This window comes from Ziziphus jujuba, chromosome 4, assembly GCF_031755915.1.
Source record: "Ziziphus jujuba cultivar Dongzao chromosome 4, ASM3175591v1".
Classification (NCBI taxonomy): Eukaryota; Viridiplantae; Streptophyta; class Magnoliopsida; order Rosales; family Rhamnaceae; genus Ziziphus; species Ziziphus jujuba.
In genome coordinates this window covers 26,556,600-26,698,585 of record NC_083382.1, presented here as the reverse complement: position 1 = coordinate 26,698,585, position 141,986 = coordinate 26,556,600, and the positions used below count along the sequence as shown (strand labels likewise).

Genomic DNA, 141,986 nt, shown 5'->3' with positions numbered 1-141,986 from the left:
GATTCGGCGGCCAAGCGAGCTCGGAGGTCCGCTAGGGTTTGCGGGAACTCGGAGTTGGTGGTGGTAGTGGTGGAAGGGGTTTGGACGGTGGATGAGAAGGGCTTGGTGATTGTGGTGGTGGCTGAGATTGAGGCCGGTTTTAGAGCTCGAACCAAGGTTGTGAACCGGGACTGCATGGTTTTCTCCTCTCTCTCTCTCTCTCTCTCAAATTCTTAAGGCGTAGAGAGAGAGTTTCAGATCATCAGGAGGATGATGAAGAAGATGGGGTTGGTAAGGCAGTTGGTTGGCTCTGACATGTTTGGATCTTTGTGACATTGAGGTCCATGATTTTTTTGGGCTTCGGCCTTTAAGCTGTCCATTTTGAGAAAGGCCTCGTTTGCTTTCCAAACTTTCTAAGTTCTTATTCATATCACATGATGATATAAAAATATATATATATATATATATATATAAAGGGAATTTTGAGAATTTAATATATTTTTAAAAATTTTTTTATTGGAATAAAAATTTTTGGATCCACTGTAATGACCTTTTTGTTTAGAATATATTATTTATCATTACTGATAAGCAATTATTAATGGGATAAAACGATTAATTACAATTTAAATAACTATCATCAAAATAAATTATTTTTAAAATTTCAGTATAAAAAATAAAATTAGATGTTTCAATTAATATTTACTATATTTCAGTATAAAAAATAAAATTAGATGTTCCAATTAATATTTATTATATAAATAGATGATTATCACTAATGATGATAAATAGTAAAATTCATTTATTCATGATTTAAAAAAATCTTATGGTTTCAAAAACATATCTATTATAAATTGATAAAATTTTTCCTTTTTAAATGTTAAAATATAATTTTTAAATAATATATGGCCAAATAGGCTAATTTTATTTTATATTTTTTTTCCCTTCTCTTTCATAATTCATAGACTATAATCTCAAAAAAATAATATAAAATTCAAAGATTTAAAGGTTACAATCCCTTTTTTTTTTTTTTTGGTTCCCTTTAAATTTGTTTTTGTATTTTCATTTTATATGAGAGGATACAATTATTTTTGAGATAGACACTTCCAAGTTACAATACATTTCACCAAATGTATCAGAAAAAAACATGAAATAAAGAAAGAAAGAAAGAAAGAAGAAAATGTAACCTACTTTTTCAATATAGAAAATAAAGTATAACTTGACCAAATGGAAAATTTATAATGTATTAGATGGCACGAAATGGGCTTTGTGAAGCAAGCCCAATAATGCTTACAAAATAATGGAACGCGAATAAAATGTAATATAAGCTAATGAAGTGATGATGGTGGTGTGCACAATTGGTCAAAGTAGGGCAATCACTTCGCCAATCGTCCAACTTAATCATTTTAATTTGATTTGAATTTCGTTCTGCATTTTTCTGCCACCACCAAACTTTAAAAGAAAAGGTGAAAGCAGAAGAATATTTTTGCATTTAGTAATCCACTTGAGTTGCACTTTGATAATCCCTTGAGCTGTCAAAGTGCTATTTGCGTTCCTTAACCTGCATTTTTTCTCCTCTTATATCCCCTCTTTATGAGGCCAAGCACAATCGCTTTTGGGATTTCAAAAGCAACAAAACCAACTTTCCACTACACCCCCGGTAACTATTTGCCCAAATTCATGAAAACTAAATCCATTTTCCTTCATTTCTTCTTCTTCTTCTTTTTTAATTTTTTAAATAAACTTTTGGCTAAGACCAAAGTTTAAATTTTCTTATTGATTTAATACAAATTTGATATGCGATATATGTTGCATGCACATAGAGCCTATTTGAAATGTAAAACAAGTCCCCTCTAATTTCATACTCTAAACGGGCTTTATAATTTACTAAAATTACATTTTTATACAAATTTCCTCATTATCTTTGAAGGTCTCATGCCACTGTGCTGTGTGGTACAGAGTCTTGTCCCATGGCCCATGCCTATAATACAAGGAAGCATTTTTCTTATTATTATTATTAATAAAAAAGAATTACATTTTTCTTTACAATTGGAATTCAACAATGATAATTAATTATTATAATTATTACAGGGAGAAATTATTAAATAAGGTTAATTCAACTTATATATCATCATTTATATCTATATTTATAAATTTGTGAACTTTAAATATGAAAAATTGAAGAGGATGGAATTGTTGTAAATTATTACATGGAGAAGTTAAAAGCGTGAAGGGATTAAAAATTGTTCACTTGCCAGGGAGAAATTGTTATAAATTATTACAAGGGAAAGTTAAAGGAGTGAAGGGATTAAAAATTATTCACTTATCAGGGAGGAAATTGTTGTAAATTATAATAAGTAGAAGTTCAAAGCGTGAAGGGATTAAAATTTTTATTCAATTTGTCCCATTTGAAACTTTACGCAAGCTTGGGAAAATTTTATGGGTACTAAGGAAAATGATGGAAAAGATTAGCTGTGACAAGTTGGGTGTGACTGGTGGGAGAGAGATGGTAGTAGTGAGAGTGAGTGTGTGTGTGAATGGATATGAAAGTGAAAGAGGTTAGAATGGAGCCCATGATTTGATTGAGGACCCCATGAGAGTTTTTGATAGTTCTGAAAGGGGTTTGGTGGTTTTATATAATCAAGAAATTTGCATATGGTGATGGTTTTCTTTTTTTCTCAGTTTCAATGAGTAATTTGGAAATTGGGGCTTATGAAAGAGAGTCAGCATGTCGATCTATGTCTTTGTTTAATTCTCTATTTGGTCTTCGCTTGGTACATAACACACTGAAATTGACAACTAGGAATTTTCTTTATAATTCAAAGTTGGACAAACATGACAAAAGTCTCTCCCCCAATCTCCACGCTCTATTACACATCAGCTTTTTGACTTTCAATTTGCTTACTTATCTGAATATTCTCATGTTTCATTATTTTTTCTTTTAATAAAATTAATTTTTTTTTTCCCTCTTTTATACAGTTAATCTTTAGGAGTCCGTTTCTGTTGGTATCATATAGATCGAACGTAGAATTGAGATGTAACAACTACTCGATTGGAATCTGGCATAAAATTATATTTTTCTTGACAACAACAATAATAAATAAATAAATAAATGAAAAGCTTTTTTAAGAACCTAAATAAGTACTGAATTTTCCTTAAAAATAATGTGAACCTACCCTGCTGAATAATTTAATGGCAAAACCAACGGTTGTCTTGGAGAGTTACTCTTGTTATATATATATATATATATATTAAACAGTCTTGTTATATTGCTGAAAATATATACAACTATTAGTTAATATGCATATATATTATTTTTTATAATAATATATATACATTATTATTTCTTTTATTATGTCCACGTATTTTAATATTTGGACATACATAAAAATTATTATTTTAAAAAAAATTATTATCTAGCTGTATAAATATATGTACAGTAAAATATTTTTATCTATATATATATATATGACAAACTGATAGTATAACAGTATAATCGATATCCTTAGATATTCGAATTAGACTAAAATACTACATTCTTAAACTTTAGTTTAGATGTGGACAGCTCCGATTGATATTTGATAATGAATGGAGAAAATGTTTGTTTTTATTTATTTATTTATTTTTATTTTTTGTTTTTAATATTTGTTTTTATTGATTATTATGTTTTTTCTTGCTACCACGGACCATGTCAATATGAAACGTAATTAATCCCCACCAAACTAATAAAAACCATAAATTTGACAAAAACCCTTTTTCTTTTTGAATTTTGATGGGTCCTACCATTTCATAGAGGATGTGTGGTCCAGAAACTCCCACACCGCATTGGTCTATCAAGTCACAAGAATCCATCTCTTCCAAAACTAAAATAAATAAATAAATTAAAATAAAGATACAAAGAACTGACAAGCTCAAAACGTATCAAACACTAAAACCGCAATGTGCTGAGGATTCGGTACAAGGAATCCACACACCCACCGAAGGAAAATTAAAAAAGAAAATAATATTGATAAAAAAAAGAAGCTTAAATCGTATTAAACACACAAAAAAAAAGATATGTGGAAAACTTTTTTTTCTATATCCATTCTTTTTTCTTTTTTCTTTTTTTTTTTTATATTTGTAATAGAGTTGTGGAAAACCTTTTATTACATTCGAAAGGCATTTTGCAATTGGCAAAGGTGGCAGTTCATGATTGGTGGAGAAGGATTTAATTTGTTTTATTTTTTAATATATTATTTAAAGATGATTTTACTTTTGCATTTATTTTATTGGTGTTTATTTTTGTTTTTTTTTTGCAAGTGGTCACAGGGCTCCACCATATAATATAAACAATTTTGGGTATGGAAAACATAGAAACGGTCTGATTGGTTTTTGTTGAAGTTTTGATAATAATAGTACCTTTTGTTGGACAAGTAATATAAAATAAAACGGCTGGTTTAGTATTTGAATTAAATATCCGAAAATGAAAAAAACATATTTGATGGAGAGTGACCTAACCAAATTTCTTATTAATTGCTAAATTCAGTTCGGTGGTTGCTTTCTCACAATCTATCAAAGTCAAAAGTCTTTCATTATTGATTTGGTTATCCATCTATTTATTTATTTATTTGTTAGTTAATAGATTTGGACATGTACAGTGGCATTGGACTTCATATCGTGAGCAACTTATGGACTATGGAGTTATGCGCTCTCTCATCATCTAAAGTGAAAACTATTTTGATGACTCATCCCTCGGTGCTCATTAAGCTCCTCTAACTATATCATCTCATTTAGTCCTTTTACCTTTTTCTTTTTTAACAGTTTTAAAAAGCAAAAAAAAAAAAAAAAAAAAATTGGGATTTGATATATGTTTCTCTACAAAGTAGTGATATTTACTAAATTATAAACTTTTTCATATTTTGAACTTCTTTAAAAAAAAAAAAATCATATTTTATATAGATCCTCTACCCAAAAAAAAAAATAAATAAATAAATTATCCAGCATTATATCTATTTTTTTGTGAAATTATTTTTGTGATTGTAATACCAATATAAATTAGATGATATAAATTTTGGTCATAAATGGTAGGTGAATCTGAAACGTCTAAACATAAGCACCTTTCCCTTAATAAAAGAGAGAGCATTTTTGTTGATTGAGAATTTATTATTGAACTCCTCAAATTATTTAAAAGATAAAATTAAAATTAAAATTTAAAAAGTAAAAGTAAAAGAAAAAGCAAAAAAAAAAAAAAAAAAAAAAAAAGCGATAGACTAACAATACCAAGAAAGGTTGTCCAAAAAGATAGACCAACAAGAAACAAAAAAATATTAAAAAAAACAAAATATTATGTAATATTTGGAATCTACAGCGACGTAAATAAAGAGGGAGTTTTTCGTAATTTGGTTAAGTGGCTTGTGAACGGCGTAATGGGCTAAAATCAGATAGATTCCGTTATCGATGACAGCTAGTTTTGGGTTTTGGATAAAGATCGGCTGCCTTTTCCTCATGCATTTTCTCTTTCCATTTTCTTCCCTTGAAAAGATTATTTTTTTATAATAAAAAATTTGCCTTTTTCTTAAAGTAATTTTTTCCGCTCACTTTGAATTCAACTTCTTCAATTATATATATATATATATTTATTAAATACATGCCAAAATTCCCCCCAAAAATCAAATTTCTCTGAGCGTTTTATAAATCAAATACTTTTATTATTCAATCCCTCACATTTTTTAATTTCTTTAGATATATATAATTGGTCTTTTTATAAAAAAAATTTACTAAAACAAGTTATTATGATACTATTTTATGTCTCAATATTAATATTAAAATATTTTCATAAAACAACTAAAGGCTCCTTTTTATTAGAGCTCTCGAGGAGAATTTTAAAGAGAGCGAATAAAAAAAATCATTAATACAAAAAACGAAAGTAAAAAAATAAAATAAAATAAAATTCCTGTATTTCATGGGCTTCTCATTGGTGCAGACGAAAAGCCCAAAACAAACGTACGACAGAGCACGTGACGCCCACAGAAAAAAGCTGGCGGCTATTATTGACAATTTCACAGTTTTGTTTTGTTTTGTTTTTTTTTTTTCACAGCGAGAAAATATATAATGTATTTTTAAAAATATTCCTGATTAAATTACCATAACCACTCGGAAGCACTTGCACGTGGTTATTTTTCCTTGTTTCATGCAGATTATTAATTGATTAGTGACGCAATAATTAAATTTATATTACAAAAAAATAAAATTAAAATTCAGATACTAAAAGGGGAAGTGAATTGCACGCGCTGAAGAGAGAGTGGGGAAAGCATTCCCCACTATTGACGAAGACTTGCGAGGAGAAGATATGTATGACTCAGACACAGATAGAGAGAGAGAGAGAGAGAGAGAGAATCTATTCCCTGGTTTAGAGAGAGAAAGTAGTAAGAGAGAGAGAGAGAGAAGAGAAAGTACTTCAGAATTGCAGAGAACCTCCACGCTCCACCACCAGCTGCTCTCTTTCTTTCACCGTACATTTCTGCGTTTGGCTTAGCCTTTTTTATTTTTCCAGCATCACAAAGTTTTTTTTTTGGGAAAATAAGTAATAATTAATGAATTTTGATGTAATATATCTTTTTTACGTACCTTCACTTCCGTTTACTAAATCCATTGAATCTTAGCTCTTAAGTATTATTTTATTTAACTATAAGTATGTTCCTTCTTTTTTCAGAACGTTCACCACGGACTTTTTCTTGCTGATTTTTTTATTCTTTATTTTTTTCTGCTTCGTTCTACTTCAACTTCCTCCAGCATTTGCTAAAATTGTCTTTGGCTACTTAACCTTCTGCAAGCTCATTTCCGTGATTTTATTTTTTATTTTTGGGTTAGTGTATATTGTTTGTATGCTTATTTTTGTGTATGTAATAGATGCTGTTTGTTATTGTTGATGCTTTGGTTTGCTGGGCTTATTGCTGGCTCAAACTGACAGTTTTTTTTTTTTTTCTCTCTTTTTTTTTTTTTTTTTTTTTTTTTTTTTTTAATGTTGATTTTGGTTCAATTTTCAGATTGGAGGATGTTATCTGTGAAAGGTTGTGTTGGATAATAATTAATTGAGAGATAAAAAAAGATTTTGGGACCGAATGGGTGGGAAGAGATCTGGTTTAAAATGCGACTTCAGGATCTATTCACAGTTGTTTATGGGGATCGTGTTGATCTGCTTGACCCGGGTTTCGCTTGGAGCTACTAATCCTGATGATGGTAATCAAGACATTCTCCATATATATATATATATATATATATATATATATATATATATATATATATATATATATTTTTTTTTTTCATCTTTTAATTTTTTTTAATAATTAAATTTTTGATTATACTTCACTTGAGCATTTTAATTCTGTCGGTTTAATTCGTGAGAAAAAATATGAAAATTAAAGATACGTTTTACTAGGATTCGAGGTAAGTGGTTTCTTGGTTTAAGTTTGTTTTAATTACTCTAAGCTCACCCGATTTGATTTTTGTTCATTTGGCTGTCAAAACTAAAATCTGTTCTAAATTATTATTATTATTATTATTATTATATTTCCCTATTTTCATACTTTTTCCTGTACCCATAACCTTCTGCATTATATTATTTTTAATGTTTATGCTTACTTTAACATGTGAAGAACATCTGCTTGATAGAAAAGTTTTAGCCGGATATATGACTTCGTGTGGCTTTGCTTTACTTCGAGCACGAAAAAGATATTTATTGTTTATATATTATATATATTTTAAAAATAAATGTACTCATGCTCACAATTTAGTCTCTGCATTTTTTTTTTTTTTTTTTCTGTTTGGTTCAGTTGCTGCAATTAATAAATTGTATGCTGCACTGGGTGCCCCTCTTCTTCCTGGGTGGACTGCTTCTGCCGGCGACCCGTGTGGTGAAGCATGGCAGGGTGTTATATGCAATAATACAAATATAGTGAGGATGTACGGTAGCCTAGTCTATCTTCTTACTTTTTCTCTGTTGATTGATGTTACTCAACCCGGTTAACTATTGATTCTTGTGTGTTGTTATGGTTCTTTAGAGTTCTCAACGGCGCCAATCTGGGAGGACAACTGGGTGATAGTTTAGGAATGTTCACTTCTATCATAGGGATGTAAGTGGTACTTTATGTATGCTGCCTTGTTGTTTTGAATGTCTGTGCCTGGATTTCTTTTATTCACTGCAGTATCAATTTTTACAGTTGTGGGAGTAAAAAAAAAAAAAAAAAAAAAAAAAGAAGCATAGGATGCATCCTTTGCATCTGAGTTGTAGCTACCTAGGGTTATGGTGTAAGTGGTTATTATTTTGGTAAAAGATATAGGTTGTTTTAAGGTGATCACCAAATGTGACAACTTCACTCTCCGTAGAATGCTAACTTGTTTCTGGCTTGCTTAATAAGGCTGGCTCTTATTCATCATTAAGTTACTATCAGTTGCTAAAAGATTAAATTGTTAGGAAGTGGATCAACTGTGTATTTAAAACCAAACACAGACACATACTTTACTACACCCCCTTGAGTGTAGGCCTGTTCAATAAAGGGAAAGAAAATGGACCTGAAACCAGTTCAACAAGTAGGTTAGGCCATCTTAATAATATTCTCAAAAACTTTAGCTATTAGGAACTAGGCTGACTATATATATGGAGCCAACACAAATACATACATATTTTAACATACATCTTCTATCTTCCTAGTCTTTGTATGCCTCATATTAGGTTAAATTGGAGCAGGATTCGAAAATCGGTCCCTTGATTATATTTCATTGTACATCCTTTTTTTTTTTTTCATTTTTTTTTTCCCTGTGAAATTTCATTGTATATCTTGATGTAACGAGGGCTATCATATTTCTGTTGATCACTTGTTAATTATTGCCACTAATGTTTGCACCATTTTTTTTACACAGAGATCTAAGCAACAACGTCATTGGGGGTAGTATTCCTTCAAATTTGCCTGCTACCATGCAAAACTTGTATGGCTTTTTCCCACTTTCTGCTTAAATTTTTTATAGCATACTTGTCTAAGTTTTGCATGTTTGAATTGATTTACCCCTTCCATGGACTCTCTTATGCAAGAGGTATGTTACTATCTTCTGCAGTTTTCTTTCAGCAAACCAATTTACTGGAACCATCCCAGATTCTTTATCTTCATTGAGTATGCTGACAGCCATGTAAGTTATTTGCTTTGATGTTTGTATAATTGTTTTGAGTGACTCCAATTTTTCTTTATAACCTTACTTTAACCTCTGATAAATTTGTTTTTGCCACTCAGGTCTCTTAACAACAATTTTTTAACTGGAGAGATACCAGATTCTTTTCAAACGCTCACTGGATTGATCAATTTGTAGGGTCTCATTCTGCACATTTCAGACTCTCATCTTCAGATTTAGTTTTATGGTTTTTATTTTTTTTTTATATATGGTTGACAATGCCATTTACGTTTTTGCAGAGATCTATCAAGTAATAATTTGAGTGGGAAGCTGCCACCCTCTTTAGAAAACTTGTCATCTTTGACCACCCTGTGGGTATTTGTTTATGTAAAACCACCTATGTTATACTTATTTATTTATTTATTTTCTTTCTCTACGAGTAGATCTAACTCCCTTATTGACAGACGCTTGCAGAACAATAAGCTATCTGGAACTCTGGATGTTTTACAAGATCTTCCCCTGAGAGATTTGTACGTCTCTAATCACTTTCATTTTGTTCTGCATAAGGTTTTAGTATTTGGGGAGTCATATATTGGATTTACATGTTTACTGGGATATAAGTTTGTTGTTTTCTAGCTTGTTGTCTTTTTCTTTGTTTTTCCTTCACAGTAACTGCTTTTAAATGATTTTCACTTGTTGGACAGGAACATAGAGAATAATCTTTTCTCTGGACCCATACCTCCGAAGTTGCTAAGCATCCCAAACTTTGGGTGAGAACCCTAGATGTAATACAGTATTGTTTGCATTGGAGAGAGCACTTACTTATTTTGTGATGAGCACACATTAATAGATGTTTTTCGCCTGTGCTTTTTAGATATGATGTGACACCAATGAGAACTAAGATACAAAATATATTTAACTTTAAAAAATGTGTAGCTTGATTTTTGTTGTCTTTTGAAACAATGAATAACAGTAGTGATAAAGGAAAAATTGGTTTAGGGGCATCTACCGTGACATGTATATTTGAAGTGTTGCCAATCTTTCAAACAATGAAGTGAATGGTTTCCTTTTTAAAATGTAGACCTTGAAATGATAGCTGATAAATATAATATCTCTATATTTATGGTTGGAATGAAATGATGCCGTTGTCAGCATGCAAACTGATTAAAAAAATTGAGAAAAAGGATGTTGGAATTTGCATAAGTTATTGTGCCATATGTCTTTTCTCCATTGTATTATTTGCATTTTGAAGTGGCAACTGAAATAGTTCTCTATATTTATAGTCGTAATGAAATGATGCTGTTGTCAGCAAGCAAACTGATTAAAAAAATTAAGAAAAAAGATGTTGCAATTTGCATAAGTTATTGTACCATATGTCTTTTCTCCATTGCATTATTTGCATTTTGAAGTGGCAACTGAAATAGTTGAGGGATATCTCATCCTTAGTTAAGTATTTAGATTTGATGTTTGTTGAGTTCTGCCATACATTAATAACACCACGAAACAAATTATAAAGCATTGTTTCAAGTAACTCGGAGACAGTTTTTTGTCCCTTTAATTGTATTTCTTTGCTAATTTTGATATTTACTATGCAGGAAAGATGGAAATCCATTTAATTCTACTAGTGCTCCACCACCTTCACCCACATCTCCATTAAGCGCACCACCATCACCACCGCTTTCTGGGGCACCATCTTCTGGTAGAACACCTGGGAAACGGGCTGATGGACCATCAGCATCAGAGGCATCAAATGGACGAACAAAGAAATTTTTGACTACTAAAAGGGTGGTTTGGATATCAATTGCAGGGGTGCTATTGTTTATAATTTTGATGTTAGGTATCATACTTTTTATGCCAAGATGTTGCAGACAAATAGGACTTGCAGACAGGGTTTCCAAGAGACATCAGATAGGTGCATATAAAGGGGACAGGGAGAACCCCCCTATGGACAATGGATCCTTGGTCCAGCCAACCAATCAAATGCGGAAAGGCAAACAGAATTTCTTTAACGTCTTATTATTCATAGCTGGTACTTTGTATTGTTATACTTAATTATTTGCATTATAACTTACTTGCTGAAACTTTGTTGAACAGTTGCAAAAGAGTCAGTTCTAAGGCCAAAGGAGGACCATGAAACAGAACCAAGAAGACCTGCAGCAATTCCAAAGCGACGTAATGATCAAGAGACAAACATGCAAAGAATTAGCACAATGCCAAAGCAAGAGGATCCTGAGTTAGATTTTAGTGCACTTGATGATTATTTGATGTCTCCTCCCCGTCCACCCCCACCCCCTCCCCCTCCTCCGCCGCCTCCTCCTCTGCCTCCTCCTTCTCTCCCTTCTTTTGAGAAGGTCATTGTGGAGCCAGTTGTGCCCACCAAGATGACCACAGAGAAGCACTCCACCAAAACTCAGAAACTTCGTACTACTGCGAAGTCCTTCACTATAGCATCTCTTCAACAATACACAAACAGCTTTTCTCAAGATAATCTTATAGGATCAGGCATGCTGGGAAACGTCTATAGGGCACAGCTTCCTGATGGAAAGGTCTGTTTTTTACTCTGGCAGAGTAATTAACTGGAACTGGTTCTATGCTTTTATTCTTTACACCTTTGCTGTACATCTTGTGCTTGATTATGGCCTTTGTTTCTAACCTACTTATCTGCTTTCTACTCATAGTGATGTCCACATCCAAATGCTGTCTGAATGATATTACTAGACTTTAAAATGATCAGGAGGAAACGCAGTCAATTTGATTATATGTATGACCATGTAATGATTAAAATTTTAGAACAAAAAAAAGCCATTTTTTTTTTTTCATACAATCTCTCACTTATTAATGTTTCAAAGATTTTAGAAAGTGAGGAAGATATGCTGAGAGACAAGTTTAGATAACCCAGGCACTATATTTGAATGCATTATGCCAAAACGTATAATCAGAATTAATAAGTTTACTAATCTTTTAGTTTAAAATCTGCTTGTTTCTCAAACGATGCCTATATCTGTATGTTTCTTGAGAGAGAGTAAGCAATCTGCCTATGACTCCCAGTATTGGATGTATGACTCCCAGTATTGGATGTACACAGTCTCTATCTCTCTCTCATATGATATGTATGTTTATGTTGAATATGCTTGTGATGGCTACAGCTACATATTGTCTTACACTTGTTTTCTTTTCTTGGATGCTTTTGCAGCTACTTGCGGTCAAAAAGTTGGACAAGAGAGCTTCCAGTGTGCAAAAGGATGATGAGTTTCTCGAACTCGTAAACAATATTGATAAAATCAGGCATGCTAATGTAGTTGAGCTCATGGGATACTGTGCAGAGCATGGCCAAAGGCTTCTTATCTATGAATATTGCAGTAATGGTTCACTACAGGATGCTCTGCACTCGGATGACGAATACAAAAAGAAACTTTCATGGAATGCTCGTGTTAGAATGGCACTTGGAGCTGCAAGAGCCCTGGCGTAAGTAACCAACTAAAGACTGCTATCACAACTTTTGAATGCGCTATTTTTATATTTTATTTTTTGTCTTTTCATTTTAAGCAGCAATTATAGAGACAAAAGAGATAGCTTGCTCCCACCTTATTGCAAACTTGTTTTACTTCCTCTTCATGATCTACATGCTCACTTATGGGTCTTCTCTGGCCAGTATCTCTCTCTCTCTCATCCCTAATTGCCCTCCGGGCAGTTGAAACGTGATACTTAATCCATCCCATCTACAGTTTCAGGACAGTTTTTCTGTTTCTTCCTTTTGACACTGTGTCAGACATGGTGCTAACCCAGCATCTTTTTTAAGAAGTTGCAATATGTGTTGTTTGGTCAAAGTGGCAGCATTATGTGTGATGCATTCTCTACTTCTTGTGTTAAAATAGTAAATGGCACTCTGTCATTACAGATTACAATATTTGAGAGTCGAAATTGACCACTAAGGTTTCCACACTTTAAATGCCACTTATAGATAAAGAAATACACATTCAAATAATAGTTAAGGTGTTTTATATATTTGCACAAACGTATTTAGATGCTTTTACCATTTGGATGCCTGAATCCATCTTTGTTTTTTGTGTGAGAAGGCATTTACATGAGGTCTGCCAGCCACCAATCATGCACAGAAATTTCAAATCTGCCAATGTTCTCCTTGACGATGACCTTTCTGTCAGAGTCTCTGACTGTGGTTTGGCTCCATTGATTTCATCAGGTTCTGTGAGTCAGGTATGCCATGAGCATTACATTTTCTAAACCACTTCTCTGATCTTGACGGACATATATAATTATAAAGGATTTGTTCTTATTTCTGTGTTGAACTTGCTAACAATCTCCTGAGTCTAATAGAGAAAAATTTAACGTTCATGGATATAATTTTCAAGAGACAAATAATTGTAAGAAATTGATGTTCTTAGCTTGAGTTGGCGAGAGGGCAGCTGTAAGGATGAAATGATTTTGCCTGGATTCAATATAGTTGTGGAAACTCATGATTTATGATGTGGCTTACTCGAAGATAAGGCCATAACTTTAGGATACCTCAGTTGGTGTTCCTCTGATTTGATTATTGGACTGATCCTATGTCAGTTCATATGCAATAACAATATCACTTTTTTTTTTTTTTTTTTTTTATATTTTTATTTTAAAAGCCAGAATGGTACTTGTCTGTTACCATTTCTTAAAAGATGTCAACATAACCTGTTGTTTCCTTTCTAGCATGAAGAACTGCAATAGGAGATTTCTCTTATTATCGGAGGAGCTAGTCCTTCAGAATTTACTTCGTAAATTGCATCGATTGAAGCTTTCTCCCTCAAAGTTTGGGTTTTAAGAAAACATCATAATTTCTGGAATTGTTATTTAATATCCCTGGTTGCTGTGATTGCAAACGCAGTAACTACTGCATTTACTTGTTTTCTCCATATCGTATAGTATTGACAAGTGAGTGCTATATCTGTAAGAGTACACCTTTACTCTATATCAATATGCTGATATGCAGTCTCAGTCCTTTGTTCATCATTATATTCTTTTGAAATTTGAGCAAACTGAACCTAGGTTGATAGGGCTTGGAGACGGTAGTTGATTGCTTGCTTCTGCATACATGAAGATGATAATATATTATGGTAGTTAATTGCTTGCTTCTGCATACATGAAGATAATTATATAGTCAATGTGTCAGAACTATAAAACTTTACAGTAGGACTAGCATAAAATTTTGATGATTGGATGGAAAATGTTTATTATAGAAGATGCCACAAAAGAGTTGTTGTAGCAAGCATGGTTACAATGAGTCAAAGAAGCTGCCATCCAACCTGAGCTACAAGCTTAGTACCGAAATGCATTTTCTAGACCAATATTGAAGAAACACTTTAACCCACTTTGTTTTGGTTCATTAATCTGCAATGTCACTCAGATATGTACCATATATCATTTGTTTGTTGTTGTGTCACCCTTTTCCTCCCTCCCTCCTAATGTTCCCACTGCTACTTCTGAATTCTGAAATTGTTGTGCTTACTTGCAGCTGTCAGGTCATCTGCTATCAGCTTATGGTTATGGAGCTCCAGAATTTGAGTCAGGAAATTATACTTGCCAGAGTGATGTTTACAGTTTTGGAGTGGTTATGCTAGAACTTTTAACAGGTCGACAATCCTATGACAGGTAAGTGAATAAGAAAAGAAAAACCCATGCTCATAATTGTAATCTCATTTGCTTCCCTCTTTTAGTGTGATTAAAATTTATTATTATTAAAAATTTTGGATATTGTAGGACGCGGAGCCGGGGAGAGCAATTCCTGGTCAGATGGGCAATTCCTCAGCTTCATGATATTGATGCATTGTCTAGGATGGTTGATCCTTCTCTAAATGGAGAATACCCTGCAAAATCGTTATCACACTTTGCTGACATTATATCTCGATGTGTTCAGGTAATTATTGACCTTTTTAATTTCAACACTTCTATGTAGTCGTCAAAGACGTTTTCCATCTTGTTGTCACAAGATATCCTGCTTTGATATCCTCTGAAAACCATGTTTACTCCAAATACGATTTTTTCCTTAAAACTGGTGCTCTACTTGAAATGCAATTGATGTGTTATCCTCATATCACGAGCATTTTACAGTCGCAACCAGAATTTAGGCCACCAATGTCTGAAGTTGTCCAAGACATATTAGAAATGCTACGTAAAGAGCCTCACATGAGCGGATCATCAAGTGAAGACTCAATTGGAAGATAAACCAGCGATTAACATTTGAATGGATGAAGTTTTAGAAGCTGCAATGCTGGGAACTACAAGCGTTCTTCTTTTGCGAACAAGCTGCACAAAAATTCTGCTAACAGGATCAACATGCACATCCCCTAAAGCTTCTCACCATGAGGAATTTTTTTTCTGGTTGTGAACATTCCTCCAATTTTTGCAGTAAATTATTTGTAATATCGTTCTGCTTTTCTTTTAAATATGCAAATGATATGTATTGTGCACAAATGAGCTAACCCAATTGTTTTATAGTTAATATTTGTTACTAATCCTTGATAATGATTTTTTTTTCTCCCCCTCTCTCTTCTGATGTATCTTTGTTATGCCTTTATTTGGGACTGCGCAGATTCAAATGTAAAATCTATTTCAATTCTATTATAGATTCATCTCTACATAAGTATGTAACAAAGATCAAGGCCCTTTTCTTGTCTAACTCATAGATCTCAGCTCTCAGCTCAGCACACAATCATTTTCTTTTTCAGCCATACTGACATGATCAAGTACCTTGCTCTGCTTAGCATAAAAGACTTGCGTTCTTCCATGGTTTCTCACCATGAAAATGTAAATTTGAAGAACTCAAAAACTTAAATTTGTTTTGGAAGAGTGGCTATGGACCTTCCATTGCAGAAGCAGAAACTCTGCATTATAACCCATTCATATCTTACAGATTCAAGCCTTCTTGTGGGGAAAGATGGAATGTTATAATCAATCCAACGGTGCAAAGCTGGTGACTCTTGGGAATTTTATTTAATTTTTTTAAAATGTAATAATTTAGGTGGTCGGTCTTATTAATAATTTATTATTCTATCAAATAAATTATAAGAAAAAGCAGAAAATTAGATGGCTAGTCTTAATTCATCAATTTCCCAGTTAAAAGAATTTATTTAAATAGATAATTAATTTATTTACTTTTCTAGTATTTCCCAAACAAACTCTAATAAACTTCATTTTTTTTATCCTATTTTAGTTTTTTATAGTTGCCACGGTTAGTTCATTCCAAATTATAGGTAATGTTATTTACCTTAAAAAAAAAAAAAAGTGGATAAATAAAATATTATAATTTATTTATTTTTGTCCTTGGCAATAAATCTCGATTAATGAAGCTTCCAATCTCTGATGGCCAAATTAGACCAAACCCCACGAATTACATAAAAATAAACCTTTTTTTTTCCCTCGTTATCTGTCACGCGCCAACTTTGTCTATTTTGTTATTTTATTATTAATATTTTTTCCAGTTTTTTTGTTTTTTTTGTTTTTTTGTTTTTTTTTTTTTTTCTGATCCTAAAAAAGGCAGTGAATTACCAAAGCCTCTGTTTCTCTTACCCATACACAACACAAAAAACTGCCATTTTCGTATCTCTCATTTCTCATATTCTTCGACGTCTTTTATTTTTTCTGTTATTTTTCCTTGGCCTGAAAAAAAAAAAAAAAATTCATTCACACAATTCAGATCCTATTTTTTCTTTTGTCTAAATCGCAGAATTGTGAGATCCGTTTGGCTTCCGCTTTGCTCCAATGAGTCGCTACGACAATAATCCTTTCGAAGATGACGAGGTCAATCCTTTCGCTGTGAGTTTCTAAACCTGTATCTATCTGCATTGGAAGAAAATTGTTGTTTAGTTTCTTTTTTTTTTTTTTTTTCGGTTTTTGCTTCGCAGCGATTGCTCGATCTGTTTCTCCCGTTGGCATTGAAATTGATAATGTAGTTCCACGTAAATTGCATTCAGATTTAATTTTTATATTTTCATGTTGTAATTTGCTCGGTTTAGTTGTTCAGGAAATTGAATGGATTCTGAAAATTGAGATAATTCAGAGTTAACAAGACAAATATGAAAGTTCGAAGATTTAATGTTCTTAAATTGCTTCTTTATCGGAATCATTTTCATCTGTAATTGTTATTTTATATTTGTTTAAATTTTGAATTTTCTTATTTCTTTGTTTTGTATGCTTTAAGTAGTTAATTGGATATAAGAAGTTTTTGTGGTGTTGGGGAGTTTGTTTCTTCTTAGGATGAATTTTTATGTGTATCATCCTTTGATAATATCTTTATACTTATAGATGGGGAGTTCTTTTCTTCTTAGAATGAATTTTTATGTGTATCATCTTTTGATAATATCTTTATACTTATAGATATTGACATGAGTATGACATTTTTTTTTTTTTTTTATTTACCTTTTTACTTACGGTAAGGAAGACTGAAAAAATTCACAAAATGAACTTTGTGAAGTTGTAGGCTCGTTGCAAATGTGGGGTTAGTTAGGCCCTTTTTTTTTTTTTTTTTTTAAATTTCTGTTGTTAAGATCGATTGTATTCCGGCTATGTAGGATATAAATCACGTGCAGACTGCATGTTCGGAGAGTTGTTGCACCATGAATTGTTATATAATTATCTTATACAACTCATCCATTTTATTTCCATTCTAGTTGGAAATTTTATTATAATTTGTTGTTTAAAATAACTGATTAACTTTGTATTTGTGTATATACTAGGACCAACAGAGCAAAGGGAGAGGATCAGGGCAATCAAATTATAGTGGGGGCGCATTTTATATGCCTGTAAGTTTACCCTTTTGAATTCCTTGATACCTTTAACTTTAACTTATGACAATTCTATGCTGAAGAGTGCAAAATGACACTTCTGGCTTAATTGCATCATGCACTTTTGTTTTTTTATGCATGCATGACTAAAATTGGTTTTTAGTTTCTTTTAGGTTTAGTTTGGTTCGAAAATAAAAACGGTGTTGACTCTTGCATTTAGAATGCTAAAGAACAGGAAATTTTGGATTCTTATACCTGCAGAATTTTTTCTTTTTGTTTTAGATTCATCATCTTTTTAATACTAAATGAAGTTGGTACCTGTGGAGGTAGGTTTGCTAAGCTTATACAGCAGTGGTGTGTTTTTTGTGTTGTTTCCAAGGATATGGTGTTTGTAGAAGTAATATATAATTCAAAGTATGGTTGAAATTATTACAAGTCCATCGATGAAAGTCACACTTGATGCACATTTAAATTATAGATTTTCATCCATCTTAATTCAGCTATGTGAATGTGGTTGATATAAGTTCACTTGTTGTTTGCAGTACCCATGAAATGGTAATAATGATGACAAAATTTTGAATCCAACGTCTCAAATTTATGCATTAGTTTTTTAGTGTTGTTGTCTTTGATTGTTTTATGGAAAATGCTTTGCATCATAAAGCATTCATTGGTGATTCATGATTGTGCCTACTTGATTTATGGACTCCATGTAGATTCTTTTATGTTATTAGTGCTTTATATTAATTACCTTCTTTCAATTAATTTTAGAATCCTGGAAGTGTTCCCCCTGCAAACTCAAGGCTTTCACCCCTTCCTCCTGAACCTTATGATCGTGGTGCAACAATTGATATTCCTCTTGATAATGCAAAGGTAGATTAAATATGTCAGATGCTGAACAACAATGTACATTTTGCTATCTGATTTCTTTCTGAGCAAAGACTTTCCTTACTAAGTTATATATTTTGGTTTCTGTTCAACTTCAGGATTTGAAAACAAAAGAGAAAGAACTTAAAGCAAAAGAGGCTGAGTTGAAAAAGAGGGAACAGGTAATCTATAGCTGCTTCATTACCTTATGCTGTCCATTAAAATATCTAGATGTATTAACTTTACATGCTGTCATTATTTAATGTAACCTCTTGCAGTGAAGTAATTGGTCTTGTCTGTGTTGTAGGTCAATAAAATATCACAATCATTTTGTTTTACTTAAAATGTGTTCCTTGAATTGCCCATCGATGTGTGATTTTATGTTTTTGCTTTGAATGCTTTTGTTTTTGAAATTATATATCATTCAGATCCTTGCTTTTCTATTTTGGTATCATTTATAGGTGATAAAGCTTTGTCAATATTTGGGCAACCCCAAAATTTTAATTTTAGACATAATTTATTTTTAAATAATCTGTTATGTGGCTTCATAATGTTTTTGCAGGAACTAAAACGAAAGGAAGATGCTATACAACGAGGTTTACCCTTTTCTTACATGCTAATATAGCATTAGTGTGGCTAATGTGCCATGTATTTCACAATATCAACGTAACTTGTTTTGTTTTGGCAGCTGGAATTGTTATAGAAGAGAAAAACTGGCCACCATTTTTTCCACTTATCCATCATGACATTGGAAATGAAATACCTATCCATCTACAAAGAGTCCAGTACGTTGCATTCACAACATTTTTGGGTATGTTAATTTTCTTTTCCTTTTTTTTTTTTTTTTTTGGTTTGTTTTTGGCAGTAAGGGTCGGTGGTTAAAGATTTTATAGTATTGTTACTAGTTCCTTTTACTTGCTAGAGTAGTAATATCAGCAAACTGATTTAAAAGTTTTATACTTCAGTTAGTGTAGTGAAGCATTAAGAAACTAGAGGCAGTATTGCAGCTTTATTCAATGTGCCTAACTATATGATCTTGAACATGGAGCATCTTTTCTTGGGTTGAGACAGATTTTGCTTGCACTTTCTGACTTTCTTGTTATGTCTTGCCTATGTATAAGATCTATTTAAATGTCAGAATGTTCTCTAGTGACTTGAGTTAATGATCTTTGTAACATGTTGCAGGATTAATTATGTGTCTTACATGGAATATTGTGGCAATTACCACAGCCTGGATCAAAGGAGAAGGTTTGGTTATGAACTTGGCTACATAGCTGTATTACTTACTGTCTTGCTTATGTTGGTCTAAACTTATCTTCTCTTGTAGGTCCAACTATTTGGTTTCTGGCTATCATCTACTTCATTTCAGGGGTTCCAGGAGCTTATGTGTTGTGGTATCGCCCTCTTTATCGTGCTACAAGGTACTGACTGTTTTTTGATATCCGACCTAAAGAAGAATAAGAAAATGGAATGTGAGGCTCAAATCCTGTTCATATGTAATGCTTGTAATATTGATTCCCATTCAGGATTTTGTTCTTCTGTTGATTTGAACTGCAAAATATCATCCTTTAATACCATGTAAATATATTTTTGCCTGGGAAGAATATCATATATAATAGGAAGTATTATTATATGGGGATGTCAATTGAAATTAAGAATTTCTATGTTAAGGAAACTTTGCATATAGCATATTTCTTTTCACTAGCAGGGAAAGGAGTGTTTCTGTAACCATGGAAGAGTAAAGGAAGGAAACATGCAAATAAGAAATCGTAAGAATAAATAAACGGGATTGGTGAAGCTGAAATTTGAAGCATGTTGGTAGATAACACTTTTATGATATATGTTGACACAGGAGTCATTTTGTTGAGAAGCAGCTAAAATTACGTATAAACATTGGCAGTGCCATTTTTATATTAGCACATTGCTTTTGCACTTTCTGGCTTCATGCAAGGCAGTTCTTAATTATGTCAATGATAATCGGATTGCTTGCTTGGAAGTTCAGTATTCCAATTACTTTATCAGATGGCGTACTCTGATGATCTTTAATGAGTCATGGGTATATCAATGTTGAAAATACTTTTACCCCAGCATAGGACCTGTCAACTGCTATGATTTCCCCTTTTTCCTTTGGATGTTTTTTCTGTATTAATTTTTAGTATTTATAAAGTTATGGAGAATTTGTAGACTTGTTTCTGTTTTCTAGTCATGATTTCATTTGAGGGGAAAAAAAGAAGAAAAAAAAAGGCTATTGTTTTAGGTCCACTTGCTGACTGTCTTGGATCTTATAATTATTTGTTTCATTTTTTTTCATTTATCCTATAATAGTAGGCTTGTCTTATATAATTGTATGTCTTTATTACAGGACTGATAGTGCTCTGAGGTTTGGATGGTTTTTCATGTTTTACCTGGTAAGTTTATTTCATCATTATAATTCTTATTAAAATAAGATAATTGTCATTCTTGATAATTTTCTGAAATCCTGATAATTGGAAAAATGTCTCACTTGTATGCTCTCATTTGTCCATGCAGGTGCACATTGGCTTTTGTATCTTTGCTGCAGTTGCTCCTCCAATTATTTTTAAGGGAAAATCTCTTGCGTAAGTATACTTCAATATATGCATTTTAAAGGCTTCACATTTGGGAAACAAATGTTTCATGGTGTTTTCTCAACAAGTTGTCTTTGGAAGAAGGAAGCATAAATAAAATGAAGATTGGGATTTCTTGTTATTAATTGTTATTTTCGGTTTTGGACAAGTGGATATTCCATTGATATTAGCAGAGGTGTATCTCTTTTTTTTTTCTATTTCATCTATGATTAAGAATATTGGGTTGTGGTTTGCTTTGTACCAAATGCTGTGTGGCTTTCCTTTTCTTCATCTGTTAATTGTAATTGGAGTATAAGTTCTATTTTTTTCATACTAAATAATGCTTTTAATATTTGTATACTGAAATTGATGTGTGTTACTTTTAATTATGGGGACAGAGGTATCTTACCTGCAATAGACTTGTTGGGAGATCATGCTTTGGTGGGGGTAAGTTTTCTAGCTTTCAGTTCTCTCTGTTGGATTCGATATTTTACTTTTCTGTAGAAAAGAATCAATACTTTCTCTCTCTTATAATGTAGTACTGAATAATTTCAAGATGAATAAATCACAATGTTTTGTGGTAATTTTCTAAGAGATTGGAACTGTTACATTTGACATTAAGGGGCTCTGGAGTTAGTGACCATATCAAGAGCTTTTTCTTGCAGATATTTTACTTCATTGGATTTGGAATGTTCGCACTGGAATCGCTGCTCAGCATCTGGGTCATTCAGGTCCAACAGTTGACTCTTGACTATTTTTGCTATACTGTATCATCATTGTTTCTTCAGTGACGTTTTTTTCTTTCTTTCGTGTGGCAGGAAGTATACATGTATTTCCGAGGCAGCGGCAAGGCTGCGGATATGAAGCGCCAGGCTGCAAGATCGACCATGATGGCAGCACTATAACCATGGCAAGGGCATGTTGTTTATGATGGAGATGGTAGTTGTGAATGCATAGAGGCGTATGCTATTTTGCCAAGACAAGCCGATTCCTTCAATGCTCATTGAATCAATTACACCTTTCACGGCTTGCTTTTATAGTTATCCTTGGGTGCTGTCCTTTCCTTTCATGTTCATCGAAATGAGAAAATCTTTCACAAAACCAAACGATTAAGGATTAAACATAGTAACTTCTTACAGTTGTGCAGTCAGAGAGAGTAGGTGGCATCTTTAATTTGAACCTTGAAAAGTAAAAGTATTTTTTCCTTCTATTCATTGATATAAAAAAAAAATTCTGTTGTTTCTTCATTTGTCCATTAAATGATAGTTCAAAATTTTATAGATTGGTGTGAATGTGAAACCACAAGTCTCTCTCTTTTGCTGAAAGTGTGACGCTACTTGTCCTTGTAGGCTTGTACTATATGATTTTATTTTATTTTGTCAATCAAATAGTTAATTAATAAATTGAATAAAGTTCTGCGTGACAACACGTAAATAACCAAAAAATTAAATAAATAAAGCATTTATCAAGTGTATTTAACTTGGTTAATAATCATTTACACCTAAACAAAATTATTATAATAATAAAAAAATAAATAAAACCTTTTTATATGGTCAAGATTCCTATAAAAATCCTCGAAAAAAAAAAAAAATGGCTGTATGCGGTTCCACCATTTTCTATTTTCCAAGTGAATTCCCGTTGAGTAAAATACATGTTTTCTTTTTCTTGATTTTATATAATATTATATGTTTTCATTTGGTGGCAGAAATGAGAAGCCGTCTAGGACAACGACATTAACAAGAAGCATCATCCTTTAAAGTGTGTCTCTCCCTCCATCTTTTTTTATTTTTTCCTGATAAAATAAAATGGAACTCTCAGAAACCAATTGAACCCTATATGCTAAACCAACCAAATTTTGCACAACAAAGTATCATCCAGTGATGCTTCACTCTCAGAGCTACAGTTCCAGAGAATTAGGGCAAGAGAGTTTCCTAACTGAAATGCAAAACCACATCTTCTTCTCACCAACGAAACCCCACAGCCTCCAATGCCCTTTCAGAGCGAGGGCCTTTTTAGGGTTTACCCTCCATAACCCAAACTTAGATAAAAGACAAAATTACCTTCTTCCTTACAAAGCCTTTGACATAATTGTGAACCCGCATGCCCATAAGCAGCATACTTCGACATGGCCTAGGGTTTTTATAGGGTTTAAGCTTCACTGTCATTCAAAATCGCTGGTTTTGCCCACCAAAGTTTCTTCAGTTAACGGTAAGAAAAAGAGGTATGGAGGTGTGTTGCCTCGCGTATTGCGGTCTTTAGAGTCGGAAAATGATATCGAAAAGGCTCTTAGTTCGTTTGCTGAAAATCTCAGTCCAAAAGAACAGACTATAGTTCTCAAAGAACAGAGGAGCTGGGATAGGGTTATTCGGGTTTTCGAGTGGTTCAAGTCACAAAAAGAGTATGTACCCAATGTGATTCATTACAACGTTGTGCTCCGTGTACTGGGTAGAGCGCAGAAATGGGATGAACTGCGGCTCTGCTGGATTGATATGGCCAAGAATGGTGTTTTGGCAACGAACAACACGTATAGTATGCTTGTCGATGTGTATGGTAAAGGTGGTCTTGTTAAAGAAGCGCTTTTGTGGATTAAGCACATGAAACTGAGGGGACTTTACCCTGATGAAGTTACCATGAATACGATTGTTCGTGTCTTGAAGGACGCTGGAGAGTATGATAGGGCAGATGGGTTCTACAAGGATTGGTGCAACGGGCGGATTGAGCTGGATGATCTTGATGTGGATTCCATGGTTGATTCTGTCAATGGGTCCGACTCAGCACCTATCAGTTTTAAGCATTTCTTGTCCACTGAGCTTTTCAAGACAGGTGGGAGAGCCCCCACTCCTGTAACTATGGCTTCTCCAGACACACAAAATTCTATTAGGAAGCCTAGACTTACATCTACATACAATACTTTGATTGATTTGTATGGGAAAGCAGGGCGTCTGAAGGATGCGGCCGATGTGTTTGGAGAAATGTTGAAATCTGGGGTGGCAATGGATACCATAACTTTCAATACTATGATCTTTACTTGTGGAAGCCATGGGCATTTGTCAGAGGCTGAAGCTTTGCTTACTAAGATGGAAGAAAGGGGAATAACTCCTGATACAAAAACTTATAACATCTTTTTATCTTTGTATGCTGATGTGGGCAATATTGATGCAGCTCTCAAATGCTATAGGAAGATACGAGAGGTGGGCCTTTATCCAGATGTTGTAACTCACAGAGCTGTTCTTCATATACTATGTCAGAAGAACATGGTTCAAGATGTGGAGACTGTGATTAAAGAAATGGAGAAATCTCATGTGCAGATTGATGAGCATTCTGTTCCTGGTGTCATTGAGATGTATATTAATGAAGGACTTCTCGCGAAGGCAAAGTTATTTCTTCAGAAATGGCAGGTAGATGGTGGATTATCATCGAAGACATATGCCGCAATTATAGATGCTTATGCTGAAAAGGGACTTTGGGCTGAAGCTGAGGCTGTGTTCTTTAGGAAAAGAGATCGGGTTGAACAGAAAAGGAACGTCATTGAATACAACGTCATGATCAAGGTTTATGGTAAGGCAAAGCTTTATGATAAAGCTTTCTCTCTCTTCAAGAGCATGAGAAATCATGGTACATGGCCTGATCAATGCACTTATAATTCACTCATTCAGATGTTATCAGGAGGTGATTTAGTAGACCAAGCAAAGGACCTCCTCGCTGAAATGCAGAGAACGGGTTTTAAACCACAGTGTTTAACCTTCTCTGCTCTTGTTGCATGCTATGCTCGTCTTGGCCAACTATCTGAAGCGGTAGATGTGTACAAAGAAATGGAGACCGCTGGAGTAAAACCAAATGAAGTTGTCTATGGGTCTTTGATCAATGGATTTGCAGAATCTGGCAGAGTTGAAGAAGCACTTAAGTATTTTCACCAGATGGAAGAATCTGGGATTTCTGCGAATCTAATAGTATTGACATCCCTGATGAAAGCTTACAGAAAGGTGGGGTGCTTGGATGGGGCAAAGTTGCTCTATGAGAGGATGAAAAATTTAGAAGGTGGTGTAGATATCGTCGCATCCAACAGTATGCTTGATCTCTATGCTGATCTTGGGATGGTCGCTGAAGCCAAACTTGTTTTTAATAATTTGAGGGAGAAGAGTATGGCAGATGAGGTTTCATATGCAACCATGATATATCTTTACAAGAGCATGGGCTTGCTTGATGAAGCCATAGATATAGTGGAGGAAATGAAAGAGTCAAGTTTGGTAAGGGATTGTGCTTCATTTAACAAGGTAATGGCATGTTATGCTTCTAATGGGCAGCTACGTGAGTGCGGTGAGTTATTGCAAGAGATGGTTGCTCGGAAACTGTTGCCTGACAGTTGGACCTTTAAAGTGTTATTTACCGTATTAAAGAAGGGAGGTATTTCTATTGAAGCAGTAACACAGCTAGAGTCATCTTACCAGGAAGGTAGGCCTTATTCTCGGCAAGCCATCATCACCTCTGTTTTCTCCACGGTGGGTTTGCATGCTTTGGCACTCGAGTCCTGTGAAACTTTCGCAAAAGCTGACGTGAATCTTGATTTGTCTGCCTACAATGCTGCAATATATGCTTATGGGGCAGCTGGGGAAATCGACAAGGCTCTGAATATATTCATGAAAATGCAGGATGAGGAGCTAGAACCTGATGTTGTAACATATATTAATCTGGTAGGCTGTTATGGAAAAGCTGGAATGATTGAAGGGGTGAAGCGGATTTACAGCCAACTAAAGTATGAAGAGATTGAACCCAATGAATCCTTGTTCAATGCTGTCGTAGATGCATATAAAAATGCTAATAGACATGACCTTGCCAAATTGGTTAGCCAAGAGATGAAATTTGCACTGGACTCGGAAAATTATACGGGTTCTGAAACCGGAGATAAGTTTGATGACAGTTCTTCAGATCAAGAAAGTCCATAACTGTTTGGATTGACAAGTTACCTGTGCTATAAGTTGTACAGAGAAATCAAGCAATCAATACTTTATATGGTAGATGTTAGCTGGGAGGTTGAATTTTGTAGGAAAAGAGTTTGGTTTAGAAGATTGCATGTAAATTGTGTATCTCATATGCAACTTTAGATTTATATGATATTTTTAATACTGTAATTTTTGCCTGTACCAAGTCAATGTAACAACTTTTTGCTCTTATTAGTGAGGTAATATACTTGCACATTTTTGTATCATAGTGTCACTAACCAGGTTCAGCGTCTTGAGGTTTTTGAACCAAGTGGTTCAAATTCACATAGGTTGAGATGCAAAAGTTTTACGCAACTGCAGATAACCAGTGTCTTATATGAAAATTATATGGGGAAAAAAAAAAGGGGGAGGGATAGTAAGTAGTAACAAGTCATTAACCATACAAGAAGGCAAAATAATCAGAACTTTGTGTAGATTTTTACAGCATTGCTCTCAGTGAGGAGCTGGCCTCCATGGGTTCATTGTAATCAATAATTTTGACTCTTGTGTGGTTCGGGACATCAATTAGTAAGTGAGAGGAAAATTAATGTTACTTTTTTGGTGAAGATTTTTCTTTAGCCTTGAAAATGGTTTGACGGTCAATTGAAAGTGGTTGCATTGGAGCTCACCTAATGTCCCCTAATCCTGGAATATCAATTTTTCCAGGAACATTCAAATAACCAGCAGCAAGATGAGAATCCAATTTACTGTCAGTCTCAATCTAGCTCTTACCTGGCATTTTTATAATTTATTAATTTCTCATTATAATTTATTAGTCTCTATCCCATTTATTATAATTTATCAGTCTAAATCCAATTTATTAATTTTTTGCAAAATTTTAGTACTCACAATATTTTGAATCAATTGCTAATTTATGTAGTTTTGTTTTTTCTTTTCTGTTTTTTATTCATTCTCTGCTGTTGCAACTGGTTTTTTCAAGTTTCAAGTCGTTTTATATATATATATATATGACTTTTAATACATGATACATATCAGAGAGCAATACATATGCGTCTCCAAATATTTATTACCAAATTCACCCAAAAAAAAAAAAACAAAAAAACAAAAAAACAAAAACAAAAACAAAAACAAAAACAAATTTAATATCAAAATATTAATAATAAGTAAATATCATTTCCAAATATTTTTAATTTTTAATGATTAAGATACGGAGCCATGAGATCACGGAAGCGAGGAAACATTTTAGTTTAAAAGGATAAAGAGCACAAAAGAAAATTTTAAAAAATTAAAAAATTGAACTGTGATAGAGGTGTTAAAAAAACAAAAAAAGAAAAGAAAAAAAAGAAATGGTTATTTGCCACCATATAAATAATCACTAACGTGACTTACATATTAAACAATAATTTAAATAATTATCATTAAAAATTTATTTTTAAAATTTTAATATAAAAAATAATAAAATTATTTATCTCAATGAAAATTTATCACATAAACTAGTAATCATTGTCGATAATAACAAATAACAAAACTTATAAGGAAAAATCTGGTGGTTTAAATGCTACCTTAAGAATTAATGTAAAACAACTATACTTCTACATCTTGGATGCATGTATGCATATTTCAAATCTAAATATTAGTTTCCTTTCAAGTAAAATGATTTGACATAGTCCTACCTCAATATTAATGATTCTTAACATACATAGGCTAAATTATACAAAATTCCCCTAAATTATACAAAATTCCCCCTAAACTATTTGACCATTACAAATAATTTCTTAAAATATTAAAATAGCAATAAATCCTTTAATATGATTCTCCATACCACATTGCCTCCATTTAACCAATTAAATACTAAAAATTATTTTAATTTGACCCAAAAAAAAAAAAAAAACTGTTTGGCATATCCGTTATACCTTTTTTCAAAATAATTTAATCCAACAAACTTTTCATATTTAAGTATTAAAAATAAATTTTAGAACCATATTAATATTAATTAAACGAATTTATTCACTGTGGATATTTATATAATTTTAAAGTTTAAAATTTTTATATATTTTTTTATAAAGATAATTTGTCTTGATGTGTGACTTTTTTTATTTTATTTAACTTGTAAAATTGTAATAGTTTAAAAGTGTTTTCTGTAATTTATCCTTCCAATTATTTCCTTTTAAGTAAAATGATTTGATAAGGAATTGATCCTTATTGGATGAAACCAATGCTGAAATGATATTACCCCAAAAAAAAAAAAAAAAAAAAAACAAAAAAACAAAAAAAGAAAGACAGTGAGAATTCCTATGTTAAGATTTTCATAAAAAATATAAATAAGTACTAAAAAATCTGAATTTTTTTTTAAAAGGAATTATGTGTTTAAACATTGGTGCTTTTATGAAAAATTATTAATTTATAAAATAATTTTCAAAATCACTTATAAAGTTATGTTTTATAATTAAAATGGTATCAACTGTGTTTTCTTTATAAACCTAAAACCTACATTACCCATATTTCAAAGTGCTGCTAACCTTATACAAAAGTGCATCTTCACCTTACATAAAAAAAAAAAAAAAATCAATTAAATATTATTTCATTATCTATCATATTATTTTTTAAATTAATTTGGTGAACATTTTAATAATTCTAGCATTATCATAAAAAAATAAAAATTTTTTTTTTTCATATATAATGTTGTTCAAAGTTTTTTAAAAATTATCTGATGTGGAAAGTTTGTAAAAAATTTTGCATTCCAAAAACAAGAATCTTGACGCTTTAGCACACGTATTACGTAAAATGAATGCGAATAGTAATCTTACAATATTAAGTTTTTCTATATTTGAAATATTTTCAAATAAATTAATATTTATTTCAAGAGAATAGATTTTCCTTTTTAAAAGCTCGAAATTATTATTCCTATATTTTTAATTAGATAATTTTAAATATATTTTTACTATATTTGTAATGTATTTAAAGTTAGATGATTTATCACACTTAAAAAATACAAAAATAAATATAAAATTTTATGTTTCATTGATTTTAACTAAATTTGGTATTTTTAAAGGCTAAATTTTGAATCTAATTCTTTATTACAAAAATTTATAAAAAGAAATCATTGTTATATATTTTTTTATTCCCATTGAAATGAGAATAACCATTCTGTAAAGTGTAAACTGAACTTGCTCTTAGGGTTTTAGGGTTTGTTTTTGAAAAGCAATTTTTATAAATCAATTTTTTTAAATGAAAATGATAAATTCAATTTTATATTTGTAGATTTTTAAAAACATGTTTGGTAATATATTAAAAAATTATGAGAATTGAAATGATAAAATTATATTTGGTATAATGTTAAGTATGTTATATATCTATATGATAAAAATATGTATATATATTTGTTTGTAAAAATGGTCATCATTATATATATTTGTATCCGATAATATATTAAATATAGTATATATTTATATAAAATAAGTATTTTTTTATTTAAAATAATAAGCTTTATCTTTTATATATTTGTTTCCAAAAATTTCTGGATTTATATAAAAAGTCTTTTTGGCGTTTTCTAAATTAATCCATATTTTAAACCAATAATACTAGGCTTACTAAAAATGTTTAATAAATTTATTTACCAAATGATATGGTAGGTAATATGATAATATTTAATTGATTTATTATTTTAATTTACTTAATCATTTACGAGGTTAATTTTTTTATATTTAGGTTATATCAATATGCCAAGTAATAATATTTTAATATGTATTATTTAGCAAATAAATCTAGGTAACATTTTAGTATCTATAGCAATTATTGTTTTAAAAAATGTTTTTAATTTTTTCTCAAATATTAAAGGGGGTGTATTCAATTTAGAATTTGAAGAATTTTAAAAGTGTTTAAAAGTTTAGAGGTATTCAATTTAAATTTTAAAGGAGTTTATACAAGTTTAATGATATTCAATTCAGATTTTAATGAATTTTATAAAATTTCATTAAAATCTAGGTGTATTCAATTAAGACTTTATAAAATTTTTTTAAAATCTGGTAATATTCAAAAAATTCTTGATTTTAAAATTTTTTTAAAAATTATGGATTTTAAAGAATTTTAACAGTAAAATTGTGAAGAAAATTGTCAATATGAAATCCAGTCTTAAACTCAAAGATTTAGTTGGATTCTTATAAAATCTTTATGGAGTCTGTAGAATTCCATAACAATCCATCAAATCTTTTAAAGTCTATAATTCATTTTAAATCCATTAAATTCTAAATTGAATACACCCCCCTAAATTTCAAATAAAGTTATCAAACTTATTTTTAGTCATTTTTCAATTTGTAAAATGAAAAACCTTTTTATAAAACATGGCAACACAAGCTCTTAATTTCCCAGTTTCCATGACATTTTGAGAATTTAGATATAGTGACATGTGTCTATCAACACAACCTTTTTTTTTTTTTTTTTTGATAATAAATTTGGAAAGGTATTAAAAAGTTAACTTAAAAAAAAAAATTGTATATTAAAGTAGCATTAAAGTCTACATCTTTTGTATCAATTTATTAGGTATATTTATTACCAAAGAAAGAAACCATATTTTCAAGTTGCAAATACTTAGTAATATGAAACATTAACTTTTTATTTTTTTAAAAAAAAGGTATATAAAAGTAGCATTAAAATCTATTGTTTTTGTATTTATTAGGTAAAATTATTACCAAATAACCTATATTTATAAGTTTTCTAAACAAATATAAAATAGAACAAATCTTGACCATGGAATAGATTGATAGATACATGCAATTGAATTTTCAAATATTAAAAAAATGATTATTAGTATATGTAAATATTAGAAAAAATATATTTAGTAATAATAAAAAAATTATTAATTTATAAATATTTTTTATCAAATAAGGAAATCAATCTCATTACTAATTTATTTATGTTTACACATATATATATATATATATATATATATATTTAAGAAGATCAAATAAGGAGATTATTCTGATAATTGAAATCTATTTGTCTTATTTATAACCAAATATATTTGACTTATTTGGTAAATAAATAAATCAAATCAAATCAAATATTTTATTTAATTTAAATTTGTTTCAAAATTATTATCATACGTAGTTATTGAATATAATAAATGTTGCAATTCCATTATTATAACAATGTATCCTTTTAAAATTATATAATATAATATAATATTATATTATATTATAATAATAATACTTTTTAAATAAATATAATTTAAAAAAGGTAATAAATACTATCTTGGATAATGATTTTCAATATCTACTCCATTGATCTGAATATACTTGATCAAAATCTAATATTCTTAAACTGTCTATCTAATATAATAATAAAAATATATATTAATTGGTAATAAAATAAGATTAAATAATTTATTTTGAAAATAAATTTTATTTTGCTATATTTAATAACTATTATTTATGATGTTATGTTTTTATATCCAAATAAAAAGCTATCTTTATTAATTTTTATGTAATCATAATAAATCTTACGTATTTGACTTATTTGGTAAATAAAATAAAATCAAATATTTTACTTATTTTAAATTTATTTCAAAATTATTAACATATATTATTTTTATACATAAATAGTTATAACTGTAAAAGATAAAATAATAAATAAGTATATAATAAATAAATAAATAAATAAAAGTGTTTTGGGAGTGAATTTGAAAGAAGAGTGTGCACACGTGGTGTCTATAATTTTTCTTTTATATATTATATATAGATATATATATATATATAGATTTTTTCCCGTATCTACAATTTTCCATTAATTCCTTCCAGAAAGGAAAAAAAAAAAAAAATCTTATACATGATCTCAACCTTTCTCCTCCTATATATAAGAACCACAACCCACTCCTCTGCTCAAACCAAACCAATTTCATTACATTTATCCATTTGGCGTTTGCATAGAGAAGTTAAAAGCCATGAAGATCGTGTCGATGGTGGTGTTTGTTGTGATGTCGGTGTTGTTTCTAAGCTTAGAGGCAAATGCTGCAAGAACACTGACAGGTACGAGTACTAGAACTGCATTTGATCATTTTCAGGTTGATTTTGGTGCTACGGAGGTGAAGAAGAGGGGATCATTCTTTACTCTAAACTTTGGTAGCGAAAGGATAACTGGAGGAGGACCAAATTCAGATTATAATTCCAAGTCCCTGCCACGAAAAGATGGATTTGAGAATATAAATGCTGGATTTTATAGGCAAGTTCCATCAGGACCAGATCCTATTCACAACCCCCCCGTCGGTTCACTAAACTAATGGGCCATGAATTTAATTTTATATTGGAGTGCATAAAATAGCATTATTAGCTAGTGTCCAGCAGTCAGGGTATTAATAAATTGTTGGATTGAAAATAAGAAAGCACTCACTTTTATATGTACAATTTTCTAGTTTTTCATGGAAAAATAATACGTTGGTTATGTACTTATCTTTGACGTCTCTTCTCTCACAATTGTTTTTGTTCTCTAATATGTTTGCCATAAAAATATCATTATCATTATCATTATAATCATTATTATTATTATTTGACATGAGAGATTTAACTCAGTTTTCTATTTGAAAAATAACAGACTTTAACTTTCTTGAAACATTATACTTTCTTCAGGAGGACACAGTTAAAATTTTTTTGATTGATAATACATATAATCAAATAGTTGACTAAATATGCGACATCCTACTGCATAAATCTAATAATCATCATTATTATTAGTAGAAACAAAGTTATTTATAATGTGGTATTATGCATGTTTATTAATTAATTATTTAGGAAAAAATCCGTGCGAATAAACGGATTTTCATCATATATTATCAACAGGAACTCAAATGTTTTCGAAATAATAACTAATTAGTCTCTAATTAATTTCTGATTTGAATTAAAGAATATATAGTAACATAAACAAAATGTAAAACTATTTTTTTTACTATGTACTGTAGTCCAAAGTTGGTATGTTGTTTTATTTTTTTTTCAAAATTATTTTGGATAAAAATATAATTTCATGGTTAACAACAACCCTTTATTTTTTTGGTCAAACAACAATAACCCTTTAAAAAGAAAAAAAAAAGGGTTAAGTGGTATGTTCATCATACATACACCCATAAAATGGTGGATTCAAAACACACCCTTTTCACCTTTTAAGTTAGGAATTGTTATATTAATAATAATTTTAAAAAAACAAACAAACAAACAAACAAACAAAAAAACCAATAACCTTTAAGCCTATTCAATTAGCATAGGTGGCTAGTTTGAAATAGCAACATATCTTTAATTAAATAAGCATCAAGTCCACATCAAAATTTTTATCAGAACGTCTTGATAAAAGAATTTCTAATACATACAATCAATGAACAAATTCAGTTTATCGATTGGTTTTTATCATTATTCAGCTTTTAAAAACTGATCATAAGATTCAAAACCTACTGAATATTGATCAGTCGGTTTTGGTTTTTGTTTTTGAGAAGCATGTCCCACATTGTTGGTTGGGCCTCTGAGTCGGCCATGAATCCTGCATCTTGCAGTTGCATATTTCCAAACTCCGAACCACAATATAAGGAAACAGAAAATCTAACGTGAATGCTCCAGATCTATACCTCAGGAAATGAAAACGATAATTCCAAATACATTCTATATGCAAAGAAAAAAAAATGTTATGAAAATAAATTATATAATTGGAAACTGGATGAAAAGGAAAATAATAATAATAATAGTAAGAACGGTAAGAAAAAGAGGTATGGAGGCGTATAGGGCAGACTGAGCTGGATGATCTTGATTTGGATTCCATGGTTGATTCTGTCAATGGGTCTGGCTCAGCATCTACAGTTTTAAGCATTTCTTGTCCACTGAGCTTTTTAAGACAGGTGGGAGAGCCCCCACTGCTGTAATTGTGGCTTCTCCAGACACATAAAATTCTATTAGGAAGCCTAGACTTACATCTACATACAATACTTTGATTGATTTGTATGGGAAAGCAAGGCGTCTGAACGATGCGGCCGATGTGTTTGGAGAAATGTTGAAATCTGGGGTGGCAATGGATACCATAACTTTCAATACTATGATCTTTACTTGTGGAAGCCATGGGCATTTGTCAGAGGCTGAAGCTTTGCTTACTAAGATGGAAGAAAGGGGAATAACTCCTGATACAAAAACTTATAACATCTTTTTATCTTTGTATGCTGATGTGGGCAATATTGATGCAGCTCTCAAGTGCTATAGGAAGAGACGAGAGGTGGGCCTTTATCCAGATGTTGTAACTCAAAGAGCTATTCTTCATATACTATATCAGAAGAACATGGTTCAAGATGTGCAGCCTGTGATTAAAGAAATGGAGAAATCTCGTGTGCAAATTGATGAGCATTTTGTTCCTGGTGTCATCAAGATGTATATTAATGAAGGGCTTCTTAAGAAGGCAAAGTTATTTCTTTAGAAATGGCAGGTAGATGGTGGATTATCATCGAAGACATATGCCGCAATTATAGATGCTTATGCTGAAAAGGGACTTTGGGCTGAAGCTGAGGCTGTGTTGTAGGATTTTTAAACAAAAAACACAGCAAAAGGAAAGGAAAGAAAACAAGGAGCGTAAATTGGTGTGAAAACTTATTTCATTCATTTCTGGTCAAAAATATATAAACATAAGCTTACAATAGTAAATCACCTACTTTTCACCTACTATTGCAGTAATCATACCACCAAAAGACAAGCTATACTTTGGCTACCTAATACAATAGTGTTTTACCAAAAAGCTGAATATAAAGTAACTAAACATCAAAAAGTAACTAAGACACCAACAAAAGTGTCATTTCACTAACACTCCTCCTTGACACTTTGGCACTCGAGTCCTGTGAAACTTTCGCAAAAGCTGACGTGAATCTTGATTTGTCTGCCTACAATGTTTCAATATATGCTTATGGGGCAGCTGGGGAAATCGACAAGGCTCTAAATATATTCATGAAAATGCAGGATGAGGACCTAGAACCTGATGTTGTAACATATATTAATCTGGTAGGCTGTTATGGAAAAGCTGGAATGATTGAAGGGGTGAAGCGGATTTACAGCCAACTAAAGTATGAAGAGATTGGACCCAATGAATCCTTGTTCAATGCTGTCATAGATGCATATAAAAATGCTAATAGACATGACCTTGCCAAATTGATTAGCCAAGAGATGAAATTTGCACTGCACTCGGAAAATTATACAGGTTCTGAAACCGGAGATAAGTTTGATGACAGTTCTTCAGATCAAGAAAGTCCATAACTGTTTGGATTGACAAGTTACCTGTGCTATAAGTTGTACAGAGAAATCAAGCAATCAATACTTTATATGTGTGAAGTCCAGCCGCACCACCACTGCACCGACAGTGTGAAGACTGCTCAGCCACCATTTTTGACACCATTGTACCGACAGCCACCATTTATGACAATGGCCATTGCTGCACCGAAAATGGATTGTTCAACAATTGTGGGCTACTGTCAGAGGCTGTTGAAGATTGTGGCCATGCAACCGACCTTGTAAGCCTATAAATAGGCTCCATCCCGTTGTATGCAAGCCAAGCCAAGAGAGCAAGCTCAATATTATCCCAAGTGAGGAATATTGAGAGAAAACTCCGAGAGAGAGAGTGTTTAAGTTCCAGAGAGAGCTTGAGAGAAGAGTGAGAAATTCCAGAGAGAATTTGAGAGTGTAGAGAGAGGTTCCACGTGAGAATCCTCCATGAGAGAAGTTTTTGTATTTTTGTATTCTATTTCAAGAGAGTAATAGAATTCTTTTATTTTTCTTCTCATATATCTTCTGTAAAGTGGTCGGAGAACCACAACAATATGGTAGATGTTAGCTGGGAGGTTGAATTTTGTAGGAAAAGCGTTTGGTTTAGAAGATTGCATGTAAATTGTGTATCTCATATGCAACTTTAGATTTATATGATATTTTTAATACTGTAATTTTTGCATGTACCAAGTCAATGTAACAACTTTTTGCTCTTATTAGTGAGGTTATATACTTGCACATTTTTGTATCATAGTGTCACTAACCAGGTTCAGCGTCTTGAGGTTTTTGAACCAAGTGGTTCAAATTCACGTAGGTTGAGATGCAAAATTTTTACGCAACTGCAGATAACCAGTGTCTTATATGAAAATTATATGGGGGGAAAAAAAAAAAGGAAGGGGGGGGGGGGGGGGGGGGGTGGTACGGCGAAGAAGGATAGTAAGTAGTAACAAGTCATTAACCATACAAGAAGGCAAAATAATCAGAACTTTGTGTAGATTTTTACAGCATTGCTCTCAGTGAGGAGCTGGCCTCCATGGGTTCATTGTAATCAATGATTTTGACTCTTGTGTGGTTCGGGACATCAATTAGTAAGTGAGAGGAAAATTAATGTTATTTTTTGGTGAAGATTTTTCTTTAGCCTTGAAAATGGTTTGACGGTCAATTGAAAATGGTTGCATTCGAGCTCACCCAATGTCCCCTAATCCTGGAATATCAATTTTTCCAGGAACATTCAAATAACCAGCAGCAAGATGAGAATCCAATTTACTGTCAGTCTCAATCTAGCTCTTACCTGGCATTTTTATAATTTATTAATTTCTCATTATAATTTATTAGTATCTATCCCATTTATTATAATTTATCAGTCTAAATCGAATTTATTAATTTTTTGCAAAATTTTAGTATTCACAATATTTTGAATCAATTGCTGATTTATGTAGTTTTGTTTTTTATTCATTCTCTGCTGTTGCAACTGGTTTTTTCAAGTTTCAAGTCCTTTTATATATATATGACTTTTAATACATGATACATATCAGAGAGCAATACATATGCGTCTCCAAATATTTATTTCCAAATTCGCCCAAAAAAAAAACAAAAAAAAAACAAAAAAAAAACAAAAACAAAAGCAAATTTAATATCAAAATATTAATAATAAGTAAATATCATTTCCAAATATTTTTAATTTTTAATGATTAAGATACGGAGCCATGAGATTACGGAAGCGAGGAAACATTTTAGCTTAAAAGGATAAAGAGCACAAAAGAAAATTTTAAAAAATTAAAAAATTGAACTGTGATAGAGGTGTTAAAAAAAAAAAGGAAAAAACAAAAAAAAAAGGGGTTATTTGCCACCATATAAATAATCATTAATGTGACTTACATATTAAACAATAATTTAAATAATTATCATTATAATTTTGTTTTAAAATTTTGATATAAAAAATAATAAAATTATTTATCTCAATCACATAAACTAATAATCATTATCACTAATAACAAATAACAAAACTTATAAGGAAAAGTGTGGTGGTTTAAATGCCACCTTAAGAATTAATGTAAAACAACTATACTTCTACATCTTGGATGCATGTATGCGTATTTCAAATCTAAATATTAGTTTCTTTTCAAGTAAAATGATTTGACATAGTTCTACCTTAATATTAATGATTCTTAACATACATAGGCTAAATTATACAAAATTCCCCCTAAACTATTTGACCATTACAAATAATTTCTTAAAATATTAAAATAGCAATAAATCCTTTAATATGATTCTCCATACCACATTGCCTCCATTTAACCAATTAAATACTAAAAATTATTTTAATTTGACCCAAAAAAAAAAAAAAAAACTGTTTGGCATATCCGTTATACTTTTTTCAAAATAATTTAATCCATCAAACTTTTCTTATTTAAGTATTAAAAATAAATTTTAGAACCATATTAATATTAATTAAATGAATTTATTCACTGTGGATATTTATATAATTTTAAAGTTTAAAATTTTTATATATTTTTTTATAAAGATAATTTTGTCTTGATGTATGACTTTTTTTTTTTTATTTAACTTGTAAAATTGTAAGAGTTTAAAAGTGTTTTTCTGTAATTTATCCTTCCAATTATTTCCTTTTAAGTAAAATGATTTGATAAGGAATTGATCCTTATTGGATGAAACCAATGCTGAAATGATATTACCCAAAAAAAAAAAAAAAACAAAACAAAAAAAGAAAGACAGTGAGAATTCCTATGTTAAGATTTTCATAAAAAATCTAAATAAGTACTAAAAAATCTGAATTTTTTTTAAAAAGGAATTATGTGTTTAAACATTGGTGCTTTTATGAAAAATTATTAATTTATAAAATAATTTTCAAAATCACTTATAAAGTTATTTTTTATAATTAAAATGGTATCAACTGTGTTTTCTTTATAAACCTAAAACCTACATTACCCATATTTCAAAGTGCTGCTAACCTTATACAAAAGTGCATCTTCACCTTACATAAAAATTTTTTAAAAAAAAATTAATTAAATATTATTTCATTATCTATCATATTATTTGGTAAATTAATTTGGTGAACATTTTAATAATTCTAGCATTATCATAAAAAAAAAATGTTTTTTCATATATAATGTTCAAAGTTTTTTATAAATTATCTGATGTGCAAAGTTTGTAAAAAATTTTGCATCCCAAAAACAAGAATCTTGACGCTTTAGCACACGTATTACGTAAAATGAATGCGAATAGTAATCTTACAATATTAAGTTTTTCTATATTTGAAATATTTTCAAATAAATGAATATTTATTTCAACAGAATAGATTTTCCTTTTTAAAAGCTCGAAATTATTATTCCTATATTTTTAATTAGATAATTTTAAATATATTTTTACTATATTTGTAATGTATTTAAAGTTAGATGATTTATCACACTTAAAAAATACAAAAATAAATATAAAATTTTATGTTTCATTGATTTTAACTAAATTTGGTATTTTTAAAGGCTAAATTTTGAATCTAATTCTTTATTACAAAAATTTATAAAAAGAAATCATTGTTATATATTTTTTTATTCCCATTGAAATGAGAATAACCATTCTGTAAAGTGTAAACTGAACTTGCTCTTAGGGTTTTAGGGTTTGTTTTTGAAAAGCAATTTTTATAAATCAATTTTTTTAAATGAAAATGATAAATTCAATTTTATATTTGTAGATTTTTAAAAACATGTTTGGTGATATATTAAAAAATTATGAGAATTGAAATGATAAAATTATATTTGGTATAATGTTAAGTATGTTATATATCTATATGATAAAAATATGTATATATATTTGTTTGTAAAAATGGTCATCATTATATATATTTGTATCCGATAATATATTAAATATAGTATATAATTATATAAAATAAGTATTTTTTTATTTAAAATAATAAGCTTTATCCTTTATATATTTGTTTCCAAAAATTTCTGGATTTATATAAAAAGTCTTTTTGGCGTTTCTAAATTAATCCATATTTTAAACCAATAATACTAGACTTACTAAAAATGTTTAATAAATTTATTTACCAAATGATATAGTAGGTAATATGATAATATTTAATTGGTTTATTATTTTAATTTACTTAACCATTTACGAGGTTAATTTTTTTATATTTAGGTTATATCAATATGCTAACTAATAATATTTTAATATATATTATTTAGCAAATAAATCTAGGTAACATTTTAGTATCTATAGCAATTATTGTTTTAAAAAATGTTTTTAATTTTTTCTCAAATATTAAAGGGGATGTATTCAATTTAAAATTTCAAGGATTTTAAAAGTGTTTAAAAGTTTAGAGGTATTCGATTTAGATTTTAAAGGAGTGTATACAAGTTTAATGATATTTAATTCAGATTTTGATGGATTTTATAAAAATACATTAAAATCTAGGTGTAATCAATTAAGACTTTGTAAAATTCTTTTAAAATCTGGTAGTATTAAAAAAGTCCTTCATTTTAAAAAATTTTAAAAAATTATGGATTTTAATGGATTTTAAATAATTTTAACAGTAAAATTGTGAAGAAAATTGTCAATATAAAATTCAGTCTTAAACTCAAAGATTTCGTTGGATTCTTATAAAATCTTTATAGAATCTGTTGAATTCCATAAAAATCCATCAAATATTTTAAAGTCTATAACTTATTTTAAATCCACTAATCTCTAAATTTCAAATAAAGTTATCAAACTTATTTTTAGTCATTTTTCAATTTGTAAAATGAAAAACCTTTTTATAAAACATGGCAACACAAGCTCTTAATTTCCCAGTTTCCATGACATTTTGAGAATTTAGATATAGTGACATGTGTCTATCAACACAAGCCTTTTTTTTTTTTTTTAAATAAATTTGGAAAGGTATACAAAACGTTAACTTAAAAAAAAAAAGAAAAAAGAAAAAAAAAAGGTATATTAAAGTAGCATTAAAGTCTACATCTTTTGTATCAATTTATTAGGTATATTTATTACCAAAGAAAGAAACCATATTTTCAAGTTGCAAATACTTAGTAATATGAAACATTAACTTTTTATTTTTTTTAAAAAAAGGTATATAAAAGTAGCATTAAAATCTATTGGTTTTGTATTTATTAGGTAAAATTATTACCAAATAACCTATATTTATAAGTTTTCTAAACAAATATAAAATAGCACAAATCTTGACCATGGAATAGATTGATAGATACATGCAATTGAATTTTCAAATATTAAAAAAATGATTATTAGTATATGGAAATATTAGATAAAATATATTTAGTAATAATAAGAAAATTATTAATTTATACATATTTTTGATCAAATAAGAAAATCAATTTCATTACTAATTTATTTATGTTTACATATATATATATATATATATATATATATATATTTAAGAAGATCAAATAAGAAGATTATTCTGATAATTGAAATCTATTTGACTTATTTATAACCAAATATATTTGACTTATTTGGTAAATAAATAAATCAAATCAAATCAAATATTTTATTTAATTTAAATTTGTTTCAAAATTATTACTATATGTAGTTATTGAATGTAATAAATGTTGCAATTCCATTATTATAACAATGTACCCTTTGAAAATTACATAATATAATATAATATAATATTATATTATAATAATAATAATTTTTAAATAAATATAATTTAAAAAGGATAATAAATGCATTCTTGGATAATGATTTTCGATATCTACTCTATTGATCCGAATATACTTGATCAAAATCTAATATTCTTAAATTGTCTATCTAATATAATAATAAAAATATATATTAATTGGTAATAAAATAAGATTAAATAATTTATTTTGAAAATAAATCTTATTTTGCTATATTTAATAATTATTATTTATGATATTATGTTTTTATATCCAAATAAAAAACTATCTTTATTAATTTTTATGTAATCATAATACATCTTACATATTTGACTTATTTGGTAAATAAAATAAAATCAAATATTTTACTTATTTTAAATTTATTTCAAAATTATTATCATATATTATTTTTATACATAAATAGTTATAACTGTAAAAGGTAAAATAATAAATAAGTATATCATAAATAAATAAATAAATAATGTTTTTGGATTGTATTTGAAAGAAGAGTGTGCACACGTGGCGTCTATAATTTTCTTTTATATATTATATATAGATATATATATATATATATATATATATAGATTTTTTCCCGTATCTACAATTTTCCATTAATTCCTTCCAAAAAGGAAAAAAAAAAAAAAATCTTATACATGATCTCAACCTTTCTTCTCCTATATATAAGAACCACAACCCACTCCTCTGCTCAAACCAAACCAATTTCATTACATTTATCCATTTGGCGTTTGCATAGAGAAGTTAAAAGCCATGAAGATCGTGTCGATGGTGGTGTTCGTTGTGATGTCGGTGTTGTTTCTAAGCTTAGAGGCAAATGCTGCAAGAACACTGACAGGTACGAGTACTCGAACTGCATTTGATCATTTTCAGGGTGATTTTGGTGCTACGGAGGTGAAGAAGAGGGGATCATTCTTTACTCTAAACTTTGGTAGCGAAAGGATAACTGGAGGTTCTAACTCCCTGCCACGCAAAGATGGATTTAAGAATATAAATGCTGGATTCTATACGAGAGTTCCAACAGGACCAAATCCTATTCACAACCCCGTCGGTTCACTTGACTAATGGGCCATGAATTTAATTTTATATTAGAGTGCATTTAATAAATTGTTGGCTTGAAAATAAGAAAGCACTCACTTATATGTACAATTTCTAGTTTTTCATGGAATAATAATACGTTGATTATGTACTTATCTTTGACGTCTCTTCTCCCACAATTTTTTTTTTTCTCTAATATGTTTGCCATAAAAATATCATTGTCATTATCATTATTATCATTATTATTATTATTATTTTTTGAGATGAGAGATTTAACTCAGTTTTCTATTTGAAAAATAGCAGACTTTAACATTCGTGAAACATTAGACTTTCTTCAGGTGGACACAATTAAAAAATTTTTGATTGATAATACATATCATCAAATAGTTGAATAAATATGTGACATCCTACTACATAAATCTAATAATTATGATTATTATTAGTGGAAACAAAGTTATTTATAATGTGCTATTATGCATGTTTATTAATTAATTATTTATGGAAAAATCTGTGCGAATAAAGGGGTTTTCATCATATATTATCAACAGGAATTCAAATGTTTTCGAAATAATAACTAATCAGTCTCTAATTAATTTCTGATTTGAATTAAAAAATATATAGTAACATAAACAAAATGTAAAACTTTTTTTTTTTTTACTATGTACTGTAGTCAGGTATGTTGTTTTATTTTTTTTCCAAAATTATTTTGGATGAAAATAAAATTTCATGGTTAACAACAACCCTTTATTTTTTGGTCAATCAACAATAACCCTTTAAAAAGAAGAAAAAAAAATGGTTAGGTGGTATGTTCATCATACATACACCCATAAAATGGTGGATTCAAAACACACCCTTTTCACCTTTTAAGTTAGGAATTGTTATATTAATAATAATAAAAAAACAAAACAAAAAAACAAACAAACAAAAAAACCAATAACCTTTAAGCCTATTCAATTAGCATAGGTGGCTAGTTTGAAATAGCAGCATATCTTTAATTAAACAAGCATTAAGTCCACATCAAAATTTTTATTAGAACGTCTTGATAAAAGAATTTCTAATACATACAATCAATGAACAAATTCAGTTTATCGATTGGTTTTTATCATTATTCAGCTTTTAAAAACTGATCATAAGATTCAAAACCTACTGAATATTGATCAGTCAGTTTCGGTTTTTGTTTTTGAGAAGCATGTCCCACATTGTTGGTTGGGCCTCTGAGTCCGCCACGAATCCTGCATCTTGCAGTTGCATATTTCCAAACTCCGAACCACAACATAAGGAAACAGAAAATCTAACGTGAATGCTCCAGATCTATACCTCAGGAAATGAAAATGATAATTCCAAATACATTCTATATGCAAAGAAAAAAAAAATGTTATGAAAATAAATTATATAATTGGAAACTGGATGAAAAGGAAAATAGTAATAATAATAATAATAGTAAGAGCGGTAAGAAAAAGAGGTATGGAGGCGTATAGGGCAGACTGAGCTGGATGATCTTGATTTGGATTCCATGGTTGATTCTGTCAATGGGTCTGGCTCAGCATCTACAGTTTTAAGCATTTCTTGTCCATTGAGCTTTTCAAGACAGGTGGGAGAGCCCCCACTGCTGTAATTGTGGCTTCTCCGGACACACAAAATTCTATTAGGAAGCCTAGACTTACATCTACATACAATACTTTGATTGATTTGTATGGGAAAGCAGGGCGTCTGAAGGATGCGGCCGATGTGTTTGGAGAAATGTTGAAATTTGGGGTTGCAATGGATACCATAACTTTCAATACTATGATCTTTACTTGTGGAAGCCATGGGCATTTATCAGAGGCTGAAGCTTTGCTTACTAAGATGGAAGAAAGGGGAATAACTCCTGATACAAAAACTTATAACATCTTTTTATCTTTGTATGCTGATATAGGCAATATTGATGCAGCTTTCAAGTGCTATAGGAAGATACGAGAGGTGGGCCTTTTTTCAGATGTTGTAACTCACAGAGCTATTCGTCATATACTATATCAGAAGAACATGGTTCAAGATGTGCAGCCTGTGATTAAAGAAATGGAGAAATCTCGTGTGCAGATTGATGAGCATTTTGTTCCTGGTGTCATCAAGATGTATATTAATGAAGGGCTTCTTGAGAAGGCAAAGTTATTTCTTTAGAAATGGCGGTAGATGGTGGATTATCATCGAAGACATATGCCGCAATTATAGATGCTTATGCTGAAAAGGGACTTTGGGCTGAAGCTGAGGCTGTGTTGTAGGATTTTTAAACTAAAAACACAGCAAAAGGAAAGGAAAGAAAACAAGGAGCGTAAATTGGTGTGAAAACTTATTTCATTCATTTTTGGACAAAAATATATAAACATAAGTTTACAATAGTAAATCACCTACTTTTCACCTACTATTGCAGTAATCATACCACCAAAAGACAAGCCATACTTTGGCTACCTAATACAATAGTGTTTTACTAAAAAGCTGAATATAAAGTAACTAAACATCAAAAGTAATAAGATACCAACAAAAGTATCATTACACTAACACTCCTCCTTGACACTTTTGCTGGAAACACTAAGATCATTTCTCAATGTTTCAGACCTTTTTCTTGGCAAAACTTTTGTCAAAATATCAGCCAGCTGGACCTCAAACCTGCAATGAACCAGCGTCACTTCACCATTTCTTTCAGCTTATAAACTTTGTCTTCCTTTCCTTGAACAATAATGCTTTCAGGTTGTTTAACATACACTTCTTCTTGCAAGTAACCATTTAGAAATGCGGATTTCACATCTAACTGGTAACCTTTCCATCCTTCTTTAGCAGCAAGAGCTAGTAGAAATTTGATTGTCTCATGCCTTGCAACTGGTGCAAATGTATCTCCATAATCAATACCTAATTGCTGCGCATAACTCTTTTCTACCAATCTTGCTTTATGCTTGTTTATAGTACCATCTGCATTGAGCTTGGTCCTAAAGACCCACTTCACTCCAATTGCCTTTTTACCTTGAGGTTTCACCAACTCCCAAGTCTTGTTTTTGTTTATCATGCTGATTTTAGTTTTCATGGCTGCTCTCCATGTCTTGAACTGATTTGCATCATAGAAAGTAATTGAATCACACAATGCTAGGTGGCATCTCTCATATACATCTGTCAAGGGTCTTATACCTCGGACATCGTCCAGGGGTCTAGTACCTCGGACATCGATCATGGGTCTTGTATCTCGGACATCGGCCAAAGGTCTTGTACCTCGGACATCGGCTAGGGGTCTTGTACCTTAGACATCGGTCACAGGTCTTGTATCTCGGACATCGTCAACGGTCTTCTACCTCATACATCAGTCAGGGGTCTTTTACCTCGGACATTGGATAGAAGTCTTATACCTTGGACATCAGTCAGGGGTCTTTTACCTCGGACATCGGCCAAGAGTCTTGTACCTCGGACATCGGTCATGGGTCTTGTGTCTCGAACATCGGTCAATGGTCTTGTACCTCGGACATCGGCTAGGGGTCTTATACCTCGGACATTGGTCAACAGTTTTCTACCTCGAACATCGGTTAGGGGTCTTTTACCTCGGACATCGGACAAAGGTCTTATATCTCAGATGTTTCTCTCGGATGCATCAAGTAAAGGTCTTGTACCTCATATGCTTCTCTTGGATGCAACAATCAAGTGTCTTATACCTCGGATGCATCTCTCATATACATCGGACAAATGTCTTGTACTTCAGATGCCTCTGTCATATACATCGAACAAGGATCTTGTACCTCGGATTCCAATGACATTTTCATCATCTAAATCAGTCTCCTCCTTAATTTCATCATGTTCTTGGATAAAATTCTCTTCAGAGGCTTGAACTTCACTCTTTTTCCAATCCCATTCTACTTCAAAGCTTTTATCTTTCATTCCAACATTTAGAATTTCACTTCCATGTTGATCATATATTGTGCAAGACTTATCTTGAAAATTCAGAGAATATCCATTTTCAAGCATTTGTCCCACACTCAACAAGCTTTGATTAATTTCAGATACATATAACACATTTGAAATGAGTTTAGTATCTGTTGAAGTTTCCACAGCCACATCTCCTTTGCCTTGAACTTGAATAAAATCTCCATTTCCAATTTGGACTTGAGAAACAAGGTTTCTGTCTAAGCACTTGAAGAGATCAGCATCATGTGTCATATGTTGAGTACAACCACTATTCACCAGCCAAGCTTCTTTGCTACCGTTTTCTGTATAACATGTAGCAACAAACAGTCTTTCCTCACTTTGCCATGCTTCATCAGTATCTTGTACCTAGTGTACTTGCTGTATTGGCTGTCCTTTGTTTTTGCAAACTTTTTCAACATGTCCAAGTTATTTGCACCCTCTATATTGAACATTAGGCCTAAACCAGCAATATTTTTCAGAATGGTTGTCCTTTTTGCAATGAGAGCATATCACAAACTTCTTTCTTTCATCCTCTCTGTTTGTACCAACACCATCTCGTCCTTTGTCATTACTTCCTCCACCTTGTTGCTTCCTTTGGTTATTGTTTGCTGGAACCTTGCCTTTTGTAATGTTAGAAAAGCACTTTCTAAAGCTTCTTCTTTCAGCTTGTCCCAGACCTCTTTAGCTGTAGTGCAAGCCATAATTCTGGTGAACATTACTTCTGAAACACCAGCATGTAAAGCAGATTAAACCTTAAACTTTTTTGCAATCTCCTCACTATGTTGCTTTATTTGAGCGATAGTGGGATTTGCTGTAAAAGGGGGAAGATTTCTATTGGTCTCTACAACTTCCCACAAGTCAAAAGGTTGAAGGTAAGCTTTTATTTTTATATACCACATGGCATAATTTTCTCCAGAAAATATAGGAGGTGATGGAGCAGAAAAATGAGTTAAAGCCATTTAAAAAAAAAAATGAGAGGAAGGGTAGAAGAAAGTTTTTTGTATTTTTTTTTGTTATTTTACTCACAGCCCTACTAAGATCATTAGAGCTCTGATACAATTTGTAGGATTTTTAAACAAAAACACAGCAAAAGGAAAGGAAAGAAAACAAGGAGCGTAAATTGGTGTGAAAACTTATTTCATTCATTTCTGGACAAAAATATATAAACATAAGCTTACAATAATAAATCACTTATTTTTCACCTACTATTGCAGTAATCATAACACCAAAAGACAAGTCATACTTTGACTACCTAATACATTTATGTTTTACCAAAAAGCTGAATATAAAGTAACTAAACATCAAAAAGAAACTAAGACACTAACAAAAGTGTCATTACACTAACATGTGTTCTTTAGGAAAAGAGATCGGGTTGAAGAGAAAAGGAACATCATTGAATACAACGTCATGATCAAGGTTTATGGTAAGGCAAAGCTTTATGATAATGCTTTCTCTCTCTTCAAGAGCATGAGAAATCATGGTACATGGCCTGATCAATGCACTTATAATTCTCTCATTCAGATGTTATCAGGAGGTGATTTAGTAGACCAAGCAAAGGACCTTCTAGCTAAAATGCAGAGAACGGGTTTTAAACCACAGTGTTTAACCTTCTCTGCTCTTGTTGCATGCTATGCTCATCTTGGCCAATTATCTGAAGCAGTAGATGTGTACAAAGAAATGGAAACCGCTGGAGTAAAACCAAATGAAGTTGTCGATGGGTCTTTGATCAATGGATTTGCAGAATCTGGCAGAGTTGAAGAAGCACTTAAGTATTTTCACCAAATGGAAGAATCTGGGATTTCTGCGAATCAAATAGTATTGAGATCCCTGATGAAAGCTTACAGAAAGGTGGGGTGATTGGATGGGGCAAAGTTGCTGTATGAGAGGATGAAAAATTTAGAAGGTGGTGTAGATATCGTCGCATCCAACAGTATGCTTGATCTCTATGCAGATCTTGGGATGGTCGCTGAAGCCAAACTTGTTTTTAATAGTTTGAGGGAGAAGAGTATGGCAGATGAGGTTTCATATGCAACCATGATATATCTTTACAAGAGCATGGGCTTGCTCGATGAAGCCAGAGATATAGTGGAGGAAATGAAAGAGTCAAGTTTGGTAAGGGATTGTGCTTCATTTAACAAGGTAATGGCATGTTATGCTTCTAATGGGCAGCTACGTGAGTGCGGTGAGTTGTTGCAAGAGATGGTTACTCGGAAACTGTTGCCTGACAGTTGGACCTTTAAAGTGTTATTTACCGTATTAAAGAAGGGAGGTATTTCTATTGAAGCAGTAACACAGCTAGAGTCATCTTACCAGGAAGGAGGCCTTATTCTCGGCAAGCCATCATCACCTCTGTTTTCTCCATGGTGGGTTTGCATGCTTTGGCACTCGAGTCCGGTGAAACTTTCACAAAAGCTGACGTGAATCTTGATTTGTCTGCCTACAATGCTGCAATATATGCTTATGGGGCAGCTGGGGAAATCGACAAGGCTCTGAATATATTCATGAAAATGCAGGATGAGGAGCTAGAACCTGATGTTGTAACATATATTAATCTGGTAGGCTGTTATGGAAAAGCTGGAATGATTGAAGGGGTGAAGCGGATTTACAGCCAACTAAAGTATGAAGAGATTGAACCCAATGAATCCTTGTTCAATGCTGTCGTAGATGCATATAAAAATGCTAATAGACATGACCTTGCCAAATTGGTTAGCCAAGAGATGAAATTTGCACTGGACTCGAAAAATTATACGGGTTCTGAAACCGGAGATAAGTTTGATGACAGTTCTTCAGATCAAGAAAGTCCATAACTGTTTGGATTGACAAGTTACCTGTGCTATAAGTTGTACAGAGAAATCAAGCAATCAATACTTTATATGGTAGATGTTAGCTGGGAGGTTGAATTTTGTAGGAAAAGAGTTTGGTTTAGAAAATTGCATGTAAATTGTGTATCTCATATGCAACTTTAGATTTATATAATATTTTTAATACTGTAATTTTCGCCTGTACCAAGTCAATGTAACAACTTTTTGCTCTTATTAGTGAGGTTATATACTTGCACATTTTTGTATTGTAGTGTCACTGACCAAGTTCAGCGTCTTGAGGTTTTTGAACCAAGGGGTTCAAATTCACATAGGTTGAGATGCAAAATTTTTACGCAACTGCAGATAACCAGTGTCTTATATGAAAATTATATGGGGAAAAAAAAAAGGAGTATAGTAAGTAGTAACAAGTCATTAACCATACAAGAAGGACTTTGTGTAGATTTTTACATCATTGCTCTCAGTGAGGAGCTGGCCTCCTTGGGTTCATTGTAATCAATAATTTTGACTCTTGTGTGGTTCGGGACATCAATTAGTAAGTGAGAGGAAAATTAATGTTATTTTTTTGGTGAAGATTTTTCTTTAGCCTTGAAAATGGTTTGACGGTCAAATTGAAAGTGGTTGCATTCGAGCTCACCCAATGTCCCCTAATCCTGGAATATCAATTTTTCCAGGAACATTCAAATAACCAGCAGCAAGATGAGAATCCAATTTACTGTCAGTCTCAATCTAGCTCTTACCTGGCATTTTTCTAATTTATTAATTTCTCATTATAATTTATTAGTCTCTATCCCATTTATTATAATTTATCAGTCTAAATCGAATTTATTAATTTTTTGCAAAATTTTAGTATTCACAATATTTTGAATCAATTGCTAATTTATGTAGTTTTGTTTTTTATTCATTCTCTGCTGTTGCAACTGGTTTTTTCAAGTTTCAAGTCCTTTTATATATATGACTTTTAATACATGATACATATCAGAGAGCAATACATATGCGTCTCCAAATATTTATTTCCAAATTCACCCCAACAAAAAAAAAAAAAAAAAAAAAACAAAAACAAATCTAATATCAAAATATTAATAATAAGTAAATATCATTTCCAAATATTTTTAATTTTTAATGATTAAGATACGGAGCCATGAGATTACGGAAGCGAGGAAACATTTTAGCTTAAAAGGATAAAGAGCACAAAAGAAAATTTTAAAAAATTAAAAAATTGAACTGTGATAGAGGTGTTAAAAAAAAAAAAAGAAAGGGTTATTTGCCACCATATAAATAATCATTAATGTGACTTACATATTAAACAATAATTTAAATAATTATCATTAAAATTTTGTTTTAAAATTTTAATATAAAAAATAATAAAATTATTTATCTCAATCAAAATATATCACATAAACTAGTAATCATTATCACTAATAACAAATAACAAAACTTATAAGGAAAAGTGTGGTGGTTTAAATGCCACCTTAAGAATTAATGTAAAACAACTATACTTCTTCATCTTGGATGCATGTATGCATATTTCAAATCTAAATATTAGTTTCTTTTTAAGTAAAATGATTTGACATAGTCCTACCTCAATATTAATGATTCTTAACATACATAGGCTAAATTATACAAAATTCCCCTAAATTATACAAAATTCCCCCTAAACTATTTGACCATTAGAAATAATTTCTTAAAATATTAAAATAGCAATAAATCCTTTAATATGATTCTCCATACCACATTGCCTCCATTTAACCAATTAAATACTAAAAATTATTTTAATTTGACCCCAAAAAAAAAAAAAACTGTTTGGCATATCCGTTATACTTTTTTCAAAATAATTTAATCCAACAAACTTTTCTTATTTAAGTATTAAAAATAAATTTTAGAACCATATTATATTAATTAAATGAATTTATTCACTGTGGATATTTATATAATTTTAAAGTTTAAAATTTTTATATATTTTTTTATAAAGATAATTTTGTCTTGATGTTTGACTTTTTTTTTTTTATTTAACTTGTAAAATTGTAATAGTTTAAAAGCGTTTTCTGTAATTTATCCTTCCAATTATTTCCTTTTAAGTAAAATGATTTGATAAGGAATTGATCCTTATTGGATGAAACCAATGCTGAAATGATATTACCCCCAAAAAAAAAAAAAAAAAAAAAAAAGGAAAGAAAGACAGTGAGAATTCCTATGTTAAGATTTTCATAAAAAAATCTAAATAAGTACTAAAAAATCTGATTTTTTTTTTAAAAGGAATTATGTGTTTAAACATTGGTGCTTTTATGAAAAATTATTAATTTATAAAATAATTTTCAAAATCACTTGTAAAGTTATTTTTTATAATTAAAATGGTATCAACTGTGTTTTCTTTATAAACCTAAAACCTACATTACCCATATTTCAAAGTGCTGCTAACCTTATACAAAAGTGCATCTTCATCTTACATAAAAATTTAAAAAAAATAAATAAATTAAATATTATTTCATTATCTATCATATTATTTGGTAAATTAATTTGGTGAACATTTTAATAATTCTAGAATTATCATAAAAAAATAAAAAAATGTTTTTTCATATTTAATGTTGTTCAAAGTTTTTTACAAATTATCTGTTGTGCAAAGTTTGTAAAAAATTTTGCATTCCAAAAACAAGAATCTTGACGCTTTAGCACACGTATCATGTAAAATGAATGAGAATAGTTATTTTACAATATTAAGTTTTTCTATATTTGAAATATTTTCAAATAAATGAATATTTATTTCAACAGAATAGATTTTCCTTTTTAAAAGCTCGAAATTATTATTCCTATATTTTTAATTAGATAATTTTAAATATATTTTTACTATATTTGTAATGTATTTAAAGTTAGATGATTTATCACATTTAAAAAATACAAAAATAAATATAAAATTTTATGTTTCATTGATTTTAACTAAATTTGGTATTTTTAAAGGCTAAATTTTGAATCTAATTCTTTATTACAAAATTTATAAAAAGAAACCACTGTTATATATTTTTTTATTCCCATTGAAATGAGAATAACCATTCTGTAAAGTGTAAACTGAACTTGCTCTTAGGGTTTTAGGGCTTGTTTTTTAAAAGCAATTTTTATAAATCAATTTTTTTAAATGAAAATGATAAATTCAATTTTATATTTGTAGATTTTTAAAAACATGTTTGGTAATATATTAAAAAATTATGAGAATTGAAATGATAAAATTATATTTGGTATAATGTTAAGTATGTTATATATCTATATGATAAAAATATGTATATATATTTGTTTGTAAAAATGGTCATCATTATATATATTTGTATCCGATAATATATTAAATATAGTATATATTTATATAAAATAAGTATTTTTTTATTTAAAATAATAAGCTTTATCTTTTATATATTTGTTTCCAAAAATTTTTGGATTTATATAAAAAGTCTTTCTGGCATTTTCTAAATTAATCTATATTTTAAACCAATAATACTAGACTTACTAAAAATGTTTAACAAATTTATTTACCAAATGATATGGTAGATAATATGATAATATTTAATTGGTTTATTATTTTAATTTACTTAACCATTTACGAGGTTAATTTTTTTATATTTAGGTTATATCAATATGCCAACTAATAATATTTTAATATGTATTATTTAGCAAATAAATCTAGGTAACATTTTAGTATCTATAGCAATTATTGTTTTAAAAAATGTTTTCAATTTTTTCTAAAGTTATCAAACTTATTTTTAGTCATTTTTCAATTTGTAAAATGAAAAACCTTTTTATAAAACATGGCAACACAAGCTCTTAATTTCCCAGTTTCCATGACATTTTGAGAATTTAGATATAGTGACATGTGTCTATCAACACAAGCCTTTTTTTTTTTTTTTTAATTTGGAAAGGTTTTAAAAACGTTAACTTAAAAAAAAAAAAATGTATATTAAAGTAGCATTAAAGTCTTCATCTTTTGTATCAATTTATTAGGTATATTTATTACCAAAGAAAGAAACCATATTTTCAAGTTGCAAATACTTAGTAATATGAAACATTAACTTTTTATTTTTTTTAAAAAAAGGTATATAAAAGTAGCATTAAAATCTATTGTTTTTGTATTTATTAGGTAAAATTATTACCAAATAACCTATATTTATAAGTTTTCTAAACAAATATAAAATAGAACAAATCTTGACCATGGAATAGATTGATAGATACATGCAATTGAATTTTCAAATATTAAAAAAATGATTATTAGTATATGGAAATATTAGATAAAATATATTTAGTAATAATAAGAAAATTATTAATTTATACATATTTTTTTATCAAATAAGGAAATCAATCTCATTACCAATTTATTTATGTTTACATATATATATAAATATATATTTAAGAAGATCAAATAAGGAGATTATTCTGATAATTGAAATCTATTTGACTTATTTATAATCAAATATATTTAATTTATTTGGTAAATAAATAAATCAAATCAAATCAAATCAAATATTTTATTTAATTTAAATTTATTTCAAAATTATTACTATATGTAGTTATTGAATATAATAAATGTTGCAATTCCATTATTATAACAATGTACCTTTTTAAAATTATATAATATAATATTATATTATAATAATAATAATTTTTAAATAAATATAATTTAAAAAGGGTAATAAATGCATTCTTGCATAATGATTTTCAATATCTACTCCATTGATCCGAATATAATCGATCAAAATCTAATATTCTTAAACTGTCTATTTAATATAATAATAAAAATATATATTAATTGGTAACAAAATAAAATTAAATAATTTATTTTGAACATAAATTTTATTTTGCTATATTTAATAATTATTATTTATGATATTATGTTTTTATATCCAAATAAAAAGCTATCTTCATTAATTTTTATATAATCATAATATATCTTACGTATTTGACTTATTTGGTAAATAAAATAAAATCAAACATTCTACTTATTTTAAATTTATTTCAAAATTATTACCATATATTATTTTTATACATAAATAGTTATAACTGTAAAAGGTAAAATAATAAATAAGTATATCATAAATAAATAAATAAATAATGTTTTTGGATTGTATTTGAAAGAAGAGTGTGCACACGTGGCGTCTATAATTTTCTTTTATATATTATATATAGATATATATATATATATATATATATAGATTTTTTCCCGTATCTACAATTTTCCATTAATTCCTTCCAAAAAGGAAAAAAAAAAAAAAATCTTATACATGATCTCAACCTTTCTTCTCCTATATATAAGAACCACAACCCACTCCTCTGCTCAAACCAAACCAATTTCATTACATTTATCCATTTGGCGTTTGCATAGAGAAGTTAAAAGCCATGAAGATCGTGTCGATGGTGGTGTTCGTTGTGATGTCGGTGTTGTTTCTAAGCTTAGAGGCAAATGCTGCAAGAACACTGACAGGTACGAGTACTCGAACTGCATTTGATCATTTTCAGGGTGATTTTGGTGCTACGGAGGTGAAGAAGAGGGGATCATTCTTTACTCTAAACTTTGGTAGCGAAAGGATAACTGGAGGTTCTAACTCCCTGCCACGCAAAGATGGATTTAAGAATATAAATGCTGGATTCTATACGAGAGTTCCAACAGGACCAAATCCTATTCACAACCCCGTTGGTTCACTTGACTAATGGGCCATGAATTTAATTTTATATTAGAGTGCATTTAATAAATTGTTGGCTTGAAAATAAGAAAGCACTCACTTATATGTACAATTTCTAGTTTTTCATGGAATAATAATACGTTGATTATGTACTTATCTTTGACGTCTCTTCTCCCACAATTTCTTTTTTTTTTTTTTTTCTCTAATATGTTTGCCATAAAAATATCATTGTCATTATCATTATTATCATTATTATTATTATTATTTTTTGAGATGAGAGATTTAACTCAGTTTTCTATTTGAAAAATAGCAGACTTTAACATTCGTAAAACATTAGACTTTTTTCAGGTGGACACAATTAAAAAATTTTTGATTGATAATACATATCATCAAATAGTTGAATAAATATGTGACATCCTACTACATAAATGTAATAATTATGATTATTATTAGTTGAAACAAAGTTATTTATAATGTGCTATTATGCATGTTTATTAATTAATTATTTATGGAAAAATCCGTGCGAATAAAGAGTTTTCATCATATATTATCAACAGGAACTCAAATGTTTTCAAATTAATAACTAATCAGTTTCCAATTAATTTCTGATTTAAATTAAAGAATATATAGTAACATAAACAAAATGTAAAACTTTTTTTTTTTTTAACTATGTACTGTAGTCCGAAGTTGGTATGTTGTTTTACTTTTTTTCCAAAATTATTTTGGATAAAAATAAAATTTCATGGTTAACAACAACCCTTTATTTTTTGGTCAATCAACAATAACCCTTTAAAAAGAAAAAAAAAATGGTTAGGTGGTATGTTCATTATACATACACCCATAAAATGGTGGATTCAAAACACACCCTTTTCACCTTTTAAGTTAGGAATTGTTATATTAATAATAATAATAAAACAAAACAAAAAAACAAACAAACAAACAAACAAAAAAACCAATAACCTTTTAGCCTATTCAATTAGCATGGGTGGCTAGTTTGAAATAGCAGCATATCTTTAATTAAATAAGCATCAAGTCCACATAAAATTTTTTATCAGAACGTCTTGATAAAAGAATTTCTAATACATACAATCAATGAACAAATTCAGTTTATCGATTGGTTTTTATCATTATTCAGCTTTTAAAAACTGATCATAAGATTCAAAACCTACTGAATATTGATCAGTCGGTTTCGGTTTTTGTTTTTGAGAAGCATGTCCCACATTGTTGGTTGGGCCTCTGAGTCCGCCACGAATCCTGCATCTTGCAGTTGCATATTTCCAAACTCCGAACCACAACATAAGGAAACAGAAAATCTAACGTGAATGCTCCAGATCTATACCTCAGGAAATGAAAACGATAATTCCAAATACATTCTATATGCAAAGAAAAAAAAATGTTATGAAAATAAATTATATAATTGGAAACTGGAAGAAAAGGAAAATAATAATAATAATAATAATAGTAAGAACGGTAAGAAAAAGAGGTATGGAGGCGTATAGGGCAGACTGAGCTGGATGATCTTGATTTGGATTCCATGGTTGATTCTGTCAATGGGTCTGGCTCAGCATCTACAGTTTTAAGCATTTCTTGTCCACTGAGCTTTTCAAGACAGGTGGGATATGGCTTCTCCACACACACACAAAATTCCATTTGGAAATATAGACTTACATCTACATACAATACTCTGATTGATTTGTATGAGAAAGCAGGGCGTCTGAAGGATGCAACCGATGTACTTGAAGAAATGTTGAAGTCTGGGGAGGCAATAGGTGCCATAACTTTCAATACTATGATCTTTACTTGTGGAAGGCATGGCCATTTGCCAGAGGCAGAAGCTTTGCCTACTAAGATGGAAGAAAGGGGAATAACTCCTTATACAAAGACTTATAGCATCTTTTTATCTCTGTATGCTGATGTGGGCAATATAGATGCTGCTCTCAAGTGCTATAGGAAGATACAAGAGGTGGGTCTTTATCCCAATGTTGTAACTCACAGAAACGTTCTTCATATACGTTGCCAGAAGCACAAAGTTCAAGATGTGGAGCCTGTGATTAAAGAAATGGAGAAATCTCGTGCGTAGATTGATGAGCATTCTGTTCCTGATGTCAGTGAGATGTATATTAACGAAGGGATGCTTGAAAGCAAAGTTATTTCTTCGGAAATGCCAGGTAAATGGTGGATTTTCATCAAAGGCATATGCTGCAATTATAGATGCTTTTGCTGAAAAGGGACTTTCGGCTGAAGCTGAGGTCGTGTTCTGTAGGAAAAATGATATGGTTGAACAGAAAAGGAATGTCGTTGAATAGATTGTCATGATCAAGGCTTATGGCAAGGCAAAGCTTTAATGATAAATCTTTCTCTCTCTTCAAGAGCAAGAGAAATCATGGAACGTCACCTGATCAGTGCACTTATACTTCTGTCATTCAGATGTTATTAAGAGGTGATTTAGTAGACCAAGCAAAGGCCCTTCTAGCTGAAATGCAGAGAAAGGGTTTTAAACCACAGTGTTTTTAACTTTCTCCGCTCTTGTTGCATGCTATGCTCATCTAGGCCAACTATCTGAAACAGTAGATGTGCACAAAGAAATGGAAACCACTGGAGTAAAACCGAATGAAGTTGTGCATGGGTCTTTGATCAATGGATCTGCAGAATCTGGCAGAGTTTAAGAAGCATTTGAGTATTTTCACCAGATGGAAGAATCTGGGATTTCTGTGAATTAAATAGTGTTACATCCCTGATGAAGGCTTATAGAAAGGTGGGGTGCTTGCATGGGGCAAAGTTGCTGTATGAGAGGATGAAAAATTTAGAAGGTGGTATAGATATTGTCGCGTCCAACAGTATGCTTGATCTCTATGCAGATCTTGGGATGGTCGCTGAAGCCAAACTTGTTTTTAATAATTTGAGGGAGAAGAGAATGGCAAATGAGGTTTCATATGCAACCATGATATATCTTTACAAGAGCATGGGCATGCTTGATGAAGCCATCAATTTAGTGGAAAATGAAAGAATCAAGTTCGGTAAGGGATTGTGCTTCATTTAACAAGGTAATGGCATGTTATGCTTCTAATGGGCAGATACGTGAGTGCAGTGAATTATCGCACAAGATGGTAACTCAGAAACTGTTGCCTGACAGCTGGGCCTTTATAGTGTTATTTACTGTATTAAAGAAGGGAGGTATTTCAATTGAAGCAGTAACACAGCTAAAGTTATCTTACCAGGAAGGTAAGCCTTATTCTTGGCAAGCCATCATCTCCTCTGTTTTCTCCATGGTGGGTATGCATGTTTTGGCACATGAGTCCTGTGAAACTGTCATGAAAGCTGATGTCAATCTTGATTGTTTGTACTTGACTCGCAAGTTGGTTAGTCAAGAGATGAAATTTGCAACTTGTCTTGCAAAATTATACCGGTTCTGAAACTGGAGGACAAGTTTGATGACAATTCTTCATATCAAGGAATTCCACTACCGTTTCGAGAGCCACCTGTGCTGTAAGTTTTAAAGAGAAACCAGAAGTTAGTCGAAGATTCTATTTTGTAGGAAAGAGTATAGTATAGTAGATCGCATGTAAATTGTGTATCTCACATGCAACCTAAGATTTATAGTTTTTCAATACTGTAATTTTTTCCTGTACCATGCCAATGTAACAACTTTTCGCTCTTATCAGTGAGGTTATATACTTAGAACTTTTCAGTATCACAAGCACTACTTGGTTTAGCATCTTTAGGTTTCTGAACCCAGTGGTTCAGATTCACATAGGTTTTGATGCAAAATCTATACACAACTGTAGATAACCAGTGTCTTCTATGAAAACTATAAGAAACATAATATCACTGATCGGTGTAAAGGAAAAAAATCCTAAACTGAAGGATGTTCATAACAAGGCTCATTAACCATACAAGATGAGAAGTTAAACAAAACTTTGTCAAGATTTTTACAGTTCTGTTCTCGGTGAGAAAATGGCCTCCGTGGGTTCTTCATAATCAATACTTTGATCCATGTATGGGTCGGGAAATCTATTAGTAATCTGCAAGGGAGAGGAAGATTAATGTCGTTCTTTGGTGAAGGTTTTTCTCCAGCCTTGAAAATGGTTTGACAGTCAATTGATTGAAACTGTCTCAGTGAGATAATCACCCAGTATCCCTTATACTCGGAAAATTGATTTTTCCAGGAACATACAAATAACCAGCACCAAGATGAGAATCCAATTTACTATTAGTCTCAATCCAGCTCTTACCTGGCATCTTCATAACCCCCCTATCTTTCATCAGCTTCCTAATCTTTAAGGCATCATTCCATCGGCCTACAGCTCTATAGACATTAGCTAAAAGAACATAGCTCAGGTGGTACTTAGGTTCCAGTCTCATCATTTTTTTAGCTATGCGCTCAGCAGTAATAGAGTCTGTACAGGTTGTGCATGCACCTAGAAGAACTGCCCAAAGAGATGAATCATCTCTACAATCTGCGTTCTCTATCAAATACTCAGCTTCTTCTAGTAGCCCAGCACGCCCCAGAAGATCAACCATGCAATTATAATGTTCAATACTAGCTTTTATTCCATATTCTGCTGTCATTGAGTAGAAATATTTTCTTCCTTGATCAACCAAACCAGTATGGCTACAAGCAAAAAGAACCCCAATAAAACTTATATAGTCAGGTTTAATTCCCTCTGCAATCATCTCATTAAATATTTCAAGAGCTTCTCTACCACTTCCATTCTGAGCAAACCCGCAAATCATTGAGTTCCAAGTTATCAAATTTCTAACCTGCATATGTATAAAAACTCTACGTGCAAAATCTATACAACCACATTTTGCATAAAGATCAACTAAAGCTGATTCTACTATAACGTCTCTCCAACCACTCCTCCTCACATATTGGCAGTGAACCTCTTTCCCCTGTCTTACAGCTGCCAAACCTGCACATGCACGAAGAACAGTTCCAAAACAGTAGAGGTCAGCCTCTTCCATTTCCCTGAAAATCTCAATAACAGATTCATGATATCCATTTTGGCAGTACACTCCCAACAAAACAGACCAAGAAACCGAGTTCTTTATGGTCATCCCATCAAAAACACGTCGAGCTTCATCAACAGACCCAGACTTCCCGTACATGTCAACCACGCTACTCTCAACAACCACATTTCCACAGAGCCCAGAAGTGATGACCTTAGCATGAACTTCTTTACCCTGTTTCAGCCTCCCCAAATTACCACAAGCAGTCAATACCGCTCCAAGTGTAAAACCATCCGGGGACAACCCTTGATTTCTCTGCATCAAACAAAAGAAGGCCAAAGCTTGCTCGAACAAATCATTCCTCGTCATTGCTGAAATAACAGATGTCCAACATATAGCATCTGGTTCAGGCAACTCATCAAATAATTGGCGTGCACCATTTACACCGTGATTTCTCCCATACATGTCAATCAAAGCACTAGCAATTACATGATTCGAACAGAACCCTCGCGTCACAACAAGTGCATGAAAACACCAACCTAGCCTCAAATCCCCAAGCTCGGAACACGCCTTAATCACTGCAGATAAAGTGAACCCATTTGGCTCAACCCCAGAACCCACCATATTCCAAAACAATTCAATCGAATTGCTGGGTTTTCCAGCCCGAATATATCCAGTTATCATTGAGGTCCAAGAAATCACATCCTTGACAAAAAGGCCATCGAAAAGTATTCGAGTCTCCGAAAAATTGGAACCCAGTTTGAAATAAAGAGCAAGCAAGCTATTCCCTACGAACCTATCAGTGTCGAGACCAGACTTAATGACATGAGCATGGATTTGGAGGCCACTTTTAAAGGAAACAGCTTTAGTGCAAGTTTGAAGAAGAGAAGCATATAGAACCGGTTGGACGGTGATTTGGCCGGAATCAATGGAGTTCAGAACTCCAAACGCTTCGAAAAGCTCGCCGGACTTGCAAAGTTGGAGAATTTGGGACTGTTTGGCAGATGGGTTGGTAGTTTTTTGCAGATTGAAGGAGGTGAGAGAGCTGCAATGGCGATTGAAGAAGAGCTTCATGAAAATGGCGAGCGAAGGCTGGAAGAAAGAGTGAACCAAAAAAACCGAATTTTAAAGTTCAAACTTTAAGCACCCGCCTTTTTCCTTCTACGAATGTAAATGGAACAATTGTAAATATATACATATACACACACACAATGGGAAATTTTACTAAATTTGTCACACACATTTTGTTTCAAATCGTTAAAACTTTTACTGTCCAAAAAAAAAAATGTTAAAGGGGTTTACCTAAAAGCAATTAATTTTTTTTTTTTACTTCAATTTTTTATTCTTTTCTTCTTATATTGATTTCTATATAAAAAAAAAAATTAAAATCAAATTGAGAAATTATCAAGATATTCCACAACATTAAGAAATATGGCAAATTAAATAATTTACTAAAACTTTGTGATTTAGAGGTATCAAACTTATACTAAAGAAAAAGACCATATATTTGTTTTTATGTTCATATTTATTTATATTTAATTGACTTGACATTTGTCATTTAATTTTTTTTTTTTGGGAAAATCATTATATATATATATATATATAAAGTGGAAATCATTCATTTTTAATTTTTTTAATATTCAGATGGAAAATTTAAATTCAAACTGTTTTTTTTTTTTTTTTTTGAAAAACAATAAATTTTTTCAATAATATAAAAAACAATGGACTTTACTATTGGACCGTCCATCCAAAAATGAAAACCACGATCTCTCGAAGAATGGAAATCATACAATTGATTTGTCTCTTCTGATGATTATGTTTCAACATGGTTAGTAACAAATACTTTGGACTCTCTTCAAAAAAAAAAAAAAAAACAAAACCAAACAAACAAATAGTTAGACGTCGAACTAGATGTTTATAAGTTTACATATTGCCCACATTAATATGGTTCAAGTAAAAGAATATAGCAAATTTTCAATGGTAGCTTGGAAAATAAGTTGGAATTCTCATATATATATATATATATATATATAGAGAGAGAGAGAGAGAGAGAGAGATTCACTGGCCTAATTAGGTTAGTCGCAAAGGCAAGCTGGGCTACTTGGGTGTTTGTGTGTGGTTGATAAAATTTCATGAGATGGAGAGAAATATATTCGAAGTTCCCAAGTCAAGATCATAGGCAAGTTTTAACTAAGAAGAAGGTGAAGCACATGTCTATGGCAGTAGGAGTACAAGCTAGCTATATATAGTATGGTACTCTTGACTTCAATATTAGCGATCGAGATTAATGAAATTGTGAAACTGTGGACTCCACCAAGTTTCCATCGAAAAGTCTATCGGGTAAACACTAAAGAACTGCAGTTTTAGAATAACATTTTCATAATTAATTACTTCATATGTTGGAGGCCATCACAATACATGTTTTATTTTAGCAACAAAAAAAAAAACACAATACATGTTTTATTTTACACACACACATATACATGTATATGCATAGAAAGAGATGCATCATTTCTATCACAAACAAAACCTAACTCATCAACCAGCTTCTGGGGAGCAAAAGCCACGTTTAATAACAAAATCACATAAATATATCAATTTTATTTCTTTTTTTTTTTTTTTTTGGGTTTGTTTTCAACCAGAAAAGTATTAATATATATACTTGAATTTGGTGGAATATATATGTGTAGGCTTGGTTCAGTGACAAAAATCACTACAAATATACCTTTAGATCATAGTTCAAACTTTATAATTTTTCTTTTTTAAAATATATATATATTAATAAAATGTAATATTACTAATATTTATAAACATATATATATATATATATATATAGAAATTCGTACATCAAAACCCTTAAGAAAAGAAAATGTATGGCTGAAAAATTTTTCAAAGACTATTTGAGGCCTATGCATATCTGTAATCTGGTAATGCATGCATATTATACATGTATTGATGGAACATATATAATCCCCCTAACCAACTCTTTTTCGACCACGTATACCTTGCCCAATTTAATATATATATATATATATATTTTAATCCACGATATTTCAATATATATATATATATATATATATTGCAGTTGAAGTAATTAGTAATATTATATATAGCTTAAAAAAACAAAGTAATATTATATATAGCTTCAAAGAAAAATATATATATATATTTTAAATACTAAATGGGAAAAAATAAAAAATCAACTTTATTGGTATCATTGCAAAATAAATACTACATGCCATCTGGTTCTGCTTTCAAGTATTTATCAATCTGAAGAGTACTGCTAACGACTCTTTTACTTAATTTCACGTACACACTTAAAAATATTATAATTGGTACAGCATTTCTACTTGATATTTACATATATTAATGCTTGCTAGTTGACCACTTATTCATTTATCCAAAAACAAAAAAAGAAAATTGACCACGTATTCAACCATCTCCACCAGCTACTCTATCATCATCAATATCCATCCTTATCAATTTCTTTTAGGTTAAATGTGAATTAATATCTTGAAATTTAAAAGTCATATGAACCGAGTTTAAAATTATTTGAATTGAATTTTAAAGTTTCAAATTTGTTGTAAATCAGTCCAATTGACTAATGATATTAATCTTACCATTAGATGGCATCATACTGATATCATAATTCATTTTTAAGCCCAAAAAAAATAAAAAAATAATTTTTTTATTTTTTTATTTTATATCTATGGTTTTTTATTTGAAATTCTATCCATTTTTATTTTATTTAAATTAAAATTATAAAGAAACTAAATGTTTTTATACCTAAAATTAGACTTAAAAATGAAATTGAAATTTTTGGTCTAATAAAAAAAATTTTGTTTGACCAGAAATTAAATAAAATAATTTTATTAAATCCAAAATTAATAATTTTTTTTTACAACTAAGCCATAAAAAGATTAGACCAAAATTACAAAAATAAAAATTAGACAAAAATAAAAATAAAACTAAAATCTCTAGCAAAAATATTTTTATTAAAAAAAAATTAACTAAAACAATTTTAGACCAAAAATTTATAATAATTTTCTTACGACCAAACCCAAAAAAAAAATATAAATTAGATAATAAAAAATAAAAATAAGATATATATATATATATATATTTTTTTTTTTTGATTTTGGTCTAATGTAAAAAAATAAAAATAAAATTATTATTATTGATTTTTATTTTTATTTGGTCTAATAATTTATTTTTATTATTTTTAGATCTTTAAATTTTTAAGCAAAAAATAATTCATTCTGTTTCTAATTTTTCTATGATTGTTCATTCCTTATAAAATTTATTGATTCGCAAGTGAGTATAGCAGGTAGATTTACTGCCCTTTTCTTCTTAGATCAAAATAAAAAAATTAAAATTAAAATGTAGTTTCGTTTTTGTTTAATTTGATCTAATTTTTATTTTGGACCTATTTTTTTTATGGTTTAGACATAAAAAAATTATTATTAATTTTTGATCTATTAAAATTATTCTATTTAATTTTTGTTCTAATAAAAATATTTTTATTAGACCAAAATTTCAATTTTATTTTGAATTTTTATTTTGCATCTAATTTAAGATTCAAAAATATTTTATTTTATTTAGAGTTTCAGTTTAAATAAAATATGATTAGATATAATTTTTCAAATAAAAAATTATTATTTGAAAAATATTTGTTTATTAAAAATAAATTATGACATCAGTATTATGTTAATATGCCGATATTATCTAATAGTAAAAATTGCACTTAACAAATTTGAAACTTTAAAATTAAATTCAAATAATTCTAAATTTCAGAATTTAATCCGTATAATTTTAAAATTTCAGGATATTAATCAGTAATTATTTTTTTTAGCATTTTAAACTTGATCATCTTTTAATTAACACCTGATAAATAGATTCTTTTTTTTTATTTTTTATTTTTTTCCTTTCACGTGCAAACTTTCATAAATAAGTTTCGGAGGTAAATCTTGAGATTTAGTGAACAAATTGATAGGTAAGAAGGGCATGAGAGTTGTACTTGAATTCCCCCTATGAAAAACTTGTCACGTTTGAAACATTTTAATTCAGAGAGATTTAAAAGTTTAAACACATCATTGTCATCCGGGTCACTTCTTCCAAAGACGACATTTTGTTTGCCCCTTTTTTGTTGATCTTATTTTCATTTTCTTAGCAGCCAAGCAAAGGGCCAATTTTCTCGACTATAAGCTTCACCCATTTATTATTATTATTATTATTATTATTCTTTTCTCTACTTGCATGTGTATATTTTAAAATTTGCGTGTTTTTTTGCTCCTGTATACATATGCTTCACATTTATCCTTTTTTTTTTTTTTTTTTTCCTTGGAAAAGAAAACCTAAATTTTGTACTAGGCCATTTCAGATTCATGCAACTCCATTGAAAACCAACAAGGAACCTACCAACATCCACCCATATCTTATTAATTACAAAACGAATATCAACCCTCCATCTTATTCCACTCTTCACCCAAACAAATAGGTCCAACCATATTTGGACACGTGGCCAATAAAAAAAAAAAGGAATAAATAAAAACAAAGACCTGTCAGAAGACGAAAACCCCTGCAGCTAAAGAGTAATGATCAGCCATTCCCAAGTGAGTAATAATAAAATCCCAAACAACTCTAATTCATATAAACAAATAGATCCTACCTTCCAAACACGTAAAACAGAACCTTCCTTTCTATTTCTTATATGAATTGCTCTCTCTCCTTTGTATCATTTTCTCAAAAACTATAGTGCCCCTGCCAACTCTATTAGTCCATATGATATAAAATCCGAAACTACTGAAGACCCAACAGGAAAATTTGAGAAACAAAAAACCCGGAAACAACATGGTGGTGTTCTGTTTTCTTGTGGATCAGAAACGTGAGGTGCAAGGAAGCAAACCGGCCGCCGGAACATGCTCTCGGTGCGGCAGCGGAGCCAGCGTGGCCGACATGAGAACAGCCACAAGATTTTGCTACGTGCCCTTTTATTGGAAGTCTTGGAAAGCTATAATCTGCACCTTTTGTGGAGCTGTTCTTCGAACTTACCGATGAATTGTTCATCATCTAAATGTTCATACATACATATATATATATATATATATATCCATATCAACTGTCAACTGTTTTGAGGATTCCCCTTTTTTTGTTTTTTTCATTCTGACAATTTGTAGCGTTAATTGGCTTTGAGATTTATACGCGTTGATTGGCTTAGAGATTTGTACAATCATATAAATATAGTTACAGTTCCTGAGTTGGAGATCCCTTTCTTCTTCTGTTCTGTTTGTTTTCTTGTTTTGGTATATACTTTTTTTCTTTTCTCCTTTTTACATCATTTGAGGTTGGATATTTGATTTTCGATCCCTTTCTTGTTCTGTTCTGTTTGTTTGCACCATTTGGGGTTGGATACTTGATTTCCTCCTACTCTTTGAAAATGAGCTTTGTTAGTTTTTCACCACTTATGATTATTAGTAATATGGCAATTACTAACCGATAGCATTTAATTTTTATTTACTAATACAGAAAATTTAATATTGAAAAGCAAATAATTTAACAACCGCTAATTAAATTATAAATTGAAATGTAGATTTTTTGTGCTTGATAAATAGCATTTTTATTTAAAAATAAAAGGGAAACGAAAAAGTTTTTGATTATAAGAAAAATGAAAATTAATATAATATTCTAATTTTTATAAAAGATGAAAAAGAATAAAATAAAATTTTTTTTATTCTCTGCTCAAAAGAAAATATATATGGTTTAGTAACTTCAAGTAAAGCCTCAAATCCTCTTAGTTTTGTTATGAGCAAATAGTTCTTTAAGTTGATTTTAGTATTTTATTTTATTTTTATTTTTTTGGGTAATTTAAGTTGATTTTAGTAGGTGGTGGACAAAATATGGTAGAGGATGCTTGAGGTGGTGACCAAATTGGTATATTTTACGGACCCCAAAAAAAAGAAAAAGAAAAAGGTGAGATATATAGAGTTGTGGGTTAGAAGAGGCATGCAATGCAAGGTTTGAGTTTTGGGTTTGGGATAGTTAGAGGTTAAGAAGATAGGCGGTTTTAGTTGTAAAGCTTACTGTTTGTGACTTGTGAGTAAGGGACCATGGGTACAATAAATATAATTAAACTATATTCTTTTCGTGGTCAAAAAATAAATAAGGCCCATAATTCCCGTTATGGTTGTACAGGCACACTTATATTGACTGTGTATATAGCAATTGCACACCGGCTTTCAGCACATTTATTGTGTAAGTTGGAAGATTGGCCTCGTCAATCGTATGACCAATCAATGTAATACCCATATTTTCTATTTCTTTAGATAACAAAAACTTAGCACAATGGAATGCATCTATTTAATCTAAAGCTAATTTTAAAGAAAGGAATTCACTGTTTCATGACCAATGTTAGATTGCAGATCTCGAAATTAGATGGTGCAAGAGAAATTGCAGTAGGATAATTTAATTTTAGACTGATAGTAAATTCAAAGGTTACAAACATAAAATTAAATGATAGAGAAACTAAACGGTAGCTTCAATGGTAGCACTTTATTTATGTCCACGAATACACGGATTAAAATCTTATGGATGAGGAGGGCCTAGGGAATAGAAGAAAAAATAATAATAAATGATGGATTTCAATTATATACTGCCTCCTTCTTTAAATTTTTTTTATTTTTTTTATTTTTAGGGGGTAAAACATTGGTTGGATATGAAGCTTTTTGAAATAATAATTTTGCAAAATCCAAAGAAGTAAATTGAGTAAATGTTTTAGAGACCGATTTCTTTTTTTGGTAATATAAAGACCAAGTTTCTTGGGTGTACTCTTTATTTGGAAGAGACATGCCATATTTCTTTTCTGTGAGCCTGTGACTACATAAATAGCCATAAAACCAAAAATATAAGAGTTTTCAGCCCAATCATGAGAGGGCTATGCTATAAAATAAAGTTTTCAGCTAAAAGAAATTATAAAAAAAAATTTAAAAAAATGAAATATACCTTCTTCTTTTTTTTTTTTCTAAAAAGAAAAAGACAAAACAAAATGTAGTCTCTTATCTAGGTTTGCTCTTAGAAACTAAAATACCAAATTGTTATATGCTTTTTTTTTTTCCTCTTGTATAAAAATAGTTATATGATTAGATGTAAAATTTGACAAGTGACAAACCGAACACTATTTCACACTAGAAATTATAAATGCAAAAGTTTATACAAGTCCTTGAGAGAGAGAGAGAACATACGACGTCGTTATGTTCTTCGAAGTTAAATTAACCAAATTTCGGACGCTTTCAGTTTTGTGAATTTCTTGAAATTTTCCAAAACCCTAGCAAGGGTTTAAGAACGGAACCATCGGCCAAACAGAACACTTACCTTACTAGCCCCCCCGAAACAATATATATTGGCCTGTGTTGTTTTTTGGCAGCCATGGGATTTCACTTTTCTTTTTCTACACCCAGATTTCTCTGGGTTGTGAAATGGTAGGGTTTATCTCTGAACCTTCAGACCTCGAAGACGATCAAGCTCCAAAGCTCAAGAATTTAAGCGACCCACTTGACTCGATTGACCCCAGATCCAACGATTTTTCATTAGCCGATTCGTTTCTCGATTTCGACTCAATAAGGAATTGGTTTGAGGATATAGCAAACCAAGAAATGGCCGATGGAGAGAGCATTAAGATGGAGGCCATTGAAGAACAGACCTGCAGAGATACCAGTGTTGAAGACCAAATTGTAAATGGTTCTAAGCCAATTCTTGATGGGTCTGCGCCAATTGATGTTGGGTCTGGTAGTGTGGTGAAGATGGACAAGGGGGATTGTGAAATGCCTGGGAATTTTAGTTGTTCAATCGCAGAGGAGATAGGAAAGGTTAGTCTGGTTTCCGGGTCTGAAAGTTCTGTTATTGTTGGTGAGACTGGTATGGAGAATGGAACAAGGAATGAGGATAGTGTGAAAAGTGGAACCGTGAGTGATAAGGACGAAAGTGAAAGTTCAGAGTCTGAGAGTGCAAGTACATCTTCTTCTTCTTCCTCCACTAGCAGCTCCAGTGATGACCAGGATGATGATGTGGAAGGCAAAGAAGAAGAAGATGATTTGGGAGTGAAACAGGGATTTGAGAGGGACTCTAATGGGGCGGGTGAAGTTGAAGAGGGTGAAATAAGGGATGCTGATGGGCAGGGGATGGCAGGCATGGTTGAGGATGATGACAATGAAAGTGATGATAATGATGATATGGAGGCAATGGTTGTTTGGAGCGACACTGATATCAATGATGGTGAAGATGAGGAAGGGGATGGTGGTGGTGTTGGCGGACCCATTAGGTCAAAAAATGAGCTTAAGGTAAAAGCTTAGAATACGAAAAAAGAAAATATTTGTTGATATCCTCTATTTGTTTCTGGGCATGCAGTTTAGTAGATAAATCATTTTAGATTCCATTATTGAATTTCTGTGTATTTGGCTATGAAGTGCTGTGGCCTTAGAGGTTAACTGTCAATTCTGAGAATTAATTTGAGCTGGGTGATTTATTCGATCACTCTTCTGTTTGCTTTGAATTAGCCCATCCTAGAGCTTGGTGAGCAATGAGCTCTTCCGAGGGATGCATTTATAGGCCTGAGGTTATGTCTAAATTTTGTTCTATTGGGGATATTGGAGATAAGCATACTTTTGAGTTCACTTTTTGTGGTCAGAAATTTTACATTGACTATGCACATGTTGTAGTCAGTATATTCTAGTTTTGGATGTTAGATAGCTAGAGATTCTTAGCTAATTAGATTGACTTTTTGGCTCTTCCCTGCATGTGAATTGTCGAGAAATATAAGCAAAAAATTTATAGTTAGCATCTTGTTCATTTTATGATGAAGTATACCATGTTTAGCATGCATTTCTTTCGTGATTATACAGTTTGTATCAATTTTGCTTTTTGATTGAGATGTATTGCAATTGTAGGTTCTCCCTCTGGTTCCTCCAGTGGATGTGACATTGCTACCACATCATCAGATGATCCCTGTTGGAAGTGTTTTATCAGTAAGTTCATGAAAAAAGCAAGAAATATGCATTTCTGTTGTATTCATGTATCTAATTAACTTTGGATTAATTAAGTAGCAAGCATCTGTTGTACATTCCATCATAAGAATAGGAACGAAAAGAAAATAAGAGCCATTAGAATCCGATGGCTAGTTTAAAAGGCTTAGAAGAAAGTACTAAAACTAAAGTCTAATCATTTATTCAATTGTTAAGGGTGATGCTTAGTTTTAAATCGTCTTGCATGATAGTGCAAGGTTTCTAAGTACAGGTGAAATTGACAAATGATATAACGTTTTCAAGAAATTATGGGAGGGAAAGGAAATGTATGGCTGACAGTTTTTTGAAGTTAGATAATATATATATATATATATGTATATAAATATATAATATAATTTTGGTTATCAGAGTAATGGTTTGTTTGAGAAAGAAAGCATGAGAGCAGACAGTTTCTTTAAATTTGAGGACTATATAACTTTAATTTGGTCATGCATGCATATATGTAGAACATATTATTCCCTGTACCAACTTTTATTTGCCATATATGTCTTGATCAATTCATTATTGAACAAATATATATGGTTTTCGTATAATACATAGGTAAGTTATATATAGACAACCGGTGCTGCTTTTGAGTGTTTATCAATATGAACGGTACTGCTGACGACTCTTTAACTTTCATGTACCACACTTAAAATCGTTAGTACTGCATCCCTACTAGATATTTACAATCAATGTGAAAATGTTTTATTGGTAAGTTCATGAGAAAGCAAGAGCAGATGATCTTGACAAGGATAGGTGACTTCAGTTTGTGACATAAAAACCACCAACACTAAGGTGTTACCATGTTTATGATCTAGTCTCTTTAACAGTTGCCAGCTGATTTTCTTTTCTTGTTGTATATCAATTTGATGATGTATTTTGCACTTTTACAGATAGTTGGCACCCAAGTCATTGTGGAAGGAGTAGAGAAGCACAACCCTCTTAATGATGGCTCCATTCTATGGATAACCGATAGTAGAACTCCACTGGGGTTGGTGGATGAAATATTTGGACCTGTCAAAAACCCTTACTATGTTGTGAGATACAATTCAGAAAGTGAAGTCCCTTCTGGTATACGTGGAGGAACTTCAATCTCTTTTGTTCCTGAGTTTGCCTCCCATGTGCTCAATAGCAAAGATATTTACAAGAAGGGGTATGATGCATCTGGTGCAAATGATGAAGAGGTATCAGATGACGGGGAGTTTTCTGATGATGAGAAAGAGGCTGAGTACAAGAGAATGCAAAAAATGACTAAAAGAGGCAAGGAGGAGAAAGTTGTAAACAACAAAAGCAATAGAAGGAAGGGTAAAAGTAGGGTCGATCCCTGGAAAAATGAACAACCTTCGACCAAGCAAACACCAAGTAATGTAGGTCACCAATCATCCAATCAACAACAGCATCATTTCTCACCAGTCCCAACAATGATTGATCATGGTAATTGTGCACCCCCCTTTGCAGTGGGACAAGGTGTGGTTGGTGGCACAGGTTTAGTCCCACCATTTCCACCTACTGCACAGACAGTGTGTTCAAGTGGAGTTTGGACAAATGGAATGCCATTTCAGCCCACAATGCAGCCCCAGACTCCATTTTTTCCTAATGGAATTCCAATTAATAGTATGCCCTGGCTCTTACAGAACAATCAGTATCCCCAACAGATGCCAATGCCAAATAGAATGCCCTTTAACCAGCAGGCTGATCCTAATCAGATGTTGCACTCTGCTGCTGTCTCACCAGGTGATCAACCAAATAACTTTTCTGGATCTACATATGTACAGGGACTTGTGGGTCAAAATAATTTCAACCAATCAACATTTGGTATGGGTTTACAAGGCCATCCTTCTCAGCAAACCTTAAATGCCGTACAACAAGGAATTCTATCAAATGGGTTACACATGGATTCAAACTATATCAATAATATGCCACAATCTATGGTGATTCCCGGAAATGTTGAAGTTCCACAGCAATTCAATGTGGGTGCATCTTCTAGCCGGGGAAGAAGACTGTTTCGTCGAGGGGGTGGTCGTTTTGTAGGTGGGAGAGGGCGGTAGCAATCCATATGAAAAGTTAATTCCATGTCATGCTGCATCCACTGATTTTGTCTTGAAATAGGGCATGAGTGGAGCAATAACAATCTAAAATATCTTGGTCTTTCTGTAAACTAGCGATTATGCTTTTTGTTTTGTGTTATAAAACTGCAATATGCTCTTCCCATTATCGACTGGTTTGGATATAAATGCTCATAGATGGTCGGTCATTCGTGCTCGTCATTCTGAAAATTCCAAAAGCACCAGGTATAGATCACCGAATATATGCATCCAACTTTTTTCTAGTGGGGGGAATTTTATAATCGCCAACGTGAAGAAATTCTATTAGAGCTTCTATGCTATCAACAAAAAATAAATAGAGTTTTTTTTTTTTTTTTTTTTTTTTTTTTTTTTTGGTAAGATTGTTCTGTGAATATTGACAGATATACTGATTTGATGAAAATGTCATGGGAATATGCCGATATGCTTTAAATACCCTGCCTCATGGAATTACAGTAGTTTAATATTATTCTTAATTCCACCAGACTAAATCGGATATTAGACACGACAAATTAAATGACCCTAAACCTTCCAGCCAGACTTGCCTAGATCTTTTCAAACGAAATAAAAATACAAAATGGCCGAAAGTCAATAAATTGCAATCATTTCCTTCACTTTTGCTCACAAGCCCTTCTTTTCACATCTTGCTCTTTCTGCCTAGAACAATACTTCTACCCCAAAATGACTTCCTCCTGTCGACTCAATACCTTCACTTTCAACTATCAGCCTGGTTTTCGTTTATATATCATAAACTAATTTCAGATGTTTATCCATCAGTAATAGACCCAAGCCCAAAGGGAATGGAGAACCTCCATACCAATACAAGCTTCAAGATGTGAAAACAGATGTACAAACAAAGAAAAGGATGGAGATGGAAAAGGCGCATATTGCCAGACATTGATTGGTGAAATAAATAACTAAATTAGAAAAGTTTTAAACCAGTCGATGAGCACAACAAAACTCAAGGACTGGGAATGCAGTCTCTCTCTCTCTCTCTCTCTTCTTATCTTTGAGAAAAAAAGAAAGGGCAATTATGGGCACAAAGAACCCACATAATGAATGTGTAACATCAGGACCATAAATACTTAGTTTTTTGCATTCCTTGTGAAGTCAGTGCAAGTCTGGCAGTTGCAATCTGAGAAGCGACAGATTTCACAGCCAAAGCACACGCAAGAAGTGCAGCCCTTGCACGTCGGTGAACGGGTACAGCCCCTGTAAACCCTGCGACTTGCTCGCTCCTCTTCATCATCACACGTTATTCTGAAGTAGAAAAACAATCACTTTGTTATTCATTTCAAATGCATTTAACCATACAATAGGGAATACATGTCAAAATCCAAATATAGATCATACAAACGTGTAATTGGTGTGTCAATGCATTGGCATGTTAAAGGGTGTGCAAAATTACATGCCCAACATCCTGCTGGGCAGTTGCTACAAGCCATAATCCCTCATACAGTTTAACATGTGCTCTCAAGCAACCTTGAGACTGAATCATTTCACTAAATTACCTCTTTTCATATCAACAGTCTCAAATTACTTATCAAGGAATATGACTGATCTATACATGATTCCATTAACTTAATATAAACTTGCATGTACTTCCATTTATCACCAGGAATGTGTTTCCAAAGGCATTATTTCCAATCCGTTACACACTATATCTCTCCCACATTCTAAAGGGTATAGCATTTATGAGAGAATAAATCTAATTTGGCCTCCATGGTACCAAATTAATCCTTAAATTGATTGTAATGCCCATAGCAAAGATCTATCAAATTATCAACATCCTAGTTCAGCTTCTTAGATTTTCCACTAATTATCCTTGATAGGGCGGCCTGCCAATATATTCACCTAAGGCTATATTGGCACAATCCATAATTCTCCAACTTTTTTGGGCTCATGTATGCTCCTGACAGAATATACTTTTGCATCAAGTAATATCTCCACAACAAATAACAATGTAAAAGAAAATTATCACTAGTTGATTAATGATAATTGAACATGCCTTTTTGTTCTTTACAAAAAGATTATGTTATTATCTATAAATGAACATATGTAACACTCTAACAGTAAATCGATTACTGTTTAAGCAATTTTGCATGCATATCAAATAGAATTCTTAATTTGTATAAAGGGAAGGAATCTAAATAAGAAATTGGAGTACGAGTTTTAAGTATTTTTGTTTGACACATGCGGCAAAACTTACTTGTCATATGGCAGATCAGCACATTTCCAATTCACATCTGCAAAAGCATCATGATGAATACGACATTCCTCCTTTGTCCGCAGACGGAACCTGCGTTCCTTGTTGCACCTGGTACAGCGTACAAATTCATCTCGGTGACAAACCCGTCCATTATGGGATCTGTGAGACCCATTAGCACTCTTTGATGCTTGGTTGTAGTATTTGAGCAGCACTGTCTTACACAATGGAATCTTCTCCCCATTAACAATGACCCAGACATTATTCTTCCATTTCCTAGCAGTCTCTCTTCCAGAATGCTTCTCAAATGCAGCTGGAGTCAATTTGTCTAGTCATTGAAACACAAAGAAAAGAGATATGCAGTCAGGATGCAAGAAGAAAGGTTACATTTAAATGCATGTACCCATAAAGCAAGCACATTAGAAACAGACGAATGAATTTTTCTCAGGAATAAAGGAGGTTCTAGAAGCCAGGAAGAAGCCTTCATCTTTCAAACTGTAGAACTTTAATTTATTGAAAGACAATTCCATATGCTGGCTGTATAATCCAGAACCAGATTGTCTTAAAATTTGGATAGTTTAACTTAAAAATCCAGTAAAGATACAAGTATATTACCATATTTTCTTGATGGAGCAACAAAGGACTGACACTACAACTGAAATTGTTTATAAGTCGATGTTCTCAGTTCAAAAGTTTCAAAGGTAAAGATGGCTTTCCCATCTGTCATTCTGAGACAACTATTTCATATGTAAACAGAACGACTCTCGTTGGTGGACCAGCTCTCCTTGATGGACCAACTTTCTCCGTATGGGGAAAATAATATTGTTATTAAATCCTCAATGTTTTGATGCTTATCCAATATATTCCCCAAAACGAGTTCAAACTGTAAGCTCTTCAAAATTTGAAAATAAACAAATTTGAAATTCTTGAACCAATCTCTAGGACACTTTGCACGGATGCTAATGTGACACTTTAACATCCTAAGCTTCCACGCTTTTACTATAGCAGCAATTAAGCAACAAAAATACACATGCAAAAGGACAAATAACAAACAGCACGGTTAGATAGTCAAGGTGCTGGGTACTCATCAGATTAAAGGTTCACAGTTCTATCTCTGCAAAAAAAGGGTGCTGGCCAAAAATAAAAACACCAACTGCAAGATTAACCACGAATGCAACTAAGCAAAGAAGGAAAAACGCAAATTCATGAACCATACAGGTTCTAACATGTAGTAACAAATAACAAAAGACAAAAAAATAAACAAAACCCTACAAGCTAAGCCATCGTATCCGGCCCTATAGCATGTACTCTGTAAAGCAGAAAGAACAGAAACTCTGGGGTCGAAATCAAATAAATAAAAATGTCAAACTATAGGACGTTACAATCACAACCATAATGCAATGTAGGTTTCATTCTGAGATAGCCACCAAAAGAAAAGCACTTTATACCACAAACATGGCACGAATCAATCTCAACTCAACCATAGAAAGTAACGGACGAATGTACCAATATAACTGCATTTGTTATTGTATGGATATAAAAGGAGTACGCATTCACTCAGACAAACTAACATACACTTGAACTGTATAACATAAAAAACAATGAACAAGTTGCAAAACAAAGCTTTTCCAGTCTCCATGACTACGAACTCTCATCTCAAAGCAGATTTAATGACAGAAAATGACACCCATCAACGTCAAAACCAGTTCACGATAAAACTCAAACACAAAAAATACACACCTTCGACATGCATAAAAAATCAAAACCCATTTCCCAAAAAGAGCATAAAAGAAAAAGCAGGAAGAGAGAGACCTTCCTGACAACCAGGGGTGCATTCACAGGTGATTTCGAGATCACCATTGATGAAAACCCTAAGCCTCCCAACCGCATCACCATATCTATGGCTTGTACAGCCACACATCACCTCTATATGGTCTCCACTCCTCTTCACCCCACTCATCTCTCTCAGCTCCTCATCGCTAAATATCACCAACCCAGTTTCCGACTCAACCCCATTCGCCATTTTTTTTTTCTTTTTGCTTTCTCTCTCTCTCTCTCTCTCTAAACAAATGGACTCCGACTCTCACCCTCTTATCAAACCCAAATACCCAACAAGATCATTTACAGAGAAATCGAAGAAAAAGTCAAAGATAAGCCATTAAAATCTAAAAAAAAGTTACATGGGTCTCGCTCTCTCGCGTATAGATAATGGTTCTATTGGGCTATGAGAGGAGAGAAAAAAAATAAAAAACCCAAATAATAAAAAATAAAAAATAAAAACTACAAGGAAGAAGAAGGCTCAAGAGGCACGCATCTCCAAGGGTTACTCCGAGAGATCTGGTGGAGAAAACGTTGAAAGTCTTAGAGAGAGAGAGAGAGAGAGAGAGAGTTTGATAGAGAGAGAAAGTATAAGGGAGAGAGAGAGAGAGAGAGAGAGAGGGGGAGAGAGGTTGGTGATGGGGTTGAATGAATGAGCTGGCTAAGGGAAACAAATGTCGTGGGGTGAAGGGGTTAAAGGCTTAGGGTGCTACTTGCATGATATGACATGAGAGAGATTTTGAGGGGAAAATAAAAAATTAGAGAGAGAAAGAGAGATTAATTTATAAAAAAAAAATTAAAAAAAAAAAGAAAAAAAAAAAGAGAGACGCTTTGGGGTCAGGGCTTTTGGTTTATGGGAAAATCCCTCTCATGGGAAGGAGACGAGGTTTTTCGGTTTCTGTACTCATCTCTCTCTCTCTCTCTCTCTCCCTCTCTCTCTCTCTCTCTCTGCCGCTCTATTTTTCTGTTTTTTTTCCTTTTAATTTTGGTATTTAATATGTCACTGCAACATGTTTTTTGTTTTGGAGGTCTCACTGTTTCCATGGAAGTTTTTTTACACTGTTTTACTGTTTTACTACAAAGGCATTTATGAACCTACCCGTAATTATAGGAACTTTTTAGGATAATTTTTTCCTTTTCAATTGGAAGAATAATCTAACTTAGATGCTAAAGAACAGGAACAGCAACAAATATTGTATATTATACACATATTATTCTCAAAAAAATCCAAAATATTAGAATCTCATTCGTATCATACCCAAAAAGCTGGTTTTGGTAACAGAGCATACTGTCAAATACACCAACAGTAGTGATTTTAGTGTTCTACATTACCTACATTTCTATGGAAAAATTTAAGTCATTCACCATATATGGCTCTCATTTTGTACATAGATACCAATTTCTTTTTGTGGTTGCAAAAATCTGTTTGATGCATGCATGCATTATTTATGATGAAGTTGCACATATAATGCAGAGAAAGTAAAGGACTATAGATCTTTTCTTAGCACTGTCCTTGTTTATTAAAATCATACCCATATGGAATACAGATACTGTATAACCTCCATCAAATCCATCCCCATGCATCTTATTTTTTTATGAAGTTGTATTATAGTTAAGGTAAAAAAAATGTTGGTAACAAAATACCAACCCATTCTGTAATGGAACAGAGCAAATTTAATAAGAATGCAGATAAATTGAACTTGTACATTATGATGGAGTTTCATATATATATATATATATATATACATATTTTTTTATTTTTTTTCAATATCTCACATTGTCCTAGCTAGAACCCGCAAGGATAATCAATGATAACCCATTTGCACAAAAAGAATGAAACAAAAAAGAATTGAACAAAGTTATTTATATATCCTTTTGATTTTATACTCTTTTGACAGTACTCAACAGTCATTATTGCATCTTTCCCCACATATATATATATAGATATAATTTTTACCCAAAAAAAAAAATATATATATATATATATTTATAATTAGAATTACCATCAGGCCTACTCCAAAAAAAGTGAGACATTTTTCTAATGTTGCCTATCCATGTGCTAAAGCTATTGGTTTAAACCAACTAATAATATTGTGTTACAGTTGAATGCTAGCTAATCATTAAAGTTTGAGTTATTAAAGCTAATCATAGGAAGTTGGTTCTTTTTTCTTTTGTACAAATGTGAAAGATCCATACATATAAATAAACCATATTGAATTTCTTTTTCTTTTATTAAATAAAGAAATCGACATGGCAAAATTTTATTGGACAGCAAAAATGTACTCTAGCTCAGTCCAAAATGCTGTGTCCTCATGCCCTTATAATATTAGGAGCATGTTGATTAGATTATAGAAGGTCCAAATTAGCAGCCTCTTTTTGTGTGCTTAAGCCAGCTTCTTTTGGCTTCAGCAGCTATGGTTTCCGTTTGATTCTCTGAGGTTCAAATAAATTAAGCATGCATGGTAGTTTTTCTTAAAAAGCTTTGAAATTAGGTGGAAGAAAGTTAGATAGTTTTTTTTCTTTTTTTTCCCTGCAGGCTGTGTTGGACTTGTGGGTTTGGCTTATGATGAGCTTGATAGGAAAACTCAGGCATGTTTGAGAGACAAAAAAACAAAAACAAAAACAAAAAAAACTTTGAGCTTTTCAGCATGGCTAAAACTGATCATCAATGCTGAGAGGCTTACTGGGTTTCATTGTCACCTTGTCGATGATCATAGATGATGAATTGCCTGCCTGCCTGCTCGCTGGTTCAATTTTCTGTGCTATGACAATGATACAATGTGGCTGTTCTGCTTTTTTGGGTCAAAAAAAAATGACCATCATTGCCTGGTCGGGCATGGTTGCAGAAACTGTGTTGTCTACGGTCTCTTTGTAGTCTTTAGCAGATTCTGGAACACGTACAGGAACAATAAAAAAAATATTAAAAAAAAAAACCCTTAGCCCCTGAGCTGATTATAAAATTGCTATTTATACTACATCATCATGTCAAATCATTAAAAATTATAATTCAATTAATATTTTCAAAAGCTGGTCCATATAAAATCTCAATTTTGGGTTTCAATTTTTTTCTTTTTCCCCATATTTTTCCCCTTAATGAGACGCATCAGAGAAATTCTCAAAGCTACTTACTTCTTCACTATGATTTCTAATTTCTCTGCTTTTGTATACCACGGAACTTTAGTTGCATAATATATATATATATAGAGAGAGAGAGAGAGAGAGAAAGAGAACACCCTAGCTCCCAATTTTTCCAAAGTCAAAAAAAATAAATAAATAAACAAATAAATCTCTCTTTTTACTGTGGCATGCGATCCGATTGATGATTGGCCAGATAACTAATAAAAATGGTTTTTGATCCACCTCTTTGTCAAAAAGCTTTGTACAAAGACAGCCCACATCCATCAACCCAAGAAGCGCAACCTACAATTATAAGCTCATGTTAACTGAGATACTTTTTGAAACACATAAATTGATTATCTTGTCCCTTATTATTATTATTATTATTTTTTTTTAAATAGTTGTACTACTTATTACAATGATTACATACTTTTTATCAAATTCCATGAAATGGGTACTTTTTTCCTCCATCACAGGCTTAAGCTTGTGGATATATATATATATATATATTTGATATATATGAAATACAAACTTTGGTGGGTGAAAATGGGTGCCATTTGCAGATTGGTATTAGCTAACACATGACTCCACATTGGATTCTCCGGCAATGGAGGACCACTGTGGAAATTTCTTTGCTTTTACAACACGGTTGGCCTAACAATTTGAACATACACATAAAAGAGGCTTAGTTGCCACAGTGTTTGACATTAATTGGGTATACAAGTCTTAAGTTTGTTTGGTGATCAACATATTTGATTGGTACAGTGGTTCCTGATTTCCCAATATAATTCTTTGGGTGGTTACCAACTCAAAGTCTTTGTCTTACAGTGATTTTTATTTTTATTTTTTATTTTTTCCTTTACATAAGAATCCAATGAGGTGGAAGCATGCTGAAGAGGTTTATTAAGAATGCCAGCTTGCTAAGGTCGCGTCAAAACTACAATTTCGGTTGAAATAACATGACCACACCGATATTGGACCTCCATGCCTACAACGCTCTTAGCTTTGTGCCTAATAGGACCACTCACACCCTACAACTTGTTGAGACCCTTTCTAGCCTTTTCTTTTTATGCATATTTTATGTTGGTTTTAAAGGGTAGATATTCTCCCACACCCTAAAAATTATTAAGACCCCTTCTAGCTGGTTTTATACATATTTTTATGCTGGTTTTGAAGGGTAGATATTCTCCAGCCCCTATGCATATATAAAATTTTCTACTAAGCTCTATCAAATAATTTATATTGAACTGATTCATTTTAAGTTATGAGTGCCTATTACTGCAAATAGGTAGTAAGTGATACTATATATATATATATATATATATATGTGTGTATATATGCAAATCCTGTTGTAATAGGCTTGCACATTTACTTGACAATAAGCATCTCAGAGTAATGGAATGTGAAACTCCTGCTGTAAAAGTAAGCGTGCAAATCTACGGTAATCAAAATTGTATATAATATTTATTTTGTCCTTATTCCTCTATCTGATGAAACAACAAAAAAAAAGGAGTAAATATATGCCAGTTGAGAGCATCAAATGGCATTTTGGCATTTTGGTGGTGATCTGTATTTATTTTTATTTTATTTTATTTTTGTAAAATGATGAACAGGGTATGGATACACAGAGAGAGAGAGAGAGAGAGAGAGAGAGAGAGAGAGAGAGGAGGGACATATAGAGTTTGATTGGGTTGGGGTTCATGTAAAAAAAGATTTAGGCATTGTCAGCGATGTTGAGTCAGGGCCTTCAGGTATAGGATATTGCAATGCTTTAAGGCTGATATGTGCACAAGACCCAATGAGTTTGTGTGAATCTGGCCAGTTGGTACAAGCATTTATATCAGCTTTTTCGCACTGTTTGAAGCTGCTAAAATGCTAACCTTGCCAATTCATCTCAGACCCTGCTAACACTGTAACACGATTCATGGTACATGGAGACAGACTTCCATGTCAATCTGTCCAAAATTTTACCCTCCTACCCCAATAAATATATATTTGGTAAGTCTCCTTGCTCCGATTTGTTCAATGCAGTTACTTCTTTGACAACTATTTTTTAAGGCATTTTCAATAACAATTATTGTATATGTAATATAAAGTATAAAATTAATTTTAATAATAATATGTTTAAAATTTATTTATGATCATTAAATAATAAATATTTATTATTTTATTTTTGAAAAAATAAAATTTTAAGTAAAATTTGACTATTAAAAATATTTAAAAATGTCTAACAAATTTTTAGTATTTTTTTTCCAATATTAATTTGATTGGATATTTAAAGAGACCTATGAGAAAAGTTTTTTTTTTAATATGACAACAAAATTTAATACTAAATAGAGTCATTGAGTTATTGAGCATTTTCAATTACTATATCTACTGATAGAATTTTTTTACCAAGTTAAAAATAATACATCTATTTGAAAAAAATTATTTCTAATGGGTTTATTTAAATATCCTATTAAACTGATGTGATAAGAAAAAATAAATAAATATTGCCAAACAAAATATATGTGAGACATTATGAAATTTTAGAAATAATAATTTTTTTCTTAAGAAATTAATTATTTCAAAAAAATAAACTAATAAAATATTTAATTAATTAATAACTATAAATAATTTTTTACATATATTATCATTAAAAAAATAATTTAATAATTGATTGTGCATTTATTCCACTTAAATGTAATTGGAAAAACAATCTACATTTATCATTAAAGATACTCTTAATTAATATATTAATATATGGAAACATTCTTTTTGTACAATAACACAATCAATTAGGCAAATTTAACAACAAATTTGTACAAGGAAAAAGTCCTTAAACACATAATCTTTTCCTATTAAATAGTTATTTTGATACAATGGGAAGAATTCAAATTTAGGGGGATGTATTCAATTTAGAATTTGAAGGATTTTAAAAGTCTTTTAAAGTTTTGAGGTATTCGATTTAGATTTTAAGAGAGTGCATACAAATCTAATGATATTCAATTCAGATTTTGATGGATTTTATAAAAGTCCATTAAAATCTAGATGTATTCAATTAGGACTTTATAGAATTCTTTTAAAATCTGGTGGTATTCAAAAAGTCATTGATTTTAAAAGACTTTAAAAAATGATGGATTTTAATGGATTTGAAAGGATTTTAACAGGGAAATTGTGAAGAAAATTATCAATATGAAATCCAGCTTTAAATCCAAAGATTTCATTGGATTCTTATAAAATCTTTATGGAGTCTGTAGAATTCCATAACAATCCATCAAATCCTTTAAAGTCTATAATTCATTTTAAATCCATCAAACTCTAAATTGAATACATCCCTCTTAGATTTTTGTCCAATAAACTAGAGGGATTGATATCCATTTTATCATATTAATGGTATAAAAGACTAACTCTTTCTTTCAATGGTTCAAAGCTAAGGAGCATATTTCTTCTAGATTTTACAAACTATTAAAGGACAGTATTGCCTACTTCAAATTTCTGATCACTCTTTATATATTTTTCTCTTTAAAGTAGAATTTTCTTCATATGATTTTTTATTGTATCACATTTTAGCCATCAAAGAATGATATTTAAATGAAAAAAACCTTATCGAGATTATCAAAGAATGATATTTAAATGAAAAAAATCTTATTAAGATTATTTATGAAAAAAAAAAGTAGAATGAAAATTGATAGAATTTTCATAAACAATGGGGGTAGATAAGAAAGAAAACTTATCAATTTTGGTTGTATTGATTCCATAATACAAATGATCCAATTTGATAGGAAAGCAAGTTTGGGACCTACAAATATATAAATGTAATTGGAAAACTCAATTGAAATATAAAGATTGAAATTGAAATGAGGGGGTGGTTAATTGGGTGATTCACAGAATAACAAGAGTGATTGGTTAAAAATGTGAGTGGTAAGTGGAGGAAGAAGAAAAAAGAGAGAGGGAGTTGATTTCCATATAAAAAAAGAAAAGAAGGAGTTGTTGGGTCACTATCAAACATGTAGATGTTGAAAATGGTAGTCTGGAAGCCCCACGCCCCCAAAGCCCACAAACGACGGCGTACTTTCTTTTCTTTCTTTTCCTTCTTTTTTTTTTACCTTTGCTTTTTTTTTTTTTAATCTCTTTTACAAGGTCAACGTTAATCATCTTATTCCATTTTCACCCTCCTCTAATCTAATCAAATTTTCTTTTTCTTTTTTTCAATTTGGTTTTCTCTCTTTCTCTCTGTTTTTTTATTTTTTATTTTTATTTTTGTATGCTGACTGCTATGAACGGGAAATAGGGTGACTGAATTCAGTTAAGATAGAGACAGGTAAGATGACTATGAGACATAATAAATAGAAAATAATAATTGCTACAATATATAGGTTAGGTTTTGGGGGAATTCAAATGCAGATTCCGTTTGAAAAAACAATTATTTTACTTTTAAAAAAAAATAATAATAATTTTACCATTAAATTATTCTCCAAAAATAATCATTTGAGAAAAAAAAAAAAAAAAAAAAGAAGATGCCAGCCTTCTGTGGACGAGTAAATGTGGTATTATGGGAAGTTTGAACTTTTGAATAATTAATTAAGCAATTGATAAGTCAGATTGATATGTTATGCTTCTAAGAGCATCTCTAATAAGTTTTTTTATTGAAATTTACATGGTATTAATTTTAAAAAGTATTCATATTTATATGATATTTTTTTTATTTAATAAATAATATTTTAAGTAATTTTTCTCCAATGAATTTTATTTAAAATATTCTAAAATGTTAATGTGTAATTTTTTATTTTAAAATTATATCTAATTAAAAAAATTAAAAACTTATGTAGAAGTTTTTTTTTAATAAAAAACAATAAAAATAAATAAAATGCTGGCTCGGCATATCTAATAGAACTTTCATAAATATACAGTATCGTTCACAGTTTCTATTTTTTTTTTTATCATATCAGTTTGACAGAATTAATGCACAGAACCATTAGAAATAATTTTTTAAAAATATTATTTATTTATCTGATGTGTCAAATGATTTTTAAATATATAAAAAATCATTGGAAATGTTCTAATATTTACACTTTTGAATTTATTAATTTGAGTCGTATCCTTTTTTTTATTTAATAAAAAAATTATTACAATCCTGATAAATACAAATATATATATAAATATATATAAAAGCAAGCCAATGGATCCACAATGCTCTAAGCAGATGCTAACGGCCAGGAAATTTTGATTTTGAAAGAGAAAACTTCATTGACAATTGAAGGATTGCATCCTCAGCCAATAAAGCCAGCAGAATAAAGGGCCAGCAAAATTACTATTTACTCCTACCCTTTAACCCTTGCCCTTGCAGGTCATTGGTTTATGTATTAGCAAAGCTTTATTGCTTTTTTCACCTGCAGTTTAATTTTGTACCCTATTCAGTTTTTTGAGGTGTCACATTCTTCTATGTTTTTTTTTTTTTGGGCCCTAAAAATTCTTTCTATTTATATTTTGTATTTTCCAAATGACATTTCACTTGTCACAACAACCATAGCATCAATCAATATTTGCATAGCAAAAAAAAAAATAATATTTTATTGTTTCTTTCTTGTGCAATAATTCGCTACCTTTATTAAATGCAGTTTAGTCTGTCTTAAAAAAAAAAATTATAAGATGAAAAATAAGATAGAATTGAAAAATAAATAAAGATTGGTATTATTTCAAAAAAATAAAAACTGTTATTAGGAATTATACACAAAGAAAAAGCCTGAGCTGAAAGGTATGTTTGTCATTTTTGTCAGGCTTGAAAATTGAGATCGGATGGTGGGTCGTATGTAATGCCATAACTATACAACTTGATTGGTTGGGTGGTGGGTTCTCGGCGTTTTGTTTTCCCAGGTGCCAAGATTGCCCATTCGGATGCTGGTGGACCACTCTTTCTAAATGGTAAAATCAATAGCAAGATGAAGATTAAAATTCATTTGGAAAATTCTAAAATTCAAAATTTCGATAAAAATTTGATTTTTAAAACCTTGAGTAAAACTACACCAACTTCTACTATTTTATTTTTATTTTTTGCAAAATATTATTTGTCATAGATGAAAGCTTATTAGTAGATTTACATGCCATACAATAAATTTTTTTATTTATTAAGATTACAATATTTTCTAATTTAAAGAGAGAATGAGGTAATTGGAGCTTGCAAGTTTTAAAGATATGAATGTTTAGAGTTTCTCTAATGGCATCGCAAATTATCATTGCATGGCAATAATTCACGGATGAAGTTGGAAATGTTTCTAAGAGGGCCTACATCTTATAAATACAAACTTATGAGTTTGATAAGGTTAATTTAGTCGAAAACCTCATATATTTAGAAGTTATGGGACAAATCTATATTTATGATTTAAAAAAAAATAATATATATTACCCAACATTATAAATAAAAAAAATAGAAGGTTTGGATATTATTTTTTTAAGACATCATATAATAAGGTATTTGATAAAAGGAAAAGTATTGAAGAAAACTGATTTTTCAAAATTAGTTTTCTGGGATTCAATTTTCTGAAAATGAGTTTTTTTGGAATTCTTTTTACAGTGTTTGGTTAATTATAAAGAAAAATAGAACTTACAAGTAATTAAATAAATTTATATATTAAAATTAAAAAAATTACATAATATCAGTTTCTCATGAAATTTTCGAATGACATCTATTTAGTAGGATTCACTTTACTTGTTAGTTTCCCACATTACGAGATTTAGTTTCCATTGGGGCCTACAAATTTCTTTTCTAAACAAGAAAAAATTTCATTTTCCTATGAAATTTTAGGTTCTCATGAACTTTACCACTACCCAAATACCACATAAATCTTTTGTTGGATGGTTTATTAATATAGAAATAATAATGTTATAGAATGTATTTATTTTAGCCAAGTGAAAGATATACATAGGAAAAAAATCAAATATTAAAAAATAAAAAGTAGAGTTAAAATAAAGCTCTACTGGAAAAAAAAAATTACTATAATTAATAGGAAACTAGAAAATTAAAATTAAAATTTAAAATGATTTAATATAAAAAATTTTAGTAAAAACTAACTAAAATAATTATTAAGTAAGTTTTATAAACAAGAATAGTTGTAACTTAATTCTTAATACATAATTATATTAGTATCTATTAATTAAAAAAATTAGTTTATGATTTACAAATACTTGCAAAAGATAATAATATATAGAAAATATAAGCATTTGATTATGGGCCAATTATCTATATGAAGATCTATTTTCTTATTGTTTTTTAAAATTACAATGTATATATCTAAACAAATTTAAAAAGATTAGGTGGCCAAGGCCTCCAACTATGGTTTAAGATATTCGAAATTTTCTTAAAATTTTTATTTTTTCAAGGTGTTGAAATAAAACTTAAATTCCAAATGGAAATAAATATAATTTCTATAATATCCACTAAATTTTTGAAATTTTGCAAAAAGTTCTATAGAAATTTCCGTAAAAATATACACATCAAATCGTTAATAATTTGGTTAAAAATTTTATAATTTTTATAGAAATTTCTAAAATTTCCACTGAAATTTCAAAAATATCAATGGGATTATTTATTTATTTTTTAAATTCATAAATATTATTGATATTTAGTAAATTTTTTTTTATCAAATTAACTTCATTGATAATTTTTTTACCATTTAATTATATTTTTGAACATGAAAAATCTTATTGCTGAGAATATAAGTTTTACAAATGTGAATAAATATATGATGAAACATATAAATGGAAATGTCACAATAAAAAGAAAATTCGATTTCCATGAATTTTGGATCAATGAAGGTTGGAAATCATTTTCATAACCCTTATTCAATAGATATTTATAGAATGTCATCAAATAACAACATATGAATATCATCTCAAATTCAACAATCAGAGAGTAGTAGTTATGCATATAGTCAATCAATAATGTAAGATCCACATGGTTGACATATTAATAATTATATGCAAAATTATCAAAGAGATACATATTTTCATAACTACTTCTCACATATCACAACTCAAAATCAAAAAAACGAAGAAACCGATGATTTTCAACCACCCAGAAATTCTATATGGTATTAAGATGACATTTATGAACTACAATGCAATTGTAATAATCGTTTTATATATTTTAGTTAATAAATGAATTTATCATATATGTATTTTTTGACATATTTTTATTAATAATAATTTATCTATAATCATTAATGCTTATTATAAATTAATTCACTAAAAATAATATAGCATCCATTCAATATTTTAGCAAGTTTTATAATGAATTTGATAATTGATAGATTAAATAACTTAATTATAAAATTTCAATAAAAATTTTTATTTTTTAAAATAAATTTCTATTTTTTTATATAATTTTTTATCAGTATTCTATATTTTTCGATATTTTTATGAAAATTTTTTTATTTTAAACTCTCGATATTTTCATCGATACTGATTTTTTAAACCTTGTCCCTAACCTTATAACGTGGATCTGCCATTGCAAATGCTGACTTGGGTGTAGATTTTGACTTTTCCAAATATATAGTGTAAAATTTACCAATTGTATTTTTTAATATAATAGATAAATTTTAATAGTGGGTCCGTTGTAATAAAACTTGTAGGACCATATATCACTTATTAGTATAGTTTTGAATTTTTAATTATGAAAACACAAAATATAGTGGGATCATATACCTAAACATCTTAAATATTTGAATAAATAAAATTTTTATTTTTCCTAGCATATGCCATTGAAGAATCCATCTTAAAATTTAATATTTATGATTGAAAAGGTTAGGTAAATATCAAATTTTAAAAATATCAATAATGAAATGACATTTCTAATTGAAAATGCTGTGAGAGATTTATAGGTCAATCAATCTTCAGTTTAATTGTTCCACCTGAAAAAAAAAAAAAATCTCAATTTAATTGACCATTCCATATTAACTTCTTAAAAGCCAATATTTAATTAAATTGAAAAAAACAAGGATTTTATTTGTGCTCATCCCACCAAACAATGACAGATAATATAAATATTATATACAATATAAAAAATATGTGTGAAAACTTCTACTATTTCAACCATAAATATAAGGGAGTGTCCACCTAATCAAATATTCAAAACCATTATTACACGCCCAGTTTGCTCCCAACGCTATCTTAAAACACCAGTTGAAATTCCTGCTTTCGCATTTTTTATTTGTCCAAATCCCACTCGCACAGACGCGTGTTGTTGAAGTATACAATTAGCTATTAAGAGGCAAAGATGAGAAAAGGATTATAGAAAACACACGGTAGAGATAAAATGCTAACATGTAATATTATAAAATATTAAAACTTTTTTTTTTGGAACCAAAAATAACCATGAAATGTTAAAACTTGTATTACATTTTTATGATGATTGAACAAAAACAATGCAATTTCTTTATTGGGCATGTAATAGAAAGCTATTCTATGGGCATGTTTAACATGCAAAATAAGATGTTAGAATAAAATAATTATTTTATAAAATTAACCATTTCTATATATCATATATTTTAAATTTTAAGAATATCTATTTTATAAAAATAATTCTTCCATTTTAAAGAATAACTATACTTTTTTAAAATGTTTAAGATTGGTATTCTTTCATTTTTTTTTTAAAAAAGATGCTAAATATATTTAAAACAATTTAAATACAAATTCATTATCCTATATTAGAAATGCATAAATAATTAAAAAAATTAATTTTACTAAATTTGATATTTTTCAAATAATAATGCTTTAAGTTACCAAAATATTTAGCCAAATTATTTTATAATATTTAATTGATTTATTTTTTTATTCGCTTATCCATATTAAGGTTAGAAAAATATAATAACCAATAATTAATATGTACAATTTAATAAATAAATTTAATGAATATTTTAATACATTTAGAATTATTATTTTTGAAAATACAAAAAATAAAATACAAAGTCTAAACATTAGATTTAATTTAATATAATAACAAAACATGAATATTTATTTCATTTTTAATTCCTATGAATAGGTAACATATTAATAGAAATTTTAATTTTTATAAATAGATGTTCTTATTCTATTAAAAACAATCATTATGTTTATTAAATGTGCCCTCTTTCTTCATTAAGGTTTGAACTTCTTTCATTTTAATATTTTCATTTAAAGAACTTTTTAAAGTAAAGGGATTATATAATTAGTCAAGAGGGCATTCTGTTTTCCTGAACTTGCACGAAAGTAATAAATTAAAGTTTCATCATTTATAATTCATAAAAATCTTATACCTCACGTCTAAGAAATGATAAAAGAATATGTACAAGTGGGAATTGATAATTAAATTAATAAATACCTAATCTTAAGGGCCCTTATTCCTACTGCATAAAAGTTTTCTGCTTAATCAAACACTTCCTTTTTGATGAAGCAAGAAAGTTGCTCCAAAGGACAACTAATACAAACTTTTTTGCATATTTGTATTGTGAGATATTGTTTGACTTAATTTTTAAGAATTTAAACATAATTTTTGAAACTTAAAAATTAATTTTAAATAATTTTGAAAAAATAATTAAAATCAATGGAAAGAAAACATTTATAAACAATAAAAGGAAAAAACAAAAGAAACATTTATAAAGGGAAAAAACAAAAGAAAAACTCTGCCAAAGCAGAAATAGAAGTGGTCTAGGTTGTACCCACGCGCGTTGAAGTAGCGTGGGAATGCCTAAGCATAGAATAATGGATTTGAAGATTTTGGAATTAAAAGCAATGGTCATCTTTGTAATCTTTACTGCACTACACCGTTAAGTCCTGTATTAAAAAAATATATATATATTTTTTTTCTTGCCAAGAATGAAAGCAAAACAAATCCTTAATTAACTATTCCTGTACGGTGCTGTATCTATTTCTAATCAATCAGCTCCGCCAATCCATCTCTCTCTCTCTCTCTCTCAAACTTTCCCAATGTTAAGCCAAAAAACCCAAGCTTGATCCTCTGGAATCTATGATACAGTATCTCTTATTTCATTGTTTCTGAATCTTTTTTAGATCCTCTCTGCCTGAGTAAGCATTTCTGCACCTGTTTTCTTCATCTAAATTCATTTTTCCATTTCAGGTTCACTTTTTCTTCGTAACTAATTGAGTTTTGAAGTTTCTGAAACTTGATATACAAGTAATTTTGTGGGTTTTTGTTTCAAATTTCTAGCAAGTCAGATCTGGAAATGAGTGAAAAGAAGCTGTTTTCTATTTATGGCCTGTAAAATCTAAACTCCAAGATGTTTGAATTTTTGAAACGTTTGGTTTTGATTAATTGTTAGATATTTGTTTCCTTTTTTTTATTTTTATTTTTTCTCTTGGTTTGTTTATTTTTAATGGATTAAGCAGCTTTGAGCGTCTTTTCCGCAACTTTGTCCCAAAGATCAAATTTTTTGCGCATGCCTTTTTGCTGTTTCAGTGTTTTTAAGTGGTAAAGTTTTCCTATTTAACCGCTTTTATTTATCACTTTCTTAAAAACCCATATTTTGTTTTTCTTTATCACTCTCTTAAAACCCATGTTCTGTCTCGGAGATTATTATTAACCCCTGCTTAAATCTTATTCGCGTATCTATCAAGAAGGCAGCTAAGGGGTCTGTTACAAAGTTTCCTTCTCTCTAGTTTGCATAAGATTGGTTGTTTTGGTAGGTTTCTCGGTTAATTCAGGAAATTTTGGGTTATTGCTGAAAAAGAGCGAAGTTGGATAAATAATTATTTGTAAACCAGTGAACTAAGAATGAGGAAATATGTGAACTCCCACTCAGGAAGGGCGTTTGGTGATAGGATATGGGTAATTCCATTCTTTGCTAGCGTCCTCATATTCATTACCCTTTTTCTGACAGCCATATTTGGGTTGTTTACTTCCCCTAATGGTGAAGAACAGTTGCCATTCGACATCATTTCATTTGCAAAATCTGAGGATTCAAGTGAATACTTTGTTGAATCAGATTTGAAAAAGTCACTTGACACTAGTGGGGAATGGGAAACGAGGTTGCCTAGATTAGCATATCTTATTTCTGGTACGAAGGGTGATAGTCATAGGATGATGAGAACCCTTCAGGCTGTTTATCATCCAAGAAATCAATATGTGCTGCATTTGGATCTAGAGGCTCCTCCACGTGAGAGATTGGAATTGGCAGTTTCAGTAAAGGCTGATCCAACATTTCGTGAAGTGGATAATGTGAGAGTTATGGCTCAATCTAATTTGGTGACATATAAGGGTCCTACAATGATTGCTTGTACCCTGCAAGCCATTGCAATTTTGTTGAAGGAGAGCTCAGAGTGGGACTGGTTTATAAACCTCAGTGCATCAGACTATCCTCTAGTGACACAAGATGGTTAGTACAAGGCTTTTTGTTAGTTAAAATTTTATAGATCGTTATTATCCATGCAAGGATAAAAAATTTCTTGATTGTTGGGGAGCTTGAATGCACAATTCATTACTTTCGTAATATTGGTATACAAATACTTATGACTTGTTTCTTGAGCGTCTTTCCTTCTATATTGTCTGAGCAATTAATTGGAAATGTTTCTTGTCATTGAAAATTACAAGGGCATGGTTTTTGCTTAAGCAAGGCACTCCCCATGGGGCATTCATATATCCAAGTGTCAGTCATATGCTCTAAAATGTCGACAGGGCTATTTGTTTTGTAACTCCAAATTGATGTTCCAGAAAGGCATAGTCGGATGATGATTGAGGTCGATGGATTGCACATCACCAAACACATCCTTAGACTTTTCCTAGTCATATTACTTACTAGATTACCTAATTCATAGTGGGATTATGGTTCATTTCAGACTTTCCTTACATTTTTTCCCTTGAATTTTGTAGTTAATTTCTTTGTGTTCATGTAATTTGTTGGATTTGGATTTTCAACCCTTGGTTGTAATTCTTACTTGGACTGCAGTGTCTCAGGGTGTGTCAAACATAGGTTATGCATGGGGATGGAAAAATCTTTAAGGGTTCGGGTCTTGATGGTGTTCTTTTCCAAAGGTGTGGAGGGGGTGGGAGAAAAAGTCTTTCTTCTGGTCCTGATCCTGTTTTATCATGCGTAAATGTGTATTTATATTTATCTAAAGGATATGGATCCTATCTTGATATTGCTTTTAACTGAACTATCTGGATTTCCAGACACGTGCAAAATTTTGAAATATATGAGTATGATTCATTTGGTTTTGCTTTTACTTTCTTAATTATCAATCCAACAAGATGGGTGCAAAATTGGGGTGAGGATGGGGAATAGGGATGATAAAATTCCTTGAGAGCCGCCTTTGATGAGGAGCGTTTTAGGTGTTCTATTTTTGGGCTAGGTAAAAGGTCTTCCCTTGAAACAAGTTTTGCAGTCTCATGGAAGAGTTTGTGCAAGGAAGTAAATACAGCTTCTTGATGTACATATGGGAGGAAAAGAAAGTAAAAATGCTTTACAACCACAACTTAAACTTAGAATCTTAAATTTTGAGGTGGTTATCTGGTTTGAAATGGAAATTTGCTTAATGTTGTTGTGAGGTTCAAGTCTTTAGACTTCTTGTTAAATTAATTTTTAAATTTTTAACTTTATCTGATTTTGTATGGGATTTCTTTCTATTTCAAGAGTAAGAATTTTGATAGACATGCAAAGTCTTATAATGTTATTGAAAATAACTCAATATCATGATCTGTTTGGAAACTCAGTAACATGATTTGTTTGGTAATAAACTTGGTAACATGATCTGTTTACTATTGTGTAGATTTGCTTCATGTTTTCTCCAACATGTCGAGAAATCTCAACTTCATTGAACAGATGCAGATTACTGGTTGGAAACTGTAAGTATAAAGAATAAACAGTTTGGACAGATCCCTAACAAGATTCCATCTTCTAGTTTATGCTAAAATTTACGTTGTCTTGCAGGAACCAAAGAGCCAAACCAATAATAATTGACCCAGGGCTATATTTATCAAAAAAATCTGACATTGCTTGGACCACTCAACGGCGTTCACTTCCTACATCTTTCAAGTTATTTACAGGTAGCTAGACTTAATGATCCACATCTTCATGAATGCACTGGTACAACTAATTAGAACTTCTTCCAATCAAGTTATTTTAAAAAATAATGTCACAAAGAGAGGTTTTTCTAGGGTTGGGGGAAGGGGTAGGGGAGCCACCACCCTAGGTTGGAGCTAGGAGGAGGATGTTCCTATTCTTAAGAAGAGAGGAAGGGGGGGGGGGGGGGGGGTGGGGTGGGAAATCAAGGATGATCTATATCATTCGATTTGTCAAATTTAAATCTGTTTCCAGTCCTAGCAGATCCAGGCAATCAATTAATGTGTTCTACTAACACTAACAATAGGAAATAACAGAAGTGGATAAGTTATAATGAGCTCATAGAACTTAACTCGTTTAAGCACTTCATTCAAAAAAAAGAAAAAAAAAATAAAAAATTCCAATACTGGTGCATTGTATGCAAATTATCTAAATATTGTATATATTAAGAATTGGATCACTATTTCAATCGTTGCACAAATGAATCAGAGATTTCAATTATTTTTTGTTTATTAGATCAGATTTGGATTGGATCTAATTGATTGCTACCCCTAAAAAACCCTGGGATTCAAGTGATGGTTTGTTCACTTAGCCTGTACGCACTGCACATAGAGAAAACAACAATGGTAATGCTGGCTGGAAGAAAACAATGGCAAAGGCAGTTTCTCTTCCTTGTATTCTTGATTTTAATCTCTGCTTTCCCATACTGCTAGGACTGTGGGGACAATAAGATAAGTTGCTTCCTAAAGTCTTCTTTCCCCAGCCTTCTTCCCCGTCTAAGTAATGGTTCTTTTGCGAGTGCTGATTGACTTGCTGATTGAAACTTGTCCATTGATACCAATTGTCATTTTCCAAAATGAATACCTGGGAGATCTCTGTTAAGGTTGTTTGAAAAATAGATATCTTTATTGTTTGCAGGTTCAGCATGGGTAATGCTAACTCGATCTTTTGTTGAGTACTGTATATGGGGTTGGGATAACCTTCCACGGACTATCCTCATGTACTACACAAATTTCATATCATCTCCTGAAGGCTATTTCCAGACAGTTATTTGCAACACTGAAGAATTCCGGCACACTGCCATAAGCCACGATCTCCACTACATTGCTTGGGACAATCCTCCCAAGCAGCATCCCCTCTCTTTGTCAATGAAGGACTTTGACAAAATGGTCAAAAGCAAGGCCCCATTTGCTCGAAAATTTGCAAAGAATGATGCGGTCTTGGACAAAATTGACAAAGAGCTTTTAGGTCGAACTGGGCGATTTGCACCTGGGGCGTGGTGTATCGGGCGTGCCGATGGTGGAGCTGACCCATGTTCTGTGCGTGGTAACGATTCAGTGTTCAGTCCAGGTCCTGGTGCCAAGAGGGTGCAAGAGCTCTTCCAGACTTTGTTGTCTGAAGATTTTCTAAGAAAGCAATGTACATGAAATATATGATACTCGATTACCCAAGTGTACATTAATGTATTCCATAGATTACACGGTTCATGCAAAGTCCCAGAATTTTGTTTTTAATATGTAGTCGCAGAACATGCAATTACGGGTACAATTTCCACTTTACAAGTCATACAGTCTTGAAGGGCCTGAATGAGTTTTGGATATCCATTACATTTATTCAACATTTCGTTTTGGAACTATATTATCCAAGCTGAGAGCTTTCCTTTAACCAATCAGGGTTTTTCTTGTTTTAGTCCTTGGCAGCAGAGATTAACTTCATATACTTTTCAGTTATCATCTCTGGTGAATAGTCAGTGAAGTAGCCTTGCTCAACATCAAAGCCTTCTTCAGCGGCTAGCATTTCAACCCGGTTCTGGACCCGGTCAGCTCCAATCTGGTTGGGCTGTAGAAGCATGCAAGCTATCTCGGTGGAATCCTCACCATGAACAAGTCCTAAGGATTGCACAGTTGGTAGCCCACCTCCTCTGGCACTTACCATTCTTGCTATCCTTCGAGCAGCAGAGACATCAGTGGACATTATGGGTATGTTATACATGGCAAACCACGGACCTGCTCCGATCAGCGTAATCCCTCTTGCTCTAGGCACGATTGTCGGGCCTTCATCAGGCTTCTCGGGTAGGATTTCTGGCATGGTCCTGCCTGCCCATTGGATGCCATTGAAATTGGGTCTGTAGAAACCAAGCTCTCGTCTGATGGTGTCAGGAGCCTTGCCTGTTGGGTGTGCCGCACCATATAGAAATATTGGTACTGCAAATTCATCAAATACTCCATAAACCATACAGAAAGTTAAAAAGAGACGGGATTTAGCTCTCCTATTCATATATTTTTAATATACATTGAAGAATGGTTTTGAAATATATCAATTTAGCTCTCTTATTCGTATGTTTGGTTAAAACAAGACAGCTTAAAATAGATGTTCCAAATTTATGCCAACCTTGGAATCTACTTCCGATGTCCAAAGCCACAGCCTTGGCAAGCCATGCTGCTTCATCTAATGATGCCCGGCGAAGTGGATGGAAGAGAATGTCATCGACAACCCCTAACCGAGGGTGAGCCCCGGAATGCAGCTCAAAGTTGATGGCTCCATAAGCAGCCTCAGCCATGGCTATGACTGTCTGGTGCAGTGGGCTATATATGGCATTTCCTGTGCTGTCATGCACTACATATGATACGATGGTGTATCGAACTCTATTGTAAGCTCGGTCCTCAAACTTGTTGACAATGACCGACTCTGGGTCCTGCTTAGCAGCTCCTTCAATGGCTTGCAAAGAGCTGTGGTTGCGTGACTCCGAAATCCATATCCTGCAGCATAGCAGCATGGAATGGTCTACGCTTCTTTTCTTGTCCTTGAACCAATAGAAAATCATATCATCATCAATTTTTTTATATTGCTAGGCCAAAATAATTAAACAACTTATATATTTTAAAACAAAATAAAAATAACATGAACATTATTAAATTTTGATGCAGTATACAAATTGTCATATCAATTACTTTGATTAATATTGACAATTAAAGAAATATTCTTTAACGATTTTCACTATCCTCATTCAATTTATTTTGCTCATTAATAATTTGGTGCACATATCACGTGGTCACAAACATAACAATTATTAAGTCAATCATTATTATTATATTCGTTGTGATGATGGTTCGAGATCTTGCCGGCAAAACAAAAATAAATAAATAAATAAAAAAATTTATCAGCACGACTTGTGCTGGAGAGCATCAGCTGTTGCCACGAAGCAACAAGAGGAGCCTGGCTTGCTCCGTGGCTGTAGAAGAGCCCGTTTATGTTTAGCACGAGCCATGTGAAATAGCAAGATTCAAAATAAACCAAATACCGTCCGAATAAAGCAAGTTCAATCTCATATGAAGAAAACAGCATTACGCATAAGAATTCTAAAATTAGAGAAAATGAAAGAAGCAACCAAGGATCTACTCTATTGATGAAGTTTTATTTCATGTAATCCACAAATTGGTTGATCTTTTGAAACATGGATTAACCTCCACCTCACAAATCATGCCTTAAATACAAGATTTTTCACTAGAACTAAGTAATTGATCAGTTACAAACTATAGAATAAGATTCTGGAAATTGCTTCTCATCCTTCTCTCTCTCTCTCTCTCTCTCTCTCTCTCTCTCTCCATCTTGTATAGTTTTGATAGTTGTAAAAAGTAAGTTTCCATACCCATAATCAATATTATGCAAAACAACCGAGAATAATAATTAATTCATAATTTCTCAGCCCCTTCCCTCAGCAGGAACAAGAGGTTCAAAAAAATTATAAACTAATCAAAGTTGAAAGAAGGGAGATTCTCATATTATAGCTTGAAGTTTGCTGAAAAAAAGCAAACAATATGGATTATCAGGTGATTTGAGTGTGTTTACCTTGCAACTTGGGCTGTAATCCATTTCTTCTCTTCCTCTGTCTTGTTTGCAGCAAGAGCTAGTTTGTTTCCTGAGAAATTTTTGAGGAAGATGACGAATATATAAGCCATGAAAGTAATGAGTACACTTCTCTGACTCAGCAATGATCCAGCACCTGTATAAGCAAATGTCCCCACAGTTTGACTAGCAAATGCCCCTTAACAAATAAGGAACCATAATTTCCACCATAATACTTTACTAATAAGATAATCCACTCCTAATCAGGTACCTTGGATAATTGATCTTATGTAAGATAAAAACAGAGATTGAAAGTTCAGTAAAAAAGGGTCAAAATAATGAAAGTCCAAAATACCGAAGGTGGGGTAATTGTGTAGAGCTCTTTGATTTTCAACACCTTACCCTATTTGTCATATTCATACGTATGCAATGCAAGAAGCAATCCAAAGCCGCATGTATTTGTTCAAATCTCCTGATTTGACAGAAAAAAGTCCAAAAAGAATTCTAGAAAGCAGTTTCGTTTAGCCAAAAACACAATGACAACGAAACGCCCATGGATTCAGAAAGAAAGAAAGAAAGCCCACAGCATGAAATTGCAGATGGTTATTAAGCATGTTCAAGTGCATCTGATGCATAATTAACCCCAAAATAACGAGGACGATTAAACAGAAGATGTTTGAACCTAACACCACCAAATGAAGTAGTGGTTTGGTTTCTTTCAACCACATAATTCAGATATTTCTTTGATATCTTGGCATTGCATTTGTTATAGAGTGATTAGTAGATGGAGATATTTTGTTAAAGGCACAGAGCAGAACATGTGATACTTTTTGTTTGTTTTTTGTGAATAGCAGCATATGTGATACTTGCAGAAAGCAAACTGCATCAATTTTCTTTTCAGAGCTTTTCATGTCACTTCAATAGAAGTGGTGATTTTAAGTATAAAATCAATAGAATTCCAGATCCCAATGTGTAAAAATAAATTTCATTGTAAAAATGAGTTTGTAACTAGAGATGGCATACCAATTTAGACCTGTTACACCAGTTGAGATTATATATATTAAATATCACTTTTCGAACCGTTTTACAGGTCAAAATTTTAGTCCGCTTCTGCTATAGCTCTCAATCTATCTCAACTAACATATTTTTTAATTCTCATAAAAAAAAAAAAAGTACAAATTTTTTAAGGCATTGCTGTTTCTCACCCACCATTTTTAAAAGCTTATCAGCTTTGCCATGTGGCTGAAATAATATGCACAGCCCATCAAAAATTGGTATGGATAAGTATTTGCAATTAATGAAGGACCATACTAAATTTAAGAAACTGCTATAAAGCTAGACAAATTATCAAAAACAAACAGATTAGTTTCATATTAGCAGATGGAATAGTGACAAAATATCAAAAAAGAAAGGAAAATAATTAATGTTTTGACAGTGACATGAAAGCGACTGATGAATTAAAGTTAAAGCAATAGAAGATTAAGAAATCTTTTCAAAGGGAAAGCTGTGTTTATCAACTATCTGATTTATATAATCAATAAGCCTCTCTCATGTTCACTGCACAATCTTAAACAGAGACAAAAAGAAGGGACATCACTCAAAGGAAGCAAACAAACAACATAATGTCGAGGCAAGCAGAGGAATTTGAAAGATTCCATAAGTGAATGTTTCATTACATCGAAATCATTGAATTTTGAATTCTTCCATAGTTTAATATTTCTGTTTACAAGAAGGAACTGGATCTCAAGTAACTTTCAATTATTTTTTCCTGTGCAAGATCAGTGAAATAGCCCTTCCCAACAGCGATACCTTCTTCTTTGGCAAGCCTTTCAACTTCAAGCTGAACTCTTTCTCCTCCTACTTTATTTGGTTCCAGCAAATTACAGGCTACTTCAATGACAGTTTCACCATGTGCAAGTGCCATGGCCTGGACTGAAGGAAGTCCACCTCCTCTTCCACTTACACGTTTTGCAATCTTCCTGACAGAAGCAATGTCAGTAGAAAATACAGGAACGTTGTAGTTATCAACCCATCGAGTAGCTCCAATTACGATGACGCCTTTTGCTTCAGCGACTTGAGTTGGTCCCACATCAGGTTCTAGTGCCAAGGACTCTGCGTTTGGTCCCCCAGTCCACAGGTTTCCATTGTCATTTGGCTTGAAATAACCCAACTCCCTTCTGACTGCATCAAGTGTCCTCCCCCCTTTATGGGCTGCTCCATATAGAAAAGTGGGAACTGCAAGCTAAAATACAAGGTTATTAGCAATGAAATGTGAGAATTTGGAAAAACATAAACTGTATTACCAATGGAAAGAATAAGAATTTCTGAATATTAAATATTATGAAATACGTACTAGAAATACTACTTCAGTGACCTCAAGATGAAAAATATGGTCAGAATCTCAGTTCTTTTACTTCTTCTCTAAGAGAGGGATATTTGGAAGCCCTGTGATGCAACATCAGTGCATAATGTTTCCTACTTTTGGACATTTCTTAAGAGGTATTGTTTCCTTACAACCGAATTAAATGGAATATGAGTGCATATTTTTCCACATTTACTACTTTCGGGGCATATATGCTACAGAAGACACAATGAACAAATTACAAATTCTAGGTAAAATTTCAATGTTCACACACAAATTTTCAATCGACATGTAAAATAACTATATTGAGAAATTAACTTGACATATGACCACAAAAATGATGTGATTGTTCAAGACAGCCCTCCCCTCTCAACCCCTAAGTCCAAACTTCCAAAGAGACAGAAGAAATGAGCCAATTTCATATAGAAATAGAGTTCATTTTATCGAAGAACAATCTTGCACTGGTATTTGATCTTAGCAAGTCACAGTACAGACGTTGTGAACCCAAGTATTTTGAATGAGGAATTAAGAACACTGATTGATCTGTCAGTAAAAGTTATATTGCCTTTAAAGCTTTAATAACCACAAAGAAAGAGAAAAGGAGTAGCAAGAAATTGCAACATTAGATACATAACATAATATAGCATGTAGCTAATTTGAAATGGCATCCTATTGGATTGCCACAATCCACATAATTTTGATTAGTCAGTTTGGCCAATTGTTTTCTTGAAAAAATCTTCAAAAGCGCTCCAACTCAATCCTATCTTACCATTAAGACAAATCCACAATCCACTCTCAACTCTAAAAGGCACAAACCTTGAAGACTGTAGCCAACATCTGACCCCAAAGATTTGGCAACGGCAGCTGCTTGGTCCAAAGATGCATGCAGCAAAGGATGAAAGCATATATGGTCCACAACTCCAGTCCGGGGATGACTTCCGCTGTGTGACTCAAGATCAATGTTTTCGAAAGCAGCCTTAACCATGGCAAAAACTGCAGTCTTCATGGGACATGGATCAGAAGGTGACTTTGATGCCAACTCGGTGACAAGTGTGTAGCCAACTCTGTTATAAGTCTTATCTTCAAACTTATTGATAATAGGAACTTCTGGGAATAGCTTGGCAGCTCGTTCAATGGAGTCTAATGCTGCCCTGTTTCTGCTTTCAGATATATACACTTTGCAGCAAGCTAGCATCGACTTTAACATTTTTCCTTTTTCTCCTCTCTACTATTCGTCACAAACTGTACAAAAAGATAAAGTGAGATAAGAAAAAGATACCACAAACAGACATTGTGGCCATAATTTTTCTTGGACCAGAAACTTTACAACCCAAACCACTAGTTTGGGCTGATGCCCCAAAAAAACAAAAAGAAAAAAGGAAAATACATTTCTAACAGAAGCAAACAAGTTTATAGCAGAAAGCTGCTAGCAACATAGTCATTGCAATTCATCCATGCCGGAAAAACTGTCACGAAGAATCTATAAATGGCCAATCACGAAGAATCTACAAATGGCCAATCTTTTCGCTCCCATTTGCTTTAGCAGAACTTAATATTCCTTATAAAATGGGTTTTCCCAACACAACACACATTTGAAGAATCTGAAGAACAAATATTGGCAAATAATACATTAACATACTTATACTTAAATATTTGATTAAAGACAAAGATTAAACAATCTAAAATCATATCAACTGGATTGAAGTAGTTATGGCTGGGAACCCCAAGATTATCTGAATAATACATATCATGCATCCGGACCAAAAATCTAAAAAAAGGGGCAATTAAAGAAGATAGAATCAACAAATTTTCAACAGCTATAAAACAAATACTACATAAGCAACGCTTTTTATCCCCAAATAAAATCTTATCCAAAATGAACAGTCAAAATTCCAGTTCAAAATTCAAAATTCAATATCCTCAGCGTTCAAAGAAGATTTTGGGTATCCCTTGTACTCCAATTTGACACCCATTGAAGCACAAACAGCCCTGAACTTCAACCTCAAACCGTTCATAACTTCTTGAACGCTTTCATTCTCGGGTTCCGTAAGTGGGTATTTCTCAATGAGCTCCTCCATCTGTCTGATAGCTTTTTGAACCCGAGAAGAGAACCGTGTGGGGTCGATCGCGATGGCCGAGTTCCATATGTCGACGCAGCCCCTGTAGAACCCTAATTCCTCACCGACTTCGAAACCCGTTTTCAGGCCGACTTGCTTTCCCTCTTCTTTGCCGGCTATTAACCCGTCTCTGTAACCCTCGTCGAAGCCTTCCTTCAGATGGGAATCTTCTAAATTCAGCAACGAATCGAAAATATCCTCCATGTCCACCCAAAGAGACAAAGAAGATAATGGAATTTCCTACAAAGATTATAAATTTATGAAAGTAAAGGATTTGTAGTACCTACTTTACTTGTTGCTCATGGACTACCACGTCTTAGTAGCTGATAAGGTAGTCCAGAACAATCAAAAGCTGCCACATTTGAATGGCAATCTCATGTCAGATGACGCCAACGTCCTCCTCTCCGCTGCTTCGTCCGGTTGCACAGAGAGCTTTAATGGTTGCTGTATGGAGACTGAAGAGGAATATCGGATGCTTTGGAGAAGAAGATGAGCTGGTGGATCCTTATTGGGTTAGGTTTGCCACGTCAGGTAGTTGATCTGGTATTATTATTATTATTATTATTATTTTTAATAATTTCCAACAATTTCACATTCTCAAATAAATGCATCACGATGAAGAGAAAAAGGAGATTACGTGGAAATGTATAAATATGATAATGAAAGGCATTTTTTTTGGGCTTGAAAATGCAGTATTATTATAGGTATAGTCTGGTTTTCTTTATTTGTTTTTTAAGTTTATTTGATAGATAAATTGTTTTGTGAAAAAATAATTTTAAAATTTTATAAATAAGTGTTTAGTTTTCAATCTTGTATCACAAACATAATAATATATATATATATATATTTTTTTTCAATATTTTATATTTTATTTTTCTTTATTTTCTCTATTGATTTTCTGTGCTTTTCGTGATCACGGATCACAACAATACGCTGCCATGTGAGATATGGCAATTTTCCACCAATTTTCTTCCAGCTTCACGCATGGAATAGCTTAAGCTTAAATGCTTAATCTCACTCTCCAACTTATATATATAATATGCCCATTTTCCATGTTCATTCCAATTTATAAGGGCAATCCCCTTTACTGAACTGATTGCTTGCAGTATATGTAAATGTATAAAGCTATAATACTACAAGCTGTTTAGTTCTAGATCTCTCTGTCTCTGTCTCCTTCCTTCTCAAATTTATTTTTATTTTTATTTTTATTTTTTTCTTTTAATGTAATCCTTCCTACTCAACTTGTGCCTTAAGAAATGGAAAGCCATTCAATTCTCTGCACTTTGGGTATTTTTGTAGTTTATTCAAATCTCAAATGAAAACTATGACTTTTCTTTTTATTATTATTATTATTATTATTATTATTATTGTTATTATACTGAATCGAGAGAATAGAAAGGTGGATTATTGACCCAAAAATATTTATATATATATCGATAGGTGGATTACTTTTTTTTTGGTTATATGTTAGAATGCTTACCATACTCCATACTATAAATCAAATCATGTCTTGATGTATATATGCGTGTTTGTCTCAATTCGATCAATCTAGAATAAATATTATATGGGTTTCTCAAAAAAAAAAAAAAAATATATATATATATATATATATTAGAATTTTCCTGCAAACTGCAAATTAGGCTATACTGAAAAAATAATTTCCAGTTTGAATTGTTACACTTTGAATATTATATTTATATTTTTTAAATTCAGTGTAAACGCTGAAACTTTGCCAAGTTTTTATTTATTTATTTATTTTTTTGGTGTTGCTGCTGAAAGAAACTTTGCCAAGTTATATATGGATATAACTGAATTTATATATTACTAGGTGACATCTATCATATTTTTTTGTATTCAAGTTACCAATAGTGGAAGAAAATGGTATGTTATCTTGAATTTTTAAAATGTAGATATATATATTTCTTTTAATGTATATGGTTGGTTTAGTTGTATACCTCCCTATATTCACACAATTGAAACCTAGATTTGAGTTATATTTCCTTCCTTCTAAATCAGATAATTATTATAATTCAAAATTTTTTTTCCAATTCCAATTTTTGGTCCAATCAGAGCAACTGCACTGTTATAACTTTCACAGAAAGAGTAGGGACATTCAAGTAAATTCATGGAGAACATGGGAAATGCCAAAACTAAAAACAAATGTAAAAGACACTCCAGAATCAGCGCCAAATTGACACAGTTCCCATGCTTCCTCAACATTGTTTATTCCGCTCTCATCCTCATCCTTATGAGAGAGAGAACAAAGAGTAGTTGTATAGTCCTTTTTACATGACAAGCTACTCTATGTTCCAATCAATATAATTAGCTTCTGTGTTACTGACAACAGGAAAGGCCAAGAAAGAAATAAGAAAAAAAAAAAGTTTGGAGGTTCATTTTCCTTCCTTTGATTTTCAGAGAGAGAGAGAGAGAGTGAGAAGAGAAAAATTTAAAATTTGTGAAAGAGAGAAATCAAGATGGGTTTGGGGGGATCTCATTCTCATAACAAAGGGAATAACAACAACAATGGGGGGAGTAGAGGGAGGCCATATGGAGTGATGTTACTGCTGGCATTTGGAGCTGCATTGCTTGGGGTCATGATCCTCCACAAGCTCAGGGAAAGGCGCATCTTCAACCTCCTTCTCAAAGACAGAGACAACGAGCTCATTTCCATTCACCTTCTCTTACAGGTCTCTCTCTTTCTCTCTTTGCATGCAGATTTTACAGGTTATCTGTCACCTTGATACCATGACACGTATCAAAACCATGCGCATTTTCCCTTTTTTTTTTTTTTTTTTTTTAATAATTCAAAAAAAAAAAAAGAAAAAAAAAAAGGGGTTTGGAGTTCAGAAACCTCTGTTAATTTGCATATACCATGAAAACAATTGCTGATGCAACAAGGAAAAAAAGCAGTTTGATTCAAAGTAAGGGAGGTTGTTTGCTAATTTAGATCTATGTACCTCGTTTTCCACGACATTTATTTATGGAGCTTTTTGGTACTTCTAAGCAACGCTAGTCCACGGTTTTAGACAACGCTGACCAAAATTAAACAGTTTCATTATATCGTGCTTTCAGCAAGATCTGGAAAATATATTTTCTATGTTTATTTACTTTTTATCATTGATTTCTTTGTATTAATTGTAGAAGGAAAGAGACCGAGTCCAAGAAGTCAATAGGAAGAATGAAGATATGAAAGCCAATATATACACTCTCAGAAACCAAAAGATGGAGGTTGACAGAAGACTTATTGAGATGCAATCTACGATTGATTCCCTTAAAGATGAACAAAGAACAATGGAGGTCGCAATTGAGGAGAAGCAGAACGAGATCAAGATGCTAAGGCTAAAAGAGTCAGCTACCACTGAAACTGAAAATACCCAAGTGACAGAATTAATAGAAACTTTGAAGCAAAAAGATGCTGAAATTGAGGATTTGAAAAAACGTCTTCAGAACCCAGTAAAGATGAGTTCAGATGATGATCCATCAAACCCGTCTGTAAATCTTACTACTGTTACCGGAAACACAGTGGGAAAAGAAAAAACTGCTGAAGGTGATGGCAAAATAATTGTCACTGACCAGAAGTCGAAAAATTCACAAGATCAGAGAATTGAGTATGGGACCAGCATGGGTGAAAAACAGGGACAAGGAAAGAAAAGTGAAGATTTCAAAGATGATGGCAGTGAGGAGAACAACATTGCTGCAAGTGAGACAATTAGTGATGGTGGTGGAAAAGACATTGAGGAAAATGGGGAACTAGGAAGACTTGAAAATGCTCAAGGTGAAGGTCAGGAACACGTTGAGAATTCTAATGGTGGGATGAAATTGGATCGGCAAGAAAATTCCAACAACAATGTCTGGCCAATGAAGAGAGGTAAACATGGTTCTTTTAGTAATACAAAGGGAAGAAGATGGAGATTAATAGCTAAGAATAGGAGGTTCGAGAATAGAAACTTCAAAAACAATGGAGTAACAGGCATGAGAACTAGAAAATTCTTTGAAGATGATCAAGGTCGCTTGAAGGGCAGAACAAAGGCAGCACCTTTCAGAGGAGGATTAACCACCGGAGATGATAATCGCCATGTGGGAGTAGCAGAGGTGGTCAATTCTGGGGCTGCAAAGGACCAAGATGCCACTGATGGTCAACAGAGCAGGGATATCAACAGGGAGGCGACAAAGAAGAATGAGGCATCAGAACATTTGGATAACGATTTCAAAGAGCCAGGCAACCATGCAGATGATGATAAAGGTGATGGTAATTTCTCTAGTAAATCTGGTTCCACTTCTGAACAAGATGAAGAGTACAAGGATGAGATAGATGACACAGAGTCCTAACTAATAATCAAGTTCTTGAGGCATGCTTGCCGTAGAGCTGTCAGATATATGTATGTATCTATTAATGCGGTTTGCTTGTGATGCTTGTTTAGTATGTTAAAATGATGAAAAGATGGGGAAACAAAATCGTGAAACGAAAAACAAGATCAGCTATCATTAAATGCCAAAATATAGAAAATAAAAAGGTGCAGAGTTCGAATGGTTTTCTTACCAGTTCCAACTAGTTTCAAGTAACAATTCGAATGGTTTTCTTACTAGTTCCAACTAGTTTCAAGTAACAATATTCTTTTTCATGATTTTTGTTTTCTCAAGTCTCAATACCTGAAGGCTGCTACACCACAAGCCTTGGGCTTCTCTTTTGGTGGGCAAAGAAACAATGTTGGAATTGTAACAGACACTCATTTTTTAAACTTCACGAGCTGCACTCAGGGACATATACAATGAAATATAAAATTTTCTAGTAATATATATATAAACTGTGAACGTATGAGATAGGAGTGTCCTCAATTGCGATTGACAAAAACCTTGAATCTAAGGGTGCAATTTTGCCCAAAGAAAGCCATGGCTAGGGGAACCTTTTCCAAGTTGTCCTAGCTCGATGCCGCTCGCCAAGGTTCTCTAACAAAGATTCATCCCCAAGTGAACAAAAATACCTCAAAGAAAGATGGGCATCTTATTATTAAAATAAAGGCTAACGCACCAATTGACAAAAGTAACTTCAAATGAACACTTAAATGCCAGAAATCTCCCAACAGAGCAATTGACCTCCAAGTATGTCAGTAAATGGTTGTTCAGAATAAAATATTAACTAATCAACAGAGTTTGCGGAGCAAGAAAATGAAATCTCAGTTCCAACGAAAAACACATTCTATCCAGAAGCTCTTGGACAAGTGAAGCGTCAATCCCTCACTGTGATGCTTCCACCAGTTTCTGGAAAGAACCAAGAAATTGATATCAGTACGCAAAAAACACCAGAACTATGTGTTTCTTAGCAACTGAATAATAGAATTTCAGATAAGGAAAACTTTTAGAAATGCTCAAACGATCATTGCATGATTTTACTTAACTTATGCAATTCCCTTTTCAGATTTTCATAGATACTAGGACAGTGGCCCAACGGCTCAACCAAACCATGAAATAAAAGTAAAGAATGACCTTGTGAAATTCACAATTAAATCATGTATAGGATCTGAAGCAACCCATCGTAAACTGATAAGATCTAATCCAAATGACCATTTGCTGGCGTTAGGTGCGTGAAGACAACTTGGTGTGATTTGATCCTACTTACAATGAGAAATGTTTTGCTTGTCTACTTCTAAATTCAAATTTCCTTTAACACTCTGTTTGGACACGAGGTTCATCTATTGCAAGCTCAAACCCTAATATTACAGCCTCATTAAGGCGATAAAAATGGGCCACTACATAAGATTTGAATGATCTAAACCATCCAACTGATAAAGTTAACATCTACCAATCCTAACTCTTTAACAATTTGAACATCGCAAATTAAAGTATATTACCAATCCCGATGTAGTCAAGTCATTTCTGATTTGACTATAAAATACCCATTGATCATGATCTCTATACTCTACATTCAAAGGTCTACAAAACGAAGCAGTGAGATGGAAGAAAAGAATTAAAAAAGAAGCAATAAAGAAGTTCTTTTAAAAATTGTATCACACTATTCTTTTTGGCATAAAACATTCAGTTAACCTGCCAGTGTAAATAGAAAAACCACAGCACACATTGCACAACTTTGGAAGAAGGAACAGCCATATAAAGTTTTTTCTAATTGATTACCCCAATATTACGATATGACCAACAGCCATAATGCTTATTTTTATTTTATATTTCAAAAATGGGACAACGAACGATGATGCACCGGCCAGTCAATCAAAACAGTAGTGCTCTACATTATTTATACCCTGGCAGCCTAAAAACAAAAGATGATGCTCAAAGCACATAAATATATTAAGTACCTCTTCCTTCTTGCCTTTGCCTCTGGTAGCCAACTTGTATCCCCCAAAGAAGAGTAGGCCCCAACCAGATAAAGAGACAATTACAAACTGCAAAACCATTGCATATAGTCAAGATCATTTCCCAACTTCATATACCCATCCAGATGTGTCTCACTGATGGTGGTCTAAAGAATGGCTTTAATAAAATTTCAAACAATAAAAGTTGCAGATCACATCATGATACTCCTAAGCCAAGTAAAAATATGATCTATTAAAGCTGAAAAAATTGTAAAGAGAAAGCATTTCAGCATACCAGAATCATAATTTCAGATCCGTAAAATCGCTAACAAGTTTTAACGGCTAATAAAAAATCATGGAAGAAAAAAAGAGTTTATAGAAATTGTTTGTGGCCAAAAGCTAGAATTTTTAAGTATGGACAAAACATTCTAGATTATAACTAAAGTAGCATAACAACTGAAAGGAGAGACGATACCCAGTGAAAGAAAATAAACTTTAAGAATATGAAAGTAAAGTAACAATCTGACCATTAACCTGATTGGTAAATAGATTGCAATGAATTACAACAGAAATGCGATATGATGGGAGCATGTTCAATGAAGCATGTAACTTTCTTGATGCATGCTCATGCATACATACTGTTGACACATTCTTTTTTCTTTGCATTTTCCCAATTTTCAATAAGATACGAATTCAAACAGCGAGCACCATACCGATCAAATTTACTAAGGTCGATCAATATATGAAAAGGTTAATATATCTTCTTCCAAATCATTGTTATGAGCTTGGACTTAAATAAAATCATGATTCTATACGAGAGTATGTAAACCTTATACAGATTTGGAAAAACTAAACTAAACAAAACATAACCCTCCAATGGTGTGAAGATATACAGTAGTCATCAGAGTAACTAGTAGAAAACAAAAGAAGCAAAAGTCGGATCATAAAAATCAAGACTTTTCTATGGTTTTCACTGTACTTAGAGGCTTTTGGGCAACCTTGAACAGATCATTACATCTTAATTGGAACGCTGATAGACGTATTTTTTTTTTTTTAATTAAAAAAAGGACTTTGAAGAGAAATAAAACTTACATGCTCTTCCTTCCATTTAGAGGGGCTCAATGGGTCTTGCCAGAAGTTGACCCTAGGGGGTCCGTGGTGATCTGCAAATGTAATTAAAAATAAATAAATACATAAATAAATGAGAGAAGCTCTAAAGGTCAGCATACGATCAATACAACATAATGGTTTTAGCATTACCAAACCACCATTTATTCGTCAGTTTTTACGGAAATTAGGTAAAGCCAAACAATATATAAAATCAAATCAGCAATATAATTTCCATCGAATAGCATATAATCCATTTCGTATTAAATAAAAGGGTAACAAATGGAATGCCACTTTGTTATTTTTTTAATCCCAATTTTCTTGGGAACCAAACAGAATGCAATATGGAAAAATCAAGAAAAGGGTTTTCATATTCTGGCATAGAGTGAATGAGATCAGGAATCTAACAAAACGAAGAAGGTGAAATGGAAGCGGGAAATAGGATTTTACCAGCAGAGCCGGCAAGACCACGGCGCTGAATTAGATGAGCAGCTTGAGCTGACGTTCTTGGAGTAGCGACGCGGCTTAGAGTTGCGGCTTGACGGGCTGCAGCTGCCACTAATGTAGCCATGGCTTTGAGCTTTCTCGAGGAATTTCCGAGGGGGGGAGAGAGAGAGAGAGAGACGACTGTAGAAATAGTCGAAAGCCACAGGAGATCAGAAGCAGAAAATAATGCCTCTATGAGGCGCAGCACGCAGATGTTTCATCCAAACGGCACCGTTTTAGGCTTCTCCATTTATTTTAAAAAAAAAGAGAAGGTAGATTTTAAGAATACAAAAGCAATTCCCCATTCTTTTTTTTTTTTTTCAAAAAAAAAAATGATTTTAAATTTATTGAAAAATTAAAAATATAGTTTTATCTAAGGATATATAATATAATTTAACATATAAATGGAGTTTAAGCTAGAAACAAAATCATGTTTAGTTAAGACAATTTTGTGTAAAATTTCGAACTGAAACGAGATGGTCTTCAATTCATACTGAACTATTTAGAAATTTTAAATGTGCTGACCATATTTATGATCTATCACTAACAGTAACTCCATTTTTCATCTGCCTTTTATAGTCATGTTTTCCCCCACAAAAATATCATTGATTTTGGGAAAGAAATCAATACGTTGGCTTCGTGCTAGACTAGCCAAAAGACTAGTCTAGCCAGCTTGCAAATTTGGCATTTGCATTGTACGTTCTAATATTAATTAAAAGAAAGATAATATATGTTAGAATAGAAAAATGGCAGCAGAAGAATCTTCATGCAGATGATTAGGCTGAAAAATTGCTTGCTTCTTCATTTGGGTATTGTCGTGCTTATGTTAAGGATTGTGCTTTGCAGATAAATGTCCAACAATTTAATTAGCTTTATCCATAATTTCATTAGGGTCAGATTTCACATGAAGAATTTTTTTGGGATTTTTACATGAAGTTAATTGACTACATTTTCATTTTCACAACGCCTGTGTCAAACAATAAACAGTTCAAAGTATGTCGTTTATCATACATGGTACAGAACATCCCAAAATGAATTTTTTTTACCAAGCACAACTTTTGGTTCAGCAGAAAGAAAGAAACAAAATTTGAATCTTCTGTCAAAAAGAGAAAAAGAAAAAAAAAATTATTGCTTTGATGAAGAGGCTTATTACATAACATATACACTAAAATGGGCAAAATTATGAATCTATATCTCATCTTTTATCCTCTACTAGACATTTAGCAAATTGGCCTAAGTAACTAAACTATACGCTTGTAACAAAAATCAGAATCAAGACTTCGCTCTATTCATTTGTTGTCCTTGCTTTCACAACTCCATTTGAATAATACTGGACTTCAAACTTCTTTCTTGAATCTGTCATAACCAAAAGGAGACCATCATTGCAATGACCTTTTTATACTTTGTTACAATTGAATGGTCCACAGAATTTGTCTAAACTATCAACCATACTATTAGTCAATGTTAAAGTTTCATGTTTTTTTTACCTCTAGGATGGATATGGTTCTGAGAAGTTCAAGGGACTCCTCTAGAAGCAATTTTTCTTGTGCAACCACATCTGCTAATTCTGATAGCAATAAAACATTCTTCTCTGCCTGTTGGACAAACAGCTTCGGTAAGTTCATAACACATAAAACATGAGGGTATAAAACCATAAATACTAGTAAGCAGTTCTACGATAACTGCAGCATACCGAAGGCGAAACAGTGTCCAACATTGAGTTAATGGAAGATGTAAGATCTGAAGCATGCCGGAGTGAGATGGAAGTTGATTGAAGGTTGATCTGCAGGCTCAGATTTGTTAGCAAAAAATATGATAGTCGTATGAAACAACTTAAACCAATTGCTCTCTGAATAGCTTTTCTTAGGCCTACCTTTGCACCATCAATCAGGGGAACCCTGCAGACAACTGAATGTAAACACTCTTTGGTCATGGAAACCGCAGCCAAATGATTCCTTTCCATATCTCCCCAGGCTTCCAATGGTTTAAGCTATAAGAAGTGACCACATAAACCAAAACATTATTATTCTGGTTTGGTTGAATCCCAATATCACATTGCTATGAGAAAATCTGTCAAAAACAAAAGTTCTTACTTGAGAATGAAGTATAAAGTTTAGCTTCATCACTAGCTTTTCTTTCTCTAGCTGTAGCTTTTTATAAACCACGGACTGTTGCAACTTTGTCAGACCATCACAAGCACATAACAAGTTGTTCTGCAACAATCATTAAGAAAATTCCAAACCCTGATGAGAAATGAATATAAAACCAACACATATAAATCTTCATAGAGCTCTTAGCACACCTACCTCTATATGATTGACTATGTTTGCATTAACAGAAGCAGCTTTTGCATTTGCATAACGCCACTGCATTAATCGGTTATGAAGCAACCGAAGTTGATGACCGGCCTCTGTTGTCACAGTAGTTGATCCTACAGACAACGAATTCGACGAAGAGGATTTCTTGCTCTTGAATAATTCCAATCCCAAGTTGAGCAATTTCTCCACCCCTTTGGTTCTTGAAGGACTAGTAGGAGGCTTGAGGCTCGAAAACGACAATGGTTTCGCTTTATTTTCAACAGAGATAGGTGGAGACCCTGATCTCCCCGGCGATAACGCCCACTGAGTATTGGAGCTTCCATATCCTTTAACAGAACTAGACCGTTTGATCGCATTTTTTATAGAAAATTTTCCCAACTTCGGAGAATTATCAGAGGATATTGGAATTTGGATATTGGAATCAGAAGTCCCTCTTCTAACTCTTGTTTGTATGTCATTCATATATTTTGAAGAAACCTCCACACCTGTTTTTCTCGAGCTCGGTTTTGAATTCTTTCCTATTGCTTGAAAATCAGTACTGGAACAAGCATCGCTGCATTCCGATCCCGAATCCAGAACATCGGTAAAACAATCCGAGTTTCTCCGTGACAATTTCTGATAAAGAGCATTTGAATCCACAGATAATCTCCCAGGAACTATGCTTGAACTGTTTTCTAACTTACTCGAGGACGATGAAGAAGAAGTAGAAGATGATGATTTTCCAGGAAAACGTAATTTTCCCGAATATCTCATCGACCCTCCAAAACCGGGTCTGTGATTTTCTTTGGCGCTCTCTTTATCATTCTCGAGCTTACTACTAAATTCTCTGCAACTTCTTTGCCTATCGAAAAGAGAGTTTTTACGGTCGAGAAGATCGTTTAGCCTCTCATTACCCAGAAAATCTGCCAAAGTATCCAATTTCCTAGTTGAAGAAGAAGAAGTAGTAGTAGTTGATGAAGGCCAAAGTCCACGTACAGAGCCCGAGTCATCGAGCTGACCGCTCCGAATCCTTCTCATATCGGTAAAAGACGATCCTGGTTTTCGCCGGTCCGGTGAAAGACCTTGAGTCGGAGATGGGTTTCCGATTTCAAGCGACGAAGTTGATGTCGGAGACAGAAACCGGGAATTCACTTCGCGGGACTTGGGTTTTCGGTTCTTTACAGATTGGTCTCCAACGTTGTCATTCTTCATTGTCTGTTATGTGTTTGTGTGAGAAGAGAGAGAGAGAGAGAGAGAGAGAGAGGAAGTTAAACAGAGCAAGCAAAGAACAGAGAAGGGGTTTTTTAGGATTTGATTTTTGAAAAAAGATAAAACGCAAAACAAAAACACAATTGGGAATGGTGTGGGAATACTATATTGTAAGCCGGCACGACAAAAAGGTTTTTATTTTTGCTGATTATATTGGGGAAGGATAAGGAAGATTAGTGCAATGTCGTTGGTGGTGGACTGGTTCGGTTTTACTGATTCAGAGATTCATGGGATGGGAGAGAGAGAGAGAGAGAGAGAGAGAGAGAGAGAGAGAGAGAGAGAGAGAGAGAATATTTGTTTAGGGGATGATCAAAGAGGCGTTGGGGAGTAGGAGACACCAAAACTAGATGATGATTGATGATGCAGTGTGTTTTAGTGAAGATTCGGCTGATAATTCCACTGCGCCGGCACTTAGAGAGAGTGAGATAGCAGCAAATAGGCTTTCATGGGTATTTGCCACATGTCCAATCTGAATCGGCCTTTTGTCTTTTTTTAGCAATGTGAAAAATGTATATATTATTTTATTTTGATAATTTTAGATTCATTTTTGCCTCAATATTCATATCCTAGACAAAGAAAAGCTCAAATATCATTTATTGTTAGGACGTCCAAAAATAATTTATTACTGTTAGAAACATTTCATAACAAGAGAAGCCAAACTTTATAACTAGAATTGCATTGGAAAAAGGCACCAATTCGGAAAATATAAATACAAATTTTGGATGGAAGTGCTTGTAAATCTTTGACCAAATAAGAGTTTTGGTGAAGTGCCTATTATTGTAACCTTGTGCTTCACAGTAATGATAGCCTATTTAAAAAACAAAAGCCTAAAGGAGTAATGATAGCCTATTTGTTGGACTTGTCGAAATTATAGCTATTCACACAGTAAATGAACAAAAAGCAAAATTGAAACGCCGTTGCCGGGGATCGAACCCGGGTCACCCGCGTGACAGGCGGGAATACTCACCACTATACTACAACGACTTTGTTGATGTGAAAAACCAATTCAACCAAGTTAAATAAAATACATCGAAAACCAATTCGTTCATATGCATCGACCTGGAAATAATTGCCAAATAATATTTGGAGATTACATTGAAACTGGAAACAAAATTATAAACAGTGTAATCAAGTGTTCCTCAACAGTGGAGAATAAATTTTATGTATTGTGAAGGAGAGATTAAAAGAATTACAGCTGATAATGTTACTACAGAAAGGCTAACAATAATGTGGGCATAAACAATTTCGAGTGATTCATGTCGAGTCATCAAAATATACACTACAAGAGGAACTACAAAATCAAATACCCCTCTTACAACTGCTAACCATGCTTGATCTCTCAAAATTTTACAAGCACTTCTGCAAAGCTGTCGTGGAAGAAAACACTGAAACTTCTCGTGTCCAAAATCAATGGAAATTGCAGCTTTGCAGAAGAGGATGTGTATAATCAACATATTTCTCCCAAAGGGGCTTGTACTTCTCTATCCCAATCTTCAACCACGGCTTTGAGTTTCCATTAAAATGGAGTACAGCACCCTTCTCTATCATCTGAGGATCAACATTTGTGTAGCCCAAACCCAACACATGCCATGAGGGATCCAAAGGTTCTGTCAACCCATAGAATGTCAGCAGTCCAGGCGGTAATGTACCTAGCTTCCACAACGTCCGGTCAACATTGTTTTCCTGCCAGTAGTGGTAGATTCCTGTTACATTCCTTCTCCTCCACTCGACCAAATCGAAGACGTTCATCCCAAATGCCCATCCACATGCATCAGGATCAAAGTGTGCTCTTATAAGAGGATGAGAATAGTTCAAATATTTGTGGTATCTGTGAAACGTCTCCATGCATGTCTCGACTGCTCCATTGACATTGTTATTCAAATCAATGGAGAAAAGACCAGATAGATCCTTCTTAACCACAACATCATCGTCAAGAAACACCACCTTCCTGAGTGCAGGAAAAACTTCTGGAATATAAAACCTGAGGTGGTTAAGCATGGACAGGTACTTAGGGTTCCTGAACTTGATTGGAGTTCGACCATCATCGGTATTACCAGAAAAGTAATAATTCTGAGTTTCAGAGTCTTGTAGCTGCTTCAAGACGGGGACATAAGATGCATTTAGCCAGCTGAAGTCTTCAAACTTTTGAACCTCAATGGTCAACCCTCGGAAGCTGTTCATGGAAAACCAGGCCTTCATTGCAGAAAAATTTATTTCATCAGTCACAAGATGGAAGACAACCTTTTCTGGACTTTTGGAATTCAAAGCAGTTGAATTAACTACAACTGATGTTGCAAGGATATTGTCAGAGAAGACACAAAAATGATAGAGATCATTATTTTTAAGTTTTATGTCTATTTGCTTTCTTTCCTTGAGTTTCCTCTGCAAATTTTGATTTTTGAACCATTCGGTAGTCAACCGAACACCAAGGCAGTATAGACTTTTGGGAACTTCTTCAGCAGCTATTTGTCCATATTTTGAACTCTTCTCATTAATTGAGCTTATTTGTTCTTCAAGCCCTTGGATTTTGGCTTTCAGCTTCATGATCATAGTTGCACTATCATAATGTTGTTGTTGGGCTTGGTAGAGTAGAAGTGCCATATCACGAATTGCAGTTTCAGATTCTCCAACTGTCAGAGGAGTTCTACGTGTTGCAGCACTTGAGAGGAGAATCTGTGAATTACGAATCTGGGCACTCAACTCCCAAGCAAATTGAAGGTTTTTGCTTTCTTTGGCAATCACAACGAAAGCTTTAGCAAGAGAAATCTGGTCACTGATCTGCCTGGCCACTGAGTTGGGCCTTAACATCTCGTCAGTAATATTTAGACCTTCCATAATTCTATCGAGCCTGTAAGATCTCTGCATAAGGAAGAAAGCCATACTCTATTACGTCATTAAGGAAAAACGAAAATGTAAAGGAAATCACACATCAATCAATTAAGGAAAAAAAATAACAACATAAAAAAGGACCCCCTTACTCTAGTGTTCCAAAATACATAGGATAATATTTATCCAACACAAAAGGCAGCATCTTAGCAGTTTATAATCTGGGTCACATAATTATTAAGTTTTTACCATTTTACAAAATTCCAGTTGGGAAGTAGGGTTTCACAACCCCATAAATTTTGTTTCCATTTGTTAAACTTACATGTAATATTTTAGAATTGATAAAGTAAACACCATGTTCCATACAACGTACAGAAAACTTAAATTATGCTTGCATTTGAAACTAGCTTTTTGTGTATTTATGGTTTATTTGAGTTAAATTTGACCTCTAAATTCCTATGATTCCTCCTTTCTAGACATTCAAGGAGATATGTAATAACAAGAAAAACATATAATCTGGCTGACTTTATGATGCAGTAAAAATGAAACGCTTTCTTTTTTTAGTCAAAAACCAAGAAGTGCATAAGAATTTGCTGAGATTCTGAATAAGCATAATCTTTATGCCTTAATCCCTGTTTCTTTTTCACTTTGACAACTAAATACCATGAATTTTCCTCTTTGCTTTGCCTTACACCTCCTAGTTGTTCTCACTCTTTCCAATCTTCTACCAATGGGTAACATCTAGTTTTCCCAATTGCAAAATATCACTAATCATGCGCCAACTAACCAAACTAATACTGTTCTTTAAGAAAAACAACCATAGACACATGAATAAAAATTGAGATTAGCAACCAACGGTGAATATCAAAATAAAAAGCAGCAAACAGAAAAGTTATATATTGCTCTAGAGGAAGCAAAAATGCAAAATGAGAGTGAGACAACATTTCTAAACGTACATAAAACAGTGTCTTTCTCTTGAATGCTAAAAATATCAAGTCAAACAATCTTATTATGTCTTTTTGTTATATAGTTTCCAAAACTTGACAGAAAAGTTATCTTTTTTTCAGACCATCCATGGTATAATTTACGACCCAATTAAGCTTTTTGCTCCCTCCACTCCAATAATTAGTTAAGCTCCAAAATTGCAATATTCCATTTCCCTCTCTATTCCCACAATTTTTTTGTCAGCAACAACAACAAGCTCACCAAAATTTCCCAGCTGAAAAATGAAGTGGAAGACCCAAAAAAAAAACAAAGAAAAAAAGAAAAAAGACGAGATCTTTACCTTGGTCATGGCGGGCCTCGACTCTATCTGATTCCCTTTGCTCAAAATGAAAAAGAACAGCATAACTACCACGAAACAAAAAATCCACCACACCACATTCGAAAACCGTCTCTTCACCGGCCTGCGAAAATCCGCCGCTCTCCGCCTCATTCTCTACAAATCCCAAATCTCCAACCACAAAATCGCTTATTTTCCGGGAAAAAAAGATAAAAAAATTTTTTTCAGAGAAAAAAGAAAAAAAAGTTTTCTTTCCCTGTTACAGTGACAGTAGATTCGAAGCAGAGGAATCCAAATTAGGGTTGTGTCAAAGATCGCCAAGGTGGGAAATTTAAGAGATCTATAAGGACGTGTTTGGGATCTGAATTATTGGGACTGAAAACCAATGAGCAAGGTGTTTAATTATCACATATCACTATCAACAAACAAATTTATTTCTAAAACTGTTTTTAGGTTTGTGTGGAGATACACATGTGATGCTGCCGCTGAGTAAAGAGCTTAAGGAGAGGAAAAAGAAGAAGAAGAAGAAGAAGAAGAAGAAGAAGAAGAAGCAGAAGCAGAAGAAGAGAAGGCTTTCTAATTTCTATACAAAGACTCAGAATTCAGGAGTCACTGCGTCGCTGTAGATAGATTGTGCTGTGTGGTGGACATTGTCTATTTCTTATTTGTCAAAAACTATAGAAGCACGTTCCTTTCACTTTTTCCACTGATCTAATAATTTCTTTATTATGATTTTGTGACGGTTCTGATCTTGCCTCATCCCCCTCATTGGTGGCCCTACATTGTTACATTAATTTTTTTTTTAAAATTTTTTCTTGGAGATTCTATTATAATCATGTTCTTTTGTTTTTTGTTTTTTTCTTATTCTTAAAGAGTAATATACCTAAAGGGCAAAATAAAATAAATAAATAAATAAATAAATAAAATAAAATAAAAAATCTTATAAGTGTGGTTTCATTATTACATTTGAGATATTATCCACTGAAAAATGTTCCATAAAATTACAAAATAGAAATAATATATCCAACCAATTGATATAATCCGCCTTTCAATCGATTATTTTCAGACTAATCTATCCATATAAAAAAACAAAAAAAAAAAAAAAACCCAACTTTGCAAATTTTTTCAAGTTATAAATTTATAATAGCAGATACTTCAGTTTCTTATGCACTTGAAGAGGTACTTAAAATACAAATGGACTTAAAACATCTGAACCGATGATTGAATAGATATACTAGCTAAAAAATTATCCCAAATTACAAAGCAAGACTTGGTATTACAAATTATTGAAAATCAAAAAAGAAAAAAAAAAAAAAAGAAAAAGAAATCCCCTATTCATATCTTCTGGATTCTGACACCTTCTAGAAAGGCTTGTAGAAGCCTGTTACATGGTACAGAGTCTGTATAAGAGCCGACTCTCTGAAAAAAGGGAAATTGACATACTTGCCACCAAGAGCACACCTTATACACTCCAACAGGGTCAAAATGTAAGCCACTGCCACAGCTGCCCAATACTGCATTGCGAAAGTGCCCTTGAAATGTATGAGTGGGAAAAAGTTGCTTGAATACCACACTATTTGCAGTGCTATTTCCATCAACATCGCCATCATTATATGATATCTAATGAAGTGGGGCAAATTCTTGTTCTTCACCACTCCAATGTATGCAAAATAGCAATATAGCATAGGGAACCATGTTGGTAACCTGTTTACAGCTCCTGGGATATAGTAGATCACATCTTCAAAGTGTTCATAGTGTTCAAGCAAAGGTTGGAGATAAAACCCTGTATCAGACATTTGCAAAGCTAACAAATAGGGGATACATGCTAGAGTCCTCAACCACCATTCTGGCTTCTTTTTCATTGGTGGGAAGCTTAAACCGAATGACATGCCATTGTTTGCTTGTGCTCGTGTTGCAAATCTGGGTCGCCTAGGTAATATGGTCATAATGTCTTTTAGGACATCTTCATTCCCACTTAAAAAGGAAGATGATTGAGAACCAAACATTGAGTGTGGTATTCCTGCACAATTTACACAGGGAGTAATGTAACCATCTTTAACATGCTTCTCTTGCATTTTTATCTTCTAATATGCATTTATACATTTTGTGAAACATTCCGATGGTTTTAGCAGACAGAGACACACACCAAGAAATTTACTAGAAATTAATTCCTTCAGATAGATATCAGATATTATTTTCAAACATGAGAATGTTATCATGATCAAGAAAAGAGCCAGGACAAGAATTTTTAATGTTGTAGAAAGAGGTAGGAATGCTAAGACCCTATGGAGCATGGGTGGCAGTTGCTCACCATCGGGCTATTCATGCCACTTCATAATTCATGCTTGCTACAACACAAAAAACAGATTAGGTTCAAATTTAGTTTCTTCAATCCACTTTTGTTTACCTTGACATCAATGAATGGAAGTACTGACATATTTCTAAGATCCCTCTTCCATTGACACAAAAATAGAAAAGAAAGAGTAACACTTACCAAAAGACATACCTCTAGGAAGCAAGGAATGCTGCTCCAGATGGGTTCTCGGTGAACTCTTGCTGCTTGAACGTATGGGCATTACATGCAAGTTATATTTACATGCAACCCTAGAGGTCTTTTTGTGTCTTTCCAGAATCACATCCTTATACCTGCTTAAAGATCAAAATAATATCAGTCATGCTAAGAAGCTACCCTCTTGATTCACTTATAAATTTAAAATTTTATTAAATTTCATCTATAAGTTTCATCATGTGGCCTGTAAAAGATAGAAATCTATATAATTCAAACCTAGCGAGAAGGAAAAAAATGGATCTTTGAAGATGGAAACTATACTTTGGTTATGCAAAATGTTTCTATTATTAGAACAGACCTAAGAAAACTGCATTGTAGGACCTGTGACTGATTCCTTCTCTCTTTCCTAGCCAGAATTTATATTCCTACCAACTAGATTTCTTTTAAGAATGTAGAACTTCAAAAAGTGGTTACTTATTCCCAAAGGCACATCAACTAAACAAAGTATTCAGAGATCAAACCCCTTTGATATAGAAGTGATAACCCAGTTGACCTAACTGCATAGGATTGGAGGGGGAAAAAAAAAAAAAAAATCCTAAATTCCTAACATAAATGTCAGTTTACTGCGTAGTCCTTCCCCCCTCCGGCTCATACAAAAGCTAATCTGATGAAAGCCAACTACACCCTTACAGTTTAGGAGCTATGAAACAAATATACAATTGATCAAGTTTACTTCAGTCCTTTCACACAAGAGGGCTCACAGCATAAATGTGCTGTTTCAGATTAATCACCAAGTATAATGCTTCTACACTTTTTTTTTTTTTTTGGGTGAATAATGCTTCTACACAGTTTTCCATAAACCAAGAATACAGAATAATGGTACCATATAGACTCAAGTATGAAATCTAATACCATTAAGGAAGAAAAACCCTATAATCCAACACAAATTAAATCATATTAAAAACCAAAAGAAATATCCCAAAGCAGGAATATTGTTAATTCCCCTGCATGTACTAGACTTCACAGAAGGAGATTTATACTCCCCAGCGAACTGCCAAAATAAGCTATATTGCCTTTAACTTTATCTACCTTTTACTCTCTCTTAGCATAAAAGTTCTTATACCATTCTACTTGAAATTACCCATTTCCTCACCAATATCTCAAATTTATATGATTTGAAAATACGTCTAACCATTACTCTCCTACAACCGTAAATTTGATGCTCAATTCCCAATTCTAAAATACTCTACAATGTTAAACAATTATACAAAACATTGCTTTCTTGCACCCATAATTCCCAAAAGGTAAGTTTTCCATCTTTATATCCCCTGGCTCCAAGAACAAAAATAAATAAATAAATAAAATAACTAGCTTCCTTTAAAAAAAATAAAAAAAAAAAAGTTGATTTTCCAAACCAAAAAAAGAGAAAAAAAAAATGAAAAATGAAAAAGATCTCAGTTATACAAGTTTCAGAACATATTAATTTCACAGCGTTTGAGAAATCGAGAGCAGAGCAGAGGAAAGGAAAGCAGCGCACCGTAAGGTTGCACCGGAAGCAAATATGGAAGGAGGAGGTATCAGCCGAGCCGGTGGCTTGACGCCGAGGCTGCAGCCGTGCGCCGGCATCCCAACTTGGGCCTGTTTCGCGTTCTTTTCTCTCGCAGACTCAGCCGCCGACCAACTTTGTAAGCCTTCCTTCTCAGGCAAGAAACAAGAAACAGAGGCCAACTCTTTGTATTTATACCAACATCGGGGGCTTTCCTTTGCAAATATTTAAAAATGCCTGGCCTTCAATAATGGAATTAATAAATTTTGTTTTGATTTTTGATTTTATTATTTAAAATGGCTATTAATGGAATTATAACAAACTATAAAATGACAAATCGATCTTACATATTTTTGCTTCGGTTTTAATTATTATTGTTATTATTTTTTTCATCCGAAAAAGAATTCTGGTCACATAAAGAAACATCGAAAAAAAAAAAAAAAAAAGGTCAAAAGTGTTCTGACTTCTAGGGTCTTCCAAGGAAAATTGTTTTAACCATGGGTAAAGTCAAAATTAAGATTTGAACACTATTAATGATAAAAATCGCAAAAACTTTCTACTCTTTGAAAATGTTACAGAAAAATCATGCAGCTTGCTCTTTTACTCGGCAGTAATTCATTAATTTAGTTTTTATATGGTTGAAATTTCCTGCAGGTACATAAAATAAAATAAAATGGGTATACCTGGTGGTAGAAACATCTGGCTATAGGAAAATTGGCACCGACCCTATGAGGAAAGTCAAAATAGTTCCTAAAGGTCCAATAACCTAAACGATGTCGTTTTACTTTAGGTCTACTTTTAGACCCTGTTGATAAAGTAAAGGCGAAAAGCTGACTACTTTTCAGTCCAAGTGACCCATAACCTGAATATAGTTTGATCAAATTATCAATGGTCAAAACCTGAACTACAATAAAAGACAAAAAGGAGAAAAAAAAGAAAAAAAAAATGGTACCTACGACAACGTTAAGTAAGTTTCTTTGAATGAGAAACTGAATGTTTAAATCGAATACACAAACCATTTTTGTTTTCTTAAAAAAAAAAAAAATGCCCTACAAAGTGGTGAAAATGCCCTTCAAAAGTGGTATATATGGTTGAACAAGCTTCATTGTTTGCTTCTGTTATTTGAGAAAAATCTCTTTGGTTGCTTGAAAATTTTAATTACCAAAGCAATAATAATAAAGCCGAAAAAACATAAAAAGAATACAAGAAACGGAAAGATTTATAGTGGTTCATTCTCAATGTGAGAGCTACGTTCCCTTTGGCGCTGAAGCTGGTTTTCACTTATGTTCTTTCATATACAAATTCAACTTACAAAAGAAATCTGTCTGTCACTCTTCTATCTTAAAATAAACGATATATATATATATATATATTTTATTTTTGCTTCTTAGCAAAAGTGCGTACATATTACATATATAAGAAAATTATCTTCCTCTAGAGAATTAATCAAATAATTTTCTGAACAACTGTAGCTAGCACCTCTTGATCATGAAGCTTTAATGGTATAGTTGTTACCTTGCACTGCTGCCACGGAGGCCTTAGCTGTTTCTTCTTCTTCAAATCTTGACTAGTGCTATGATCAACAAAACCAAGTTGCTTTTGCGCCTTGGAGATTACATATCTATAAAGCAGGACTTCAACATGGCAACCCACCAACCAGCCTATCATTTCGACATCATCATCATATTGTTTGATGATCTCCACATAAGATGACATCCTCGTCCTCATAATCATCAATGTCCAAAGAGGTAGTTAGGCGACCAGCCACACAAAAGCCCGAGAGTTCCTTTTCAGCTTCAAGATTGTCGTCCAACTCTATGCTTCTTTTCAGCTGATCTAAGCGTATGCATCTCTGTCTCTTTTTCGCCTCCACTTCAACTCAATCTCTTCCCAACTCTCAAACTCAGTTATTTCACTCTTCTTCTCCATACATGTGGTGCAGATTGCAGAATACACATTCTTTCTACTTATTCTTTAGAAGAGAATTTTAATTTATGTATATACATATATATATGTATATATGGTTATGTGAGTTGAGTTTCATACATATTAAGAGTTCCTATATATCTGATATTGTTTCTGAAAAGTCCTTCCTCTTCTTGTCGTTAATCATGTCCCAAAATGATTCATTAAAAGTAATGTATTATATTATCATGTTAGCACTTAGAGCTCATGATAAAAAATAACATTTTTTATTATATATAAATTACATTTTAATCCATGTCTGCTTAAGGATAGGACAATGGTCTGTGCCAAAATGATTCACATTAATAGTATCGCATTATATTATTATGTTAGCATTTAGAGTATGTGATGACAAACAGTATTTTTTACTATATAAAATTGTATTATTTAAAAAGTTATATTATGTTATCTTTTTATATTAAAAGTATAAAAATTTAATTCTTTTTGAACAAAATTAAAATTCTTAAAGTTCTATATCAATTTCAATTAACCATCCCTATCAACGCTTAGGTCATTTTTTTTTTTTTAAGTTTAATATTTCTCATCAAGTTTAAATATATGGCATATATGTTTGGTATGGAAATTGATGCAAAAATATTATTACAAATAATGACCTTATTTAGGAGGTGTCAAACTTTTGAAGAAAACTAATTTCTTAATTCATTCTTCCAAAATTATTTTTCAAGGAAACAATTTTACTTATATAATGTTTGGTTAAGAGTAAGATTTTTGAACTTAAAAGTAATAACATTAAATTTTGTATTACAAATTAAAGGTAAAATCGTCTTTTAAGTAAATTCTCATAACTAATTTCCTATAAATTCATGATAAAAAAACAAGTTTCTTATGAATTCTCAAAATGATAAATGGGACCAATTTATTCTCCTATTTTCTTAAATCTGATTGGTGTTTACACTTTTTCATCTTTTAATGACTAACAAAATTCATGAAAGTTTTCACTTTTTCAAAGGTATTTATATTCCTATTAACTTTGCTAATTACCAAATAACACCTGATCCTCTATTTGGAAGTTTCAAACTTAGTTAGAATTTGAAATTATCTTAGAAAGTAAAATTTTGTTGTATTTGGATTAGGGGTGAATATTGATTTGGTTTGGTCAGTTTTTTACAAACCAGAACTAATCAAACCAATGTGAGAAACCAAACTGAATTGAACTAACCATCGTCATTATTTTGGTTTGGTTTATTACTCTTTTATTTTTATTAATTTTTAAAATTTTTTATATATATTTTTAAAAATAATAATATTTAAAATTAAATAGTTTAAAAACATGAAAAAATATAATAAAAATATAATTAACATAATAAAAATATTCAGAAATTACATATTTGTATAGTCGGTTTGGATCATTTTGATTTTGGTTACCCAAATCGAATCTAAACCCAATTGAACTGCACCAGTTCGGATAAGTCTGTATCCACCCCTAGTTTGAATGATTTTTATAGGATGAAAATTATAGGCCCAATGGAAATCTAATCGTGAGGAAGTAAGGATGGAAAATTATTCCTCAAAGGTTGTCACTCTTGGATTTCATGAGACACTGGTTTTTGTATATTTTATTATAAACAAATTTGTCCTCAATTTTAAAATTTAAATTAATTTAATTACTTGTAATTTTTAAATCTTTCATTGCTAATCAAATACTGATAAATAATTTTAAGTAAATTAATTTTTGGAAAAATTTATGGGAAACTAATTTTCACGAAATAAGGGTGGAAAGTGATTTATCAAAAGTTGCAATTTTTGGATTCCATGGAAAATTAGTCTATATATTTTATTATAGACAAATTTACCTCTAATTTTAAAATACACAATAATTTAGTTACTTGTAATTCCTAAATTTTCCATTATTAAGAATCATAAAAAAAAATAATTTTTAGTTAACTAATTCTCACAAAACTCATTCTCAGGAACTAATTTCTTCAAAGTTTTGACACTAAATTAATGAAGCCTAATAGAGTGCATGTAACCCTCAACCTAATATTATTCAAACAGATTACTTAGTGCATCCCACAAACAACAACCCCCCCCCCCCCCCCCCCCCCCCACACACACACAAAAGAAAAAAAAAAAAAAGAGACTAATGTATTTGTGGGGACAATAATTTCTGTTTCATTTAATAGAAAATCTATCAATTAATTTGTATATCATATTTCAAAAAATTGAAAATAATGAGGAACATAATTATATTTATCTTTTTGCCATAAATGTAATGTAACCATAAATATCCTCCATGGAAAAAGTTTTATTGGGAAGTTAGAGCAGAGATTTTATTTAAAAAAAAAAAAAAATACAGGTTCCACTTTGATTTGGAAAACTTATGTTCATTTTTCAGGATAACGAATTATATTTAATTCTCTATAGAAAAATCAATATCCCTTTTAAAAAAATAGATAATAAAGATATTTGACTCCCGAAAGCTTTCTTCTTCTTTTTTGTGAACACCCTGAAAGCCGAGTTAAGGAGATTCATCCTAACTTATTATCAAGAGAAAACCAAAAAAAAAAAAAAAAAAAGATTCTTTACGCCTTGACAAAAAATAATAATAATAATAAAATCCCACAGAAAAAAATGATAAGAGATAAGTTACTCTATATGATTAAAGTAAATTAGCAGATGTATTATTTGTCCTCTTTTATCACTACATGCTCGTTCGGTATATAAAATACTATTTACAAAATAAAAATAATTATTCATAAATATAAAAAAATGAAAAAAAGAATCTTAATTTATATTTATATATTTGTTAAAAATACTGAATTAGAATCAAGATTTAGGTTTAATTTGAGGTTGTTGTAGATTGTAAAATAATTAGCAAAAGTTCTAATTAATAATAAGATTTTCTAATAATCTGATTAGTGTTTGGTAAACTATTTTTATAAAATTGTTATAAATTATTAAACTAGAATTTGTACATTTGGTAAAAAAACTTTTTAATTGTTTTAATTGTATACAATGACTAATATATATTTCCATATATATATATATAAAAGGGTAAAAGTAAATTTTATTATTAGTTAAAGATTATAATGGTAAATTTAATTTTAAATTTTTTTTATTATGTTAGAAGATAAATACGAGAAACTAGCCTGGCTACTTCTCAAATTTTAAATTTTTTTGGAGGGATTATATTATTAAAGAATCTAAAATCAATATATTTTAAAATTTTTAGAAGGGTGACATTCTCCTAGAAAAGTTGGGCTTCAAAAGCAATCCCAAATACACATATAGTCTATTGTAAACAATTTTTTTTTTAAATGTTCAAATTTGATAATAATTAATTAAAAATTAAATTTTATATATTTTTAGTACATGATAATCAATATAAATATAAACTTATCAAACTATGATAAGATAATTTAAAATTTATCAAGATTAAAATATTGAATTTAGAATTGAGATGTTTTTAAAAATAATTATTATTCTTTCATAGTAGGATAAGCCTGTGAATATAAAAAGAATATATATATATATATATATTGACGGCAATACACATTAAACTATATTAAGTTTTTCACATTATATCCTAAATTGTTTTTTCTAGCATTATACATTCCAAATTCTACTAAATCTTGCTGGTCTTTTTAAAACTTTCTGTCCAAACCTCTAATAGACTTTGACATATGCATGGCACGTGATACAGTAACGAAAGGGCATGTAAGGTCTGTTCTACCCATTAATCCTCATCCTTCTTCATCCTTCTGATAGATTAGGGATTTAAGATTTGGGAAAGGTCATGTATCACTCTCCGCACCAAAACATGAGAATTTTTATTTTATTTTTATATTATATGCTTTGTGAATCCATTCTAACCAAAATTTGCAAGAAATTCAAAAACCCTAAATTGAAACAAGTTCAATATTTGTCGCACAAAGCACCATATTCTTGTAACTGTACATAGGCTCTCTGGGCTTATTGGAAGAGGCCATTTGGTCGTTGTCTATTCATTTTGTGGCAAACTTGATCTTGCTCATAAAATTTATATTGAACATGCTTTTCTTAATTTTGAATTTTTAAATTTGCCATTATTTTCAAAGATGAGATTTTATTTTATATTTTGGGCGAAGAGGAAGAGAAATATTTCATAAGAATCTAAGGACTTAGTGACCCATTATCAGAATGGCAATTAACTTTTGGGGAAAAAATTAGCAAAACCCAGATCCAAATAAATGTAAATGGATAATAAAAAATCATCAATTTTCCTTCAAGAAATGACATAGAAGAAAATCATATGAGAAATATTCCCATAAATCTTCCCACATTCATTTTTTTTTTTTTTTTCATTTGCCATTGATGAATGCTTTAGGTTTAAAGGAAACCAACACTTCGATTCACAATGAGAAGGAAATTCTAAAACCTTGATTTCCTGACATAAGCAAACAGAGGCTGGTTTCAACATGGTGGAGTAGGCAAGTGATCTATTTGCACACCCTAACTTAATTTGCATTCCTTTGATTTTGTTTTCAATTTATTTTTTCTTGTGTTATGTTCTTTTGTTTATGCAGATTTTGTTTGTCTTGGAAGAAGTTGAAAACCATGCAATTCCTCCACTTTATGATCTATGAAATTCGAAATTAATGATAAATTGTGACTGCCTATGGGTTTTAACTCTGATAAACTGAAGTGAAGAGGTGGGAAGAAGAGATAACGTCTGGGTGGAAAAGACCTTACACGCCCTTTTATCATAATAACATGTTTTGCACGTGTCAAGTCTGTTAAAGGTTTGAATGGAAAGTTTTGAAAAGATCAATGAAGCAAGGTTTAACAAAGTTGAGCATAAATACCATAGAAAAGCAAAGTGAAATATTCATATAAGAATGACAATTTACTTGTACAATTCAAAAATCAGGATGTACCTCCTTTAAAGAGGTGGCTTTTCTTTGATAAGTCGGGGTGGCGGGGCATATTCGAGGCAAAATTTTATGCCTCGAATAAGGATCGGGATAGGACTAGAGAATAAAAATCCCGTCCTGTCTATATATATATTTATTTATTTTTATATTTTTGATTTATCTAATTATTAAATAAATGAATATAAATGTATAACTATATCATATGTATACCTTTGTAAATTTTATATTTATGTATTTGAAATATTAGACTATTGCATTGTATTTTTTAAATATATATTTTTATTGTAATTATGTATTTTAATGATAATATATTTTATTGTATTTTTATTACATTTTAGATATTTTATTAACAAAGAAAATTGTTTGTATATAAATTTCTCAAAAAACAAACACAAAAGTTATATCATAAGTGGATTGGGCTAGGAAAACTCTTGTCAATTACCAAAAAAAAAGAAAAAAAAATGGTGGTGGTATAGGGAGTGGGGTTGCCCTGCCCTGATAGGTAGATCCCGTCCTCGTCCTCGTCATGCCTCCAAAAAATGAGGAAAACCATAGGGATGGAGCAAGAAAAACATTGCGGGAATAGGAATGGGATTTTAAAAAATGATCCTACCCCATCCCGTTTTCATTCCTAATTCGATATAATTTGGTGTGCATTCATACCAACATAGAAAAAAAAAAAAATCATGCTTATAGAAGTTTCAAGACTTTTGAACCATATCTCTTGAAATTTTAATATTTTTCCAATTCACCCCATTTAGTTTTAAAATTAGCATTAATGCCCCTGAAATTTGTAAATAATTTGTAAATAGTGTAGTACTAATCCAAAACTTTTACATTGTAATTTTTTAATTGCTAAATTATATTAATTAGGATATAATTATCATTCCTATTATACCGCTGCTCATAAAAAGGGATTTTCTTCCCATACCATGGACAATTAAAATGTATGAAGGTTTTCAATTAATATTGCAATATTTACAAACATTGAGACTAATTTGATACTACAAGGTAATGCAAAAATATTGAAACTAAAGGGGTATTGATATAAAAAATCCCAAATTTTTAAAATTACAGGGCACGTGTGCAATTGGAACACTAGATCACAATCCTTATCCTATATCTTTACCCCGAGTAATAATAAAAAAGGAAACCTTAATCCCAAAAAATCGAAACCCTAGCATAAGATGATGATGACATTGCTTAGACTAATAAATCAGACAAAAAGAAAAAAAGCAATAGCCGTTAGGTTGCAGAGAAAATTTGCAGGGAAAAGAAAAGCTGCCTCACTCGCTATGTTGACCGGCACTCTTGGAAGAAAAAAAGGGAGGAACATGATGAAAATGGAGAAAACCACTCATCATCAAGATCTGATCTCAGACTTGCCTGAATCGTTGATTCTCGCAATCATTTCCTTCCTTTCAATGGAGGACGCAACCCGTTTCGGCTTCGCTTCGAAGAGGTTCCTCTCTGCATGTATATCCATCCCGGTACTCGATTTCGATTTCTTGTCATTCAAGAAAACCTGCTCTAAAAGATTTGATTCTGATCAATTGAGGTCCTTCTTCATTGATTTTGTGTCCAAGTCCCTTCAATTACGTAGCAGTAATGATACTTGTTGTTTTCAGAGGTTGAGTTATGTGGGTCCGGGTAGTGCGAGTCTGGTTTATAAGATTGTAGAATTTTCATTACGCAACAAAATCAAAGTGCTGAATATAAATGGGGATGGACAATTTTATAACAGATTTCCGACCACCATCTTTTCAGCTGAACACATGATGAGGTTGAAGTTCGAACGGTTTGGTTTGAATTTGAAGAATTTGAAATTGGTTTTGAGCTGTCCCTTGATTGAGGATGTCATTATCACTGGCTGCAGTGGGTTCAAAACCATTACCTTGTGTGGTGTTAAACTCAAACATGTAGTATTGGATTCTTGTTGGAATTTGTTGAACATTAACATTGGTCCTCAGGTTAGTCTTGAATCATTTTCATACTCGCCTAGGTCTGAGAAATTGCAAGAAGTTTCCAAAATATCATTCAATCTTGACTCTTTCAAGCTTCTTAAATTCTTAGAGCTTAAGAACACAAAGATTACCGACGAGTGGTTTCAAGAGCATGTTTCTCAGTTGAACTTGATTGAGACTCTCAAGCTTCATAACTGTGAAAATTTGAAAAACATTTGTATGGTTACCGATAGTCTAAAAACTTTGGTTTTGGAAAATTGTATAGGGCTAGAGAGAATTTATATTATGGCGCGAAACCTTGAATCTTTTCTATTTGATATACTGGGGAAGGAAGACCATTGTAAGAACTTGAATATCAGCAGTAGTAAATATCTCAAAAACCTGATACTGAGAGGTGCTAGTGTAACAGACAAATGGATTGAAGACCATTTATCTACATTTCTTTACCTTGAGCATTTGGAACTGAACGGGTGCAATTTATTAAAAAATGTTGAGATTTGTGCTGGGAAACTAACGAGCTTGGAGTTGTTGATATGTACTAATTTGTCTAAAGTTGAGACTGAAGCTCCAAATTTAGTTTCATTCATTTACAATGGGAATTTACTTCCTTCACCTCCAGTACTCATCTCTAGCTCTAGACTTCATGCCAAACTTCTGTTAAATACACCTTCTCATATCACGGAATCGTATCGTCGGCTTTTTAGAGATTTTATGGTATCCTTTGATCAGTGCGAAGGATTGCATCTAAATATCTCTATTAAGGTAAATACCTACTTATCTATTTCATGTTTCACTTTCTTTTTTTCTTTACAATAATGATAAAAGGATCGATTGTTGTTTACCAATCTTATTGAGTTTCACTTATCCTTATGTAATTTATATTAATAGTTCATATTAGTTTTCATATTTCCATTTTGCCATATTGTTTGGTGCATGTAGCAATAGTATTGTGATTGACCATTAATATTGTTGGTGAACTTTTCATCTTTTTCATTATTCAAAAAGTGGCTGACCATAAATTTTTTTTTTTTTTAATGAATTTGTTGAAACTTGTTGAAAGGTATTGATTTATCCTGAAAACGAAAGAAAGAATATGATTCCTCCTTTGTATGATCTTAAGCATCTGAAGGTAGAAGTGAAATGGAATAGAACAAATAGTATTGTGCAGTTGGTTGAAGGGTTGCTTTGGCTTGTTCCTAATCCGGAAACTATTTCTATTATATTACATGATTGCGATCTCAAAGTGAAATCCTTAAATTTAAAGGTATGTTTCTCAATTATTGTATTGATCTATAGTTCATAAAATATTATTAGCATTACAGATAGATTTCATGAACCCAAGCGCTATGGAAATGATGATTGGTTTGTTGATACTTGGAAATTAATTCTCTGTTTCAAATTATGAACTAACAGTTTAATATAAATATATATGCAGTTCCATTACAAGCGTGCAGGTAAAAAAGAGAACGCGCTTTGCTGCACATCATATCCTATAAAATGTTGGCGACATTTCTTGGTCGAAGTTGAAATGGACAACTTTGAAGATTCTTCTGCGAGGAGCAGCGTGCAGAATTTCCTGATGGAGAATGCCGACTGTTTAACAAACGTTATTTTTAATACTCATTAATGAATGTCTCCAGAACAGCATTTAGTAGGGTGATATATAAAGTTGAAGTTGAATATTCTAAGTTGATCAAAATGTACTGAGGGGTTCGATATATACTATGATATATATATATATATATATATGTTCTTATGGTCAGGATCCTCGAATTTAAGGTAAAGTGGAGGAACGGCCACAACCTTATATTATTTTTTGAATAGACAGTCTATATGTACCAAGAGAGGGAAGGCAAAATGTCCCAATTCTTGTGGAAATCAGCCCTTAGCGTGGCTGGGGGAATGTGATCACCGTAATCTACCTCCCTCTCAATATATTTATTTATCTTCTTTTATTTAAATATATTCATATACTATATTTATTATTATAGTTTATAAAAGTATAGTTTATTATTAAAAATATATATAATTTATTAGTAAAAATATATTTTTTTTATATCAATAAAATATACTTTTGTAATAAAAATATTTCTTTAAAAAATTATTGCATATATTATTTTAAAAAATGTAGAAACGGTTTCCTGCTTGCCCCATTTCTTCGCTAGGGAATCCTACCCCACCTTGCCCTACCCATTATCATTCCTAAGCACTAATAAATATCCGTTTGGAAAATAATTTTAAATGCTTAAAATTATTTTTCAAATGATGAAAACACTTAACTTTTTGATGATTATTGTCATTTGAAAAAGGATTATTATCATACAGACCTATATCAAATTATCTTCACATGTTTAGAACAATTTAAAAGCATCCCCTATTTTTAGCCATTATTACTTGACATATCTCTCTTAGCTAGCACTATGAAGTGCCCTAAAAAATTGAAAATATTTGTAATATGATCTGTAAGAAATATTATATTATATATATGTGACGATATGTACTAAAATTATTATGCTAAAATTATTATAATCTATTAAGTAAAATATTTGTAAATATTTTATTACATATTTTACATATTATATATACTATTATTTTTCTATTATATATCTACATAATTAAAATATTAAATTTGATTTATTACATTTTTAAAAAAATTAATCAAAATTAATATTTTCTCAATAACTATCCAAACACAATAAAAGTTTCACTTTTTCAAAGGATTTGAATTCCCACATGAAAGAATAGCAGGGGAGGTTCTGGAAAAAATAAAAGCCAAAAAAACAATCAAATGAAAAAATAAAATACTGGAGACTCAAAAATTATATTTAATTGACATTATGTCATATTTCAAACAAATAAAAATTGAAAACAATTAGAGAGACATAATTATATTAGTTTTTTTTAATAAAAATATTAAATTTATCATAATATGATAGATGATGTGATAATATTTAATTATTTTAATTTTTTTTATTTACTTATCTATTTAAGAGTTCATTTTTTTATATTTAGATTATACGAATAAATTTAATAAATAATATTTTAACTTATATTATTTGATAATTAAATTTAATAAATATTTTAATATTTATAATAATATAGTTTTTTTAAACTATAAATATAAACCATAAAAAATAATAATATTTTTTCTTACAAGAACAACCCATTTCCATCCAAGTTCGAATCTCTCATATTAATATATTAATAAAAGGAAAAAAAAAAAAGCCCGTAAATGTAATCTAACCATAAATCTCCACTACTAAAAGCTCTAAGGCAAAATGTTTTTAATTGGAAATTAGAGCAAATGTTTAAAAAAAAATAAAAAGAAAAAAAAATAAAAAAGGGTTCCACTTTAATTTGTAAAACTTATTTTCTTTTAAAGATAATAAATTATATTAATATTGTCTATAAAAATTAATCAATATCCCTTAAAAGATAGATAAGAAACAATACAAGAAAATAAATTTGACTCCCATATGCCAATTCTGTCCATCTTCTGTCAAAAAAATATTATAAAAATTTAATGTTTTTGATGAAGTAAAGAGATAAGTTAGTCTTATATATGGTGATAAAAATAAATTAATTAGCTCGCCTCGTTCATCAGTATTCAGTATTTTCGATCGCAACGAAAAATATTATTACGTGCAAAGGAAAAAAAAAAAAAAATAAAAAAAGAGAGAGAGAGAATTTTCTTTTGTTTTTGAGAGTAAAAATTTTAATTTTCATATGTTTAAGCTTAAAAGTTTGATTTAATATTTTTGCCAAACTAAAACCGGTTATGCACGTGCTGTCCTTAATTTATTATAAAACATTATTTTCTTTGGAGGGTTTTCCTAATCTAATTTTTATTTTTTATTTTTGGATAAATTGTTTCCTAATCTAATTAGAACAATGTATCAGAATCCCAATACTATACATAAAATTCTTATTAGTCCTTATCATAAAACGAAATAACACGATGCTTGCTTAGAATAAATCTTATAAAAAAACAATAATAATAAAACAAAAAAAGCATGTGATGAAAGAAGAAAGATTGCAATTAGTTGACCAATCTTGGAAGAGGAAAAAAAGAATGATGGAAGAGAAAACCGGTTATGATCATGATCTGATCTCAGAGTTGCCTGAATCGATGATCGTCACAATCATGTCCTTCCTTCCAATGGAGGACGCAACCCGTTTCAGCTTCGCTTCCAAGAAGTTCTTCTCTGCTTGTAAATCCATCCCAGTACTCGATTTCGATTTCTTCTCCTTCAAGAAAAATAATTCCGACGGATTTGTTTTAACCTCCTTCCATAAATTTGTAGCTCAGTGTCTTCAATTCCGTATTAACGCTGCTAATGATTGTAATAATAATGATACTACTTCTTGTTGTTTTCAGAGGCTGAGTTTTGTTGGTCCAATTAATAACATTCTGGTTTATAAGATGGTAGACTTTTCATTACACCACAAAATCAAACAGCTCAATCTTAATAATACTAATCTTTATGGGGGTTTTGACATAACAAGCCCGGTTTGCGGTCTGCCAAACACCCTTTTCTTTGCTAAACACTTGACAAGTTTGAAGATTAAAGGATTTTATTTTAGGGAGTTGGAGGATCAGGATTTGGTAGGAATTTCAGTGAATGAGGATTTGGTGGGATTTCATGAGCAGGGGTTGGAGGATCAGGATTTAGTTTTGAGTTGTCCATTGATTGAGGATATCAGTCTCAGCTGCTGCAGTAGGTTCAGAACCATTACCTTACTTGGTGATAAACTCAAGCATGTGGTATTGGATTCTTGTCCCCAACTGATGAAGATTAACATTGATCCGCAGGTTCGTCTTGAATCTTTTTCATACTCATCAGCTGTGTCTGGGCAGTTAGGACAACAACAACAAAAAAGTAATTGCGAAATTTTATTCGCTATCGGCTCCTTCAAGCTTCTTAAATTCTTAGAGCTTAAGAACACCGACATTTTTACCGACGAGTGGTTCCGAGACCATGTTTCTGGGTTGAACTTGCTTGAGACTCTCAAACTGAATAGCTGTTCAAGACTGAAGAATATTTTTGTTGGTAACGATAATCTGAAAACTTTGGAATTGGAAAATTGTGAACAACTAGAGATTATTTACATTACAGCACCAAACCTTGAATCTTTTCTATTTGATATCCTGGGGAAGGAAAATCATTGTGAGATCATTAATATCAGCAGCACTAGTAAGTACCTCAATAACATGATACTGAGAGGTGCTAGTGTTACAGACAAATGGATTGAAGATATTTTATCTAGATTTCTCTACCTCGAGCATTTGGAACTGAAAGGCTGCAAATTGTTGCAAGATATTAAGTTTTTTGCCGGGAAACTCACCAGCTTGAAATTGTTGACATGCTCCAAGTTGTCTAAAATTAAGATTGAAGTTCCAAATTTAGTTTCATTTGTTTACGATGGGAATGTACTGCCTTCACCTCCACTGCTCGACTCTACTTCTAGGCTTCATGCCAAACTACTGTTGAGTAACCCTTCTCATATCACAAAATCGTACCGTCGACTTTTCAGGGATTTTATGGTATCCTTTGATCATTGCGAAAGATTGCATCTAGATATCTCTATGCGGGTAAGTACCTACCTATCCATTTCATATCTCACTTTCTTTTTCGTTTATAATAATGATACAAGTATCAAGTTATTTACTAATTGATGAAAATACAAAATGAAGTGTTATTATTTTATTGAGTTTTATAGAATTTCACATATTATTTTAAAGATTCACTTAATTATGTTTAGTTTATATTAATTTTTCAACCAATAAAATAATAATACTTTCATTTCACTGTATCAATTGGTAAATAAACTATTTGGTACATGTAGCAAACAGTACCTGACTAAACATGAATTTTGTTGGCAAACTTTTTATCTTTTTCAATTTTTTCAAAATGTGACACACCAGAATTTTTTTATTTGTTTAACTTGTTGAAAGGTATTGATTTATCCTGAAATCGAAAGAGAGAATATGATTCCTCCACTATACGATCTCAAGCATGTAGAAGTGAGATGGAACAGAACATGTAATATCGTGCAGTTGGTTGAAGGGTTGCTTTGGCTTGTTCCTAAACCAGAAACTATTTCTATTGTATTACATGATCATCTCAAAGTGAAATCCTCAAATTTAAAGGTATGCTTTTCCAATTATTGTATCGTTTTTAAACTTTACTAATACAGCAGATAGATTTCTGGGGCTGAAGCTATGGAAATGATGATTGATTTGTTGCACTTGGAAATCAATTCCCTGTTTCAAATATTAATTTTTGTCCAATGAAACTAACAATTTTATGTAAATATTTGCAGTTCCATTACAAGCGTGCAGTTAAAGAAGAGAATTCGTCATGCTGTGCATTTTATCCTATAAAATGTTGGCGACATTTCTTCCTAGAAGTTGAAATGGATAACTTTGATGATTCTTACGAGAGGAGCAGTGTGCAGAATTTCCTGATAAAAAATGCCATGGGTTTGACCAATTTTATTTGTAATACTCATTGATAAATGTCTTCAGAATAGTATTCAGGAGGGTGATAAAATTGAATAGTATTCCACAAGTATGTATTTTCATGATGAATTTATTGTATACATTAAAACCAGGAATTAAGTGAGACTTCTTTTATTGCATACAAACATAGTTTAAAAAATTTCCTTTTTTTCCAGTAGGATGAACGAGTGTTTGTATTATAAATCACGTAGTGAGTATGTTTGTTATAAGGAATAATTAATGTTTAGATTCCTTTTTGTATATCACCTAATAATTAAATGAATCTAAAATACATCATCTCGGAATAATTTGATAAATACATCAACAGTACGAAGTAACTTATTTTGCTGTCTAGAACCAATAATATTCTTCTAATATCATATTAAATGAATCTAAAGTATGTAATTTTAGAATCATTCGATAAATACATCTAAAGTATCTTTCATGTTGAAGCTCATGTATAAATATCCAAAACAAAAAGTCAAGAACTGCTTTCATTTTAGTAATGTAGATAATGTAGTTGTGATTAATGAAATGTAGGTTTCCTTATATGTTATTTTTCTTTTGCAACTGCTATTTGTTGCTTCAGTTTTAAGACCTGTAGAACACATGATTTTCTCTCTAGTTTTCTTTTAATAAACTTAAGCAACATAAGTAACTAGAGATTCCAAATTCTGGCTTTCCAAAATTTTCCCAAATAAATAAGGTTGCAATCTCAATGTAAGATTATAGGCATTTTTGTTTTAACTCTTCCTCTTGATCTTGCAAAAGAAGTAAAAGTCAACCTCTTGAAAATGCTTTAAATTTATAATGATAATTCAAAACAGTCAGGCTTATAAGAATCTTCAAAATGTAACTGACTTGACTCAGCATTCAAGTATATTATGTTCACTTAGAATGAGTAATTTATTTGCTTCACTTGCATGTAAAATTAGACTCATCATAATATTACTGATAATTTCCAACAAAAGAAATAAACAAGTTCTACTACTTGAAGAATATGACAGCAAACCAAGAACACCTCAAGAAACGCACTCACTAACGTTAGGCTGAAATGCCGTAAGATTTAATAGATGTGACTAATTCATGATGGAATATTCTTCTCTGCATAAGTTTTCTCTCTAATTTATATCTCGATCTTTTGTTACTTAATTTAGTTTAAACAATGAAAATTTTTTTTTGTAAAAAAACAAAAAAAATAAAAATAAAAATAAAAAATGACCACTTTTTGGTTGTACTTGCTGACCATATCTAAACTACACAGAGGAATCCCTGTTTAGGTTCTTCATGTATTCAAAGGGAATTTTTCTATGTATCTTCATGAATTAATCACATTGAAATTTGATCATGGAACAGAGACTTGTTTCAAATGGTATCCTAGGCAAGTTAAGGACTTTTCAGCATATAGGAGAAGGCTGAAAAGAATTTTTAATATTGTTGATATTCCATGAAAGCCATGCCTCATCTCTGACAATAATTTCATGCAATGTCCCACAAAATTGAGAGTAGCAGTTAAAATAGTGTCCCCAGTGCCATAATGCATTCTTACAGCATTTCCACATTTTAGCCACTATGTTTTACATTACTGTGCACGCAATGTCTTTTTTCTTCTTATTCTGTTATATATTTTAATGCAAAACTAATCATCAAGCCAGAAAAAGGCTAGAAAAAAAAATTCAAAAGCTTTAAAAAATATATATATGCAGAACAGAACACAATGAATGATCCCAATGAATGACCCAACTATAAGTGTTTGAAGGTAAAACAAGGTTTTGAGACATTTTGCGCTCCAACCCTAATGACTCTGCCAAAGTTTATGAAGCTAAAACAAGGCTACTCTGAACAGAGTGTTTGCTCTCACCCTAAAACAAAACTAAAACAGGGTTCTGTCTTCTTTAACTATGGCACTATTATACAGATTCACAAAGCATGCGGTTATCATGCAAAGCCCCACAACATAGATGCTCAAACTTGATATTCACCCCTTAAAATAGTAGGAGGGTTCCAATACAATTCTACCCACTGCTGTAAAGAAGCTAATAAAATAAGACCCAACATCAAATCACAGAGAAATTACAGAAAAACACAACGAAGAGTTAGCTAAGATCAATGAAGCATGACCAGAGAGATACCAGATCAACACAAAACATAAAAAAACTGCTAGCAAATTCAACAACAAAGACTGTAAACTTTTAAGTTTTTCAGAAAAACCACGACTCAAACATAATTAATTTTATATTAGTGACAATAAATATTTACCTGTTGGCCTCTTAACCCCCACTAGAAGCATTTCCAAGAAATGTTCTTACTTTACAGCATAACTATTTATATGAGAGAAAGGTTTAAAAGTGTGCTTACAATATGTAAAAGGATGATATAGCAAGCTGCATGAATCAATGATTTTTTACCGTTAATATGGCAAGCTGAAAATTAGCAAAGCAAAAGATTATTATGATTAGAGCAAAGGAAAATGAACAAGCTAGCTGTCCTTACAAGGTAAGTATTTAAACACAAAAACAACCAAATGGAAAATTGATTAACAATTTGTAATTTAAATAGGAGAAATTTGGTAATTGCATCAAATTTCCAACCTGATTGAATGTAATCCTATGGAAACCCTCAGCTTCACATTTTGCACATAATTCCCAATGAATAGTAATTGTAAAGCCCCTGCAAGAAAACTAAATCAACTAAAAGCACAAAAAGAGGACAGCATATCTTGTAACTACTATTAGAGACCAAGACCTACCTCCAATGATGTGTTCTTCTAAGGATGGATCTTATGATATCAATTATGTATATACTAAATACTGTCTACGAATGAAAAGCAGGAGAATTCATCAAAAAAACAAAAAAATAAAAAATAAAAGTAGGAGAAGAATGGTCAAAGTAATACCTAAAACTCTGGGGAATGCAACTGAACAAATTAGCGTCCTTCTCATGTGTTTAGCCTTCTGAAACAAGATTGAGAATTACACATGATCACCAAAAGCGTCAAGATGAAACTACTGCACATAAAGTTTAGAAATTGAATAATATACCAAAACATGATATCCATACAACATAAATGCATATGTCGACATAAAAGAGACCATAAAATGGATCAACTAAATTCATAATAACTTACACAGAGTGAAGGATATGTATTTTAAAATTCTTTCTGCATGTGACCTGAGATTAATAATACAATAACATGGAGAAATAAAAAACACTAAGAAAATGGAAGATAGAATTAGATGCACAATAACGTGGAGAAATGAGTAGAAAAGTATGGTATTAAACATGGAGAGAGAGAGAGAGAGAGAGAGAGAGTCCACAAACCTCTGGAGTAAAGAACAGCATAGATTAACAGATACTATTTGCCGAATTCTCAAAAATACTAACACTGCACATGGATTGAAGCTGCAAAAAAGACAGGGTTGAAATAATTAATGCAGCTTCACCAAAAAAAAAGAATACTTTATGTTAAACAACAGAAGCTACAAGAGGAAAAGAGTTTGCTCCAAAGTTATAAAGGATATATGGATTATTCAAATTGTGGGCAAGGAAAATTGGTAAACGATAAACAAAAGCATCCAAAATTTTATATATAAGTGAAACATATTTTTTACACATTCCAAAAATCAGGGGAAAAAAGAAAAGAAAAGAAAAAGCTTCTAAATAAAATTCAATTTGGAAATAAATCATATGGATTACAGAGCACACTAGAAATCGAAGAAAACACCAAGGGGAACCACAAAACTGAGGGAAAAATAAAAGCTTTAATAGTTCTTGGATGGATAGTAAAACACCAGAACCTCAGTCCTCCAGACTGCCAATTAAACAAGAAAGAAGTATGACACATGTTAAAGTGCATTCCATCTGAAACATTCAGAAACATAGAACTAACATCAGCAGTTAAACGAATAAGATTAATTTATCAGTTTGCACTTTGAAAGAGGTTTGCGAATAGAATGGTATTCTAGAGCAACTAAGGGGACTAAAAAGAATAAAAGAGGTAAACATGGCACCAAATCAATAATATATATATATATATATATATTTATACATATGATGGCTAACTGTCACAACAATCTCTCATAATATTCGAAATTTGCAAACATGCAGATCGTATCCAATGCCTTCGAAAGGAGTTAAAGCACAAGAATAGTCCCTTAATTAGTAGTTAGACCTGAATGAAAGCAGAGGCAATCCATTACCTAGAAATCTCCATTTTTCCAGCAAGTGAACGCTCCTTTGCTTCCATTCTCAACGTGTTTTCTCTCATCGAAAAACAACACTCCCTAGTCCCTCCTTGTAATTTCATATTCTGCATGCCTAACAAAAACATATCATCTATAAATAAGCCCATTTCACTTTCTTGCTCTACCAAAAACTTAATGGTAAAATTGGAAAAAAAAACTCAAATAAAACAAATGAACACAAACTATGTTACATTCTCACAAACGTGTTCTTCCGAGAAGCATTCTTTCCAATTTAACCAAGAAAAAAAAAAAAGAAAGAAAGAAAAAAACCCAAATCCCCTGCAAAAGAGTCACCATTTATCAAATTGTCAAAATTCAAAAATTCTGGTAAAAACATAGAAGAGGCAAATATGAGGAAGCCTAAATAGAGGGATGAGAGTATCTGGTAAAACGGTATAAAAAGAAGAAGATTGTGGTGGTGAGGAATTGTTAAACCCAAGAAATTAAATCAAAATCAACAGCTATTTGAACGAATTAATTTCAATCCAAATCTGTTTTTATTAACGAAACACATTTCAAATTATCAAACTTCTTTAGAATTTGCCAATCGGTTTTTACTACCCTAAACACATCTCAATTATCAAATTCTTTAGGATTTAATCTAAATTCTAAAAGAATAAGAGATCTTAGACGTTCAGAAAATTTTCTATGCTCTGTTTTACTTAGAAACCAAACATAATAATTTAATAAAAAAAAAAAAGAGAGAAAAAAAACACAATAATGATCAATGTAGAGAGACCTTGAAGCCCTTATGGGGCCGGAGCCAAAGCGTCGAAATCATAAAGAGCTTCAAAATCCGGAGCCAAGCGTGGAAAGCAAAGCAAAAGCATAAGCCGGAGATCGGAGACTGAAGAATCAATTGGTTTATTTTTTATCTTTTTGGGTAAAATGCTGGTGTGACTTAATAAATGATTCTTTAAAATGTATTTTACATCCAGTCTGCGGTGGTGTAAACATTAATGGCCATTTATAATGACGCTGCGCATATGTCTGTATTTTGTGGCGATTATGTCATTTGCATTTTTTTTTTTTTTTGGGGCTAATATTAATTAGTGACAGCTTAGATTTATTGTCCGCAAAAAGGCTTATATAGTGCAAAATAATATTTGCCGCTGCAAAAATTACCATTAAACATAGATTTTCTTGTTGCGTCATTGTCTTCTGGATTGTGAATACGTTGCTTTCAAAGTCCTTAATAGACCCCCCCCCCCCGCCCCCCGCCCCCCCCCCCCCCCCCCAAAAAAAAAAGAAAGGTTTTTTTAATAAAATGATATACTAGAAATGTAAGATTATTATTATTATTATTATTATTATTATTTTAAATCATAATATGTAAGATTTGTTGAGATAGTATATTAGCATTTGTTTGGTATAGTTTATATAAGTAGAGGGTTTTTTCATAGTAATTTTTTTAAGAGCTTTAATTAAAAAAGTTAAAGATTTTTTTATCATCACTTTAAAAAGTGCTATTAATATTAAGTAAATCATTTGGCAATATAACTTCAAAATGCTTTTGATTCCTAATTGTACATAATTATTAACTAATATTATTCATTTATTTTGCAAAAAATTTTGTATGTAAATATACTTATAAAAATCATA

General features: G+C 31.6%; 17 protein-coding genes, 1 non-coding gene and 2 pseudogenes across 32 annotated transcripts in view; 10 read left to right on the top strand and 10 right to left on the bottom strand.

Annotated features, from left to right (window-relative positions):
- LOC107416765 (lipoyl synthase, mitochondrial) overlaps positions 1–268 on the bottom strand; it is a 3,722-nt gene extending 3,454 nt beyond the window's left edge. The window contains exon 1 of the mRNA XM_016025293.4: positions 1–268. This exon is cut by the window's left edge and continues 285 nt beyond it. Coding sequence (XP_015880779.1) covers positions 1–176 — 176 coding nt within the window. The 5' untranslated portion in view covers positions 177–268.
- Positions 269–6,310: 6,042 nt separating this feature from the next.
- LOC107416767 (protein STRUBBELIG-RECEPTOR FAMILY 3) lies at positions 6,311–15,645 on the top strand. Of its 4 annotated transcripts, XM_048472734.2 has the most exons (18): positions 6,348–6,467; positions 6,668–6,820; positions 7,002–7,194; positions 7,788–7,917; positions 8,016–8,087; positions 8,875–8,940; positions 9,067–9,138; positions 9,240–9,311; positions 9,417–9,488; positions 9,582–9,647; positions 9,822–9,887; positions 10,713–11,107; positions 11,212–11,663; positions 12,311–12,582; positions 13,194–13,332; positions 14,621–14,757; positions 14,866–15,022; positions 15,217–15,645. In XM_048472734.2, the coding sequence occupies exons 3-18, from the start codon at positions 7,077–7,079 to the stop codon at positions 15,328–15,330; spliced, it is 2,400 nt and encodes a 799-aa protein (XP_048328691.1). In that variant the 5' UTR covers positions 6,348–6,467; positions 6,668–6,820; positions 7,002–7,076; the 3' UTR covers positions 15,331–15,645. The 4 variants fall into 4 exon arrangements, with proteins under 4 accessions (XP_015880781.1, XP_048328691.1, XP_060672416.1 ...); XM_016025295.4 differs by lacking the exon at positions 6,668–6,820 and having other exon boundaries at positions 6,311–6,467; XM_060816433.1 differs by lacking the exon at positions 6,348–6,467 and having other exon boundaries at positions 6,496–6,820.
- A 953-nt stretch (positions 15,646–16,598) lies between these two features.
- On the top strand, positions 16,599–22,617 carry LOC107416755 (secretory carrier-associated membrane protein 1). The gene is made up of 13 exons (XM_016025284.4): positions 16,599–16,920; positions 17,841–17,906; positions 18,657–18,758; positions 18,872–18,934; positions 19,315–19,348; positions 19,441–19,563; positions 19,938–20,000; positions 20,080–20,173; positions 21,115–21,160; positions 21,282–21,349; positions 21,736–21,784; positions 22,003–22,068; positions 22,156–22,617. Exons 1-13 carry the CDS (start codon positions 16,867–16,869, stop codon positions 22,240–22,242), a joined length of 915 nt encoding a protein of 304 aa, XP_015880770.3. The 5' UTR covers positions 16,599–16,866; the 3' UTR covers positions 22,243–22,617.
- A 322-nt stretch (positions 22,618–22,939) lies between these two features.
- Positions 22,940–26,508, top strand: LOC107416769 (pentatricopeptide repeat-containing protein At1g73710). Its single transcript, XM_016025297.4, has one exon. The coding sequence runs from the start codon at positions 23,218–23,220 to the stop codon at positions 26,278–26,280; it is 3,063 nt and encodes a 1,020-aa protein (XP_015880783.3). The 5' UTR covers positions 22,940–23,217; the 3' UTR covers positions 26,281–26,508.
- A 15,448-nt stretch (positions 26,509–41,956) lies between these two features.
- LOC132803579 (pentatricopeptide repeat-containing protein At1g73710-like) lies at positions 41,957–49,196 on the top strand (annotated as a pseudogene).
- A 5,158-nt stretch (positions 49,197–54,354) lies between these two features.
- Positions 54,355–58,021, top strand: LOC132803578 (pentatricopeptide repeat-containing protein At1g73710-like; annotated as a pseudogene).
- LOC107416738 (pentatricopeptide repeat-containing protein At1g03540) lies at positions 55,603–60,747 on the bottom strand. Of its 3 annotated transcripts, XM_060816873.1 has the most exons (3): positions 58,557–60,747; positions 58,028–58,107; positions 57,868–57,929 (listed from the first exon to the last, which is right to left on the bottom strand). In XM_060816873.1, exon 1 carries the CDS (start codon positions 60,645–60,647, stop codon positions 58,749–58,751), a length of 1,899 nt encoding a protein of 632 aa, XP_060672856.1. In that variant the 5' UTR covers positions 60,648–60,747; the 3' UTR covers positions 57,868–57,929; positions 58,028–58,107; positions 58,557–58,748. The 3 variants fall into 3 exon arrangements, with proteins under 3 accessions (XP_048328642.2, XP_060672855.1, XP_060672856.1); XM_048472685.2 differs by having other exon boundaries at positions 55,603–58,107; positions 58,856–60,747; XM_060816872.1 differs by having other exon boundaries at positions 55,604–58,107.
- A 4,405-nt stretch (positions 60,748–65,152) lies between these two features.
- Positions 65,153–65,835, top strand: LOC107416761 (uncharacterized). Its single transcript, XM_048472169.2, has one exon. It carries the CDS (start codon positions 65,424–65,426, stop codon positions 65,628–65,630), a length of 207 nt encoding a protein of 68 aa, XP_048328126.1. The 5' UTR covers positions 65,153–65,423; the 3' UTR covers positions 65,631–65,835.
- Positions 65,836–67,822: 1,987 nt separating this feature from the next.
- Positions 67,823–71,842, top strand: LOC125421844 (H/ACA ribonucleoprotein complex non-core subunit NAF1). The gene is made up of 3 exons (XM_048471610.2): positions 67,823–68,905; positions 69,512–69,589; positions 70,522–71,842. The coding sequence occupies exons 1-3, from the start codon at positions 68,045–68,047 to the stop codon at positions 71,674–71,676; spliced, it is 2,094 nt and encodes a 697-aa protein (XP_048327567.2). The 5' UTR covers positions 67,823–68,044; the 3' UTR covers positions 71,677–71,842.
- Positions 71,843–72,580: 738 nt separating this feature from the next.
- LOC107409043 (protein ULTRAPETALA 1) lies at positions 72,581–76,659 on the bottom strand. The gene is made up of 3 exons (XM_016016474.3): positions 75,731–76,659; positions 73,922–74,246; positions 72,581–72,972 (listed from the first exon to the last, which is right to left on the bottom strand). The coding sequence occupies exons 1-3, from the start codon at positions 75,939–75,941 to the stop codon at positions 72,798–72,800; spliced, it is 711 nt and encodes a 236-aa protein (XP_015871960.1). The 5' UTR covers positions 75,942–76,659; the 3' UTR covers positions 72,581–72,797.
- A 12,996-nt stretch (positions 76,660–89,655) lies between these two features.
- LOC107416763 (beta-glucuronosyltransferase GlcAT14A) lies at positions 89,656–94,519 on the top strand. The gene is made up of 4 exons (XM_016025291.4): positions 89,656–91,200; positions 92,591–92,666; positions 92,752–92,867; positions 93,802–94,519. The coding sequence occupies exons 1-4, from the start codon at positions 90,600–90,602 to the stop codon at positions 94,308–94,310; spliced, it is 1,302 nt and encodes a 433-aa protein (XP_015880777.3). The 5' UTR covers positions 89,656–90,599; the 3' UTR covers positions 94,311–94,519.
- Positions 94,304–97,397, bottom strand: LOC107416764 (uncharacterized). Its single transcript, XM_060816343.1, has 4 exons — positions 97,132–97,397; positions 96,733–96,802; positions 95,275–95,686; positions 94,304–95,087 (listed from the first exon to the last, which is right to left on the bottom strand). Exons 2-4 carry the CDS (start codon positions 96,754–96,756, stop codon positions 94,570–94,572), a joined length of 954 nt encoding a protein of 317 aa, XP_060672326.1. The 5' UTR covers positions 96,757–96,802; positions 97,132–97,397; the 3' UTR covers positions 94,304–94,569.
- A 957-nt stretch (positions 97,398–98,354) lies between these two features.
- Positions 98,355–101,671, bottom strand: LOC125418136 (uncharacterized). Of its 7 annotated transcripts, none has more exons than XM_016025261.4 (3): positions 101,492–101,671; positions 99,908–100,333; positions 98,355–98,964 (listed from the first exon to the last, which is right to left on the bottom strand). In XM_016025261.4, exons 2-3 carry the CDS (start codon positions 100,296–100,298, stop codon positions 98,453–98,455), a joined length of 903 nt encoding a protein of 300 aa, XP_015880747.3. In that variant the 5' UTR covers positions 100,299–100,333; positions 101,492–101,671; the 3' UTR covers positions 98,355–98,452. The 7 variants fall into 7 exon arrangements, with proteins under 7 accessions (XP_015880747.3, XP_015880750.3, XP_048327419.2 ...); XM_016025264.4 differs by having other exon boundaries at positions 101,496–101,671; XM_048471462.2 differs by having other exon boundaries at positions 99,908–100,692; positions 101,492–101,670.
- LOC107416748 (uncharacterized) lies at positions 101,603–105,742 on the top strand. 2 transcript variants are annotated; one of them, XM_016025275.4, is made up of 3 exons: positions 101,603–101,739; positions 103,279–103,895; positions 104,350–105,742. In XM_016025275.4, the coding sequence occupies exons 2-3, from the start codon at positions 103,683–103,685 to the stop codon at positions 105,535–105,537; spliced, it is 1,401 nt and encodes a 466-aa protein (XP_015880761.3). In that variant the 5' UTR covers positions 101,603–101,739; positions 103,279–103,682; the 3' UTR covers positions 105,538–105,742. The 2 variants fall into 2 exon arrangements, with proteins under 2 accessions (XP_015880761.3, XP_060672309.1); XM_060816326.1 differs by having other exon boundaries at positions 101,641–101,739; positions 103,556–103,895.
- Positions 105,743–106,191: 449 nt separating this feature from the next.
- LOC107416754 (uncharacterized) lies at positions 106,192–109,303 on the bottom strand. The gene is made up of 4 exons (XM_016025283.4): positions 109,071–109,303; positions 108,606–108,676; positions 107,517–107,603; positions 106,192–106,467 (listed from the first exon to the last, which is right to left on the bottom strand). The coding sequence occupies exons 1-4, from the start codon at positions 109,189–109,191 to the stop codon at positions 106,444–106,446; spliced, it is 303 nt and encodes a 100-aa protein (XP_015880769.3). The 5' UTR covers positions 109,192–109,303; the 3' UTR covers positions 106,192–106,443.
- Positions 109,304–110,037: 734 nt separating this feature from the next.
- On the bottom strand, positions 110,038–113,098 carry LOC107416747 (QWRF motif-containing protein 3). Its single transcript, XM_016025274.4, has 6 exons — positions 111,413–113,098; positions 111,200–111,319; positions 110,980–111,096; positions 110,800–110,889; positions 110,594–110,701; positions 110,038–110,462 (listed from the first exon to the last, which is right to left on the bottom strand). The coding sequence occupies exons 1-6, from the start codon at positions 112,613–112,615 to the stop codon at positions 110,415–110,417; spliced, it is 1,686 nt and encodes a 561-aa protein (XP_015880760.3). The 5' UTR covers positions 112,616–113,098; the 3' UTR covers positions 110,038–110,414.
- Positions 113,099–113,584: 486 nt separating this feature from the next.
- TRNAD-GUC (transfer RNA aspartic acid (anticodon GUC)) lies at positions 113,585–113,656 on the bottom strand. The gene has a single exon. It is a non-coding gene; the product is annotated as a tRNA-Asp (tRNA).
- Positions 113,657–113,818: 162 nt separating this feature from the next.
- On the bottom strand, positions 113,819–117,492 carry LOC107416752 (probable galacturonosyltransferase 10). Its single transcript, XM_016025280.4, has 2 exons — positions 116,784–117,492; positions 113,819–115,531 (listed from the first exon to the last, which is right to left on the bottom strand). Exons 1-2 carry the CDS (start codon positions 116,931–116,933, stop codon positions 114,080–114,082), a joined length of 1,602 nt encoding a protein of 533 aa, XP_015880766.1. The 5' UTR covers positions 116,934–117,492; the 3' UTR covers positions 113,819–114,079.
- A 483-nt stretch (positions 117,493–117,975) lies between these two features.
- On the bottom strand, positions 117,976–121,039 carry LOC107416745 (protein TIC 20-IV, chloroplastic). 3 transcript variants are annotated; one of them, XM_048472061.2, is made up of 3 exons: positions 120,827–121,039; positions 119,275–119,429; positions 117,976–118,800 (listed from the first exon to the last, which is right to left on the bottom strand). In XM_048472061.2, the coding sequence occupies exons 1-3, from the start codon at positions 120,913–120,915 to the stop codon at positions 118,142–118,144; spliced, it is 903 nt and encodes a 300-aa protein (XP_048328018.2). In that variant the 5' UTR covers positions 120,916–121,039; the 3' UTR covers positions 117,976–118,141. The 3 variants fall into 3 exon arrangements, with proteins under 3 accessions (XP_048328018.2, XP_048328017.2, XP_024928917.3); XM_048472060.2 differs by having other exon boundaries at positions 119,287–119,429; positions 120,827–121,038; XM_025073149.3 differs by having other exon boundaries at positions 119,275–119,426; positions 120,827–121,029.
- A 7,804-nt stretch (positions 121,040–128,843) lies between these two features.
- Positions 128,844–131,341, top strand: LOC107416744 (F-box protein At3g03040). Its single transcript, XM_016025272.3, has 3 exons — positions 128,844–130,400; positions 130,699–130,902; positions 131,074–131,341. The coding sequence occupies exons 1-3, from the start codon at positions 128,862–128,864 to the stop codon at positions 131,263–131,265; spliced, it is 1,935 nt and encodes a 644-aa protein (XP_015880758.3). The 5' UTR covers positions 128,844–128,861; the 3' UTR covers positions 131,266–131,341.
- The last annotated feature ends 10,645 nt before the right edge of the window (positions 131,342–141,986 follow it).

Coding starts and splice junctions, on each gene's coding strand:
- LOC107416767 (XM_016025295.4), top strand. CDS start 7,077: ATGGGTGGGAAGAGATCTGGTTTAAAATGCGACTTCAGGATCTATTCA. Junction 7,195..7,787: donor AGCTACTAATCCTGATGATG/GTAATCAAGACA, acceptor TGTTTGGTTCAG/TTGCTGCAATTAATAAATTG. Junction 11,664..12,310: donor CACAGCTTCCTGATGGAAAG/GTCTGTTTTTTA, acceptor ATGCTTTTGCAG/CTACTTGCGGTCAAAAAGTT.
- LOC107416755 (XM_016025284.4), top strand. CDS start 16,867: ATGAGTCGCTACGACAATAATCCTTTCGAAGATGACGAGGTCAATCCT. Junction 18,935..19,314: donor AGTTGAAAAAGAGGGAACAG/GTAATCTATAGC, acceptor ATGTTTTTGCAG/GAACTAAAACGAAAGGAAGA. Junction 22,069..22,155: donor TCAGCATCTGGGTCATTCAG/GTCCAACAGTTG, acceptor TTCGTGTGGCAG/GAAGTATACATGTATTTCCG.
- LOC107416769 (XM_016025297.4), top strand. CDS start 23,218: ATGCTTCACTCTCAGAGCTACAGTTCCAGAGAATTAGGGCAAGAGAGT.
- LOC107416738 (XM_060816872.1), bottom strand. CDS start 60,647: ATGAAGCTCTTCTTCAATCGCCATTGCAGCTCTCTCACCTCCTTCAAT.
- LOC107416761 (XM_048472169.2), top strand. CDS start 65,424: ATGGTGGTGTTCTGTTTTCTTGTGGATCAGAAACGTGAGGTGCAAGGA.
- LOC125421844 (XM_048471610.2), top strand. CDS start 68,045: ATGGTAGGGTTTATCTCTGAACCTTCAGACCTCGAAGACGATCAAGCT. Junction 68,906..69,511: donor GGTCAAAAAATGAGCTTAAG/GTAAAAGCTTAG, acceptor TTGCAATTGTAG/GTTCTCCCTCTGGTTCCTCC. Junction 69,590..70,521: donor CTGTTGGAAGTGTTTTATCA/GTAAGTTCATGA, acceptor GCACTTTTACAG/ATAGTTGGCACCCAAGTCAT.
- LOC107409043 (XM_016016474.3), bottom strand. CDS start 75,941: ATGGCGAATGGGGTTGAGTCGGAAACTGGGTTGGTGATATTTAGCGAT. Junction 74,247..75,730: donor CACCCCTGGTTGTCAGGAAG/GTCTCTCTCTTC, acceptor TTCAATGACTAG/ACAAATTGACTCCAGCTGCA. Junction 72,973..73,921: donor GCTGATCTGCCATATGACAA/GTAAGTTTTGCC, acceptor TTTCTACTTCAG/AATAACGTGTGATGATGAAG.
- LOC107416763 (XM_016025291.4), top strand. CDS start 90,600: ATGAGGAAATATGTGAACTCCCACTCAGGAAGGGCGTTTGGTGATAGG. Junction 91,201..92,590: donor TCCTCTAGTGACACAAGATG/GTTAGTACAAGG, acceptor ACTATTGTGTAG/ATTTGCTTCATGTTTTCTCC. Junction 92,667..92,751: donor CAGATTACTGGTTGGAAACT/GTAAGTATAAAG, acceptor GTTGTCTTGCAG/GAACCAAAGAGCCAAACCAA.
- LOC107416764 (XM_060816343.1), bottom strand. CDS start 96,756: ATGGATTACAGCCCAAGTTGCAAG. Junction 95,687..96,732: donor ATTACAGCCCAAGTTGCAAG/GTAAACACACTC, acceptor TATTGGTTCAAG/GACAAGAAAAGAAGCGTAGA. Junction 95,088..95,274: donor CATCGGAAGTAGATTCCAAG/GTTGGCATAAAT, acceptor ATGAATTTGCAG/TACCAATATTTCTATATGGT.
- LOC125418136 (XM_060816327.1), bottom strand. CDS start 101,412: ATGGAGGATATTTTCGATTCGTTGCTGAATTTAGAAGATTCCCATCTG. Junction 100,317..101,058: donor CTGTTTGTGCTTCAATGGGT/GTCAAATTGGAG, acceptor GACGAATAGTAG/AGAGGAGAAAAAGGAAAAAT. Junction 98,965..99,907: donor TGTTGGCTACAGTCTTCAAG/GTTTGTGCCTTT, acceptor TTTAGCTTGCAG/TTCCCACTTTTCTATATGGA.
- LOC107416748 (XM_016025275.4), top strand. CDS start 103,683: ATGGGTTTGGGGGGATCTCATTCTCATAACAAAGGGAATAACAACAAC. Junction 103,896..104,349: donor CCATTCACCTTCTCTTACAG/GTCTCTCTCTTT, acceptor TATTAATTGTAG/AAGGAAAGAGACCGAGTCCA.
- LOC107416754 (XM_016025283.4), bottom strand. CDS start 109,191: ATGGCTACATTAGTGGCAGCTGCAGCCCGTCAAGCCGCAACTCTAAGC. Junction 108,677..109,070: donor TGGTCTTGCCGGCTCTGCTG/GTAAAATCCTAT, acceptor TTACATTTGCAG/ATCACCACGGACCCCCTAGG. Junction 107,604..108,605: donor CTAAATGGAAGGAAGAGCAT/GTAAGTTTTATT, acceptor ATGGTTTTGCAG/TTTGTAATTGTCTCTTTATC.
- LOC107416747 (XM_016025274.4), bottom strand. CDS start 112,615: ATGAAGAATGACAACGTTGGAGACCAATCTGTAAAGAACCGAAAACCC. Junction 110,890..110,979: donor CCCTGATTGATGGTGCAAAG/GTAGGCCTAAGA, acceptor CTGAGCCTGCAG/ATCAACCTTCAATCAACTTC. Junction 110,463..110,593: donor GAACCATATCCATCCTAGAG/GTAAAAAAAACA, acceptor TGGTTATGACAG/ATTCAAGAAAGAAGTTTGAA.
- LOC107416752 (XM_016025280.4), bottom strand. CDS start 116,933: ATGAGGCGGAGAGCGGCGGATTTTCGCAGGCCGGTGAAGAGACGGTTT. Junction 115,532..116,783: donor CGAGGCCCGCCATGACCAAG/GTAAAGATCTCG, acceptor TTCCTTATGCAG/AGATCTTACAGGCTCGATAG.
- LOC107416745 (XM_048472061.2), bottom strand. CDS start 120,915: ATGCCGGCGCACGGCTGCAGCCTCGGCGTCAAGCCACCGGCTCGGCTG. Junction 119,430..120,826: donor GCTTCCGGTGCAACCTTACG/GTGCGCTGCTTT, acceptor TTGATCTTTAAG/CAGGTATAAGGATGTGATTC. Junction 118,801..119,274: donor TCCTAGAGGTATGTCTTTTG/GTAAGTGTTACT, acceptor TAAATTGTGCAG/GAATACCACACTCAATGTTT.
- LOC107416744 (XM_016025272.3), top strand. CDS start 128,862: ATGATGATGACATTGCTTAGACTAATAAATCAGACAAAAAGAAAAAAA. Junction 130,401..130,698: donor ATCTAAATATCTCTATTAAG/GTAAATACCTAC, acceptor ACTTGTTGAAAG/GTATTGATTTATCCTGAAAA. Junction 130,903..131,073: donor TGAAATCCTTAAATTTAAAG/GTATGTTTCTCA, acceptor ATATATATGCAG/TTCCATTACAAGCGTGCAGG.